Raw genomic sequence first — 121,301 nt, 5'->3', positions numbered from 1 at the left:
GCAATACCCTCCACAGCCCCTATGCCCCTTCTGTGCTTTATTTTTCTCTGTAGCACATATTACCATTCAATATTACCAATGGTAATATTACCGTATTACCATTCAATATTCTATATGTTTAATTCTTCATATTTCTTTTTTCAATTTTTTTGTAATTTATTTTTGTTGTTGTTGAGAATATACACAGCAGAACATACACCAATTCAGCAATTTCTACATGTACAATTAGGTGACATTGATTACATTCTTTGAGTTGTGCAACCATTCTCACCCTCCTTATCCGAGGTGTTCCTCCCCCATTAACATTAACTCACTGCCCCGTAAGTTTCCTATCTAAGTTTTTAAGTTATTGTCAACTTGATCCCATATAGACAGATCTTAAAAGAGCACAATGCTCAAGGAACACATTCTTTTCTAGTTAAGCTAAATTATTGTTGGTTTTAAGAAGACTTCAATGGATATTTTTGGTTTAAAATCTAAAGATTATCTCAGGGCAGTAGTTTCAGGGGTTCATCCAGCCTCCATAGTTCCCGAATATCTAGATTTCATGAAAAATTTGAAATTCTGTTTTACATTTCTCCTCTTTTGATCAGGATTCTTCTATAGAATCTCATATTATTTCTTTTTTGTCAAATTCTCTTAGCTTGTTCTGCCCCATCCTAGTCTAAGCCACCCTCCTCTCTTACTTGGAATAAAGCACAAGGTTTTTCATTCTCCCTCCCCCTGCCCAGTCTATTCTCAGCCTGGCAGCCAGAGTGATGTTTTTAAGTGTAGGTCAGATCATGTCACCGACCTACTCAAACACCCCCCAGTGGCTCCTTATCTCGGGCAGAATCAAAACCACAGACCTCTCTTGAGCCCTGTTGGGTTGGCCCTGCTCCTCTGATCTCACCTCTGCAGTCATTCTGCTCCACCCTTCTTGGTGTTCCTTGAACCTTCCAGGTATTCCTTGAAACTTCCACCTCAGGGCCTTTGGACGTGCTGTTTCCCCTGCTTGACAGGCTTTTCTCCAGATAGCCACATGGCTGGCTCCCTTTCCTCCTTTGAAGTCTTCTCTCAAATTCCTTATCTTTGTTGTTGTTGTTGTTAGTTGCTATCAAGTCAGTTCCAACTCAAGGTGACCTCATGTGTGCAAAGTAGAACTGCTCCATAGGGTTTTCAAGGCTGTGACCTTGCAGAAGCAGCTCGCCAGGTCTGTCTTCTGAGGCACCTCTGCACAGGTTCGAACCGCCAACCTTTCTGCTAGTAGTCAAGCACTTAACCATGTGCGCCACTCAGGGACTCCTTATTGATATCTTAACAAGGACTTTCCTGGCCACCCTATTTTAAATTTCAACCCACTCACCTCCTTACTTCCTTGCTTAAATTTTCTCCATAGCACTTATTCCCATCTGACATACTAAATATTTTACCTGCGCATTTGTTTATTGTGTCTCCCCTCCCTCAACTAGGATATGAACTCCATGAGAGCAGGGGTTTTCCCTGCTTTCTTCTCTGCTATATCCTCTGAATTTAGTGCATTGAAGTGCTCAATAATTACTTGTTGAGTGAATAAGAATGGAGGCACTATTCTATTTATATATAACTAACTTAATCTTCACAACAACCTCATAAGCTAGGGTATATTATTACAGCCACTTTACAGAGGAAGAAACTGAGGCAAAAGGCTTAAGTAATCTATCCAAAATCATATAGCAGTCTAGAATAAGGCTGGAACTTGGTAGTCTGCCTCCATAGCCTGTATTCATTCTCAAACTTAATGTAGCCACTTGGAGTTCTTTATTCCACCCCTGTCATGAGTTGAACTGTGTCCCCCCAAAATATGTGTCAACTTGCTTAGGCCATGATTCCCAGTATTGTGTGGTTGTCCTTCATTTGGTGATTGTAATTTTATGTTAAAGAGGATTAGCGTGGAATTGTAACAACCTTACTAAGGTCACATTCCTGATCCAGTGTAAAGGGAGTTTCCCTGGAGCGTGGCCCACACCACCTTTTATCTGACAAGAAATAAAAGGAAAGGGAAGCAAGCAGAGAGTGGGGACCTCATACTACCAAGAAAGCAGTGCTGGGAGCAGAGCACAGAAAAGCTCCTAGTCCAGGGAAAGACTGACGACAAGGGCCTTCCCCCAGAGCCAACAGAGAAAGCCTTCCCCTGGAGCTGATGCCCTGAATTTGGACTTCTATCTACTGGACTTTGAGAAAATTAATTTCTCTCTGTTAAAGCCACCCACTTGTGGTATTTCTGTTATAGCAGCACAAGCCCCAAACTGTTCTTCCCCTAGTTTTTTTCCCATTTCAATATTACTCTGACCCAGTTGGCTCAAGCCAAAAACCTAGAAGTCACTCTTAATTTCTCCCTTTCCTCCCCTCCAATATTCAGTCCATCAGCAAAGTCTATGTGAAGAACTGCCGCAGCCTCCTGATGGGTTTTCACTATTGTCCCTTAATAACCCAATTGCTACATGGCCAGTGATCTTTTAAATTATAAGCCAAATCCCAGTACTTTCTTGCTTAAAATCTTCCAGTGCCTTTCCATCACCCTTGGAATAATCCAAAATCCTACACTGACCTCCATTTGCCATCAAGTTGATTTTGACTCATTGTGACCCTATGTGTGTCAGAGTAGATCTGTGCTCCATAGGGTTTTCAATGGCTGATTTTTAGAAACAGATTGCAAGGCCTTTCTTCTGAGGCATCTCAAGGTGGATTCGAACCTCCAATCTTTCTGGTAGCAGCCAAGTACATTTACTGTTTGCACCACCCAAGGACTCCACTGACCTACCTGGTCCCTAACCTATCTGATCCATGCAGACCTCTCCAATCTCACCTCCACACACCCTCTGGCTCCCTCTGCTTCAGCCAAGTGGTCCTTATACTTCTCTAACTCACAGACTGTGCTAGGAAGGTATTGTTATCTGCCTTAAGACTTTGCTTCTGCTGGTCCCTCTGCCTGGAATACTCCTCCCCCAGGTTGCATGGCCAGCTTTCTCCTGTTATTCAGGTCTTACTCAAATGTCACCTGCTCAAGGAGGCCTTTCCTGACCATTCAAGCTGATTCATTTTCTGTTTTTCCTGCCCCACAATCTCATTAGCATTTTAATTTGTGTTCTACATAGCACCTAAGTTCAATATTAGCATGTTTACTTGTTAATTAAATTCTGTTTTCTCTCTCTAAAACATGAGCTCCATAGAGCAAGACCTTGTCTGTCTGATCCACACTCACATGTGTCCCCAGTGCCTAGAACATGTCTAACATACAGGTGCACAATGGATGTTTATTGGTCATAAATTTAAAAGCAACAACTTGCAAGATGTTATCTATAATTGTTTCTCAGATTTATGGTGTGGGCTCCAGTGGTTGTACTTCATTTTAATAACAAATGAACAAATTCTGTCTGATAAATGTGACATGATTTATTTAATTAATCCTCCATTCCCCAATGTGACTTTTTCCTATTTTTCGCTACTATAGAGCTGTGATAAACATCCTTGTACAAGCACATAAATCTTCGTGGTCATCTTTATTAAGATAAACCTCAAAATTAGAATTACAGCGTTGGGTAAAGGAAAAGAACCATAGTTCAGGCTATTGATTCATTTTGTTTGTTTCTACAAAGACTGAACAGCAACACAACAGTATCTCTTTTCATTGAACACCTGGAGGGAAACTGCAATTGTGAGAACTTGAGATTCCTCACAACTTTGTAACTTGCCTCATGTTTTTTCATTTTACACTGTTCCCCTGTATTTATTAGAGCTCAAAAATGCTAGAAACTTTCAAAAAGAAAAAAACTGGAAGACAATGCTATTCTCCAAACAGCTGGAAAGAAATAAACATACGCGTGTGTTGAGCTCCTACCGTGTCTTAAAGTCAAACTTGGATGCTTTCTGTAGATCATCTCCTTTAGTTTTCTGGTGCCGGGCGCTATAATTCTCGTTTTTCCAGGGTTAATGTGTTCTGATCGTAGGCCTCTAGTTTCCCTACTGCTAGAATGTAAGTTCCATGAGGACAGACCTTCTAACTCTTACTCATGGATGAATCGTGGTCTGTGGCAAATGGTAACCGAAACCCAAACTAGTTGGCATCGAGTCAATTCCGACTCATAGCGACCCCATGTGTTTCCGAGTAGGATGCTGAAGAGCCCAGAGAAGAGAACCATGATTCTGCCTGGGCTGAATCAGAAGGGCTTCATGGAAGCGATATCAGTTGAACCGTGAAAGCTGAGAAAAAGTCAAGTTCAAGAGGCACAGGGCAGAGGGATCATCTAGTCTGTGCAAAGCAGAGAAATGTGAGACAGCACAGTGTATCTGGAAAATGCAGAGTTTGCTGAGGAGTGGCACATAGGTGCATGATGAGTGCAAAAGGGAAAGGACCCGGGCTGAAGTGGTAAGCTTGGCACAGATCATTAAAATCTTCTACCATGTCTAGGAAATTGAACTTTCTTCTAAAAGTAAGAGGAAGCCATTACAGAGCTTTCATTTTGGGATTAGTTTTGCATTTCACAGGACTCATGACAAGACCAACATGTAAAAGAAATTAGAGAAGCATTGGGCTATAGGTAGGGAGACCAAAGTCTTCTCAAATTGAGACAGGAGAACCTGAAATAGGACAGAAGCAGTGAGAATGAAAAGGGGGCAAATTTGAAGGTTATATCAGAAATGAACTCATTAGACTTGATGGATTAGATTTGGAGAGGCAAGGCAGTTAAAAGTGATGGCCTGACTCAAAGGTGAATAGACGTGCCATGTACAAAAATACAGAGTCCAGAAGGAGCAGATTGTTAAAAAGTAAGATAACTAGAATTTCATACATTCCTTGAGATACCTTTGGGACCTTCAACTAGATGTCCTGCAGCCAGGTGAACATGTAGATCACCTCACAACACTTGGCTGGGATGGAGACAGGGATGTGGGAGCCGTTATGGAGAAGATGGTCCAAGAAAGGACAGTTTCATTAAATCCCTGTAGGGAAGGCTACCAATGATCATGAAGATGGCATAGTACCGGTCAATTTTGTGTTCCTGATACATAAGGCCGCCATGAGTTACAGCCAAGCGGACTCCGTGGCGACTAACAACAAGGTTGGCAGGGCGGGTAATTACTTCAGCTAATTAAATACCGGATGTAATTAATTAAAGAACGTACATTGTGTGCCAGGTCCCGTCCTTGGTGATGGAAATAGAGACACCAGAGAAGGTGACAACGAGACAGACAAGTCGATTACATTAGGGAGCAGACTCCAGTACAAAACAAATTTGAAAAAGGAAACTTTTTAATTTTAAAATTACACGCTACAGAAAAGATACAAAAATACAGAAATGCCCCAAAAGATTACAATCCGACCATCCAGAGGAAACCAGGCTAACCGATGTATCTTCTCAAACTTGGTATTTTATTTTTTAAAGGAGGACGCCCTCATCTGTTTGTAAAACAACAGCTTCATTCTTATCGGAAGCGGCGCGCCGCTCGAGGAAAGCTTTCCAGACACCGGTTTGGGGGCTGGGATTTAAGGGAACTGTTTTTCAATAGGTGAAGATCACGACACCCCGTTTCGCGACCACCGCTGCCTCAGTAGCCCACCAGCTCCGGGGAACAAGGGCGGGGGCGGGGAAGAGCGCGGGATCTGCTGGGGGCGTGGCCTTAGGGCGCGACGTCACATTTCCCTCTGTCTGGCCGCCCATTGGTTCTGTGTTACCGCCCTTTTCCGGGGCAGGGAAACGAGCAGAGAACCGGAAGTGATGAAGCTCTTGGGTTAGAGTGAGCGGCGACGTTTAAAGCTGAGGTACCTGGTGCTATTGGAGCCGCCCGGCTTCTCCATTCAGGCTCCAGCCCGAGCTAGGAGAAGACTCCCAGAATCGCGGCGGCCCGTGGCAGGCAGTTGACTCTGATCGAGAAGAATCCGCGCAGGTCGAAATAACCGAGCCACCGCGGAGGGCCGCCCCAAGGGCGGAGCCCGCTGCCGATGGCCACGCCCCCGGGGGCCGGTCCTGCTACTCTGCGTCTGGTGGCTGCAGCCAGCTGGCAAGTAGTGCGTGGACGCCGCGTGGAGCTCTTTCCGCGAGTACTGGAGTTTATGCAATCCCTGCGCTTTGCTGCCCCCGGCTTGGTTCGCTACCGGCACCATGAACGCCTGTGTATGGGCCTAAAGGCCAAGGTATTGGAGCCAGTAGAACTAGGGCGTGGGGGCGACGCGACGACCTGACAAGGACAGCCTGGGAATGGGATCGGTTGAAAAACCGCAGCTTGCCTGAGCTCAGTACTGTGAATTTCTTCACAGGTGGTGGTGGAGTTGATCCTGCAGGGCCGGTCATGGGCCCAGGTCCTGAATGCCCTGAATCGCCACTTCCCAGAGTCTGGACATCTAGTGCAGAACCCCAAAGTTGTAAGTAATCCTGTTACATGTGATGCTACAAAGTTGCCCCTCCTCCCAGCCACTGAGCCCTGATGCCCCTAACTTGTCAGTTTTCCGTACCCTCAACAGACAAAGCAGGAGTTGAGGAAGATCTTGGAGTCACAGGAAACTTTTCGCCAGCAGGTTAAGCAGCTGGCAGAGGCCCCTGTGGATCTGGCCTCGAAGCTGCAGGTGAGACTGGTTGGTTTGAAGGCTATCATGTGGCTCCTATTTTCTCTAATTCTCTTCTAACCATCCTTTCTCCCTGCAGGAACTTGAGCAAGAGTATGGGGAACCCTTTCTGGCTGCCATGGAAAAGCTGTTTTTTGAATACTTGTGTCGGCTGGAAAAAGCACTGCCTACGCTACAGGCACAGCAGGTCTTGTTGGGGTAAAACACGTAAATATGGGGTGGTTGTATCAAGGACTGTGATCTTCACACCTCTCTCCCTGCCCACAGCTTCAGGATGTGCTGAGTTGGATGCAGCCTGGAGTTTCTATCACCTCTTCTTTGGCCTTGAGCCAATATGGTGTGGACATGGGGTGGCCGCTTCCAGGTACCAGGACCATCTGGGAGAAGTAGGAATTTAAGCATGTGTTGTTTAGCATGAGACCTTTTGGGACAGCCCACTGGAATAGCTGCGTGGGCCTGAGATGAAAGAAGCCAGACTGAGTTGATCTGTTGCTATCTGTTCTCTACAAGGAGCTTCATTTTCTCTTCCAGAGTGCTCTATTACCGGTTCAGTGACCACGACACAGCCCATGGAGCCGAATCCCCCTCAGCAACCAAGACTAGCACTCCGCAATTCTCTACCAAAAGCCAAGCGTAGCCCATACGTTCCTCAGGAACCAGCCTCAAGGACACACCCAGAACCTTTGACTGGCCATCATTTCAATCTGGCCCCTATAGGCCGGCGAAGAATCCAATCTCAATGGGCAGCCACTAGAGGAGGCCGTAAGGAGCGCCCCACAGTCATGTTGTTCCCCTTTAGGAATCTGGGCTCATCAGCCCAAGTCATATCTAAGCCTGAGAACAGAAGGCAACATGGGACACACACAACAGATCCAGCAGGTGCTGGGGGCACAAGGACAGCCTCTGCTGGAAAGCCCAAGAGTCCATCTCAAGCCCTAGGGGGAAGGCCTCTAAAGGAGAACTTGGTTGAGTCATCTGCTTCAGAGCAAAAGGAGTGAGTAGAACAGTTAGGTCTCTCCACTTAGGAGTATTTTGCTTGCCTACTTTCCTTTCATCCTACCTTCTTTGCCTGCTCCCACCTCAGGAATTACCTGGATGGTGCCCTGGATCCTCTGAAACTGTCATTATCTCCTCCTAAAACTAGGAAGCCAGGTAGGTATTCTGAGCTAGGACTGGGTCAGACGACCTCCTCTGTTGGGGACGCTATGGACCTGTGTTCACCTACAAATAGTGTTTGACTCTGCTTTCTCTCCTACAGCTAGTTCTGCATCTCTGTGCAGCCCCGCCATTACCATAGGAGACTTGGTTTTGGACTCTGATGATGAAGACAATGGCCAGAGGGAAGGGAAGGTGAGTAGGAAGGAACAGAAAGATGGAGAAGGGGATGGACAGAACAAGACTGAGAAATCCACAGGCTCCAGAACCTGGAGGACTCAGGAGGTGGGTTAGGATGATGATAGGATCTCCCTGCTGCCTTCTCTGCAGGAGTCTCTGGGAAACTATCAGAAGACGAAATTTGACACCCTGATCCCCACCTTCTGTGAATATCTCCCCGATTCTGGCCCCAGTGCTATGTCTGTCCCTTCCCATGACCATACAGATAGTTCTAGACCCCCGTGACAGGACCACAATGCCATCTGCACTGTCTCCTTCCTCCTCAGCCATACAAACAGTTTAGTGGGAATGAAGCGGAAGCCCAGGATCGGGTTGCCTGACTATGTTGCTAAACTTCTTTGTAATGCTTGGTAATTAAACTCTGGATTTGTTAAAACAGTGTCTTGATGTGAGGGAGAGGAATTAGGGCTTCCAAAGGTCAGTGTAGGTCATTCCTTAGAAACAGGGCTGGAAGAATCCCTTTGTCTTTTTATCTCCCTTAGAAGGTGTTGTTCACATGTGCCCAGAAGGGCTAGCAGGGCTGAGAGTCTGGAAGAGAAATGTCCTTTTGCTTTTCTGAAAACCCGAATGTCAGAATAAACTTTGTAAATTCTCATGCTGCCATGTTATCTGGGGATGGTAGCACTAGAACGGAGATACTTCATGTGAAAAGTGCATACGGTCCTTCACCCCACTGGGTAGATGGTCAGTACTAACCCTACCTCCCCTCACACTGAAGCAGCACCCAGATGCCAGCCTTGTGCGGAAACCCCCGGTGTCTCTCTATAGTCATTGGGGTCTCTCTTTACTGGGCTATTTCAAATATGTAAACACTGCTTCTGAACTTTTTAGATAGGGGTCTCATTTAATGAAGCTCTTTAACAAAACATGATTCTAAAAAAGCCTGCCTCTTCCAGACCAAGGTCATGTAAAACAGTTAGGAATCAGTTTTTCTTTCTAACAATCTTCAGGATGCTGGGTCCCCAGATTCCCATTTGATTATTTTACTTCATTTTCTCAGATTGTCTTCCTTGCTTCCTCTCCAGCAAGCGTCCTGGTGTTTTGTGTGTAATAGGGAAGTGCACAGTTACTGCAGGAGCTCTCAGGAGTGAGACAACAGGAAAAGCCTAGCAGTAAATGGCCATAGTAGCTGGAACTGGTGAGGGGCCCACTTGGGAGGCCCTGTGGTGGGGTGCCGGTGCCTTGGGAGGGCAGAACTGCTGGGTCTAGCTGTCACCACTGAAGATTGGATTCACCTGCTGGGTGACACGGATGAAGGTAGTTCTCCGGCTCAACTCTTTCAGCTTAGCTGCTCCCACGTAGGTACACGTAGAGCGGATCCCTCCAAGGATGTCTCGGATGGTGTGTTCTACATCCCCTTTAAAGGGTACCTCCACTGTCTTTCCCTCTGAGGCCCTTGGAGTAGGAAAAAATATATTACCTTCTCTTTCTGAATTCCTTAAGTCTAGTGACTCTTCCCCAGTCTCTAGCATTTAGCCCGTTCACCACTTTTTCCCAAGAATTGTACCATCCACCCCCCAGGGAAATGAGTTCTGTCACCATGCTATGTAGTCACTTTCCAAGAACCCTCAGCTCCTGGGCCTCCACCCATACCTGTACTCAGCCACACCCCCTGCATACTTCTTCATGGCCATTTCAGAACTCATTCCATAGAAGAGCTTATACTTCTTGCCATCCTTCTCAGTGAGCTCTCCACCTGACTCTGTGTGCCCTGCCAGCATGCCGCCCAGCATCACAAAGTCAGCCCCGGCCCCTGTCAGCATCAAGGAAGGGGAAAAGGGGGTGAATGTGGCCCTGACAGCCACATGCCCACCCTTAGCAGTCACACTGAATGCTCAGTTCGCTCAATGATTTAAGCCTCTTCCTGGTTCTGTTATCCCTGGCTGGCCCAGAACCCACACAGGCCTCCTCTGCTCTGGCTTCTACTCCTCAGTGGGCTTGATTTCCCCCAAGAATTTAAAAGGAGCCCCTGGAGACCTCCCATCTAGATTCTCCTCTCCTTTTTTTTGCTTTTCCAACTTATCATTTCTTTTTACTTCCAATGTCCCAGAGGCAAAAACCTCCACTTTTAGTGTAAGGATCACCTGGGAACCTGTGAAAAATGCAGACCTGCAGCCCCACTTCACAGAGCTTGACTGTAGGCCTGAGGTGGGCCTCAGGAATCGACACTGGTCAGCAATCTAGGGGACAGTGTGGATGGCCCTGGCCCATGCTTGGGAGTCCATATCAAGAGTCTCAGGATTTGTCCTGTTCGTTTATCCCAAGTGACACCATAGGATTCAGGGTAACTGATAATTATAAAACAATCTGAATGGCTTTCTGAGCCTCTCCTAGCCTAACCTTAGACCCTCAAAGGTGACTTATCCTCAGCTACAGGATCCTCTTTCTGTGTGTTCCCAACCCCTTTACCAAAAGCCTTGGCCACATCTCCAGGACAGCCGCAGCCTCCATCCTGCAAAATAAAGAGCATTATGAGGGGACAGCATGGATGTCCCACCTCTCTCAGCAGTGTCCCAATGGCCCACCTCAAAACTGGCAGGAACCAGGAGTCCTGATTCAGCTCTAAATACCAGAACCTCCATACCCAGCAGAAAACCCAGATATCGGGGAGCCTAATGTCCCACCCTCCCTTGGACCTTACTGAAATGATGTGGCCTTTGAGGCCATGAGCAGCATCTGCACACTCCATCACTGCACTGAGCTGCGGATACCCCACTCCAGTTTTCTTCCGTGTAGTACACACAGAGCCTGAGAGGAATGTGACGAGGATAAGACCGAGGTGCTTCGCAGATGCTTGCCACTGAAGGGGCACTGCAGTGAACCAGCTTACCTGGCCCAATGCCTACTTTGATGATGTCAGCCCCAGAAAGGATCAGCTCTTCCACCATCTCTCCTGTTACCACATTCCCTGCCTGAGACAGAACAATCAAAACAGCACCCTTAGGGTCATTAACGGAGGAATTGTGTGCTCTTGCATTATTACAAATGAAGGGTACCTAGGCTCCCTCTATTGGGCCTTCTGAGGGCTTCTAAACTAGCCTATTCCAAGGACCCTGCTCTCCCTGCATCATCAGCACCACCACGGAGAAAGGGGGTCAGAGGCCAGCATCATTTTTGTACCAGGACAAAGCAGAGGTCCAGAATGCACTGACTGCCCTCATGCAACAAGGTGTGGCCATCAATAGGGCGATATGTGAGGCATGGAGGAGCTTTCAGGGACAAAGGGAACTACTGGACCAAGATCAGAGATCTGATTTAGAGTAGATTTATCTCCTCTCCACCATCAGACCCAAACATACCCAGTCCTTAAGCCATTCTATTGTAGAACTTCTCTGGCTTCAGGGAAGAAAGAAAGGGATAGTAATGCAGACTAAGTACCCATCTGCCCAGCTGTATTTGTTTTTTGATGGATAACACAGAGAGACACCCCTCAACAATAGGAAGAAAATGAGGCCTTGTCATCATTCCCTTAAGCTTGTTAAAAAAAAAAAAGTAAATACTGCTTCATGAGACCCCTTTTATGTGACTGTAGAACATGTTCATTTCAGTGGGCAGATGCATATGTACCACAGGTGTGCAATGCCTCAGTGTTCCATCATGGTTTGGTGACTGATGTCTGAGGCACTGGCTTTACAGAGATTGTAAGTCAAGGATCAGAGATACTGCACTGATTAATAAGTGACATTTTAAGCACGAAACCATGGAAAATCCCCCAGTGACATGATTAGGTGGACTAGGGATATCATAATGCAGCATAGGAGAAAGCAACTGATGTAACAAAGTAGAGTGGCAGGGAAGAGGAGAAGAAGGCCAAGGTACTAGAAACATACCATGATGGTGTGTTGGGGGAAGTGCTTCCGCACATCCTTTACAAATTCAACAAAGTGTTCTGAGTAGCCATTTGCCACATCGAGGCAGATGTATTTCACCTGAGGGATAGCTTCCAGGATCTGTTCCAGCTGCTCAAAGTCAGAAGAGCCAGTGCCTGAGCTGGCAGCCAGATGCTGTGAGGAAAAAGGGCCATTGGCATTGAAGGCATTAGACCAGCTTGTGGTTTCACATCAGAGATAATCTGGTGAGCAGATGGTAGGGATGGGAAGGTAAGGCTTGGTCCCCAGGAAGCCAAAGTAAGATTCTCAGAAGACTGAGATAAGGAAGGGAACAGGGTAGACCCGGTATTACCTCAAGACAGTCAGGGTTCTGAGTAGCAAACTCTTTCCACTGCCCGAGGCTGTAATGCTTATGGACAGCAGTGAAGAGGGAGAACTGGGGGGAAGAAAGAGCCATTAAAAAGAACAGAACTTCGTTGCATCGTTTTCTAGAAACACACCTTTATGCTATTCTGTCTACGGGAAAAAGGATCAAAGTTTGGAAAGAAAACAACTTGAGGAAGTCAGTGGTTGAGCTGGGATTTTAGTTCAGTCATTCTACAAGTCCCAGTAAGGCTTTTCACTGTATGCCTGTCCTTGTCAAACACTCCCACCACAAAGTTCTGAGTCATCTGGATTGGATTTCACTGGCCAGCACACACTTTGCTTCTGAGGTGACAAGGTGCAATGGGACAAGCAGCAGACATGGAAGACCATGAAGAGGCTAGAAGGAGCAGTGTTTGCTGCACTGACTCAGCCCCTGTCCCTATGTGACCTAGTACTGAACTAACCTATTTTTGGTATCTTCTGGTCCACTTACTAGCAGTAATTCATTGGTCTAGATACTCACAAAAAAGTAAGGCTATAAGGTTAATGGAACCAAAAAGGTGCTATGCAGTCCCTTTTTCCATCTCATGTGGAGTAAAGGACAAATTTTCATGGACCAGGCTGAAAAGTCTATTTCACTCCATCTATTTTAGTCAACCAAGTTCAAGGATATAATGATTCTCTCATCAGACTCACATTCCCTAGCTCTACAGATTGAAAACAACATTCCAATACTTTGAGAAAGGCATTCAAAGGCCACTCTAAACGTCAGTGTTTGTGCTTTAAATGGGCACACATGCAAACAGATAAGAAAAGGCTGAGGCAGCACAAATCTTGCAACTGATAAGAAACCCAAGGAAGTCACATCAGCCAACAAGGAAGTGAGGTACTGAGAGATTGTCAGCAGCGCTACCTAGTTAAAATTGGTATTGAATTCAGTTTTTTCAGCAACACTCTGCTATCAGCATATGATAGACTAAGAAAAATCACCCTAAGAGGTCAGCAGACTTTTGTGGAGAGACACTGGCATGGTGAGCACATTTGAATACATACCAAGCAAGGGATCTAGAAAAGCATGCTTGCCTGCATCCAACCTTTTTATTATTAATATGAGACTTGGCTCTCTCTCTAAAATCTGATTTCTTTAGCATTCATTAGCAATACTGAAAAGCCATTCTCAACATAAAGCATCAAGACAGAGTCCCCAACAAGGTCCAGGTATTATGGCATATCTGTTAGCACTGAAGTCAGATTCACCATTCCCCAGCCTCTGCTGGACAGGGCAGGTGGACAACAGGCAACAGCAGAAATCTTAAGCAATTAGTGAATGAGAACAGAAATAAAGCCTAATAAAACTGTGTAACTATCAACGTCATAAAAATAACAGGAGACATTCCACAAAGACAGCAATCAAAAATAGAGAAAAGGTAGATGAAGTCTGTAAGGTTAACGGAGCCATGTCAGCAGAATACACCAACCAAGGCTATGTGGATTAGTCAGCAGGGTATGTAAGTTCTCAGAATGCCCAGGTAACTAGCTACCTTCTCAGCTACAAGTATAGAGCCACGTAGTAATACTGACAGGACCAGCATCTTCGGTTTTGAAAGTGAACAACAACCTGTATATTTAAAAAAAAAAAAGGACTGCATTTTGGGCACATCCCAGGAACCTAAGATTTAACAGGAAAAAAAAAAAAAATCGGATAGAATGCATAAAAGAATATATAAGGTGCTTTTCTCTAGGACCTTCTAGTTAGGAATTTTTGAATGCTCGAACTATTTAGTTTCTGGACTAAAGCAGTGAATACTTAATATGCTGAACAATGGTATAATGGGAGGGAGGTGGTGGCCTGGGTAGTGGGGAACATTGGCAGGGTACATAAACTGCTGGGCAGGACAAAAGGGAAATTCTGTTCATTTATCCAAAAAATGGGGCAAAGTTTAGCTTTGAATCACAAATTCACATGGTTCTTTGTGATTAATTCACATTTTATGTAGAAATTCTTAATTCACTTTAATATTTGGATAGTATGATGTTGTTAGGTGCCATCAAGTTGACTTCTACTCATAATGATCCCTTGTGACAGAGCAGAACTGCCCCAAAGGATTTTCTTGGCTATAGTCTTTACAAAAGCAGATCACCAGTTCTTTTTCTCACAGAGCCACTAGGTGGGCTCAAACCACCAACCTTTTGGTTAGCATCCGAGTATTAACCATTTGTGCTACTAGGGCTCCTTTCACATGGCCCTTTGAACCTATCAGAAAAAAGGACTTAAGTACTAAAAAACATAGTAAATGGGAGCATCCTAACTGTCAAGTGCCAGAGAGCTGACTGAGATGGGGGTGAGGGTGGGGATGCAAACACCTCTGTAGTCAGCTGAGACGACTGGACACCACTGAGGAAGGGGCATGAGGGAAATCCTACCTTACAAAGAACCTTGGCCATCTCAAAGGTGCCCACGGTATCCATATTGGCGGCAATGATGGGGATTCCTGTGTACACCTGCTTTGAGTTCCGAAATGAAAAGGATCTTGTGAGATCCACCTGCAGATAACAAAAGGAAACTGAGCGTTTCATTCATCCAAGAAACATCCAAGAGCCAGACACCTGTCTCCGTCCTGGCCCACCAAGAGCTTCGGTCAAGAAAAAGCAACCAGAAAAGCAGGCTCACCTCACTTCGAGACTTAAGGGTGCTGCGCTTGGGTCTCAGCAGAACATCCTTGAAGTCCAGTTTCACATCGTTGTCAATGTGAGGCATGGTGGGGGTCTCGGGGTAGCGAGGAACCTGAGGGCTGGAAAGTAGGAAAATCAGGAGAAGGAAATTGAACCAATCTCCCCTTATGCCTTAATGCCCTATTAGGGCTGGGGCAGTGCTCATCTCTATCCTCGTTTCAGTTGTGGAAGGTCCGGGCATGGATCGAGGTGTGGTCCCTTAAGCCTGTCACCTCTGACCCGTCCCGTGATTGCACTACCCTCGGTGATTTCCATACCAGGTACTGTCGGGGAGATTTGGGAAGGGGTTGTGAGAGACCCGAAGGGGGTGCATTCCCTACCCCGCTACTCCTCCTCTCGCCCCTTCGAAAAGCAAATTAGGATAAGAGCTTTGGGTGCACGAAGGAATGGGGAGGCCCTATAACCAGTTTCCGGAATAGGGGTACCCACTTCCTGTTGCAGTGGCCCAAGTGGCAGTTGACCAAAGCTCCCCTTGCCTAGCAACTGGCCTTGTACAGCCCCACTGTCTTCCAGGCCACGCCGACAGATTCCGCTAATTGCCGGCGAGGGCGGCTAACCGAAAAATTCTAGGTTCGGCGACGGCCGTGCGAGGCCTTTTGGGAAACAGAGTTCACACACCGCGGTTTCCATTGGATCCAAAGGGTGGGAGACTACAACTCCCAGCGTGGAAGGGGTGGAACTGCCTTCTGGCATATTGGGAGACGTAGTTCGTTTCGCCCCCGCTTTCCGCAAGCCCAGGCTTGGTAAGGACACTCAATCTCAGGGGCGCCCGTCTCTGCTGTAACTAAGCTGGCCGCCTTCTTTTTATTTACCACGCCACTGAAACGAAACGCGCGATAATTCCTGAGCCTTTTGGGAAAGGCCGTAAAATAGGGGTGGAGCCACACAGTGGTGACCCGGAAGCAGAAGTGATTTCCCACAGGCAGAGTGTTGGAGAGCGTCCGCAGCGACCGCAGCGGTGGAAGCAGCAGTTTATTCCTGTGCAGCCCAAAACTAGGAAGAAGATGCTAATTAAAGTGAAGGTGGGAGCACCTCCAGCCTTGCCGAGACGCTGGGGTACTGGGCTAGCCGCTGTGCCTCTCACGGGGGAAGCGGGGAAGGAAAACCACGCTTTTCCCCGAGCTTGGAGGGCGCTGACAGTCTCAGGGCTCCGCGCGAGGGGCGATGGGAAATAAGGGGACCCTGGAGGGTTTTGAGAGCGGGGGCCAGCCCCACCAGACAAACCCGAGGACTGTGCCATCCCTACTTTCTCGTCAGGTCGGTGCCCTAACCCAGAAGGTGACCGCCTTTGTCCGTCTCTATATTCAAACCCTTGTGGTCGTAGAGAAGGCCTAGCATCAGCTTGGCCCCCCTCTCTTTAGAATTCTTGGAATAAGCTGATCTCCATTCTTCGTGACCAGCCTACCTTCTTATCCTAGCCCCTAACATCGGCTGTCTTCGAGCACAGCGCAAAAACGTTAGCCTGGGAGAACCGGGGGCCTCCCAGGGACTAGACAGCGAGCCTTTGCTGATGGTTGCCAAGATGTAGTGTCTCAGTCGTCCTTACAGGAACCAAAGCTGGGAGTGTGTTCAGTCAGCAGCTGACTTTTTGAGCCGGGCATCCTGGACCTTGACTGAGGCAGGTTAGTTATCGGTGCCCTAGTTCTTGGTTCTAGCAGCGGGCGTCAGTGTTTCCTTCATCTCCACTTCTTAACTCCCGTGGTTTTTCTTCATTTCCTTTTTCTCCTGTTCTCAATCCTCATTATTTTTATCTGCTGTTTCCTCTTTTGTACCTTCAGAGAGAGAGACACACAAACTAACAATTGATGCAGTCTAGCGTCAAGTTGTACTGATAAGTCTATCGTTGTTACTGCAACAGAATCACCATAATGTTAGCCATTCTTAACCTTTTCGCCAGCCCTCCCAAACCACCTCTTAGGGAAGGATTGAAGCCAAACAGCATGTTGAAGATCATTGGTTTTCAAACTTTGAATAGTAACTAATAAAAGAGTTGTGAAGTCGGTTGAATAAGTCAGTGGGTCTCGAGCAGCGTTTTTTAAAAAAGAAATAAAATAGAAAATATCAGGGTATATTGCTGGCAAAGGTAAGGATATTGCTTTGTGAAAAAATTGTTTTCGTTTTCATGCATACCATACATGTATGTGTTAATGATTCACGTGTATTTCTTAGTCACTGTCAAAAATGTTTGAAAAACACTACCAGATAAGTAATTTTATTTTCTTTTCAATCCGTATGGTTTCTCATGTCCTCTTAGCCCAAAGAAGTTACTACTATTCTTGTGTTTAGTGTTTTTCAAAGTTTTTTTTTTTAATTTCACCCTACACTTAAAAATTTTACCTCGTCACCCATACACAGAAAACTTACCCTTACTGTGTGTGATACTGATATTTTCAATTCTATTCTAAGTTGATTTCATAACCTACTGATGGGTTGAGACCTGCAGTTTAAAAAATACTGTACTGTGTTCAAGATGGGGGTCTTGATAGAATATTGATTCTGATTCAGTGGAGTTGGGATGGGGTCTGATATTCTGCATTCTGACATGCTCGCAGTTAATGCTGATGCCGCTTTTCTGGGGACTGCATTTTAGTAGCAAGGTTCACGATCATGGCCTTTCTGATCTTAGAAACTTTGAATCCATTTTTATTTAGTGCTTCTCTAAAATTGTCATTCTCCTTTCCCCACAACACTTTCCTTTTTGTCTTCAAACAGCACTCTCTGTCGTCCATCTCTTTTTTGTTTGCTACATTAAAATATGTACATGTAAAATACATAACGTATATGAACGCCATGAACTCTTCATTACTATGCAAATGATAGGTTTTTTTGTAGGGTTCTTTTATGAATTATTTATTCTTCATCTTTTGTCTCTATGTAGCTGACTCTTTCCATATCTTTTTATAATCCTTTACAGCTAAATCCCTGCTGGTTGAAATCTTCTCTTGTCCACCTCCATCTCTGTGGCTCAAAAAATTAAATGTGTCATCTTCTATCTTATGCCATCTTCCGAATACCCACCTCACAACTGGTCCCATCAGCTACCAGGTATCTAGAACTCAGTTCTTAGAGCATTACTCTTTGATAGGAAATAATTTTTCCTTTGGAACCTCTTTTCTCTTTCCATTCCTCTTACCCTTCATTCAGATCCAGGATCTTATTAGTTTGTCTTTATTTCTCTGTGATAACAGAGTTTTCCTACTGCCATACAAGACATAGTGTACAAAACCAGACAGAACTTCCTTAAACATCTTTTTCATCTTGTTACTTCCTAACTTCAGATTCTGCATTAATTTCCTCATTGCAGTTTACCTTGTGCAACTGCGTTTACTATCTCAGCCCCATTTTTCTCATTCATGTTTTTAATGTACAAGTAAAACACACAGTTCTTAAGGATTTAGTTCAGTGACTTTTCAGCAATAGTATACACCCACATATAACCACTGCGAAAACAAAATATAGAACATTTCCACCCCACTTCCTGGAATGTTCTGTCAGTTAGTTTTGCTTGTTTTAGAACTTTACATAAATGGAATTATACATTATGTGAATTTTGTGTCTGGCTTCTTTCACTCAGCATGATGTCTGTTGTGTATACCTGTAGTTTATTTCTTAATACTGAGTAGTATTCCATTGGGTGACTGTATCACAATTTGTTTATCCATTCTCCTTTTGATAGACATTCAGATTGTTTCTGGTTATAAATAAGGCTCATATGAACATTCATATACAAGTTTTTTTATGGATGTGTGTTTTTATTTCTCTTGAATAAATACCTAGGAAAGGAATTGCTGAGTCATGTGGTAGATACATGTTTAATTTTTTAAAAGAGTGTGCCAAACAGTTCTCCAAGTGGTTGTACCATTTTACATTCCTATCTGCAGTGTATCAGATTGCAGTTGCTCTGCACCCTTGCCAACTTTTGGTGGTGTTAACTGTTTTGATTGTAGCTCTTCTAGTGGGTGTGAAATTTATCTCTTTGAGGTTTAAGTTGATTTTCTCTCACTGTAGCACTTTGTCATTGCCCCTCATATTTAGAAAACAGTATACAACATTGGTACTTTTTCGTATACTGTTTTGTTCTATTAATTTTATGTCTGGTTGTTTCTTGGTTGTAAATTTTCACTTGAAAAAGATTGTTGGTGAAGGCCGATCTCATATTTCTTTTCTAGCCTCTCCAGTGCCTGGAGCAGTTGTCAGGCTTAGGTTCATTGTATACTTGGTAAATAACCTTGGATATATTGCCAGGTCAGTTATCAGGTTTGAGGAAAGAAACTCAGGATGACATGATGTATCCATAGTATCTTTTTAAATTATTCAACTAATCTAAAAAAAACTTTAATCGTGGGAAATTTTAACATATACAACAGCAGGAAGTATAATATAAAGTACCCCTCACCCACCTTCAAAAGTTTATCATCTCGTGGCCAATTAATTTTATTAACACTCACCAAATCCCCCTGATTTTTTTTTTTTTAAAGCAAATCCCAGGTAGTATATCATGTTATTCGTATGTATTTCGGTATTTATCTCTAAAAGGGAAAAACTTTTTTTTTTTTTTCTGACATAACCATAATTATCAAGGTCCCTTGATGGTGCAAACAATTTGCACTCAACTGCTAACCTAAAGGGTGTTGGTTCGAACCCACCCAGCGTACTGAGGAGGAAGAGGCCTGGCAATCTGCTTCTGTTAATATTACAGCCAAGAAAACTCTGTGGAGCTGTCTGCTCTGTAACACGTGGGATTGCTGTGAGTCCAGGTCGACTTGATGGCCACCGATAGCAACAACCCTTGATACACTTTCTCCTCAGTCCTGCTCCCCTTCTCAAAGAATGCCAGTACTACCAGAGATATGTATACTTTTAATCCTTTTTTTTTTTCCATGTATGTACATATTGGAAACCCTAGTGGCGTAGTGGTTAAGTGCTATGGCTGCTAACCAAGAGGTCCGCAGTTCAAAACCCCCAGGCGCTCCTTAGAAACTCTATAGGGCAGTTCTACTCAGTCTTATAGGGTCGCTATGAGTTGGAATCGCCTCGATGGCAGTGGGTTTTTTTTGGATTGGGTTGGTACATATTATGTTTGTAAATATATGGATATAAAAATATGTAATTATATATTATTTAAAGGATTTTACATTCGTTGTATCTTTCCATGTTAGTGTATAAATTGTTATTGTTCAGTGTGGTACATGCATAGATGTACCATAGTTTAATAGGTTTCTTGTTATTGGGCATTTAGACTGTTGCTAGTTTTTTTTGTTTTTACAAACAGTGCTACAGTGCACCTCACATGTGCCTCTTTGGATGTGTGCCCAGTTTTCTCCACCAAGTTAGTTACCTAGAAGTGGAATTGCCTAGTTGAAGAGTCTTTGCCTTTAAAATAATAAGATCAGATTGAAACAGGTACTTGTATGCTGGTGTTCATAGCAGCACTATTCACAATAGCCAAAAAATGGGCGCAACGCAAATATCCATCAGCAGATGAATTGATAAAATGTGGTATATACATGCATACATACATACAATGAAATACTATGCAGTTGGAAGGAGTGAAGTTCTGATGTATCATACAACATGGATAAACCTCGGAGACACAGGGGGTGAAATTAGCCACACACAAAAGGACAAAAATTGTGTGATTCCACTTATATGAAGTATTTAGAATAAGAAAAATTTATAGATACAGAAAATAGAATAGAGGTTATCAGGGATGGGGGGGTGGGTAATGGGGAGCTATTATTTAATGGGTATAGCTTTTCTATTTTGGATGATAGGGATCCAGAAATAGAACATAGCCCCGGTTACACAACACCGTGAATGTACCTAATGCTGCTAAATTGTACACTTGAAAATAGTTAAAGTAATAAATTTTATGGTATGTATATTATACCACAAAAAAAAAAATTAAAATTGATAAAGTGAAGTAATTTTGGATAACAGAACTGAAAATTATCACTTTGTCAGATAGGGATCGTAAAAATTACCATCATTTCATAAAAGGACATGTTAAAATGAATATATTTAGCTTCATGAAAATGTCACTGTTGTCATTATTTTCTTCATTTTGCCATAGACTATTGAAAATCTCACACCAGCTTGGTTTGGAGTGGCAACTTGAGAATCACTGTTGTAATTTGTTCTTCTGTGGCCAGACAGATAAATCCAAAGGAGTTTCTTTTGTGTTTTTGAAACATACTTAATACTGAATCATTCTCACGGTCAGGAAATTTTCTAAGTACTTTCTTCATTCTGGTCTACATGAATACCATAGAGAGGGACCATATGTTATCTTGTGAGCTACTGCAGTAGTGTACATTGGGCCCCAACACTGGTCCAGCCAGACTCAGGCAGTAAGTGTGCAGAGCTGTAAGTACTCTAGGATTGGACAGTCTGTTTGGATTCACACTCTATTTTTGACTTCATAGTCATGCTTTTTAATCTCTCTAAACCCCAGTTTTCTCATCTATAAAACGAACATAGTGCATATAGGAACTTGTAAGGATTAAATGTGTTGATGCATGTAAAGCACTCAGGATAGTTTCTGCCACTTGGGAAGTCTTTAGTAAGTGTTAGCTGTGATTATAACATGATCATCAGTGTATTTAACCCTTCCACAAGTATTTATTGACTGCTTATATGCCAAACACTGTGCTTTATGCTTGGAATTAGGAAGACGAATAAAACAGGCTCTGTCATTTAGTAAGTTGGAATAGGCATAAACCAAAAACCAAACCAGACCCATTCCTGTTGAGTCAATTCCGACTCATAGTGACCCTGTAGGACAGAGCAGAACTGCCCCACAGGGTTTCCAAGGAGCAATTGGTGGATTCCAACTGCTGACCTTTTGGTTAGCAGCCGAGCTCTTAACCACTGCACCACCAGGGCTCCAATAGGCATAAAGGAAGGTATTAATAAAGTGCATTGGGAACAAGTTTTGGAGTCCCTGGGTGGTATAAACATTTAACATGCTCAGCTGCTAGCCGAAAGGTTGGAAGCGCAAGTCCATCCAGAGGCACCTCAGAAGAAAGGCCTGGCAATCTACCAAAAAATGCACGATTGAAAACCCTACAGAGCACGGTTCTGCTCTGACACACATGGGAAAGCCATGGTTTGGAATCAATTCAACAGCAACTGATTTTTGAAGGTCTGAGGAGTAGGGGAGAGTATTGGAAAGGAGTAAAAGCAAAGAAATGCCCTAATTAGGCTGCGTGGTGTGTTTATTGTCTGGATCACTGTAACCTGATAGGACTAGAGTTTTAGAGAGTGAGGAGGGATGGGAGAGTAGCTTGGGTGGAGCCTCGGATACATGACTGTACAATCAGCATAAATACAGTATTTGGGTAACAGCAGCACTTATCCTATGGAGGAAGTTCAGAAGTCCGGAGCTGCACTTTAGGATTTAGGAAGAATTCTGGAAACGCTTTGGAAGAATTCTAAGTGTTTCTTAAAAAGTTGATCAGAAGTGATCTCTGATGTCCTTGAGGATTCTTTGAATTATCTGAACGTTAATGTCTACTGTTGATATTTATAATAGAACACGTCTTTGTGACTTGAAGGAATACTTTAAGACACCTCTCATTGGAGTCACATCCAAAGGAATGGCAGTATCCTCACTGATTTTAGTGAGGGTGCGGGGAAAAGATGACCTATGGGATTAAGAGGGTTAGATGGTTCACAGAATCTTTTCCTGCCAGTGTCCACAACCTGAAATGTTATGATCAAAGCCTTCTAATTCTTCAGAACAGCTTTTCTGATAATGTTCATCTTTCAGAAGGTAGTAGACCGCCAGAGATCAGGACGTGATGTCTTACCTAGAAGACAAATTTGTAAGTGTGTTGGGCCATAGGATTCATGAAACCCTTGCCTATTTCAGACGCTGACCGGAAAAGAAATTGAAATTGACATTGAACCCACAGACAAGGTGATGTATTCTCAACACCTCTTCATGCACTTCTCCCTGCCATGTATATTTGTTTGTGCGTGCCTATGAACTTGGTCCTTTATCTCTCATGCTGTCTACATAGCCCTTGTTCTTTCCATTTTCATGGTCCTTTTTTTTTTTTTTTTTACCCCTGCTTGAACAGCCCCTGACTACTTGTTCCCTTAAAGGTGGAGCGAATCAAGGAGCGTGTGGAGGAGAAAGAGGGAATCCCCCCACAGCAGCAGCGACTCATTTACAGTGGCAAACAGATGTAAGTTTGGGATGGGAATGAGGGCGTGGCAATCTTATGTGAAGATGAGGAGGGGCAAGTGCTGAAGATGGATTGGGCCTGCCTCTCTCTCTTTGGTGCATTGGGACCCTTTGGCACCTTGGTGAAGCCTGTGAACCCATTCTCATAGTAAGGTTTTTACAGTCATAAAATACATAGAATTTTGAAGGAAATGAATTATATTGAAATATAGTTATCAAAATACTGTAAAAGGAATTTGAGATATAGTAGCATATGTGCTTTATTAATGCATTAAATAAGATTTAATGGTGGTACCTTGGAGGCCTAAAAATAGTGACACAACCAGACATATGCACGCATATGCTTGTACCTACTTTAGCAAATAAATGGAAATAACCAAAGTGCCTATCAATGGATGAATGGATAAGCAAATTGTGGTGCATACACGCAATGGAATACGCAACCATAAAGAACAATGCTGAGTCTGCAAAATATAATATGAATGGACCTGGAGGGCATAATGCTAAGTGGAATAAGTCAAGCATATAAGAACAAATATTCTATGATCCCTCTTTTATAAGAAGACAACAAAAACCAAACCCAGTGCCATTGAGTCAATTCCGACTCATAGCGACCCTATAGGACAGAGTAGAACTGCCCCATAGAGTTTCCAAGGATCGCCTGGCGGATTTGAACTGCCGACCCTTTGGTTAGCAGCCATAGCACTTAACCACTACGCCACCAGGGTTTCCATAAGAAGACAAGAATAGGTAAATATAGAGAGACCAATGTTCATTGGTGGCCATTCGGGAGGGAGGGGAAAGGTACGCTTTACACCACAGGGACTTGTTATCTTTGGTGATGGGAAAAGTGGCAGCGAATGTGGACGTAGTGAGCACAACACAACCAAAGAAAAAAAACAAATGTTTGAGCACATATGGATGTTACTGTTGTTAGGTGCCATTGAGTCAGTTCCAACTCATAGCGACCCTGTGTACAACAGAACGAAACACTGCCCGGTTCTGTGCCATCCTCAGAATCATTGTTACACTTGAGCCCATTGTTGCAGCTACTGTGTCAGTCCATCTCGTTGAGGGTCTTCTTTTTCACTGACCCTCTACTTTACCAAACATGATGTCCCTCTCCAGGACTGGTCCCTCCTGATGACATGTCCAAAGTACTGAAATGAAGTCTTACCATCCTTGCTTCCAAGGAACATTCTGGCTGCGCTTCTTCTAAGACAAATTTGTTCGTTCTTCTGGTAGTCCATGATATTCAGTATTCTTTACCAACACCATACTTCAAAGGCATCAATTCTTCTTCAGTCTTTCTTATTCATTGTCCAGCTTTCTCATGCATGTGAGACAATTGAAAATACCATGGCTTGGGTCAGCTGTACCTTACTTAGTTCCCAAAGTGACATCTTTGCTTTTTAACACTTTAAAGAGGTCTTTTGCAGCAGATTCACCCAATGCAATATGGATGGGTATGGGCAAATTGGCATATGGGTAGGTACAGCTGTATATAGATGAGAACAGATACAAATATCCATTAAAAAAAAAAATTGCATCAAGTCGATTCTGACTCATAGCGACCCTATAGGACAGAGTAGAACTGCCCAATTGGGTTTCCAAGGAGTGGCTGGTAGATTTGAACTGCCAGCTTTTTGGTTGGCAGTCATAACTCTTAACCAGTGCGCCACCAGGGCTCCGGAAGTATAAAAAACCAAAAAACCAAACCCAGTGCTGTCGAGTCGATTCCGACTCATAACAACCCTATAGGACAGAGTAGAACTGCCCCATAGAGTTTCCAGGGAGTGCTTGGCGGATTCGAACTGCTGACCCTTTGGTTAGCAGCCATAGCACTTAACCACTACGCCAGCAGGGTTTCCCTCCAGAAGTATAAAAAAAAGTACAGGTATGTATAAATTCAAATATGTGGGTGCAGGCGCATATATTCATTGAAGATACAAATATGGATAATCTCAAAACAACCAGACACCTTCCAAGATTACTTTTGTGGGCTTGAAGGCTTAAGACCACAGTCTCATGGGACAACTCAGTAAATTGGCATAACAGAGTTCACAGAAATCGTTACCTGCATCCTAGTGAGATGAGTAGCATCTGGGGTCTTAAAAGCTTGCGAGCAACCATTTAATGCACAACCATTAGTATCTACTCGCCAGAAGGAAAATAGTAAGAAGACAACCAAAAGCTCAGAGAAGAAGCAAGTCTACAGGGGCCACAACCTTGTCTGACCTGAGACATGAAGAACTAGATGGTGCCCAGCTACCAGCACTGCCAGTTCCAACAAAAGTTGGAACAGTGGAGAACAGAGGACTCACTGAGACAGTTACGCTGAGACACTCTTTAAATCTAGAACCCAGCCTATCTCGAGATCACCTCTTAGAAAAATAGCAAAGTGGCACATAAAACAATATTACTCATAAGATTGGTGCTTTACTTAAAAACCATCTGTATGAGACCAAAAGGTCAACAAGCAAAGATGAGGAGATAAAGGGGCAGGGTAACTAGCCTACTGGAAATGGAACAAACAGAACATAAAGAGAATGTTGACACATTGTGATGAATGCAATCAATGTCACTGAACAATTTGTGTGGAAATTGTCGAGTGGGAACCTAACTTGGTGTATAAACCTTCACCAAAAACTCAATAAAATATTACATAAAAAAGAAACAATGTATTGCATTGGGCAAATCTGCTGCAAAATACCCCTTTAAAGTGTTAAAAAACAAAGATGTCACTTTGAGGACTAAGACGCACCTGACATAAGCCGTTGTATTTTCAGTCGCCTCATACACCTGGGAACGCTGGACAACAAATAAGAAAGACTGAAGAAGATGATGCATCTGAATTATGGTATTGGCAAAGAATATTGAATATGCTGGAGACTGCCTTCAAACCCAGAAGAAATAACGTCTGTGTTGGAAGAACTACAGCCAGAATGTTCCTCAGAAGGGAGGATAGTGAGGCTTTGTCTTAGGTACTTTGGACATGTTATTACGAGAGACCAGTCCCTATAGAAGGACATCATGTTTGGTAAAGTAGGGGGTCAGCGAAAAAGAAGACCCTCAGTGAGATGGATTGACACAGTGGCTGCAACAGTGGGCTCAAACACAGCAATGATTGTGAGGATGGCACAGGACCAGGCAGAGTTTTGTTCTGTTGTACATAGAGTCACTGTGAGTCGGAACTGACTGGACTGTGCCTAACAACATTCAGTGGTGTGCTTGTAAACCAGGTTACCAGTAAAGCAAAAACTAAGCCTTAAAAAAAAAAGAATGGTGGGCCTAATAACTACCATAATTTTGAAATATTTTTAAGATACTTGGAACAGTTGCAACTTGATGAAAATAGTTTATCCATATTGCTAATACTACTGTGGTTTGCTTATATTCAAAATTAAAAGAAGTGCTATATTTGAGTCAAAAACAAACCCCTTGTCGTCGAGTCAGTTCCGACTCAGAGTGACCCTATAGGACAGAGTAGAACTGACCTACCAGAGCTCCATGTTTGAGTTAGTGGTTAGTAAAAATAACGGTACAATTTTTCACCCATGTAAGTTCACAGACACCCAAAGGGATCCATAAATCCGAGGTTTAAAACCCCTGTTCTAAACGGTATTTCTAGTGCTTTTTTTTTCCCTTCTACAGGAATGATGAGAAGACAGCAGCTGATTACAAGATCCTGGGCGGTTCAGTTCTCCACCTGGTGTTGGCTCTGAGAGGAGGAGGTGGCATTAGGAAGTGATGGACCCTCCCTCCATTTTACCTCCTTACCCTGTCACTCATAATGAGGCATCATATATCCTCTCACTCTCTGGGACCCCAGAGCCATGTCCCCTCCCCTGGATGCCCAGTCTTGCATATCTACTGGTGGGAGACTGTGAGGACCCCAGGATGCAGTGTTCCTGGCACAGAGGGCCCTTGCTGGCTGTTGGGTTTTAGTTTGCAGTCCTTTGTGCTCCCCTCTCTCATGGGTATGTCCCTGGTTGTCAATAAAACATTTCCTGGCCTCCTGGAATCTTTTCTTATATTGTACAAATATGACTGACATAAAAATGGATCCCATGCTCACCCATTTATACCAGGCTGAAGGAGTAGGACAGTGGAAGCTATTATCAGACCCTAGGAAAGCCTACTCTCAGTGATGTGCCGAAGCCAGCTCTTACCTGCTCACGAGAGCCAATTATTGGCATCTCTTCCCAACTCCATGTTAAATGACTTCAGGTTGGTAGCTTGAAATTGTCCATGGTGGGAGTATTTACAGAAATGGGTAAACACTGTGAATCAGTCCATACCCCTGCCCCCCAAAACCATTATTTGGACATATTACTGACATGAATGATAGAAATCAGGAAAGTAAATTCTCTCCTATTGTGGCTCTGCTGGACATCTGGTCCTGGTTGGAGAAGGGCCTCAAGGTCCTTGCAGACACTACGTTATTTATGGCTGTAATATTGCTGAGGGCTCTGGGCTCTACAAGTATCGAGACCCTCATACGGAGAAAGGCGGTAGGAGTGGCTAGCTGTGATGGCTCACTCAGTTCTCAGTTGGTAGGATAAAATGCAAGTGGTGGAAGAAAGGGCTTGCTTCCCTTCCCTGACTTCTACAGTAGAATCTAGCGAGGCTGACTGGTATGGAGGAGTCAGGGAAGAAAACCTCTGTGGCTAGCCTTTTGGAGAGAGAACTACCGTACTGTTCTGTGGACGGTGTCCTTGGTATTTTGCTGCAGTCCTCCCCATCCTCCACGGTCAGGAGGCGCTCTTGCGCGGTTACCAGGCCGACGGCTTCATCCGGGTGTGGTGGCGCTCTAGTCGCCGTTTCTCCATATCCAAGCGAGGCGGCCTCTTTCCAGCTGGAGCGTTGCCGGGCACTCTGGCTCTGGAGAAAGCTCCGCCTCCGTGCACGCAGCCTCCGGAGCCCGACATGGCGCGGCTTCCAAAGCTCGCAGTCTTTGACCTGGGTGAGAGTCGGGTGGGGAGAGTTTCGTAGGATGCACTCCCTCTCCACATCCCAGTTGTACCTCTCCCGAAACTCTGAGCCCTTCAAGGCTGAACCTTCTCCCTCCTTTCTCTCGCAGATTACACGCTCTGGCCTTTCTGGGTAGACACGCATGTAGACCCCCCTTTCCACAGGAGCCGGTGAGGCAGGGCTAGGGAGGACAGGGACCGGGAGGGGCCGGGCCAGAGCTGAACTCACTCTCGCCCTCTGCAGTGATGGAACTGTACGAGATAGCCGGAGTCGGACCGTCCGGCTTTACCCAGATGTGCCCGAGGTCCTGGAACGACTGCAGGGCCTGGGGGTGCCCGTCGCGGCCGCTTCTCGGTAAGAAGAGCGACCAACAAAAACTGTCAGTCTAGTGCTGAGGGATGCATGCTTGGGGAGACTTGTTGTGTAATCTCTGGCTGCAAAAATTTAGGAGGTGCAAATTTGCAAGCATTTGCATTTTTTTTTTTTTTTTTTTTTTTACTAATCATACCTTCCCGTGTGACTTATATATATTGAACATTGCCTGAGTGTCTGCTGTGTGAAACTGGAGGAATATGGAGTTGAATAAGGGCCGAGGTTTCCTACCCATCCTGGAAAAACAGCAATTTGATTTCCCACAATTGTACTTAACTTCATTTGCAGCCCTGGCCCTTCACTCTGTTGATCCCATCTATTACATTTTTTGCAGAACAGGTGAGATTGAAGGGGCCAACCAACTGCTGGAACTCTTTGACCTAATCAGATACTTTGTTCGTCGGGAAATCTATCCAGGCAGCAAGGTCACACACTTTAAGAGGTACACAGAGAGAAGGGCAGGGGCAGGGAGAAAGAATACCAGAAAGGCTGGGGAACCAAGATGCCAGCTTGGTTACCCCTGCCCTGTCTTGCATAGGTTGCAGCAGAAGACTGGAGTTCCTTTCTCCCAGATGATCTTCTTTGATGATGAGAAGCGGAATATTGTAGACGTCAGCAAGCTGGGTACTGAGTGATGAGGATAGCCATTTGGGAAGTGAGGAGGAAGGTTCCCAAAGAGGGGTTAGGTAGATGTGTACAGGGTGGACAGTCTGCATGACAGGTGATACCCACAAAAGGTGAAAGTAATAATGAAGAGCCCTGAGGCCCGCTGAAATGTGACTTCTTTTCCTTTTAGGTGTTACCTGTGTTCATGTCCAGAATGGAATGAATCTTCAAACCCTAACTCAAGGGTTAGAGACATTCGCAAAGGCCCAAGTTGGGCCTTGAGGTCCAACCCTGTGGATGAGTCTCGTTTGAGGCATAAAAAGGGGAAGGCATTTTGAGGTGCATTTGTAAATTATTAAAGTGTATTTGTGTGTGACAGAAGAGATCCTACCCACGGTGTGGGTTGTTTCTGTTTTTCTAGTGTGTGAATGGAGTCTCTGGGTGGTGCAAACGGTTAAGCACCCAACTACTAGCCAAAAGGTTGGCAGTTCAAACCCACCCAGAGGTGCCTGGGAGGATAGGCCCCGTGATGTGCTTCCAAAAGGTCACAGCCTTGAAACCCTATGGAGCAGTTCTACTCTGCACATATGGGGTCACCATGAGTCAGGATTGACTCAACAGCAACTAACAACAAGTGTGTGGACTGGGGTTGGCTATCCTGATGTGCCAAAACCAGGGTGTGAAGCGTTAGACTGCATCAGGCCCTGCACTCCCTCCCTCTCCCCCTTTCCTCAGCTCTGCCAAGGGTAAAGGCCGTGAAGAACTCTTCCGCTGGCCCCCTACCCTGGGGTACCATTATCATGCACATTCCTTCCAGGAAACAAATATTCTGTTGTTGGGTGGGACAGGAGCCCTTTTAGAGTTGAAAATAAAGCGGCTGCTTTAAGAAGAGCACGTCAATTTGGAGCTGATGGCTTGGGTCACGTGGTACAAGTGGTCCTATTTGCGTCTGGTGGTGATGTCGCCGCGGTGCACTTAGGAGTGATTGGCCACGGCTGTCGCTGAGTGATGAGGCTTCGCCCTCCAATTGAGCAAGGCGGAAGTGTGGAAGACACCGTGGGATCGAGGCGAGAGTGGCGATGAGTGGTCTCAGTCGACTCTTCGGGAAGGGTGAGGCCGGGAGAGAGGAATGTGCTGGAAGGTGTTGGTGGGGGCTGGGAAGGGGAACCGTGGCAGGACTCGGCCATACGGGGAGGCGTGCGCGGGCTGCGGGGCCAGTACCGCGCTCGGCCCTGGGCAGGGGAAGAAACCGAGCAGCCCCGGCCGATGGCGGTGCTAGGCCCATCTCCGGTGCCAGAGGGACCATTGCTCTCCTCTGTCTTCCTTCCCCGCTGTCTGAGGGAAGAGCTCCGGGTCAGGGAGGGGATGTGAGTCGAGGTCATGGTAGTTGTACTGGCTCCTAATGTGTGGCTTGGGGGAGTGTAGTTTCCACCTGTGGAATCCAGTCCTTTCCAAAACGCTGATGCTGACTGAGCCAGGCATTGTGCTGGGCAAATCTGAGGTGAATAAGAAAGACTGCCTTCTTGAAGCTCATGTCTGATGAAGGAAGACAAGTACAGACAGGTATTTACAGTGTAGCATGGCAACTCAGGAGTCTGTCAGGTGGAGCAAACCTTTAACATGCTTGGCTGCTAACAGAAAGGTTGGAGGTTCCAGGCCACTCAGAAGCACCTCTGAAAAAAGGCCTGGCAATCTGCTTCTGAAAAACCAGCTATTGAAAACCCTATGGAGCGCGGTTCTACTCTGGTACAGGGGGTCGCCATGAGTCGGAATCTACTCCATGGCAACTGGTACTGGTAGCAACTCACTGGTGGCGATGTTGGTAAAGCACCAGGGAGCGTAGAAGTAGGCATTGGAGGGAGTGATCCAGAAGAGTTCCCAGAAAGTTAGGAGCTTGTCAGGTAGGGAGCTGAGGTATTTCAGGAAGCAGGAGTAGTGTACACAAAGCCAGAGGGAGGAGAAGTATGTGGTCTGTTCACGGAAGAGACTTCTGGCTGCTGGGTGAGTGAGTGTATGTGATCAAGAAGAAGGGGAAGGTAGAGGAAAGTGTGGACCTTGTACATCCTGCTAGAAAGTTTTGGGTTGTGTCCCGTAGGCAGTGGACAGTGTGGAAAGATTTTAAGCAGGAAGAGACGTTTTATATTGGGGGGAAAAATTCTTAGAAGTGTAGAAGATGAAGGAGAAAGTCAAAATCAGATTTTTTTCCTTTAGTTCCCTGTAGTTCTTTCATTTGATCCTGTGCAGTCAGGACTTTGATCATCTCCTAGGGCAGCAAGTGAACAATGATTCTAAAAAGAACACTCCATATGGAATCAAACTGACAACAGCAACTTGAAAGAGTAGATAGGAACCTTAGGGGGCAGTGAGTTTATATTAGTGGGGGAGGAACAATTGAGAAAAGGAGAGTGTGAGTGGTTGCACAGCTTGAAGAATGTAATCACTATCGCTGAAGTGTACGTGTAGAAATTATTGGTGTGTTTTGTGTATACTCTCAACAACAACAAAAGTAAAATAGGAGAATTTTTTTTTTAAGTGACAGGAAATGATTTGAAAGGCAGCTTGGATTAGCAAAAAGAATCCTGGCTTGTGACATCATACTGCCCTGTTTCGATTCCTGCTCAGTCTCTTGCTAGTTGTGATTTTGGACAAAAAATTTTAACATCTTTGAGCCTGTTTTTACATTCACAAAGTGAGGATAGTACATTCATTGTAGGGAGTCATTTAGGGATAGACAATCACACAGTAAAGTGCCAGGACAGTGCCTAGCACATACTGAGCACTCAGTGATTGGTGGCTAATGTTTTTCCTTCACACAATATGGGCCTACTCCATTGGAATCTTTAGGGAAGAAGGAGAAGGAGCCAACCCCTGAAGAGGCAATACAGAAACTAAAGGAGACAGAGAAGATACTGATCAAGAAACAGGAGTTTCTGGAACACAAGATTCAACAGGAGCTTCAGATGGCCAAGAAGCATGGGACCAAGAATAAGAGAGGTAATGTGGGGAAGGAGCAGATGGGGAGGGCTCAGGTGGGAAGCAGGTGCTTCTGGCTCCGATGCTTAGGGTGCGGGATGGGACAGCTGCCCTGCAGGCTTTGCGGAGGAAGAAAAGATTGGAACAGCAGCTGGCACAAACCGATGGGACATTATCGACCCTGGAGTTTCAGCGTGAAGCCATTGAGAATGCCACCACCAACACAGAAGTGCTTCGTGCCATGGAGTTTGCTGCCCAAGGCATGAAGAAGGCCTACCAGGACATGTGGGTACGGGGGGAGGGGAGGAAGGGCCACAGGCTCTGGGGAGAGTGGCTTGGTATCACACCTTGAACCTCAAGGCGCCTCTCAGAATGTGAATTTACAAGTATAGATGCTTATGATAGCTAGAGTCTATGCCTTTTTCCTTCCTTGCTGGCTGAGGCATTCAAGGGAGGAAAGATTATTTCTCTGATTCTTAAAGATCCTTCAGGGAAAGGAGTGCAACATATTCTCCCCAATGTGGGCTCTTAACAATTTCTCAACCCAGACATATCTCTATAATTTTCCAAGGATCTCTTCTGTCTGGTAGTCATGGGCTTACCAGTCTAAGACCACAGTCAAGAGGGCTTCATTCATGTGAAATGAGAAAGTCAGGGGTTGTTGCCTGCTTTCTTGGCTGTGTATCTTGTTCTCAGGGACATCGACAAGGTGGATGAACTGATGGCTGACATCACAGAACAACAGGAGGTGGCCCAGCAGATCTCAGATGCGATTTCTCGGGCCGTGGGCTTTGGAGATGATGTGGATGAGGTGACTGGGGATGAGGGGTCAAGGAATATCAGAGAAAGCCTGGGACCACCCAGCAGAATGCCCAATAGAAGCTCTTGGGCACAGTTTTGGGGGATAAGTCTAGAAGTGGTATGTTTTTGGAAGTAGAAGTTTCCTTCCTTCATATTGAACAGTCTTGTCAACCTATACCCAGGATGAACTGTTGGAGGAGCTAGAGGAGCTGGAGCAGGAAGAATTGTCCCGGGAGTTGCTACATGTGGGCGACAAGGAGGAAGAACCCCCAGTCGAATTGCCCAGCATACCCTCTACACATCTGCCTGCAGGGCCAGGTACCCGGGGCTGCTCTGTGGTCTGGAGGACTTGAGAGGGTGGGAGAGATGCAGGAAAGATTGTTCCACATCTGTCTTGCCTCAAAGGAGCCAGGCAGAGAAGGCTGCTGCTACAGTTGTACAGGTTGTTGACTGCGCAAGGGTGTCTGGCTGAAGGGAATGAGGACACACTGGGGAATGATGTGCTTCACTCACCAAGCTGTGCATGCTGCTTTAGGCTGCAAATGCTAGGAGAAAGGCGTTTTTTTCTAATTTGCATAAAAGTTCTATGGGAATTAGCAGCAGCCCAGCAAGTAGAAGCACCGCACCTTTAGGTTCTTTGCTGAGGAGACATAATTCAGCAGGCTCTGAGTGGTATAGTAGGAGATGGTTGGAGGTGGCTCCAGTCTTAACAGTTCTTCTTTCTTTCCCTGGGCGTCTTTGTCCCCAAAGCTCCCAAAGCAGATGAAGATGAAGAAGCACTAAAGCAGTTGACAGAGTGGATATCCTGATGAGTCTGGATTTATCTTCCTAACACCACCTTCATTGGTCTCTTTTCCTTAAGTGCCAAGTGCTGAGCTAAAGGTGCGTAGCCTTTTTAGGAGGTCCTGCTGAGGATGGTAGTGTGACCCTACCTGAGAAAGGTGTCTGTTGCCCTCCCATTCCTGGCTCAACTCTGAAGATGGATCTTGGTGTAGGGGGAGCTGCTGGGCTACGTTCTCTTTGATAATGGTTACAGTGCCCTTGCTCCCAATAAAACTGGGCAAACGGAACCTCGGCGTCTATACTGCCTTGTCTACAGCTGAAACTTTTCCCTAGTCCTTGGAGCCTTGTTTCAAGCAATTAATAGTGGGAGTAATGAAGGGGAGTTGAAACATAGAACAAATAAATGGGTTTTCCCAATTTCTTAACCTCCTTTGTTCCAGGCAGACACTGTTTCATCTTTCAAATTGGTTTGTCCTAGAGTTGCCTAGTGCTGAGGCTGAGACTACTGCCACCTGTTATCTTAGAACCATGTGGATCCTTCTTTAAATCTTTTTTCATCTCTTTCCCCCAGTCATGCCTCTGCTAACATGGCCCATGATTTACCATCCTTTTTCCTTTTGCAAAACACATTTGTCATGAAAGGAGAGTACAGAGATGGAAGGGGCAAGTGGCTTTCCTTTATTTAGAGCCTAGGGTTAATAACTTTCACCACTAGAAAGCTTGGTTTGAACTCTGCTTCTTCTGTGTCTTTGAATAATAATAGTGTGAGGGGCCCTAGCTCACTGGGATTGTTTCAGTACTAGGTAAGGTGGCATTTGGAGGGAGAAGGAACCAAGGTACTTTGCACACACTAATACCCATTTCTTTAAAAAGTGGGGTGGAGGGGGAAGCTATTCCTATGGACTATAGAGGCAGAGCCATGGCCAAAGCAGAGCAGCTGGGGCCTTTGTCCCACTACTTGAACCTTTAGAGAGCACAGAAATGTAAACTAATGAGCCTGTACTTAGCCAGAATAACGAAGCTTCCCCAAAGTGGGTGTTAATCTGAGCACACCATCCCCTTCCCCCACATGAGCCACATTGTGAATTACAGTGTCCGTATAAAGGTGTCAAGATTACTGGTTACAGGCTCTGGGCAGAAATCTACCTCTTACTCTCAGCAATGTTTACTGCTAAGATTCCCCTGAAGAACGGATGTCATTGACCCCAGCTGATGAAACTAAATCAGGATTAAATTTATTTTTCTTACAAAAGATTTTAGCCCCAGGCCCTCCTACTCTGCTCCTCTCTCATCCCCCTCCCTCAGCCATTCTCAGGTCTTGATTTCCAAAGATTGGTGGCGATTAGTGGTACTGGGAGGCTGGCACATGGTCTCAAGCAACCTGATCTCATGGGTAGGTTGCTCAGGCTGGAATTTGAGTACCCAGGGATCCTTGATGATGTCCAGGATGGTGGCACGCTTGGTAGCTTGGCGTAGCATCTGTAGGATCAGGTTCTAGGGCAGGGGAGAAAGAGGTCTTGGCTGAGCTTGCCCCCCATTGTGCCACACAGGCAATGAGTAGCTGGACCTGAGAAAGAAGCAGGACAGCCCATTACACCATTCTGGTGGAAGGGAATATGATCCTGATTTCATCCTGGAGAGCCAGGATTCTGTGCATTTAACACCCTGGAAGGGAAGGGAAGAGTTCCATGGAGGTGTCCCTTATATAATCCCCTTCAGCCCTAAAAAGATAGAGGCTGGAACCAGCTACCCACATCTAAGATTTGGAGCTCAGTGATTGACCCGTAAGCCCTCCCAACTATCACAGGCAGGGACTAGAGTATGAGATGGGTCTGGTGTGGGAAGAGCCATCTCCCAGGTTGTGAGCCCTAGGTTGGGTTTTCACCCTCCCTGTGGGTCATCCGTGAGGCCTCAGCCCTCCTGAGGGAGCCAGCACCTTGCACTCCTGGGAGATGGTGTAGTTAGATGGGAAAGTGACCTCCTTCTGAGTCTCTCTCAGCAGCTTCTTGAGATTGGTGTCATCAAAAGGCAGACGGGCAACCACTAGGGTGTAGAGGATGACACCCATGCTCCAGGTGTCAGACAGGAAAGGGTTGTAGGGCAGGCCTAGCAAGATCTCCGGGCAGGCATAAGCAAAGCTGCCACAGTAGGTCTGGCTGAGGTGGGCAAAGCAGTTCATGTTGCGATAAGAAGGGCTACTACGCACAGGCTGGTTAGGAATCACCATCTTGGCGAAGCCAAAGTCCGATATCTTCACATTCTCCCGCTTGTCCAGCAACAGGTTCTCCAACTTTAAGTCCCTACCAGCAGCAGAAAGGCTGGGCGTCAGGCTGGGGAGAGGGCTTAGTATTAGACCTGGAGCTGAAGGGTCAGAGGTTAGAGATGAGGAAAGGCAAAATGGGAGGGAGACACCATTATGAGAGTACGAGGTAGAGAGAAAAGAGAGCCCTGGAGTTGTAAGCAGAGCCCAAAGGAGAAAGGGAGGGAGAGAAACATAGTCCCAGAGGACCACTGGGCGCTCACCATTGTATTTCATACAGGATTCTGCACCCAGTGGGTACTTAATGTTTTTGACCAGATGACAAAAATAGAGTGGATGAATGGGCCTAGGTATTGAGGAGGGAGGTCAAGGGGGGAAAAAGAGGCCAGAAAATGGAAGATGTGCATAAAACCCCCTTGAGACTCCACAAAGGCCCCAGGTCTGGGTGGCAGCGCCCTCACCGGTGCACGATGCCCTTGCTGTGTAAGTAGGCGATGCCCAGGGTCACCTGGGAGAACCATTTGCCAGCAAGGGGCTCAGAGCAGGCCCCATAGCGTTGGATCCACTCAAGGACGTCACCACCCTGAGCCAGCTCCAGAATGATGTACACTCGGGATGTGGTCTCGATGGCCTGGTAGAAGTTGATGAGGTTCTTGTGCCGTAGGACCTTCATTATCTGAACCAGGAAGAGGGCTCCATCAATCCTGGGAAGGGAGAATTGGCCGCACTCCCAGCCCTTTTCTACCCTCCCACTGCGACTTAGAACTTTGGAAGAGAATTTTGTGAACCCAAGAGAACTGGTAGACAAGTGCCTGGTGGCTTGTAGGTAAACCCTGTGTTTTGCAGTTTTACTATTTGAGGGGCTGGAGGTGAATGGATGGGTGGGAAAGATGCCAAATTTTCACATCAAGGAATTTTCCTAGCTGCATAGTGAGATGGTCAGTTCTGGTTTGGGGATTTCTGGTCCCACTCTCTCCTAGCCATATCCCTCCTGAGAGAAGCCTTAAGCAGCTTGGTACCCAGCTCCAGTTCCCTCTTCCAGCCCCCTTTCTGACCTGTATCTCACGGGGCAGGAATTTGTTAAGATAGTCTTCAGAGGCCTTCTTCTTTGAGATGATTTTGACAGCCACCATGACCTTCTGCTTTGTGTAGTAAGCCTCATACACCGTTCCATAGGAGCCATTGCCAATGACCTTGCCCACCTCATAACCATACTCCTCCATGACAGAGCGGTAGGCTGTGGTGGGTGGTGGGCCCTCCAGAGTGTCTCCCTTCCCCATGGTGTTGGACTTGTTGAGAGAGGGAGCTTTGCCACCTGGAAGCCTCCTGTCTGCTCAGAGGCCTACACCTTGAGCTGCTGAGGGCTAGGGCACCCAAAGTGAAGCAGATCTCTAAATCTTTACTTATGAAGTCACCCAAGCCTGGAATGCTGGGCTCAGCTCTCCACTAGGAACTTGGAGGGAGAAAGAAAGGGGTTCTTTTTCTCTCCGTTGGCTGTTGTTATTTCCTCCTCCTGGTTACAGAATTCCCCAAGGTCCCACATTCCACACATCACAATTCACCTTCTAGTCACCATTGGTAACAAAGCATGAGAATGAAGTGCAGTATGGAACATGTTCATTCCTGGAGGCACATTCCATCATCTGGTGAGACTTCCCCCATAGATCAAGACCCTTCATTCGTATGTTCATTGAACACCTACTATGTGCCAGGCAGTGTGTGGAGTACTGGGATAAAATAACTAATCAAGCTAATAGAGACCCTATGCTCCTAGAGTTTATAATCTAGCGTGAGTGTGTTATAGAGAATTTCAAGGTCTGATGGAAGCCTGTTCTAAGGACTCTAACCTTGAAATGCATTCTATCTTGACTCCCATGACCCTGAATTCTTTCGTTTTTCTCCCATCCCTCTGGTCATTTCTGTTTTCACAGGAGGCTCATCTTCCACCATCCAGCCCTTAATTATATCCCTGAGGGTCCTATCACAGACCTTCTTTTCTCAGAAATTCAAATCTCCCTTAAGGAACACACTCACCCCAAGGCTTTTATGACTGCTTTTATGCTGACTGTTCCCAATCTCCATCTCTGTCCCACATATCTGTAGAGTTCCAGATCCAGCATCCAAAGCTCACTGGACATCATGTGGACATGTCTCCCCCAGGCACCTTAAACTCATCCTGTCCAAAACTGAACTTATTTTCTTCCCCCAGACTTCTCCTTTCTGTAATTTAGTTGTCCCTGATTAAGACATTGGAGTGTCATCTCAGACCCTTCCCTTTGCCTCAGCCTCCACATCCAATCTGTCACCCAATCCTGTCTCTTCTATCTCCCAATTATCTCTTTAAGAATACATTCATGAATGAAACAGGACCCATACCTCACACCATGCACAAAAAACTAACTCCAAGTGGATCAAAGACCTAAAGGTAAAGACTAAAACGATAAAGATCATGGAAGAAAAAATAGGGACAACGTTAGGAACCCTAATACAAGGCATAAACAGAATACAAAACATTACCAAAAATGACGAAGAGAAACCAGATAACTGGGAGCTCCTAAAAATCAAACACCTATGCTCATCCAAAGACTTCACCAAAAGAGTAAAAAGACCACCTACAGATTGGGAAAAAAATTTTCAGCTATGACATCTCCGACCAGCACCTGATCTCTAAAATCTATATGATTCTGTTAAAACTCAACCACAAAAAGACAAACAACCCAATCAAGAAGTGGGCAAAGGATATGAACACGCGCTTCACTAAAGAAGATATTCAGGTAGCTAACAGATACATGAGAAAATCCTTTCGATCATTAGCCATTAGAGAAATGCAAATTAAAACTACGATGAGATTCCATCTCACTCCAACAAGGCTGGCATTAATCCAAAAAACACAAAATAATAAATGTTGGAGAGGCTGCGGAGAGATTGGAACTCTTATACACTGCTGGTGGGAATGTCAAATGGTACAACCACTTTGGAAATCTATCTGGCCTTTTCTTAAAAAGTTAGAACTACCATACAACCCAGAAATCCCACTCCTCGGCATATACCCTAGAGAAATAAGAGCCTTTACACGAACAGATAAATGCACACCCGTGTTTATTGCAGCTCTGTTTACAATAGCAAAAACATAGAAGCAACCAAGGTGTCCATCAATAGAGGAATGGTTAAATAAATTACGGTATATTCACACAATGGAATACTACGCATCGATAAAGAACAGTGACGAATCTGTGAAACATTTCATAACATGGAGGAACCTGGAAGGCGTTATGCTGAGTGAAATTAGTCAGAGGCAAAAGGACAAATATTGTATAAGACCACTATTATAAGATCTTGAGAAATAGTATAAACTGAGAAGAACACACTTTTGTGGTTACGAGGAGGGGAGGGAAGGAGGGAGGGAGAGGGTTATTTCCTGATTAGTTAGTAGATAAGAACTACTTTAGGTGAAGGGAAGAATACTCAATACACGGAAAGTCAGCTCAACTGGACTGGACCAAAAGCAAAGAAGTTTCCTGGATAAACTGAATGAAGGTCAGCGGAGCAAGGGCGGGGGTTTGGGGACTATGGCTTAAGGGGGCTTCTAAGTCAATTTCCAAAATAATTCTATTATGAAAACATTCTGCACCCCACTTTGAAGTGTGGCGTCTGGGGTCTTAAATGCTAACAAGCGGCCATCTAAGATGCATTAATTGGTCTCAACCCACCTGGATCAAAGGAGAATGAAGAACACTGAGGTCACAGGATAACTGTGAGCCCGAGAGACAGAAAGGGCCACATGAACCAGAGACTTACATCATCCTGAGACCAGAAGAACTAGTTGGCACCTGGCCACAACCGATGACTGCCCTGACAGGGAGCACAACAGAGAACCCCTGAGGGAGCAGGAGATTAGTGGGATGCAGACCCCAAATTCTCATAAAAAGACCAGACTTAATGGTCTGACTGAGACTAGAAGAATCCCGGCAGTCATGGTCCCCAAACCTTCTGTTGGCCGAGGACAGGAACCATTCCCGAAGACAACTCATCAGACATGGAACGGACTGGACAATGGGTTGGAGAGAGATGCTGATGAAGAGTGAGCTATTTGTATCAGGTGGACACTTGAGATTGTGTTGGCATCTCCTGTCTGGAGGGGAGATGGGAGGGTAGAGAGGCTTAGAAACTGGCAAAACCTTCACGAAAGGAGAGACTGGAAGGAGGGAGCGGGCTGACTCAGTAGGAGGAGAGTAAGTGGGAGTATGGAGTAAGGTGTGTATAAGCTTATATGTGACAGACTGACGATTTGTAAACTTAAAGCACAATAAAAATTATTAAAAAAAAAAATACATTCATGGACAGCTGTGCAAGCCCACTGCCACTACCTTGGTTCAAGCCTCCATCATTTCTAATGCTCTAGCAAGTCTCCTGATCCTCTCCAGTCTATTCACCCTGAATTCCAAAGAATAAACCTGATTTTATTCCCATTTAAAGCAATTCAGTTGTCTCTCCATTCTTTTCAGGATCAAGTCCGAATTTTCTTGGATATGGCCAAGATCTGACCATACTTACCTCTCCAATTTTATGTTTTAACACACACAATGCTGCAGCCAAACTGAATTGCTTTTCCTTCTTTGTTCCCTTCATTTTAGCCCCTCTGTTCTCCTGGCACACTCCTACTCATCCTTCAGGACTTAGCAGTTGTCTCAAGGAAGCTTTACTGATTGCTTGTGGTGTGGTAGATCACTTTTATATGGCCTTCCTTGCTATGGTCTTGTAACTCCCATCAAATGATTGGGTAGGTGCAAATAAGGTGCTTGTGGTCCACCAAGGAAATTGGACAGCTTGCAAATAATGTGCATGGCACCCTTGTGTGGGTAGAACCATGCAGATAAGGTGTATGGAACCCTAATGAGGGGGTTGGTCAGCTTTGCCATCCCGCTAGGCTTAAAATGAGCCATCCCAGAGGCAGAAAGAGGGCGGGCCGGGGCGGGGGGGGGGGGGGGACTGACTACCATCCTCCTAGACCCAGGAGACAGAACTGTAACACTGGAGACAGCACAAGACAGTGAGAAGCAGCAGCAAGTGTGGCAGAGAACCAGCAGCAGTGCAGTAAGCTGCCCAGCCCACAAAAACAGCTGAGCGCCTTTGGCCAGGAGGCTTGCTGGCAGTGTAGGGGTACCTGTGGACACTTATCAGTGGAGCTAAAGAGCTTTCTAACACTTGCCCAAGCATGGCAAAGGCCAGGCTGAGAGGCTGAGGAGCACGGCTGGGAAGCTGTCCTGACCAAAGAACTGTATCCCGAGTCATTCCTGAACCTGAATTATAACCTGGTACTTCCCTCATAAACCCGTGAGTATTGTCTGAGTTTTGTCAGGCCATTGCAATGAATTATCAAACCCAGCAGAGAAGTAGAGAGTGCTATGGGAGGGATGGCTGGTTTCAGAATGGGTAAAGAGATTGAAGAGAGGAGGTACGTCTGACCCCTGTCTCATAGGAATCAGCCTTGGGCTGTTGATGTGATGAGTCTCCTTCCCCTTTGTGAAGTTAGACGAGAAGGCCAGATGATGTCCCCACACCATGTCATTTTTACATTGCTCAAGCCCAAGTTAAATGTTCTTCCCTCCTGGGTGCTCCCAAGCCCCAATACTTTGTTACAGCACCTAACGCAGTGTCCGTAATTGCTTTTCTTGCTTGCATCTCCTACTAGGCTATAAGGGGAGGCTGACTGCCAGAAGGTGCAGGCAGAGGTTGTGAAGTTGTGGAGAAGGAAGAGAGCTGATTTTGAAAAAGCAAGATCACTGGGCAGCATTGAGGACCCAACTGAGGTTGAAGGGAACAACTTCTAGATATGTATCAGCATAGTATTGAGATTCTTTTAGCATCTGGGTTATAGTTGCTTGAATATTGACAGCTGAAGTGACCCAAGATTAGGATTTTGCTTGACAGCTGCAATGAAAGAATAGAAGAGAGGCATCAAGAACACAGACAAAAACATGGTCGAAACAAAGGAATATGGAATCTAAACTGCAAAAAAAAAAAAAAAAAACTGCATAGATAAGGGAAAACAAGCTAGAAAAAGGCCAAGGAGAAGAGAAGCTGCAGGTCTCAGTGAAATGAAGAACAAGTTTAGTGGAAATAGCAAAGTGAGAAAGACAGAGAGGGAATTTGATACTTTTTTTTTGGTGGACAGAGGAAAGAACAAGGGGAAGAATCCAACACTTATATGCACATCCACCATTGTTGTTGATGTTGTTAGGTGCCTACAAGTTGGTTGTGACTCATAGCAACCCTACATACAATAGAACGAAACACTGCCCGGTCCTGTGCCGTCCTCCCAAACGTTGATATGTTTGAGCCCACTGTTACAGCCACTGTGTAAATCCATCTCATTGAGGGTCTTCCTCTTTTTCAACGACCTTCTACTTTACCAAGCATGATGTCCTTCTCCAGGGACTGGTCCCGCCTGATAACATGTCTGAAGTACGTGAGACAAAGCCTCATCATCCTTGCTTCTAAGGAGCACTCTAGCTATACTTCTTCCAAGACAGATTTGTCTGCTCTTCTGGCAGTCCATGGTATATTTAACACTCTTCGCCCACATCCTAATTCAAATGCATCCACCATTACCTGCCCACAAAACAAAACAACTCCAAAAACAGATCTGTACCACAGACTACTAGCAAATCCTTATTTACTGCCAGTCTGACCCTACTGACAGCATGGTTTCAAAGTCCTAGTGTTGGAAACAAGATCTACTTCCTCAATCTAGCAAGATGGGCAGTTGTCCAGGGCACACCGTGGCAAGGAGGCCCAGTCAGTTCTGCTAGTTTTGTGCTCCTACAAGCTGGCCCTACTTGCAGATTGGTACCTTGGTAGCAACTCTCTTCTGTCATGTACAGGATGTGTGTGTATATATGTAAAACCAGCTCATTCGAGGAATATGTATTAAGCTGCTCCTATATACAAAACACTGCTAGGCCCTGAAGATACAAGATGGATAAATTACATTCTCCCCGGAAGGCATTGGTGCCATAGTTGTTAAGAGCTTGGCCGCTAACCAAAAAGTTGGCAGTTCAAATCCACCAGGCACCCCTTGGAAACTCTATGGGGCAGTTCTACTCTGTCCTATAGGGTCACTATGAGTCGGAATGGATTTGACAGTCTGGGCAGAAGGAACAATATGAGGCTTACAGGCTTGAGAGAACGTGACATTCAGGGAACTTTAAGATTTCAATTTGAATACAAGACAGGGTTCCAGGAGAACGTACCTGGAGAATTAGGATTCTGGTGTGACAGACTTCATATGCCAAGCTATTTTGACTTTATCCTATCTACTCATGGTCTTAACTTTTGGTGTGCATCAAAATCAGAGCTTGTTAAAAAAAAAATACTGATGCCCAGGCACCTCCTCTTCTGAGATTCTGACTTGGTAGAACCTAGGTATTTTTGTTTTAAATAAACTTCTAGCTGAATCTCAGGCATACCACCGTTTGAGAACAACTGTTGCATGCAATAGGAAACTTTTAAGATTTAAATAAATCAGTGTATCTAGCAGCAGTATGGAAAATGGACACAAGGGAGAAGCGAGCAGAAGACTTAACAAAGTAGCTGTCACAGTAATTTATGGCAGAGTGGATGGGGCCTGGAAACCCTGGCGTAGTGGTTAAGTGCTACAGCAGTTAAATCCGCCAGGCGCTCTTTGGAAACGCTGTGGGGCAGTTCTACTCTGTCCTATAGGATCGCTACGAGTCACAATCGACTCGACGGCACTGGGTTTGGTTTTTGGGTTTTGGATGGGGCCTGAACCAAGTGAGCAGTGGAGGCCAAACATTTGGAAGATATTCAAGAAATAAGTGAATGGAAGCTTGGTGGCATTGATTTGAAGGGTAGGTGCTAAGAAAGAGACCCAAGTTTCTGGCTTTAGGGACCAAGTGATTGTCAGTTCAACATGATTCCAAAGCCCCTCTAAGTTACTTTTCTAATTGCAAAATTAATTGATTGGCTAAAAAACTCAACCCCCTACTTCCTGCAACCTCATCTATGTCTGCAGAGAGAAGGGCTGGGTCAGAAAGGGCAAGAACCACAGAAGTGGGTAGAAATGAAGGACTTTTTAGGTCAGAAGCCTCCTGTGGTTTTGCACTGTACTTCTTCCCTTGGGGAGAAACCCAAAACCAAACCCGCTGCCACAGAGTCAGTTCCAACACTATAGGACAAAGTAGGACTTCCCTATGGGGTTTCCAAAAGTGTAAATCTTTATGGAAGCAGACTGCCACATCTTTCTCCAGCAATCCGCCCACCTTTTGGTTAGCAACGCAGCGCTTAACCACTGCGCCACCAGGGCTCCTTCCCTTGGAAAGAGGAAAGCTTAAGTCGGCTTCTTTACACTTTGCTCCCAGGTGGCCACAGGCAAGTCACTGCCTCTGGGTCTGATCTCCAGAGGAACTCCGTCCCTGATGGCAGATCCTCCTTAAATTAGCTAAGACAAACAAGGATAAATTTTTTCAATATACTCTGCAGTACAAAAGTGAGACGCTCAAACACATACACGTAAATAACAAAAGCTCTGAAAGATACAAATGGACGGCAAGGTCCTTTACCTCCAATTTGCAATTACTCTGTCAGGCTGCCCAACTCACGGGATTACGGGGCAGAAACCCTGTCTCTCTGCGTGCCTCAGCACCAGATCAGGCCCAGGCTCGCTTATCGTCGGGCACGGAATGGTCACGGTAGGGAATGGGAGGCCTCCAGTACAGCTCCGGGAAAACACTTTTATTTATTTTCGGCTGGGGACACCCATGACGGGTGGGAGTGGTGTGAGGCGAGGCTCAGACTCCAGGATCCTTGCAGAGCGACGCCCCAAGCTCACCCCGGCCCGGGTTGGGGGCCATGGACCGCCTCTCAGGGTTCGGCCTCCGCGACCTGCGGCGAGTCCCACAGGTTCTGCCGGCAGACGCACCGGGCACGCACTAGGTGCGGGACCAGCCACCCGCCCGTCCTCCGTCTCCCAAGCCGTCGCTGGGCGTGCGCGACTGGCACCGCTTTTAGGCCAGAAGGCGGGCGCTCCCGACTCGGACCCCGCCCCCGGACACCGGCCGCGTAAGGTTCCAACGGCCGAGTTAGGCTCCGGGAAAGGAGCTTTCCGCCCGGCTGAGGCCCCGCCGATGAGGGCGGAAGTGGTAAGACTGACGTGTCCTGTGCTGTTCTTCTGAGCGCCGGGAGGACTCCCCGCCGGGGCCGGGCTAGCCGAGGTTTGCGGGGCCCCCAGAGCTGGGCCGGGTCTCCGGCCGTAGAAAGCTTCATTGGAGAGCCCTTGGCCAAGCTGAGTTTGGCGTCTCTTGTGAGGTAGCCACAGCCCCCGCCATCAGGCACAACAGCAGGCAACCCTGTGGAGGTCGGTGGTCAGGTCCTCTCCGGCCCACAGCTACCGCACCGCTCGGGGGGACACCCCGGCAGAAGCCCAAAGGCAGCTACGGGGCCGCTGGCGCCGCCTCGGCCAGCCCTTCCCGAGCGGTGAGGACCCCGGGGCCGTGGCGGACAGGCACCTGAGGCGCGAGGCTGCGTGGCGTTGCCATGGGAACGGGCTGGGGCGCGCGGTCTAGACCCCGGCGGGTGGGCCGCAGAAAGACGGAACATCGGGTGGAGCGGATAGAAAGACGCGATGTGGTGTGGGGTGTCGGGATATGGCCTCCGGAGGGAAGGTCACAGAGGCCAATGAGAGGAAGTGGAGCCAATAGGTGTCAATTCGACGAACCTGACCTGGGTCGTCATGAGTTGATTCCCGGTTTCCATAACCGCAGGACTCCCCCAAACAGGTCCAGCTGCCTTAAGGATGACAATCCTAGGGCACCCTCGAAGTTGGAACTGCCGGTGGTTGCCAGTCCTGCTGCTGCTGCTGGGCACAGGCCGTGGGCCAGGGGTGGAAGGCGTGACACACTACAAGACCGGCGACCCCGTCATTTTGTATGTCAACAAAGTGGGACCCTACCATAATCCCCAGGAGACTTACCACTACTATCAGCTTCCAGTGTGCTGTCCTGAGAAGATTCGTCACAAAAGCCTTAGCCTGGGTGAAGTGCTGGATGGGGATCGCATGGCCGAGTCTTTGTATGAGATCCGCTTTCGGGAGAATGTGGAGAAGCGGATTCTGTGCCACATGCAGCTCAGTTCTGCACAGGTCAGCCTGTCCACATGGCTGTCACTCAGCCCTTCGCCCCAGGTGTTTCACACAGGTTTTCAGAGTGCATTTATGGTTTCCAGATAACCTTTATGGAAATTACCTGACCTGACTCTAACTACAACCCTGAGTGTGGCGGGCAGGGCACTCTAGTATTATTCAAGTTCAGTTGACAAAGAAACTGAGTGGGAACTTAGAAGTGACTTTTTCAGGATTACATGAATAGTGAGTTGCAGGGCTGATATTAGAGCCCAGGGCTCCTGACTCCAAGCTTTTCTGTTGGTAATAAGGTCCCAACTATCAGTCCTCCATAATTCTGTTTCCTTCCATACCCAACTCTCAGCTCGTTCTTGACTGGCTACTTTTTTTCTCTACTTAACCTTCCTCTACTGTGCTTTTTCTTTAATAAATCTTATCTCAGGACAGTTTCCTTTAGTTCACTCCAGATCTTCTTACACTTTGCTTCTTCTCTTTTTGGAGAACTCCAACACGCTGGACCAGGTATGAGATGATAGGGCCTGATCCAGTGGTCCTCAAGGGGAACAATTTTGTCCCCCAAAGGACATATGGCAATGCTTAGAGGCATCTTTGTTACACTGGAGGGTGCTACTGGCATTTTGTGGGAAGAGGCCAGGAATGCTGCATCCTACAGTGGACTGGATAACCGCCACAACAAAGAATTATCTGGCCCAAAATATCAGTAGTGCCGAACAACCTGGGAAAACCCTGCTCTAAACCTACCCCTGGGGAGGCCTTGTCTGACTGACTTCTGACTTACTCTTTGTAGGTAGAACAGCTGCGCCAGGCCATTGAGGAACTGTACTACTTTGAATTTGTGATAGACGACTTGCCAATCCGTGGCTTTGTGGGCTACATGGAGGAGAGCGGCTTCCTGCCACACAGCCACAAGATAGGACTCTGGACCCATCTGGACTTCCACCTAGAATTCCATAGGGATCAAATTATATCTGCCAATGTCTCAGTGCGGGACGTCAAGCCCCACAGCTTGGATGGGCTGCAGCCTGACAACTTTCTAGGTCTCACCCACACTTACAGTGTGCACTGGTCAGAGACTTCAGTGGAGCATCGGAGTGACAGGCGCCGTGGTGATGATGGTGGTTTCTTTCCTCGGACACTGGAAATCCATTGGTTGTCCATCATCAACTCCATGGTGCTTGTGTTTTTACTGGTGGGTTTTGTGGCTGTCATTCTCATGCGTGTGCTTCGTAATGACCTGGCTCGCTACAACCTGGATGAGGAGACAACCTCTGGAGGTTCTGGTGATGACTTTGACCAGGGTGACAATGGCTGGAAAATTATCCATACAGATGTCTTCCGCTTCCCTCCATACCGTGGTCTGCTCTGTGCTGTGCTTGGCGTGGGTGCCCAGTTCCTGGCCCTTGGCACTGGTGAGGTGATACGAATTAACCAGGGATTTCTCGCAAGGGGTAGAACTAGGTAGGTAGCTTGTTCTAAAAAGGCCTGTGGATCTTGTCTTCTACCCAAGGTGAGAGGCAGACCTGAGGAATGGAGTGGCTCCAGTGAGGATATGTATATTCTATTGTGGATTTTCTGGATAACAGAGTTGGGGGAGATTGTTTTGCTGGAAGCCCTGGGTCTGGGAGAAAGGGGGCTGATTCCCCTGTGCTAGAAGAGGGATAGGTGAGACCTAACACAGCCTTTCTACTACCACCCTGCAGGCATTATTGTCATGGCACTGCTGGGCATGTTCAATGTGCATCGTCATGGGGCCATTAATTCGGCAGCCATCTTGTTGTACGCCCTGACCTGCTGCATCTCTGGCTACGTGTCCAGCCACTTCTACCGGCAGATTGGAGGCGAGCGTTGGGTGTGGAACATCATTCTCACCACCAGTCTCTTCTCTGGTGAGGACTTCCCTTTCCCGCTGATGGGCCAGCCTGGACTTAGGAATTTGGAGCACATTATGGAACATGAGATAGAGTCAGAGTGAAGCTTTAAGGGAATGAAGATAGGCAAAAGAAACACAATAAGAAAACTGTCCAAAAGACAAGGATGTATTTTTTTTTAATAATTAAAAATTAAGCCCTTAAAATTATCTAGCCATTGTACTAAGTGCTGTACATTTTTTTATCACAATAACTGTATGAAGTAGATAATACTGTCCCCATTTTACAGATGAGGAAATTGAACTTTAGGCTGCCCAAGATTATACTCCTAAAAAATAATAAAACCAGGTTTTAAAAAAAAAATTTTTAGACCCTGGCAATTTGACTCCAGAGCCTGTATTCTCAACCACAATGCTAAAATAACTCCCTTGAACTTGATACCTTCTCCCCCTCTTTTTTAACTTTGTAGGAGGGTAACCCCACTGCAGCCTTTCAAACCAGATTTCCCTTTCAAAGGCATTCAGAACCTGTCTTGTTCTCAATCCTAAGTGTCTGATTTATATCCCATCACATTTATATGTGAACCAGGGCTTTCTGAAAACAGGGCCTTAATCCAAAAGAATATCTCATGCTGGGAACCAAAAAAGGCTGGCAGTTAGAATCCACCAGACGCTCCTTGGAAATTCTATGGGGCAGTTCTACCCTGTCCTATAGGATCACTATAAGTTGGAATCAACTTGATGGCCTGCCACTGCCCACTGCCGTCGAGTGGATTCCAACTCATAGCGACCCAATAGGGCAGAGTAGAACTGCCCCATAGAGTTTCCAAGGAGCACCTGGCGGATTCAAACTGCTGACCTGTTGGTTAGCAGCCGTAGCACTTAACCACTACACTACCAGGGTTTCCAACCTGATGGCAGTGGGTTTTTTTTTTTTTTTTTTTGGAGCAGGTGGGTTTTGTGTCACTCTTGGATCATTATGTAGTAGCTACCTTGATCCTTGACACTGGTTAGGAGAGTGGGACATGGGCAGGTGCAGGTGAGGATAGGGGGCTCTGCATGGATGTCCAGGTGCTCAGGTCTGTCGTTAGAGTGGCAGGTTGCTTCACCCCATCTCCTCCCAGTCCGATCTGAGTGGGTGCCACCAGGGATGCAGCTCCTAGTGGTGACCCTCCCTCCGGGGACACATCCCTGCAGTGCCTTTCTTCGTGACATGGAGTGTGGTGAACTCGGTGCATTGGGCCAATGGTTCAACACAGGCGTTGCCAGCCACCACCATCCTGCTGCTTCTGACGGTTTGGCTGCTGGTGGGCTTTCCCCTCACTGTCATTGGAGGCATCTTCGGGAAGAACAACACTAGCCCCTTTGATGCACCTTGTCGCACCAAGAACATCGCCCGAGAGATCCCACCCCAGCCCTGGTACAAGTCTACTCTCGTCCACATGACTGTTGGAGGCTTCCTGCCTTTCAGGTATCCTTCCTGTATTCCGTGGCCATCACTTTCAGGTCCCTGACCTTGACTTTTCCTTTCCCCACCCACCCTGTACCCTAACCCAATTCAGTGATAGTGTCTGGTTCAGCGGTAACATTAAGAAGCCACTACATGATTCCTCCTATTCCCAAGAAGGACTGAACTTGAATCAGTTATGTGGGTGTTATCACTTTTAAAGCTCTCCAGAGACATTGCTCCCTTCACCATCTTCCTGGTTTCTGATTTTAGTGTCTACAAGCGTCATGTGGGGCTTAAAGCCCATTATTCATTGATTACTCAATCAACTTGCTGGTACCTCTTTGTAGGAGGCAGATGATACAGTGGAAAAGAAGACAAGATCCCTGCTCTCAATCTACTGTTCTTGAAATGACAGCAGCTACTTATAAGCAAGAGCAGCCAGGGCATCAGGGACAGGGAGCAGATCCACTTTCCACAGTGACCTGGCAACACGGGAGGGTGGGGCTGCATTATGGCCAGACCACTGTGCTGGCAGCGCATAGCCCTTCAATGCGGTGTATCGTTTCTTCTCTCTACAGTGCCATCTCTGTGGAGTTGTACTACATCTTTGCCACAGTCTGGGGTCGGGAGCAATATACACTGTATGGCATCCTCTTCTTCGTCTTCGCCATCCTGCTGAGTGTGGGGGCCTGCATCTCCATTGCGCTCACCTACTTCCAGTTGTCCGGAGAGGATTATCGCTGGTGGTGGCGATCTGTGCTGAGTGTTGGCTCCACCGGACTCTTCATCTTCCTCTACTCGGTTTTCTACTATGCTCGTCGCTCCAACATGTCAGGGGCAGTGCAGACAGTAGAGTTCTTTGGCTACTCCTTACTCACTGGTTACGTCTTTTTCCTCATGCTGGGCACCATCTCTTTTTTTTCTTCCCTAAAGTTCATCCGGTATATCTATGTTAACCTCAAGATGGACTGAGTTCTGGGCGGTAGAGCTACTGCTCTTTTAAGCCCTTTCTTCATACCCCGTTGATCCCTCCCACCAGCTTCTCTTCCCATTGAGTGACTGAATTGTGATGGCACTGCCTTCTCCTTTGCCCTCTGGCCTTCCCTTCCCCAGAAAGGGCCTGGAAATTATAAATCTCTATTATGAGGAGTATATATTTGGACTTTTTAAGTTGCCTTTTTAAGTTGTTTTGGTCCCAATTTTTCTTTTTATAAATATCGAAATAAAGTTTATTAAGAAAAAGGGTCCTGTAGTTGGAGGGTTTGGTCTGGATACTGGCGCTCGAGTTCTGCTGTTTAAGGGCACGGTGCCCTGGAAAGCCCGGTCGGTCTCCGAATCCAGGAAAACGAGTTCTCCAACGGGGCCCCTGTTCCCGCCACGAGAACCGACACCGTCAGGGTCCTGTTTCCGCGGCTCAGCCGCCGGAGACCCGCCTAACAGAAGCGGCGAAGCCGGAGCTCTTTGTGGGAAGTGAGTTAAATCACCCTGGCGACGGGAGGGGGGCGATGCAACGCCCTTTCCGCCGGAAGTGGATGTCAGCGCCTCCACGTGCTGTCCCTCCCCCCGCCAGCCCAGTAGCCGCGGCTCCGCTGCTGCCATGGAGCCCACCGGCCTGGAGCAGATCCTACGAGAGCTACTACTGCCAGACACCGAGCGCATCCGCCGGGTACGGGGCAGGCGGGGCCGGGCCAGGACGAGCGGGTGGTGGCAGGGAAGGCCCGACTCTGACCTCCATCCTTCCCCCAGGCCACCGAGCAGCTCCAGATCGCTCTTCGGGACCCTACCGCCCTGCCCGCGCTCTGCGACCTGCTGGCTTCGGCGGCTGACCCCCAGGTGAGGCCCCTGCCCCTCCCTGCTGGGCTTCCCACACTGTGCCACTGGTCAGGCCCCAGCTCCCGCCCCTTGCGGCCCGCTCTGCACCTTCCTGCCGGACCCTCACTCCTGCTTCCTTGTCCTAGATCCGTCAGTTCGCGGCTGTGCTGACCCGCAGACAACTGAACACCCGCTGGCGGCGGCTGGCGGCGGAGCCTCGGGAGAGGTGGGCTGGGCCTTGGGAGGGGTGGGGCGGGGCTGATTTGTCTTCTGGGCAGGCTGAGTACTAGTCACCTGCTACTTGTATTCCAGCCTCAAGTCCCTGGTGTTGACGTCCCTGCAGAGAGAGACAGAGTAAGTACCTACCTCCCTCCTCTCTGGATCCTAACCAATTCCAGGCTGAGACCCTTTCTGGGTTTCTGCCTTCTCTTCCAGCGTCAGGCTGGGATTTTAGGGGCAACAACCTGAGTTCTAGACCGAGGGTGGAGCAAGAATTCTAAAGCTGTGTTGAAGACTAAAGTTCTTGAGAATGGGTTATGATGGTCTACCAAACCTGAGTCAGAAGAATGGAATGGAAATTCAATCTGAGACTGAGCTCACCAGATTAAACACGCCCTGAGTGCCTGAACTCCCTCCAACCCACTGTCTCTTGTGTCCCAATTTGACAAAGACCTTGTGCCCATATCTCCTGGGACTTTCTCTCCTGGCTGCCCCAGGGAAGCTGGGCCAGCACGTGCAGGGGAGGGTATTGAAGGGTGATGGTGGGGGGGTCTCTTCTGTTTGCAGGCACTCTGTGAGACTCAGCCTGGCCCAGCTCGCAGCCACCATTTTTCGGAAGGAAGGCCTGGAGGCCTGGCCTGAGCTCATGCAGCTTCTTCAGCACAGTACCCACAGCCCGCATGTCCCCGAGAGAGAGGTACCATTGCATGAATGGTGGGAGGGAAGAACTGAAAGCTGGATAAGCCGTGCCAACTTCTCCCTTCCACACCCTACTCTTGGACAGATGGGACTTTTGTTGCTGAGTGTGGTGGTGACCTCCCGGCCCGAAGCCTTCCGACCCCACCACCGGGAGCTTCTTCGCCTTCTGAATGAGACCCTTGGTGTGGTGGGCCATCCCGGGCTGCTCTTCTACTCCTTGCGCACTCTGACCGCCGTGACCCCCTACCTCGGCACTGATGATGTGGTGAGATGTGGGCCCTCTCCTTCCCCAGCTCCCCATTCTTGGGCTATCATGTCCTCACCCTTGCAGTCTGCAGAGCTACTTTATGTTCTTTCTCTGCCTTTTGTCCTTGTCTACTGAGAGGGGAGACTGTGGGTGGTTGGCCCTTGCTGGTGTACCTGGGTTCCTTCTCCTCAAGAGTTCAGGCTGTGAGGAAGCTTCCAGCTCTGGGGCCTGAGATTAGGTCGCACCATGGTTTCTGTGATTCAGCTCATCCTGTGTTCTCCAGCCTCTCGCGCGGATGTTAGTGCCCACGCTCATCGTGGCCGTGCAGACTCTCATCCCCATAGATGAGGTGAGGACAGGTGGGTGGGGCTCTGATGGAAGGAGAGTGAGGAGCACCCAGCCTGGTCCACCGAAGAAAAGCATGGTAATCCTGTGACTTCTGTGTGTCTGTCAGGCAAAGGCCTGTGAGGCCCTGGAGGCCCTGGATGAGCTACTGGAGTCAGAAGTGCCCATCATCAACCCCCACCTCTCTGAGGTCCTCACATTCTGCCTGGAGGTGAGACTGGGGTGGGCTTGCCTCTGCTGCATATTCTGGTAGGAGCTTGCCTGCCTGTCTCTGATTCTCCTTAGTCTCTGGGCAGGTGGCTGGAAACACAGCCCTGGGTGATGCAGTACGTGTGCGTATTCTCTGCTGCCTCACTTTCTTGGTCAAAGTCAAGAGCAAGGTGAGTGTTCTCTGATGTTCATCACCCCACCCCCATCTCCACTCTTAGTCTCACTTCCGGGGTTTTCTGTCTATCTCCGGGTATCTAAAGCACCATGGCTAAGATTTTCAAGCTTTGGCCTAGCCTCACCCCAGCTCCCAGCTGGGTGATTGGGAACCTCTTGCAGAACCCACGTGGCCTGGAAGGCAGGGTTTTTTAGTGTGATCCCATCTTGGGAGCAGATTCTTAGGGAACTTCTTCCATCTTCCCTTTTAAGGCCTTACTGAAGAACCGTTTGCTGCCACCCTTGCTGCATACCCTCTTCCCCATTATGGCTGCCGAGCCCCCCGTGGGTCAGTTGGATCCTGAGGACCAGGATTCGGAAGAGGAAGAGTTGGAGATTGGGTTGGTGGGAGAGACTCCGAAACACTTTGCTGTACAGGTGGGACCTAGGACAGGGCCAGGGTGTGGGGTGTTAGATTGCTGTGGGAAGTTGGGAATGCAGAGATGGAGTCAAGCAAAATCTCCCCATTCTTTCTCAGGTCGTGGACATGCTGGCACTACATCTGCCCCCCGAGAAGCTCTGTCCCCAGCTGGTAAGTGTGGCTCTGCCTTCTGACGCCCCCATCTTCAGGTGTGCCTAGCCCCTCCAGGCCGAGGGTGTTTTGGCTCTGGTAGGTGTGAAGGGCCTGTTGCTGCAGGAATGGTCAGGCTCTCGCTGGGGCTTCAGGAGAGTGCCATGTGTTCCCCTAGATGCCCATGCTAGAAGAGGCCTTGCAGAGCGAGAGCCCATACCAGCGCAAGGCTGGGCTCCTGGTACTGGCCGTGCTATCTGACGGAGCCGGCGACCACATCAGGCAGAGGTGTGTATTCCCCCACCCAGATGAGGAGGACCACACATCCCAGGGCAGTCTTGGTTTATACTTGTTCTAGCCTAATTATTAGCAGCATTCCCCTTACTCTCAAATGAGTCCTGATCTGGCAGATAAATTAGATGGTCACCTCAACTATAGGGGCCAGGGGTTGGCGCCCACCATCTGGTGACAAAGGAAGCTTTGGTTTTCCCAGGGGAAATGAGAACAGACCAGCCTGTGGCTCTCGGGTCCTACCTCCTCAGACTCCGTCTTCTTGTCTTATCCCCATCCAGACTGCTGCGCCCGGTGCTGCAGATTGTGTGCAAGGGCCTGGAGGACCCGTCCCAAGTTGTGCGCAATGCTGCGCTGTTCGCCCTGGGCCAGTTTTCAGAGAATTTGCAGGTCAGCCAGGCTGAACATGGGCAATGGCCACCTCAGTCCCCACCCATCCCCAGGACCAACTGTGCTGTCCCCAGCTTTCATCTCCTACTTACACATTCTTCCTAGCTTGGCACTCAAGCGTGTGCCCCATGGTTGAGTCTGACTCAGGCCTGCCTTTCTCCTTCCCCCAGCCTCATATCAGCAGCTATTCAGGAGAGGTGATGCCGCTGCTCCTTGCCTACCTGAAATCGGTGCCACTTGGGCACACTCACCACCTAGCCAAGGCCTGCTATGCCCTGGAGAATTTTGTGGAGAACTTAGGTAGAGATGCCAGGGGAAGTTGGGGCTGGGGGTGGGGGAGGGGCAGTGCCACACCTTTGGCTGAAAAGGGGCAGGGTGTCCCACTTGCTGAATCACTGCCTGCATTGGAGACAGGGTGGGTGGCATGGCAGGGGCCACAACAAGGTCAGCCTTGCAGGAGGTGTGGGCATCCATGAGGGAGGGGACCTGGGTTGGTAGTGAAAGGAGCACTGTTTTCCCATAGGGCCCAAGGTGCAGCCCTACCTTCCGGAGCTCATGGATTGTATGCTGCAGCCTCTGAGGAACGCCAGCAACCCCCGGGCCAAGGAGCTGGCTGTGAGCGCCCTGGGGGCCATTGGTGAGGAGAAGGAGGTGGGGGCACAGGGTTCGCCCGGAGAGCCTGGGCAGGTGGTCCCAGCCCCCCTCCAACACTGATTCTGTCCCTCCATCCTGCAGCCACGGCTGCCCAGGCTTCCCTGCTACCCTACTTCCCCGCTATCATGGAGCACCTGAGGGAATTCCTCGTGACAGGCCATGAGGACCTTCAGCCTGTGCAGATCCAGAGCCTGGGTGAGTAAGGGCTCCTCGGCGGGTCCTAGTGCCAGGGCAGGGGATGCTTAGCTGGTGTTCACAGAGTGCCCCCATGGCAGCATAGTTGTTATCTTTCCATCAAAGATTTTGTTCTCCAGCTGTATCTAGAAGCAGGGTGGAATTATTATTTTTTTTTTTCTTTGTGCTTTCGGTGAAAGTTTACAGAGCAAATTAGCTTCTCATTAAACAATTAATACACAAATTGTTTTGTGCCATTGGTTGCCAGCCCCACAATGTATCAACACTCTCCCTTTCTATATCCCGGGTTCACTGTTTGCATTTGTCCAGTTTTCCTGTCCCTTCCTGCCTTCTCATCTTTGCTTTTGGGCTGGTGTGCTCATTTAGTCTCATAAACATGGCTAAACTATGAAGCACGTTCCTCACCTGTGTTATTATTTGCTGTATAAACTTGTCTAATCTTTGGCTGAAGGGTGGACATTGGGAGTGACTTCAGTACTGAGTTAAAAGGGTGTCCGGGGGCATAGTCTCAAGATTTCTCCAGTCTCTGTCAAACCAGCAAGTCTAGTCTTTTTGTGAATTTGGATTTTGTTTTACATTTTTTTCCCCCCTCTGTTTGGGACCCTCTATTGTGATACCCGCCAGAGCAGTTGGCTTTGGTAGCCGGACACCATCTAGTTGTTCTGGGCTCAGTCTTGCAGAGGTTTGTGGTAGTTGTGCTCCATTAGTCCTTTGGACTGATTTTTCCCTTGTGTCTTTGCTTTTCTTCGTTCTCCTTGACTCCATTTGGGATGGGACCAGTAGGTGTATCTTAGATGACAGCTCCCAGGCTTTTAAGACCCCAGATGCTACTCACCACAGTCGGATGTAGAACATTTTGTTTATAAACTATGATATGCCAATTGAATTAGATGTCCCCCAAGACCCTGGTCCCAGCCCCCAGCCCTCAGCCAAGTAACTCGGTCCCTTGGGGAGTTTGGATGTGTCTGTGAAGCTTCTATGACTTTGCCTTGGTCAAATTGTGCCAACTTCCCCAGTATTGTGTACTGTCTTATCCTTCACCGAAGTTACCACTTATCTACTATCTAGTTGGTGATCTAGTTAGTGTTTTTCCCTTTTCACTCTTTTTGTCCGTCTTAACCATTAAAGATTGTATCTTTCTGTGTGTAAACTTTTTCTTGAGTTTTTATAATATTGGTTTCATACAGTATCTGTTCTTTTGTGATTGACTTATTTCACTTAGCATAATGCCCTCCAGATTCATCTGTGTTCTGAGGCGTTGCAGAGATTCATCATTGTTCTTTATGGTTGCGTAGTATTCCATTGTGTATATGTACTATAGTTTGTGTATCTATTCATCTGTTGACGGGCACTTAGGTTGTTTCCATTTTTTTGCTATTGTGAACAATGCTGCAACGATCATGGGTGTGCATATGTCTATTCATGTGACGGTTCTTATTTCTCTAAGATGTATTCCTAGGAGTGGGATTGCTGGATCATATGGTATTTCTATTTCTAGCTTTTTAAGGAAGTGCCATATCATTTTCCAAAATGATTGTACCACTTTGCATTCCCACCAGCAGAGCACAAGAGTTCCAGTCTCCCTGCAACTTTTCCAACATTTGTATTTTTTGATCTGTGCCAGCAACGTCAGGGGGAAATGGTATCTCATTATAGTTTTGATTTGCATTTCTCTAATGGCTAGTGACCGCGAGCATCCCCTTATGTGTCTGTAACCACCGGAATGTTTTCTTGGGTGAAGTGTCTGTTCGTATCCTTTGCCCATTTTTTAACTGGGTTGTCCTTTTGTTGTAGAGGTATTGGATTTTACTGTACATTTTAAAGATTAGCTCTTTGTCGGATGTGTTATAGCCAAACATTTTTTAGGGTGGAATTTCTGAATCCCCCCAGCTGCCATCTTTGGTCCCCAGGTCTTAGCCCGGCCCACCTTCAGCCCAGCTGCACACTCCAGTGTTAACCAAATCCTTGCCTCACAGAGACGCTGGGGGTACTGGCACGAGCAGTAGGGGAGCCCATGAGGCCCCTGGCTGAGGAATGCTGCCAGCTGGGGCTGGGCCTATGCGACCAGGTAGACGACCCTGATTTGCGGCGCTGCACGTGAGTGACCCCTGACTCCACTTCACATGCCCACCCGCTGGATCCACAGCCCCCGACCCAGGCCCTATTCTTCTGGTTCTGGACCATAGCCGGATTTCCCCAGGCTCCCCAACCCCGTCTGCTACAGCAGACAGAACGGCACAGCCTCCACCTGCCTCTTCCAGGTACAGCCTGTTTGCAGCCTTATCAGGGCTGATGGGGGAGGGCCTAGCCACCTACCTGCCACAAATCACCACCCTCATGCTGTTGTCACTGCGCTCCACCGAGGGCATTGTGGTGAGCCACAGGGTGGTTGGTATGGCTGGGTGGTTGGGCGGGGCCAGCCGGGGGTGGGGAGGTGGGCATGTCTCCTGAGCCCACCTGAGCCCGAGTCTCTCCTGTGCTTCCTGCATCCAGCCTCAGTACGACGGCAGCAGCTCCTTTCTCCTGTTTGATGATGAGAGTGATGGGGAGGAGGAAGAGGAAGAGCTTATGGACGAGGACGTGGAAGAGGAGGAGGACTCCGAGATCTCAGGGTGCGGAGGGGTGCCACACTGGTCAGAAGAAACAGGACTGTGATCTTGGACGAGGACCCAGTACCTGATGACCGCTGCCTCCCTCCCTTACTCATAGGTACAGTGTGGAGAATGCCTTCTTTGATGAGAAGGAAGATACTTGTGCTGCCCTGGGGGAGATCTCTGTGAACACCAGGTGAGCATCACCCCTTCTCTGGCCTTGGGAACCCACCTAGGAGCCCCTTCCCCATGGCTGTGTGTCTGTCCACAGCATGGCCTTCCTTCCCTACATGGAGAGTGCCTTTGAAGAAGTATTCAAACTGCTGGAGGTGAGTGGGCCAGTGGGCAGGGGTGGGTGGGGTCCGTGGGCTGGGACCCCTGCGTTCACCCTGCACACAGCAGGCACACCTGGCTCCCTCTCTCATCCCGCAGTGCCCTCACCTGAATGTGCGGAAAGCGGCACATGAGGCCCTGGGTCAGTTCTGCTGTGCGCTGCACAAGGCCTGTCAAAGCTGCCCCTCGGATCCCAACACTGCTGGTGAGAAGAGGAGGCTGGGCCCAGGCCGGGGGCTGTGGAAGCAGGTAGGGCAGGGCTGGCCAGGGCTTCAGCCAGTGATGTTCTCAGCTCTGCAGGCTGCCCTGGCCCGGGTGGTGCCATCTTACATGCAGGCGGTCAGTGGGGAGCAAGAGCGCCAGGTGGTGATGACCGTGCTGGAGGCCCTGACAGGTGTGCTGCGCAGCTGTGGGACCCTCGTGCTGCAGCCCCCAGGGCGCCTTGCTGAGCTCTGTGGTGTGCTCAAGGCTGTGATGCAGAGGAAGGTGAGTAGGGCAGGTGGGCTAAAGGAAAGGAGATATCCTGGCCCCAGGTGGAGGCATTCAGAGGCTTCAAGGCCAGCTCCCCCCAGTGGAAAGAAGCCAGGAGAGCTGGGCTGAGCTGAGCTACCTCTGCCCACAGATAGCCTGCCAGGTCACAGATGAGGAAGAAGAGGAGGAAGAGGACCAGGTGAGAGCTCTGGGTGAAAGCTGTGGGGACCAGGCAGCCAGGATAGTCTCTACGGGGGTGGGGCGGACAGTGCAGTTGGGCTTGGCCTTAGGGGAGTCAGAGCCGCTAAAAGAGACAGGTGAGAGCTCAGAATGACTTAACCCTGATCCCACTAAGCCAGTGGGAGTTCAGGGAAGGAAAGCAGTGTGGACTGGGGCCTCTGGGGAGGCTTCCTAGAGGTGGGGGTCCTGGACAGGCCTGCGGTGATGGGTAGGAGTGGGATGGCCAGAAGAAGCTGGGAGGTGAAAAAGCCCAGCCTGGGAGGACTGGGTCCTGTCAACCATGGGCAACAACCTAGGGGGCTACCCGTGGCCAGTGGTGGAGTGTGGTCAGGAGGTACTCAGCCATGGAGCTAGCCGTGGAGCTCAGCCCCCCAACCTGACTCCACAGGCTGAATACGACGCCATGTTGCTAGAGCACGCTGGAGAGGCCATCCCTGCCCTGGCGGCTGCAGCTGGGGGAGACACCTTTGCCCCCTTCTTTGCTGGCTTCTTGCCATTATTGCTGTGCAAGACAGTGAGTGCTCTGTCCACTGATTCTGAGCCCCATTCTGCCCCTGTGCCCAGTCCCCCTATGTTTGTCTGAGTCCCAGGCTGACTTGCACTCCTTACCCACCCTCGCCCCACCAGAAACAGGGCTGCACAGTAGCAGAGAAGTCTTTTGCAGTAGGGACGCTGGCGGAATCCATTCAGGGCCTGGGTACCGCCTCAGCTCAGTTTGTCTCTCGCCTGCTCCCTGTGCTGTTGAGCACTGCCCGGGAGGCAGACCATGAGGTGCGGAGCAATGCCATCTTCGGGCTGGGTGTGCTGGCAGAGCATGGGGGCCGCCCTGCTCAGGAGTATCCTCAGTTTGCAGGAGGGGCCCAGGTGGGTCTGCACTGCGGGCCCAGGGATAGCAGAGGTCTGCCTGTGTGTGCCCGTGTGTGTACTGCAGGCCCAGGGATGGGAGAGGTCTGGGTGTGTGTGCCCGTTCCTGCACTGTGAGCCCAGGGATGGGAGCAGTGTGCTTGTGTGGCTGTTTGTGTACTACAGGCCCAGGGATGGGAGAGGTCTGCTTGTGTGTACCTGTTTGTGTACTGTGGGCCTGGGGATGGACAGGCCTGCTTGTGTGTACCTGTTCGCATGCTGCGGGCCCAGGGATGGGAGAGGCCAGCTTGTGTGTACTCGTTCGTGTACTGCGGGCCCAGGGATGGAGAGGTCTGCCTGTGTTCCTGTTCCTGCACTATAAGCCCTGGGGATGGGAGCAGTGTGCCTGTGTGTGCCCATTTGTGTACTGCGGGCCTGGGGATGGAGAGGCCTGCCTGTGTGTGCCCATTTGTGTACTGCGGGCCCAGGGATGGAGAGGTCTGCTTATGTTCCAGTTCCTGCATTGTGGGCCCTGGGGATGGGAGCAGTGTGCCTGTGTGTGCCCGTTCGTGTACTGCGGGCCTGGGGATGGAGACGCCTGCCTGTGCGTGCCTGTTCCTTGACTGTGGGCCAGACACTTTCCCAAGCTCTTAGGGCTCCTGCTGCCCCTCTTAGCACGGGAGCGCCATGATCGTGTCCGTGACAACATCTGTGGGGCACTTGCCCGCCTGCTGATGGCCAGTCCCACACGGAACCCTGAGCCCCAGGTGAGGAACTGGGGCATTAGGCAGGGCCAGGAAGGAGGGGGCAGGGGGGCAGGGCACATGGGCCTGAGGCATCTGTGTGTCCAGGTGCTGGCCGCCCTGCTGCATGCCCTGCCACTGAAGGAGGACTTGGAGGAGTGGGTCACCATCGGGCACCTCTTCAGGTTTCTCTACCAGAGCAGCCCTAACCAGGTAACGCTGGTGCTGGGTGGCAGCAGCTTCCACAGGCCCTCACAGGAGCCCTGATGCTCTGGTCTCAATGAGAGGTAGAGCTGGCGGCAGTTGTAGCCGGCACTGAATGACAATTTAAGCTGTCATTAGACACTCCCCCGTATTCACTGTGTTCTCATTTGTCTGTCACCTGCAAGGGTTGGCAGCCAGCCCTGTAATGGGAGAGGAGGGCACAGAGCATTTTTCCTTAGGCAGGTGCCATCCTCTGGCCATTTCTACCATGTGGTCTGCCCCAGAAGTTGTAGTTTTCCTAGACCAGGGCTCTCTCAGTAGTCCATGGAGCACTGGGTACCTCTGGGCTACCCCGCCATATGTTTCAATCAGAGCTTTGTTCTCTGGATGAGATTTTGTCTGTACCAAGTAGCTAGTTTGGACTTCAGTCCCACAGTTCCTGTGTGTCCTGCTTTGTCTTGCCCCTTTAGAGATTAGTGTGTTGTTGGAGCTACTGGGTGTGTGGGCTTTTGTCTTGAGGCCATGACTTCAGTTACCTTTGGTCACACATCCCCTGTCCCTCCCAAGAAAACTATATTATCACCATGTCCCACCAGCCCTTCTCATGTTGTCTTGAAGCCTGTGAATCAGTATCAGGCTCAGGCAGCCCTAGTGGGAGACTCCGCCCCTCTGTGGTCTCTACCGCCCCAGTGCTGCCTTCCAGCCCGCCTGGGAGGGATCCCCTGTCTCTGGAGCCTCTGTTGCCTGGGAGGGATCCCCTGCCTCTGGAACCTCTGTCGCCTGGGAGGGATCCCCTGCCTCTGGAACCTCTGTCGCCTGGAAGGGATCCCCTGCCTCTGGAACCTCTGTCACCTGGGAGGGATCCTCTGCCTCTGGAGCCTCTGTCCCCACCCCCTGGCCCAGTCCTGAGGCTCAGGAGCGCTACGGCCCGAGTCCGCCATTCTTTCCTACAGGTTGTCGATGTGGCTCCAGAGCTCTTGCGTATCTGCAGCCTGGTTCTGGCTGACAGCAGGGTCCCAGCAGGTGAGAGTGGCAGGCAGGGCAGGGGCGGGTGGGAAGCAGCCGGGCCCAGAGGGCCTGGGAACAAGGGGCTAGGTGCCGGTCCTCCGAGACCTCTTCCTCTGCTTTCCCTACCCAGACGCCAAGGCCGCACTGCTGCTGCTCCTGACCTTCTTGGCCAAAGAGCACGCCGACAGCTTCCAGACAGCCTTGGGCTCACTTCCTGGCGACAAAGCTCAAGAGCTCCAGGCCACTCTGGGCCTCACCTAGACTGCGGGCTGTGGCCAGGCCAGAAGAACAGAGCGGCCCAGGCCTCAAGACCATGTCTTGGCCTAATTACAGTTCGCGCCTTACCAAAGATTCTGGGCCTCATGCCCACTGGGAGTCTCAGCCCTGTTTGCTGCATCCCTGGGGTTGGACTTGTTATGCTGTGGGACAACACAAATGGAGTGTCGACATCACACCATAATAAAGGCAGTCTTCTGCTTGCACAGTAGCTCTGAGGGCAGGAAGGATGGAGATACGCATTCAGGAAGGAGGCACGCAGCCCAGTGAGGCAGGACATGGTTTAATGCAGCTGGTTTCCTGGCAGCTTTGTAAATGGGCTCTAACCGCTGTGGAATCGGGGTCCCGGCTGGATCAAGAGGCGCCCATATGGCTTCTCTTGTTCCACATGAAGAATCCGCTGTGCTGAGAGCACTGGACAAGAGGGGAGGCAGGTGCACGGTCAGGGCACTCTGTCCCTGCCCCTACTTCAGTCGCTACAGCGGCCTCTGGCCTGTGTGTCCCCCACCCTACATGTGCACACACATACACGCACACACAAGTCACCACACTCACCCAGGAGCAGATAGAAAACCCGAGCAGCCGTCTTGCGGGGACTGAGAGGTGGCACCAGGCTGCTGAAGTCAGGCTCCCGGTTGGCCTGCAGCTCCAGTGCCACTGCCCTGTGGGGATCAAGAACCATTAGCTGAGACCGCAGCCCGGGTTCACCGCAGTGAGGTGCCCCCTCCCTGGTACCTGTGCACGGCCTCCGGCGAGAGCAGCTCAGGCTCCGGGGGCAGCTCCAAAGGCATCTCCACTGGCATCTCAGGGAGTTCAGGCACCACGGGCAATGCAAGGGCCTCTGGTTCCGCCTCAGGCCAGGCCCTAGGAGAACGTGGGAACCAGTAGAGAGGAGGGAGGATGGCACCCGGAGCAGCGACAAGGAGCATAACCATCCCAGCATTTCCCCACCTGCCCAGCGCTGCGGCCCCAAGTGCTCACAGCCTGGCTGCTTACCACCGCTCTTCGGGTGGGATGAGGCTAACGCGGGGCTTCTCCTCCTCAGCAGCTTCTAGGGAGATCTCTGTTGGGGGAGGGAGAAGTGCTGGGAGGTGGGGTTCTGCTTGGATCTGAGCAGTCAGGACCTTGGGGCCACCTGGTCTAACTGGAAGCCAGAGCGGTGAAGTGACTTGTTACAAGCACCAGGTGGGAGAGCTGAGAAGACCCCAATCGGGAGCTTCCTCATGTTACACCCACTGCCTTGTTCCAATAAACACAACGCCAGCAGACTGGAAATCAGCTTCCTGGGACAATACTCAATGGTGGTCTCCACTGCCCCTCTTCTCCAGGGCTTACCCTTCCCTCAGCCTTACCTGAAGGCAGCACGAGGGGACCACTGGGCTCCAGGGCCTCCCTCAGGACCTGGGGACGGGAGAGAGAGAACTAAGGCCCCAAATACCACAGAAGCACCTGGGTCTAAGCAGTCAGGGAGAGGCATCCTTGGCCCTGAACCAGCCTTGGCTCTGGAGCCCGGGCACATGCCCCCTTCCTGCTGTGCAGGACTGGGGCTTTGGGCCTCAGAAGGTCAAGGCCGGTGAGCTCCCTTCCATGGCTGGGAGCTCAGGCAGAGCAGAGCACAGGGTCTTCAGGAAGGAGTGAAGGGGCAGTTACCTCGATATCACTCGGAGCTTCGATCCTCCTTTCCACCTCAGCCGCTGCCTCCTCTTCAAGCTCCCAGAGCGGCCTGCGTCTGAGCACTCTTGGGGGCAGCTGGGCACAGCGGGTCCAGAAAGCCAGTAGTTCTGGGGGTAGCCTGCCAGCTGGGGATAAGGGACAGTGGGATCAGGGCTTGAGGGATGAGGAGCACCAGGGGGTGAGGAATATGGGTTCAGAGGGTCCTCAGTATCCAACCCCCATCACTCTTCTTACGGAGAGCTGGAGTTCGGAACAGGTCGGCTGGGGTCATGGTCATCCTCTCAGGAGGCTGCACCATGGGCTGTGGGGTGGGAGGCCAGAAACCCAGTTACGAGGGAACCACTTGTCCTCGCCCTCAATCCACCTCTTTGTCATTGTTCCAGGGGCCTGTGACCTACCACTTCTTTCAGGCTCACACCCTTGCTTGCACCACTCATGGCTAAAAGTAGGACTTTTTAATCTGGTGCCCATGGATGTGCTAGGCAAGGTCACTAAAAGAGCATGGAGAATTGTGGATGTGCAAACCCACATCACCTACACTTCTTGGGGGATGGGGCCAAGTTTTCCAAGGAATCCCCAGTGCTCCCCAGGCCTTCCCAGCCGCCCCCACCCCTCCACCCTCCACAGGCTGGCACTCACACATTCCCAACAGTGGGCTTTGGTTTGCAGCTGCTCCTGGAATTTCTCTCGGGAGATCTGAGTCTCCTTGTCCCAGAACAGTAGCTGGCGACGGCGGCGGCGAGCAGGTGGGCCCTCAGGAGGTGGGGGGGCTGGGGGTCTCTTCCGCTGAGTGGGGAGGGGAGAGGAGGCAGGGGCAAGGCTTACCCATTACTTCGTTACCTGTCATCCTGGTGGACTGCAAATGGCCCCAAGCGCCCACCCATACAGGTGCCCTGGGGCAGGGCCTCCATAGCGGCACAGCTCATAGGCTGCATGAGGGTGCCCCTTTGGGCAGGGGGTGAGTGGGTGCTGGATAAAACGAGGGAGTGGGAAAGGGTACCTCTCACTAATTTGCACAAAAGCCCCATGTAGGCTAGCAGTGGCCTGGGCTTGGGGAAGCACTTCTGGGAGGAGGGCAGAGAGGAGGAGGAGCTTGGAAGGGATGCTACTCACCTCTGGACTGGGTGGGGCCGGCAGACGCAGCACCAGGGGAGGGGTCACCTCTGCAACAACACCTTACGTCCCAGCTCTGTCCCACAAGCCCCTTCACCCTTGCAGCCACCCAGGCAAGAAGCTGGCAAGCCCTCCCTTAAGCAAGTTGGAACACAGGGCCAGCATCTGCAGCAGCTGTGCAGGTGCTCTGAGGAGAGCCTGGGCACAGAGGGCACTCACCGATGGGTAGAGCCGTGGGCTCCCAAGGCACCAGCTTCAGCTCCTCAGGGACCAGCAACTCGCCCGGAAGGGGCTCTACTGCCCTTTCCACCCTGAAAGGAAATGGACAAATCAGGGCACCCACCCACGGCACTGGCCCCCACTTGGCCCAGGGGTTCCTGCCCTTACCGTGCAGGAGCTGGAGGTGAGAGCCGGGGGACTATGATTTCACCCTCCAGGGCTCGGAGCTCCTCCTTGGACACTGCAGAGAGAGAAGCAGGGCTCGGGAGGAGAAGAGATTGGAGCACCGCCTAGTCCCAGGATGTCCATGCCAGAGGCTGACCTTCCAGTGCTAGGCGGGCCCTACGCTCCTCTAATAAGATCGCTTCATCTTCCTCAGCCAACAGCAGGTCAAGTTCTCGGCGGCTGACCTCAGGGAGCTCCCGTTCACCCTGTTGGGAGAAGAATAGCAAGGGGAGGTGACTTGATCCCATTTCTGAAAAAAAGCAAGTGGATCCAGGAGGGCCTGAAGCAGGCCACAGGGCCAGGAGGAAGCCCATTGGGTTTTCTAGCCCCGGGCAGGGAGTGCAGAATTGGAGAAGGCGGAACTGTGGGAACAGAGAGAAGTAGGTGCAGGAGCCTGGGTCACAGAAGCAGGACTTGGGCCACAGGCCCTGCAGGTGGGGAACCACTCACCTCTATCTGCAAGATTTGTATGGGCTCTGCCTCCAGGAGGGTGATGACCTCGGGAGAGGGCACAATACCCAGCATCCTTTCTGGAGGGTCAGGGGAGTCACATTAACCCTTTTGCTCCTTTCCAGGACCCCACACCCATACAATGAGGCAAAAGCACCAACTCTGGCATGAAGTCAACCTGTGTTCTAGTCAGGCTCATGACAGTCACAAGCGATCTGACCTTGGGTAGAGTGCTTAGCCACTGTTGGCCTCACTTTCCTCATCTGTAAGATGGGGATAAAAATTCTGACCTCATAAGACTCATCTAAGGCAGTGGTGAGTTTACACATATAAAGTGCCCCTCACAAGGCCTGACTTCAGGGACAGCTCAAAGATAGTCATTTCCTCAGCTCTTGGGCCTTCCTATGTCTCACAGAAAGAAGGTTCTCTGTGCTCACCTGGCTCCCTGAGCTCTGGAGGGACTTCAGGAGGGATCTCCTCAAGAACTCTCTCTGGGGTCACGGCCTCTAAGAGGCGTCGAATCTTTGGGAAGAGATTGGGGACAAAAGATAGGAATCAGCATCAGCCCCCTGCTTTTCTACTTCCACAACCTTAGATATTCAGATCAAACCAAAAAACCAAACTCACTGCCATCAAGTTGATTCCCACTTATAGCGACCCTATAGGGCAGGGTAGAACTGCCCCATAGGATTCCCAAGGAGTGGCTGGTGGATTTGAACTGCCAACCTTTTGGTTAGCAGCCAAGTTCTTAACCACTGCGCCACCAGGGCTCCATAGTTATTCAGACAGTGGACAGTGATACCCTTTTATGTCTAATTCTCATTGCATTAACATCAGCCTGCAGTGAGCCCACTCCCCATCTGGTTCCCTTTCCTCCCATCCACCACCACCCCCATCATCTAGCTTTTGTCAGTCCATCTATGCAAGAAGCACTGCACCCTTATGTCAAGTGTCATGGGGGACAGAGGTGAACAGAAAGATTTTTGACCTAGCAGAGAGACAGGTTTGTATATGACCCCTACAAGAGTCAAGGCAAAAGGTAAAACGTGGCTCTAAAAATGCCTGGAGTTCTGAAACAGCATTTGGTTCTGGCTGAGGGTGGGATAAAGGCGTGAAAAAGGGCAGCGTGTGAGCCAGGTCTGTAAGGACACAGAGGATGTAACTAATAGAACATGAGAGATGACCATTTGAGCTACGGGGAGAAAAAGAGAACGTGGGGCTGAGGGGCCAGACTGGTGTTTGGCAGCCAAGGACACCCAGAGGATTTGCCGAGAAGAGAGCTGTCTGGAGAGGGCTAGCTCTGGACCACGGCATGGAGAGCCCCAAATGCTATTATTGTTTACAGTGAGGAGCTATTGGAGGTGTGTTTGAAGGAAGCGGGTGACATCCAAGCTGTGGGGGTGTGGGGAATGGTTTGGAGGTGGATACGGGTAGAGAAGCCTCATGCAGAGAGATGATGAGGGCCTGGATTAGGGTCTCGGCAGCAGGAACAGTGTGGAGATGAGCAGGGACAGGAGCTCCCTCCTGGGGAGAGACCATCCTAGCAGGCTGGCCTGAATGGGTAAGTGCCTGAAACAGCCCACCATCTCCTGTGAGGGAGAGCTATGGCAGGCCCCCTCCCCTAACCCACTGCCAGACTGGCACAGGGACAGCCCTCCACTTCTGCATTGTCACTTCATGAGTTGAGGTGTTCCAGGGGACTGAGCCCTACCTGAGGGATCTCAAAGGGGCTGGGAAGTCTGGGTTCCACAGCCATCATCCCAAAAAAGGGGTCAGGAGCATCTTCCAGGGTCTCCATCATGGCCAGGCGGCTAGGCAGCAGCAGGCTGGGTCTGGGGGGAGGCAGTGGGCTGTGAAGGACTGAGGCTGAGAAGGGTGGAGGCCAATCGGGTGGGCATCCCACCAAAGGCTGGGTGGGCTCAGTCCCAGGGGGACACTCACAGTTCAGCCTCTGCCATATCAATGCGGATCTGCATCTGGGCACGATGCAGCCGCTCCAGGATGTGCTGGATGTCCTCTGGGGGCAGGAAGGGTCAGCGCCGGGAGCCAGGCAGCCCAGGGCCACTCCGCTCTGCCCCACCTCCCAGGCTTCCCGCCTTACCCACAAGGTACTGGCATTGTTGGCAGTAGACCCGGATCACGCCGATCTGAAGCTGGGCTGAGAGATAGAGGGAGAACCGGGGCCGCGGCAGGCCAGGCTGCGGGGGCTCCACTCGAACCAACACGTAATTGAGGATTTCCTCACTGGGGGAGGATTTCACGTAATGGAGGATTTCCTCGCTGCCCACCGCTGCGCCGAGGACCGGCCTCACAGTCTTGCCCACCCCAGCCATTCCCTGACCCATCCAGGCACCAGGCCTCTCCTCCCTTCTCTGGGCCTTACCAGGTCTTCACAACGTTCACCTTGAGGTATTCCCGCTTCACCAAGCGGCTGCCGCGCGTAGCTGCCAGCCTGGAGCCGGGTGGGGTGGAGGCAGCGTCAGGCTGAGATTCCCGGCGCCCCTCCTGGAGCGCCCCCAGCAGGCCCCGCGCTTACCAGATTGTGGCGAAGCAGCCTGTGTGGCGCTGAAGCACGTTGGGGTAGTAGAACATCTTCCCTCCGCGGCTTCACCCTTGTCTCCGCCACTCCTCCGTTTGGATCTCAATCCGAATTCTTTAGCCCTCGGGCTTTCCCAACACCGTCAGAGAGATGGATTTGGACAAGTGGCGTGCGGGGTGGCCCCAGAAAGCCAAATAAATGAACTGATGAACAATCTACGGATAAACAATTGAGATAAACAGATTCAATACGCATGTGTGGGACGCCCCTCTTCGTGAGACCTGAGTGGGTTCGCGCGCCGTATGGGTACTTAGAACTTACTTATTGGACCCTTCCGGATTGGGTTCCAGGCTGGAGATGCTGAGCTCCCAAAGGTTCAGCCCCAGCCCAGGTCCCAAGGGAGACCAGGTGTCCTCCGCAGTAGACCTTCCCAGCCTCTGGCGAGGTGCCGATTTCCTCCGTCTTTACACGCAGCGTGAGCACCTGCAGTCCCCGTCCTGGGTCGCCCCCTGCAGGACTAGATCCCACGGCAGGGAGTAAGCGCTCGGGTGCTTTGCATCTCGCTCCTTATTTGAGGGCGGAGACCCTCAGAACAGCCAATGGGGAACAGGAGTCGGGTTGGGCACGAAGCAGTCTGTCGGGGTTCGAGGCCACAGGGGTCTCCTGAGACAGCAGCGAACCAATCGGAAGAACCTGCGTGCTGCTGGGCCATTGTGAGGTGTCCTGTCCAATGGGCTCTCCTTCTCGCCTCTAGTAACAAGCATTTCTCCGAGGTGCTACTCCACTGACCAATGGGCGGAGAGCAAATCCCAGCCTCTCCCCCTCAGGGGACCTGGTAACAACAGCGGTTCACCAGCGGAGGTCGGGGTCATGTAGGGGGCAACCGCCCTGACCCGGTTCAAGGTGCCAAGATGTAAGGCGCCTGACCTGCGGTTAAACCCTGCCCTTCCCGCCAAATTCCATCAGTCAGTAATTGATTGGTCTGACTTTGTGCCCAGCCTATTGCCTGTGATGCTGGGGAGGTAGAAACGGTGTGAGGTGGATTCAGCCCGGCACAGGTCAATGAGGAAGTCAGATCACTTGTGAAGCAGTCAGAGAAATTGCCGGGTTGTAGGCATGCCCCATCTGGTCGTTCCAGTTGTAAATGTTCTCCTGGCTGGAATAGACTGTCCTCTGTTGGATTCAGGGCATAGTCATCCGCCTACAAAAGCCATTTATTTGTCACAAACATTCTTTGTGTGAAATTATGTTGTACGGTTGTACTGTGGTTACAAACCCTCACCATCCCCGTGCCTGCTGCCTCTGCACAGCCATTGCCTTGGCCTAGAATGCCCTTCCCCACTTTGACTCCAGACCTTCTGCCACTTTATTGCAGCTGAGCTGACACAATCTTGTTACAGCCTCCTTCCATCTGAGAGCTCTTGTTAGGGGGTCCTGGTTTTTTCAACCAATACCTGGCATCTAAAAAAAAAAAAAAAAGTATTCATCAAGTGAGCTTGCAGTTGCCCTAAATTTACCACCACAGAATGTTAAAGCTGAAAGGAATTTAGAAATCATCTAGTCCAAGCCCTGCCTTTTCAGAGGAAAAAACAGGCCCATACAGACCCTCCCAAACTACACAGCTCCTTAGTGAAAGCATGGTTGTGAACTTCACTCTCTGGACTCGTGTTCCCAGTCCCTCTTCCACTGTGCTTGGCTAGATTGGCTTCTATGTGATACTTGCAAATTGTTTTAATCACCATACATAAGTTGTCAATATTTTTAAGTGCTCAGTTTGAGGCAAAAAGATAAAAAAGTGAGGGCACCTGCCTTTAAGGTGCTTAGAAACTAGTTTAGGAGATAAGGGACACAGAGTAATTGATTCACTCGTTCGTCCACTCATTCCATAAGTATGTGCCAGGCACTCCTCTAGGTACTTGGGATACAGCAATGAATAAAACAAGTTTCTGTCCTTATGGAGTAGGAATGGAGAGATGATAAGCAAGTAGAGAAATAGAAATACGTCAGGTGGTGATCAGTGCTGTGAAGAAAAATGAGGCAGCATATGAGAGGAATAGTAAGTATTCAGATAAGGTGTTCATGTAAACCTTTTCTGAATATGTAACATTTTAACAGAGACCCAACTTAAGTGGGGGGACAAGTCTTGTGCCTTCTTGGGGGAAGAGTGTTTTAGACAGAAGAACCAGCAAGTGCAAAGGACATGAGGTAGAAATGTGCTTGGTAGGTTCAAGGAACCTGGAGCAAAGTGACTAGGGGAAAAATGGCAAGGGATGAGGTTAGAGAGGAGGATGAGAACCACATGACAAGGACCTTGGAGGCCATTGTAAGGATGTGGGCTTTTACCCTGAATTGGGAACCAATGGAAAGTTTTGAGTAGAGGTATGACATGACCAGATTTTATAGGTTAAGAAGATCTCTGCTTTATTGAGAATAGGCTGAAGGTGAAAAAGAGTGGAAGCAGGGAGTCTAATTAGGAAGTTAGATATAAGAGATGATGGTAGTGTCTTGGTCATCTAGTGCTGCTATAACAGAAGTACCACAAGTGGATTGCTTTAACAAAGAAATTTATTCTCTCACAGTCTAGTAGGCTACAAGCCCAAATTCAGGGAGTCAGCTCCAGGGGAAGGCTTTCTTCTCTCTGTCGGCTCTGGAGGAAGGTCCTTGTCATCAATCTTCCCTTGGTCTGGAAGCATCTCAGTGCAGGAGCCTCAGGTCCAAAGGATGAGATCCGCACCCGGTGCTCCTTTCTTGATGGTATAGGTTCCCACATCTCTCTGCTGGTTTCTCTTTTATATCTCAAAAGAGATTGACTTAAGACACTATCTAATCTTGTAGATCTCATCAATATAACTGCCTCTAATCCATCTCATTACAAAATAGTGATAGGATTTACAACACACAGGGAAATCACATCAGACGACAAAATGGTAGAAAATCATACAGTATTGGGAATCATGACCTAGCCAAGTTGACAGATATTTTTTGGGGACATTCAGTCCATGACAGGTGATTTGTTCCAAAGTGTTGGTGGTGGAAGCAGGGAGAAGTGGTCAGCTTCTGAATGTATTTTTAGAGAACAATGATAGATTTGCTGGTGGATTGGATGTAGGGTATGCGAGAAAATGGAAGTCAAGGAGATAGCTTAGGACCTGGTACAAAGAAGGTTCAGGAGCAATTTCCAAAAATTAAAGGCACAACAAGGCCTTGGCACGTGAGGCACTGGGTACCTAATTTCTTCACTGGTAGCATGGACGCCTGTTTAGGCTCTTGGCTTCTTAGGAGAATGATGGGCAAGACTGAATAGAAGTTCGCAGGAGACAGAGAGGCTCAAAAGCAGCACTTAGTTTGTCATATAAGAGAGCAAGAGGAAGATCCTCAGAGAACCTGAGGCACTTGGATTTGATCACGCGGTGAGCCTCTGAAGTGACAAGACAGGAAGGAGTCTGGAAATCCCAGCTGGTGTCATGAGCAGGAAGGGGTAAGCTGGAGGCTGTGACAGTCAAGTGATGACCTGGGTCTAAACTCGTCTGGTGGCAGTGAGTATACAGAAAAGTTGTGTGACAAGTGGTCATGTGAAGGAAGAATTCCCAGTTTGGTGACAAAACGAACACAGGAGTTAAAAGAAAAGAGTGTTAGCTGATTTGGACCCCTCATATTTCAGTGAATGGGTATTGGTGACATGGTTGCCTAGGCTGTCTTTTTTTTTTTGCTAGGTTGTCTTTTGTGGGACTCAGGTAGGGTGAGGAATTTGGTTTTGGGCATAACCTTCAGTCAAGGTGACAATGCACTTGTGCTGGGAGGGCCCCATCTGTCCCCACCGAAGCAGCCAGACACAGGAGGTTCAATAACTCTTCCCTCTGATTTCCCCTCCCAGGCCTCAGGCCTCTAGCCCAATTTCAGGTCAATCTCAACTGTCTCCTCTTTTCATTTAGAACTCCAGTCCAACTGCAGGCCTGTCGTTGAGGCCCTAACCAAAGGCTTCTAGCAAAGAATGGTGGAGTGCAAATTTTCCTTTGTGAAATAGGTGGTTGTAGTGCCCAGCTGTCATCTCAGTGCCCCTCTTGGTGACTGGCCCTGAACCTTCTCCTGATTCTAGTTGTCTAGAGGGTCCGGAGCCCACAGAGCCTAGACGGTCTGCTAGCCAGAAGTTGGGGACAGAGGAGAGAAAATAGGCCCGGAGATGTCAGCAGCGAGAGAACCCAAGTGCCCAGCTCCCAAGTTTACATCTCTGTCATCTACTTTTGACCCTGTTACCTTCTTCTCTCAGCCAATCAGATACTGATGCTTCTTTCAAGAAAAGTTTATTTAAAATGCTTAATGAAGTTCTAGGATGCAAATATAAAGTGCTTGGCTTTAGAGTTGGGGTGTAGGGGAAGAGGGAAAGGTCTCCTGAGTTTTAGCCATTTGGATTTTCCCAGTTCTTTAGAGATGAAAGAAGGTATACCTCAAAATTTAAAAAAAAAAAAAAGGGTAGGGGGAGGGATAAGGGGTAAAAATCATCCTTGAGTCTCCTACCACCCAGGGTGCATGAAGAGTTCAAGGCTGTAACCATCACAGACAATCACCGAGAATTATCACAGAGGAGTTCAGGTCACCAGTGTGGAGAATATTTCTGTTTAAAGGAGAGAGGAAGAAAAGAGATGGGAAGGCGGGGGGATCCTCCAGGCTCAGGGGCAGAGTGGCTGCCTGCTCCTCTGGCATTGTCCTCTCCAGCAAATGTCGGGCAAAGGCTTGCTCCATCTGTAGAGGAAGAGGTGGGAAGAAGCCATCAGTGAGTGCAGCACAGCAGGTACTACCTACAAGAGCTCCTTCCCCATGGAGGCCCTTTTCCTCCCTGGAGCCCGATCTGCATGCCCCGTCCACCCTGCCCTGAACTCACCTGCACTGTAATAAGACTCTGTGGGTTTTGGCTAGGGTCAGAACTTTCCTCCAAGAAATTCAGGGTCACCTGGAACTTGGGTGGGGGGCCCAGGCCCTGGTTGTACCTGGCCAAGTCTGAAAGAGAAAAGGTCGGGGTAGGAAAAAAGAAAAGAGACAAGAGAGAGGGCAGCAGGCAGGGAGGTGGTAGGAGAAATCCCTGATGGTCAAAGAGAGGTGGGAGTGGGGCCACTTGGAGACCAAGGTCAGAGCAGAGGCTGCGGGGTCATGAGGCTGTTGCCTTGGATCAGGAGAAACACTAGGCACTAAGCAGCTACTGACCCATGTGCAAACAGAAAAAGGTGCCCCTTGCTCAAAGTAAGACACGTTGACAGTGAGCAGATTATTACACAACCTGAAAAGGAATCCCTAGCACAGCTGAGTCCTCACAGATGACAGCCCTGGTTGCTAACCCTCATCTTTGCTGTTGCTAACTATCCCCCACCCCAAACACTAGGTTACACATGGCCCTGGGAACATCTCCATTGTGTTCCCTATGCTCCTGACTCTACTTCCACAGTCAGGTTTAGTGGGGGCAGGAACTGGAATTCCAAGAGTGGGTGGGTAAGACAGCAACCTTAGGGGATTCCTAGAGGTGGGAACAGGGTGGTGCCAGGGCCAGTGTGTGGTGTGCACCAGCTCTCCCAAGTGTGTGGATGGCGTGTGTGTCAGAGCGCGTGCAAGAGAGGGCCAGGGGGCCCCAAAGCTCTGTGCTGACTTGTCTGTGTACTTTTCACGTGAGTTATGTATGCTCCAGTGTCATGGTGCTCCCTGAGATGTAGTACTCTTGTGCTGGGCTCAACCTGAAACTCATCTTCCACAGCCTTGCCTGGGGAAGGAGAGTTGCCAGGCAGCTGCTATGGTCACACAGGGTGTGCACTGTACAAGTTCAGGGGTGCCATGCACAGGCTAGGATAGAGGACCTGCTGGCTACCAGGGTTTGGCAGGGACTGCCAAGTAGGGCCCAAAGGGTACCAAGAGGTAGGTGGGGGGTAGGCGCTCGGGTGCTCAGTTGGAGCAGCCTCACCTCTGTAGAAGTAGGCTGTTTTGAAGAGCTCCACGCACTCATTGCTGGGCAGCAGATGTGGGCCTGGACCAGGTGGGGTCTGGGGCGCATCCCAGGAGATGGGGATGGGGCAGAGGCGCTGCACGAAGAGGCCTTTGGGGTTGCTGGCCATCAGGACGCCCCTCTTGAGCTGGCTCAGCACGCGCTGTGTGGGCTCCAGTGGGTCAGCCTTGGGGAAAACCACTTGCTTCATGCTGCTCTGGGAATCCGAGGGCTCAGCCACAAGGCGGCAGTCCAGGGTGTGCACCTGGGTCTCCCCAACCACGCGCCCATTGTAGATGAAGGTGAGCAGCAGCGAGTAGTCTGGGGACAGAGAACAGCCCAGCTATATCTGGCACTGGGGGAGCTCACCAGCTAGCAGCAGTGCCTCTCCCTGTTCCCCAGGGGTTCAGCTGGTCAGCAGGAGCCTTTGGCGGAAATGACATGGAGCTCCTTGCAAATCCAATGTTCCCAGAGAGGGACGCCAAGCAAAATCCAGGGAGGACACAGTGGGCTGGGGGCTGGGGCCGCACCTGCGCCTGCTGAGATTAGAAAAGGTGCCCTCCTTTCCTCATCTTTACTCCCCACCGCCCCCTCGTCAGCCAGGGGGCTTCTGTCAGGCTTTCCTCTTCGTTAGGTGACAACTAATAAACCAATTCACACGAAGGCCTTGGGAGTGCACTGTCCAGGGTTGGGTAAGAAGAGCCCAGCAGATTGGGCCTCTGTTTGACCCAAAGAATGGAATGTCTCAAAGTGGAACTCCAGGGAACAGGGTGTGTAGCGTGGTATTTTGGAGGGCAAGCGGTTTGGAGTCTGGCCAAACAGCTCCTGGAACGCTCACCGCCTAGAAAACAGCACCCCTGTCTATGGTAAGGTGAGTCCAGTTGGCTGCAAGCCCTGACAGATTAGAAAATGCAGGCATAACCAGTGGCAGAAAACCCGAAGGGGGCAGGTAGCAGGGGTGAGCCACAAACTCCAAGTACCTAAGTCTGGAGGGAGCACGAATTCCACAGATGCCTGATCCCCTTCAAAGGGGGCCTCAGTTGTGTCTGTGCCTAGAAGGGAGGCAAAGGCACTGGTCATTCAGAGTGGGTCCAAGGGCCAGAGGTTGTGGCATTGTCGGGCACGGGGAATGACACAAGAGGCAAGGGAGGCGTACCTTCCTGAGGCTTAGGGCTGTTGCTGTTGCTGTTGCTGCCGCTGCTGCCGCTGCTACTGCTGCCGCTGCTCCCAGTGTCTGAATGGTCTGCTCCCCCACTGGTTCCCCTCTCCTGTGAACAATGTCTATCGTTGGCCTGCCTCTTCCTCTAGTAATTGTCCTGCCCTCGGACTCCCCTGGTTCCCTCCAGCTCACATTATTGAAGGGGTCCTGAAGCAAGAAGGGGCTGAGTACGTGGCTCTTCGCGGGACTCTCATCCTCCTCCCTGTCCGAGGACTCGGAACTGTGGTGTCGCTTTGATGGGGATTTTTGGGTGCCTGGCTCCGCTGTGGAACATTGTTGGGACGGGAGAGACGGGTCAGGGCCTTACACAGGGACAGAGAATAGAAGAGAATATGAGGCAGGGGAGGAGTGTGCAGGACTGGGAAAGGGACGCCAGGGAGCAGCTCCCTAAGGCAGACTGAATGAGAGGCGTGGAGGGAGGCCCACCCAGCACCCTCCCAGGAGGCTCGGGCCGCCATCTTCCTCCCCAGTCTGATGATTCCTGGAATGGCTGGGCAAAGGGCTCACCAAGGAGGGTTCCTGGTGGCAGCAACCGATACACCTTGTAGGGCTCAGCCCCATCCATACGGCCCCTCTCAGGGACCTCCTGAAATTCAGAACTCTTGTTGAGGGCACAGCGCAGGCGAGTCTTCCAGGTGGCAGGGCCTTCTGAGTTTCCCTCCTTGTACTTTCCCTTGAATATCGCCCAGGCCTAGGAAAGAGAGGGAAGTAAAGAAGAGGCAGCTTGTTACAGATCCCAGCTGACTCTCCAACAGGGCTGGCTTCATGACTGTGCAACCTGTGCTCGCACTCAGAAGGGCCCGTGCACACCTATTCCTCTGCTATCGCCATCTTAAAATTGTCGGTAATTTTTCAAGAAAAACTCCACATTTTCATTGTGCCTTGGGCAAACTATGTAGCCGGTTCTACCCTCCAGTCTCCCCTTTATCTGAAACCTGGGTAGACATAAGCCCTTAAGGATAAGAGCAGCCAGTGTATACTTCAGCCCTCACTCAGAAGGGGCGGTTTCCAGGCCCTTTCACCTTGAAGAAGGCAGCATCCTGGTCCTCCCGGAAGTCTTGCTTGCCTGCATGCTTCCAGGGAATCCGGAACATGGTTTTAGCTTCATCATCCCAGCATACCCCAGGGAACTTGCCGCTCTCCACCTGCTCCACCACCCAGTTCCGGAGCTTTCGGGTGCAGCGTGCCTTGCCTGATGCCATCCTAGAGAACAAGGGCATGAAGCATCAGCAGAACAGACCCTTTGGGAGGGATCATGTGTGGAGGTACTGGCCACTGGGGCTGGATTCTGCCAAGGGTTCCCAGAGACCTCACCACCATCCATCCCTCTTCTTTCAGCTCCGGACACATCTCAAAATTCTCTAAGGCAGAATTGTTTCTTTTCTGCCACCACTAGCAATTACAAAATATACACTCCTTTTAATATCCCAAGCAGCAACATCAGGAGGCAAATTTTAAGCGTTGGTTTAAATTTTAAGACTTTTTGGGACTTTATCTGGGAGAGAAGTCCCTTAGTGTTGTGACCCTGGAGAGACACTGTCTAGATGCCCAAACATTTGCAGAAGCAGTGTCTGCTTCTGAGACACCCTGTCAACATTCTTCACCCACAGCTCCCCACAACCTCTGACCCCTCCTTCTCTGATTGCCCTAGGGGTAAGTAGGGCAAGGAGCTTGAGGCAGGGGTGGAGCTGCAGCGGATATGGGCAGGGCCGGAAGACAGGCAAGAAAAACAAAACATGGTGAACAGAGACTTGGAGCAAAGAATCTTTCTTCCCAAACAACCCTGTAGTCGGGTCCTCCTGTCTTTTGCCAACAGGGCCTGGGAAACTGGTCCCTGGTCAATCTCTTGTCTCAACTCAAGCCTACTGCTTCTTGGCTCACAGGCCAGGCCTTCTGCCTATTCCCCAGCCTAGGAGACGGGGCCTGGTACCCCCACCCCCCACCTCTCCTGGCTTCCAGCCCCAAACCCAAGGCCGAAGGCCATCCCTGGCATATCTTACCTGAGCTGGCTGTGCACGTTGTCCCAGGGCTCAGCTGCCCTCAGCTCAGCTCCCGGCTCCGGCAGCTTCAGCTTCGCGATTTCCCCGCCCCTTTCACAGTACACAGTCCCCACCCTAAGTTTCAGTTCTCCTCCAGTGAAGTCCTTTTCCCAGAAATCACGTGATCTCCGAGTTGCAAGGCAACTAGCTCCCACTAGAGGGCAGCAGCATCTGAGACTCTCACTGTGGGCAGCAGAAGGATCCCCTTCTCTGGACGCTAGGGGGTCAGAAGTAGGTGCAGTCCTGCCTGGCTCATTCCCCTTCCTCCCTCAGGCACTCACTGCTCTGGGCCCTGACCTCCTCTGCTGGCCTGGGGCCTCTGGGTTGCTGTGTAGTCTGTGCATCTGTGTTCCCCTACAGTGCCCCCTTGGTGTTAGGTGAGCTCAAAGATCAGGCGAATGAATTTGATGAAAAGAAGACCATGGCAGGAAGGGAGGGGGCCTAGGACAGATGATGGATGCGGAAGGCCTCCCATGCCCATCCATAGTGCCAATTCCTTCCTGGCCTTGAGTCCAGGGAGGGTCTGGTGGGCGGATGCAGGAGAATTTCCAGAAAAGCTCTGTTCACCCCCCCTTTCCCTGGTGCCCCTAGATGGTGGGGCCAGGAAGAAGGACCACCAAGAAGCCTGGGCAAGGAGATGCCTCTTTATTGGTGCTGGAGATGTTCCTGAGGGATTTGGGCCATGGGGCCCTCTGCAGGGCCGCTGTCCTCAGCTACTTCCTCCTGCGGGGGATACTCTGTCCCAAGGGCACTTCTTCTGTCAGCTTCTGCAGGAGAGAGAAAATGGGAACCCTGGCAGCCTGCGCTCAGACATCGGCTAGAGGGTGGGCTCAAAGGTGAGGCTGGGTGGAGACTCTACCTGTAACAGGCGAGCGTGGTAGGCAGGAGCATCCTCTCCAGGCAAAGGCTGGGGGCGCACATGCAGGTAGCGTTCAGTGGCCGTCTCCAGCTCCTCCACCTCATACAGGGTGGCTGGGTCCAGTGAGTGGGCATTGATGAGGCTCACAAGATACTCTTTGTAGTGTGCCCTGGGGCGATGAGGGGGCAAAGTATTTTTTCTTTCATTGGGCCAATATTTCCTAAGCATGCCTGGCACTTTACTGGGCACTGGCATACTCAGGTGAATACAAAGGTAACCCTTGCCTACTGCACACCTGTGCACACTGCCTGCTACTACCTAAGCCCTTGCCCAGAGACCCCTTCCTCCCACTCCCTTCAGGACCTACTGCTCCCACTGACCCCCTTTACTGCCGTACATACCCTCACCACTCCCAGCCCCCCTCCCCAACACCATGCTGCATGCCCTGCCTGGCACTCACTGGCAGAGGCCGGCATAGCCGGCTGGGGTCTCCTTGCCACAAGCTTCGTCCTTGAACCCATTGGGAACCTCCTTCTGCTCCATCACGCGGCAGCCACCTAAGGGTAAGGAAAAGAAGGGACCTCTTGTTGGGAGGAAGTTAATAACCCCAAAAGCCCCAGAAATGGGATGTCCATGGAGGCATGGGGAGGTGGCCTCCAGCGGGGTGGGAATGAGGACAAGAACCCCACCCCTAACAGTGGTGGTGGTGGGATGCTTAGAGATGTCATCAGCTGCAGACCAACTCTGATACAGAAGTAGGGACCCCATTGTCTCTGCTCTTATTCAAGCTGGGTTTTGACCCATAATCACATACTCCCTTGAAACAGCTCTTTTTGTTGTTATTTAGCTCTTGTGTAGTTAACTTATTCTGTAAGGGCCTTACCTCTATCTAGATGGTAAGGGGGCAGGGTAGGTTAGAACCATATATAACATCTTCCTATAGCCCTCACAGAACTTAAAATAGCACCCTGCAACTAGCAGAATTCATTAAATGCTAACTGAGTTAATTAATGAATCATTATCATTTGGGAATGAAAGAAAGGATTAGTACTGAGGACCTCATGGATACCAGGTACTTTAATGTTGTATGAAATAGCTTAGATGAAAGGTGGATATTACCCCATTTTACAGAGGACATTAATTAACTTGCCCAAAGGCACAAAAGAAGTAAGCAAAAGACAGGCTTTGAGCCCAGGTCTGCTCCCAGATCTAAGCCCCCCCTTTACTCCAGCCACACTGTAGGGGCCCAGCACACCAGCTCCCCTTAACAAAGGCTTACCTCCAGGAACTGCCCTGGCCCCAGCGGGAGGCTCTGTATTAAACATGATGGTATTGTCCTGAGAAAGAACAGAGAGACAGACGGGCATTATATCCCTGATGGCAGCTCCTGCTGGGTTTCCTAGCCTTTTCCCTTCTAGCCCACCCTGGACCCTGCCTCCTTCTCCAGGGTAATCTGCAAAGCCAGCCAGGCTGGCCATCCCTGACCTGTAGCAGCTTCTGGAGCCGGAGAGGAGTCCAGTCCCGCAGGTAGAAAAGGCAGTCACGAGGATGGTGGCCATGCAGGGACTTTTTTACACGGCAGTTAGGGTCTGGACATTTCTAGAGGAAACCCAGATGGGAGAGAGGAGAGTTGGAGACTATTGGGGTCCTGACGTCTCCGGAGCCCTGCCTGAGTTGTAGGGGTCGGAGAAGATGGAGACGTTGGAAGGTCTGGACCAAGCAGGGGAAGGGTAAAGAGAGGTGCTTTACACCCTATTGACCTCCCCTTCTCTTCCCCTGAGCCCGTCCTCAATAGCCTCTGCCCCTCAAACCCAATGTCAGCCCCCTACCCTTCTATCCCTTCCGTCCCCTCTGGGCTCACATTCTTGGCGTAAAAGGCATTGTAGCAGCCGCTGCAGAACTGGTGGCGGCACTGGGTGCAGTGAAAGTGCATGCAGCCTCCTCGGGCCAGTGCGTACGAGAACTTGCACTTGGGGCAGTCTGCAAGGGATGGGGGGTCAGAGCGGGCACTGCCGTCGCTCCTCTAGGCCCTCAAGGAGAGAGCTGTGGACGATGATAGACTACTGCGCAAATAGGCCAAGCGGGGCAACCTTACCAATTCCATTTTCCTGAAGATACATGGCCAGGCCCTGCGCCTGGTATTCTGGGTCATTGGTGCGTTTCCAGTTCTGGAAATCCTCACAGCTCCGGCCTCGGTGCTGCTCTTCCCACTGCCAGAAGGAAAGCAGGTTTCACATGGAGGCTCAAACCCAGGCCCCAGTCCTTTTTGCTGGCCCCTCTATTCACATCCAGCGCTACCCAACTTGGTTTGTCACCACCATCCACTGTTTGCTGAAATCCAAAACTAAGGACCCATCCTGGATTCTTTCATTCCTTCAAACATCCCATATTGATGAACAAGTCTGGTTGTTCTACCACCCACACCTATCTCAATCCTGCCCCCTTTTCTTTATCCCTGCTGCTACCATCTTACCCCAGGCCATGATTAGGTCCTGCCTAGACTACCAGTCTCCTGGTTTCTGCTGCTGCTCCTCTACAGTCCATGCTCCCACCGCAGCCAAATGGCCTTTAAAAATGAAATCAGTAGACCCAGTGATACTGGTAATATCCCAGTTTTGAGGTTTAGCAGTAGGGTCTCAGGTGCTCGTTTTAATATTATTTCATAACGTAAATGAATTGCTTTGGTACTGAAGTCGGCCTTTTAAAGGATAAATGAGACAGCATCACCCCTTGCTCAGCCTCAGAATGAAAGCAAACACCTTCCTCGATGGCCTCAAGGCCTCTCCTGACCTCATAGCTACCTCCTTTCCAGTCTCCTGCCACCCTCACCCTTGCTCGCAAAGCTCTAGCACACGACACTTATTTTCTGGCTCTGGACTTTCTGTGTGTTGTTCTTTCTGTCCCAAATACTCTTTGCGTGGCTGGCTTCTTCTTAACCTTCAGGCCTGGGCTTAAATGAAACCATTTTAGAGAAGGGTTGTCTGACCTCTCTATCCTAAGCAGGTCCATTCTGTTACTCCTTATCTCAGATTCCTACTTGTTTTCCTTACAGAACTTATACCCATTGCCTTTGAGTCTAGGTATAATTATTTCCTCCTCCTTCTCTTCTTTTTTTCTCTCCTTCTGTTCTCTCTTCCCCCCTTTTTTTTTTTAGCCTGTCTAACTAGTCTGTAAGCCCTTTGAGTGAAAAGATTCTGTCCGTTTTGTTCTCCAATATGCCCCCAGAGTCTAACACAGTACGTGGCAGTAGCTAAGCAAGAATCTCTGAAATGAGGAATATGCCCTCACCTGGCGCTTGCAGCGCACGCAGAAGGTCTGCTGACACTGGGGACATGTTGCCTCTAGCTGTTCCCGCTCATAGATAAAGCCAAAGGAGCACTGTGGGTGCAAGAGCATAAAGACACCTGAGGCCTGATCTGTCACCATCTCCTGGCTCTCCACAGTCAGCTCCCCTGGGCAGGCCACTTACCTGAGCACACCACAAGAACTTGGGGTCCCGCATCAGCACGCCCTCAGTCAGCTTCTTGTGGAACAATGCATAGGCGTCTGGCTCTAGACTCTCCCGAAGCTGGGAATAGGATGCAGGGGTGGTGGGTGGGTGGGGCACTTGTCCAAAGCACAGGGGACCCTGAGCCCTAGGGGTTGCAGTACCTGGATGTCAAGGGTAGAGAAGTAGCTGAGCAATTGTGTGTCATCGGTGAGGTCCGGGCGGCCACAGGCAGGACACGCCATGTCTGTGATGTGCTTCTCCTTCAAAGCGATGGTGAAGTGCTGGCGGAAGCAGTCAGGACAGATGGTGCACTCACAGGAAGTCAGGGCCTGCATCTAAGGGGGAAGATGGGAGGAGAGAAGGGGGTCAGATGCTTCTGCTGCCAGGCTGGGGAAGAAGCAGCAGCCAGGTGTCTACTGAGGCATCAGGCTCTAACTAACAACTGGGCAGGACTGTTGCTGTTAGGTTGCTAGGTGCCAATGAATCGGTTCTGACTCATGGCAATGCTAAAGGTCAGAGCAGAACTGCCCCATAGGGTTTCGAAAGAGCAGCTGGTGGATTTGAACTGTTGACCTTTTGGTTAGCAGCCAAGCTCTTAACCACTATGCCATCAGGGCTCCTAGCAACCTCAAATGCCAACGGGTGCCAGGCCGGTAACCTAAATGTGTGAACATAGTCCAGGTGGAGGAACACAGATAACGGTGAAACCTAAGGTAGATGGAAGAGTGCATGTCCCACCTCTAAAGGCATTCACATTCAATTAAAAACAAACTTATGAACAATATCCTTGAAATGACAAAACTATAGAGTTGGAATACAGATAAGTGGCTGCAGGGAACAGGGACGGGGGGTTGGTAACAAACATAAAGAGGCAGCATGAGATTGCTCCTGTGGTGATAGAACTGTTCTCTGTCTCTTGATTGTGGCAGTGGTCACATGAATCTATACATGAGATAAAATTGCATAGAACACACACACAAGTAAACGCACGTAAACAATTGTGAAAACCGAACAAGATCTGAAACCTAAACAACGCTGTACCAATGTCAACATCTTGGCCTTGATGTTGCACTATAATTATACGTCACTGTTGAGAAAAGCTGGATAAAGAATAAACGAGACTCTTTTTGGAACTTCCTGTGAATCTACAATTATTTAAAAAAAAGAAAAAAAACCCAACAGAGCCTGCCTAACTAGATAGGACTGCATTTGTTTCTACCGATTCAATATCTGATGATATCGAAAGATTACTGTTAATTGTTTCTTGGTATGACAACAGTACTGTGGCTATGTTTTAGAGTTTATCTTTTAGAGACATACACTGAAATACTTATAAGTAAATAAATTATATGATGCCTGCGATTTGCTTCAGAATTATTCTCAAGGTGTGGGTGTAGATGACATAAAAATTGGCTATGCACTGATAACTGTTGAAGCTTGGTGATGAATACCTTTGGAGAGAAGAGGTATGAAGAATTTTGTTATGTTTGAAAATTTCTAAGACAGAATATTAAAAAACGGAGGGGGGCGGGGGAAAAGGAGAGGGTCCACCCCTTTCCAGAAGACTTCAAGGGTACATGGACCAACTACAGACCAGAGGACAGAGCCAGAGGCAAGGGGCTGGTGTCGGCTGAGAGTCTAAGGGGAATGGAATAAGTCTAAGACCAGGTACAGCAGAGAGAAGGTTACCCGGTTACGGGGTAGGGCCCAGCCGCACACAGCACACTCCTGGGCCAGCAAGCGGCGCAGAAAGGCCCGGTCATGGCTGTGCCTCACAGCTTCCACCACGTCCCCCAACTCATAGTTCCTTGGAGTCTCCTGCAGCAGCGACAGCGCCAGCTCTGCCCGGCCCCAGCTGGGGAGTGCATAGACTGCCAACAACCGCCTGATCAGACTCTGCAATGTGATTGCACGTAGAGAAGGAGAGAAGTGGCTGTCAGAGCCCAGGGGCCCTTCCCCTCAGCCTTAACCCCTGCCCCTGTAAGTGGGCTCTTGGGCTCCTTCCCTCCTCCTAGCACCTGCTTATCTGGCCCATCCCAGGAAGGGGTGAGCTCGGGACCACTGTCCCAGAGGCGCTGGTGGAAGGGCTCGAGGCGCTGGCGCTGTAGCTCAGTCAGGGCCCGTGCCACATCACCCCCATGCTGGAACAATGCCTGCAGAGACCCTTCCTTAGGCCCAAAGCCCAAGGACTGGAGCTCTTTCACCTACAAATTGGGAGACGACATAAAAAGTGAAAAGCAAGCAAAGGAGAATGTCAGACATGCCAAGACCTTTGACCCTCACCCCTGTCCCAGTTCCGGCACAGCTAGTACCTTCCTCCGTCGGGCCCTCACACACTCTTCCACAGCTTCATCAAGGTTGCCATGACGATCCAGCCAGGCTTTCCGGGCCTCCTGACAGGAAAAGGCACCCAGCCCTTCGTCCCGCTGTCTAGCCAATTCAGCCACCATCTCCAGAACATAGGGCAGCTCTGAGCGCAACCACTGTAGGGGCACCTCGGTGCCTGAGTACTGCAGAGCCGAGAAGATCTCCTCTGGACAGGCGCCTGAGGCTTCCCCTTCCTAGAGCACAGCCCCACCCAGACAAAGGGTCCATTAGGAACGGCAACCTTCACGCTGGCCCAAACCAAGATGCCAACAGTGGCTGAGCTCAGATGCATGGATCATGTCACCGGTACACAGAACGATATCTGACACGAAGGAGCATTTAATAAGCAGCAATTACTGGCAGCAAGGACACGTTTTACAAGGACTCTTATTATTAACTGCAGCCTCTTCCTTTTCCCACCAGCTCAGTCCGGCCTCATCCCAGGCCCCATCCTCACCCGGATCATCATCACTAGCTGGAGACCTTCCTCTTGCATCTTGTCTTGGCGCTGCTTCTCAGAGTCCCCACAGGAGCTGGGTAGGGGGGCACTGAGGCGTCGCGGGGGCCCTGGCTCAGGATGTCTCTCTTCCAAAGAGCTGGCATGGGGCTGGGGGGTGGGCTGGGCTGGGCCGGGACTGCTGGTCCGGTTGCACATAGCACACACCAAGCCAGGGCCCGAGTTGCAGAAGGTACAATGGATACAGGACCAAAGTTGAGTCTTGGAAGAGGACAGCAAAGTTTCCCCCTGCTGGGAAGACTGAGAGAATCACCCCGTTGACTGGCTGGCTGAGGCTCAAGATGGAAACACAGGGAACTGGGAGAAGACACAGGGAGCTGAAGAAAAATGGGATGGGGAGGAAGTGAATGGTCTGAGATAACAGGTACAAATAAAGAGGTAGGACGGCAGGAACAGGTTACCTGAAGGGGCTGCAGGCAAATGCCAACATCGTGGGAATCCACCACCAAGCTGGGAGGCTGGGCCAGCCGAGGTCGCTCACATACGGCACACAGCACAGCTGCTGACTCATTCTCAAAGGTGCAGCTCTGGCAGGCCCACCGGCCCCGTGCAAGCTCCGGATCTGGGCCCCCAGCTCTTTGGGGACCCTCAACCCCCAGCCCCAACCCCTTACAGCCTCGGGGCCGATCACAGGCCAAACAAAGCACTGCCCAAGGCTTATTTTGCATGGTACAGGCAGCACAGTGCCAGGGCAGACGGGCACTTGCAGGATCAGGGGAAAGAAGAGCGCTGTCTCCCAGGGCCAGCAGAGAGGTCGACTGGGGCCGTGGTAGGGCTTGGGCAGACAAGCTGTAATGGAAAAGCAAACATGGCCTGCTGAAATGAGATCTGGGATCCTCGCTCCTGGGTATCCCCCATTCCTCACAGAACGATACATGGCTCTGGGCTTCATACATATTGTTCTCTCTGCCTGGAACACTTCCATACCCACAGCCTGTCCAATGTTAAAGTGAGAACCTAAAGCTCACTTCTTCCTGAGAGACATCCCTATACATGCTTGACTCATTCTAGTTACTTGAAAACTCATGACTGATTGAGCGAACCCTTCTAACTAGGCTGCATCCTCCTGCTACCTATTTGCACACCATAGTCTATTTTCTATGACCACTACTTGCTTGATGCATGTTATCTATAACTACTTTGAGGGCAGTGACTGGCTGCTTGCCCTCGTTATAGTCTTTCGCACAGAAACTAGCATGGGGTAGTCAAGTGACCTTCACCCTTAAGTTCTCTCAGCTTCACTCCCAACCAAAACAAAAGGCCTGTCACCTGGGGATCAGGGTGGTGGCATGGAGGGTCCCAGGCAGGGTCTGGCGGAAGTGATGGGCACGGGATGGGTGCCCGTGGAAGAGAGAATCACAGGCTGAGCACAAGATCTGTTTACAGGCTGGACAGTACAGTGTGCCTGGGGCAGAACCACAGAGGAAGCAGGGGCCAGGAGAGGAGCCTGGAAGACGGGAGAAAGAGTAGAACATATTTCTGAAAAAGACCAGGTTACGTCTGAATCTGTTGCAAGAGAGGAGACAAGTCCCAAGACTATTTTTCAATATGTCTGGACCCAAGAAAACAATTTTTATCTCCTTAAGGAAAGAAACAAAGATACCCAAGAAAGATATAAAAAGGCCCCAAATTTCCTTCAACGGATGGGGTCTACTATCCCCTCCTTCCCACAAACCTACAAGAATACCTGGGGCTGAGGGTGTGGTGAGGGGTCCAGGCGCAATCTCTCTCAGTAGGGGGGTAAACTCCGAAAGCTGCAGCATCTGAGGAAGGAGTGGCAGAGAATGGGCAAGTGTTTGAGGACAGAGAGTCCCACAACCCCGGCTCCCTTCCTTCCTTACGTTGTCTTCAACCTTGTCTTTCAGCAGCTGCTCCAGTGCCTGCTGTTGTGGGTGGGTATTCTGAAAACAAGACAAAAGGAGTTCTCACCGAGAACCGCTGAACAAAGCCCTCCTCTAAGCCCAGTCCCCCAACATTTACAGGAGCAAGAACAGTGTGGGGAGCTACCAGGTTGCTGTGGGGAATATGCCCATGTCTCAGCAGCATGGGGTTCCCCAGATTGGCTTCTGCGTTAGGCTGGCTGAGTCCTCAGGACTTGAGAACCTCACCTCCATCAGCAGGCTGAGCTCGGTCCGAAGCAGCAGTACTTCCAGTGTGACTGCAGCAACCTGGTGCTCATCTGGCTCCTCCTGCCCCTCGGGGAAGCTCAGCCCATCTCGATGCTCCTCCGTGTAGCCATACAATCGCAGCACATCTCGGCCCCCCTGTCACACATTCACAACCAAAGTCACCACCCAGCAGGCTCCCTCTCCCAAAAGGGCTGGACCCCTCCCGATTCAGCAGTCTCGGCCTGACCCAGTCCCCATCTCTCCCAAGGCCCAGGGGTTTCACCTGCACAGCATCCACCGTACTGCGAAAGACAGGGTTATTAAACTTGACCCCGCGCCAGTACCGGGGCCGCTGAGGGTTGAGCAGGTTTCGGCCATATTTCTCCAGGATGTTCAGGGCCGTGGAGAGGCGGCTGAGGTAGTGGCGGGGCTGGAAGCAGTCAGAGAGCAGAGACCGATGAGCCTGGCCCCAGCCCCAGACCCTATGTCCTCCTCCCGAGCGAGGCTGGGTCTCACCTCCCCATGAGCGTTGCATCGGACCAGGCGTGCAGCGTCTAGCTGCAGGTAGCGGGCGGCCGGCGGCAGAGAGGTGGTCAGTAGAGGCCGGAGCTGCTCCAGGGAAAACGTCTGCCCGGAATCCCTCCGCAGAGCGCTCGCCAGTTCCTCGCGCGCCTCCAGGAAGGCCCGCTCCTCCTCCTCCCCCGGCATCCTGAGAAAGGAGTCAGCCCCAGCCCCGTCGCCCGCCGGAATGCAGCGCAGGCTGCGCCCGGGCCAAGCGCTGCCGCTCCTGCCTGGCGTCCCGCTTTGCGGTCCGTTCCGATTCGCGCGGCCGCTCAAGGTCACTCAAGCCACGGTCACCGTTCGGCCCCCGACCCCAGGCCAGGGTTAGCCGGCAACAGGAAGTACTAGGAAAAAGGGTGGGACTGCCAGCAGGTTTCAGGGGAAGGGGAGGGGCTCAAGGTCACGGGGGGAGGTTAGGAATATAGGGGCGTGGCCACGGCAAGGGTTCCAGCCAATGAGGAGAGCAAATGGCCCCTGGTTCCTCCCCCAGCACTTTCCAATTTTTTTTTCTTTTTAAGCCCCTTTCAGGAGCTTTTCCTCTGTCTTTTTCCAGACGGGTTCCGCCTCTTCCCGGACAGCCTGTGGTGCGTGGTTGGCCCCTTTCCCTCAGTTCCTCTGTCTCTCTCTCTCGACCAGTCAGCCAGGCGCCTGTCCCCATCGGGAAAGTCCTCCTCCGCTGGGGACCTGACTCCGGCCGGCCCTAGCCGGGCTCATGCGAGTCCCGCCCCTCTCCCGTCTGTCCTGAAGGCTGGGTGTTTTCCTGGGGGAAGCCCCTTGCCGTCTCCCTGCCCTGTCTGTATAGCCCTTTCCCGCAGCAGACCCTCCCTCCTACTACCCTTCCCTCCTGCTCTGACCCCTCTCCGCCCCTTCCCCGCGGCCCATCCTTCTTCGGGGAGCCCCACCTCTAGACAGGCTCTGTCCCACTTCCCCGCCCCTCTTGCCCCAACCCTGTGCTTCTGGACTGCCCTTGCCCCTCGCTGCAAGCCCCGCCCCCCTCCGAGGGACAGCCCCCGTTCCAGTCTCCCCAGTCCCACTAGCCCTAGCCCCTCCCTCGGACAGCCCCTAGGCTTGTGACCGAGCCAGCACCGCCTCCCCTAGCCGCTTCTGGCGGGGAATGGCTGAGGGGCGTCCTTCAGTATGCGGTCCGCCGGGGGTTGGGGGAAAGAACGACGGGGGCGGGGCTGAGGGGGGCGGGCCTGGACCTGGGGAGTGAAAGCGAAAGCCCAGGCGGCGAGCCGGGAGACCGAAGACCTTGCAACTGGAGGAGCATGGCCAAGCCTTGTGGGGTACGCCTGAGCGGGGAGGCCCGCAAACAGGTAATGGGGGGACCGGGAAGGCCAGGAAGGGGCCGCGAAGCCCGCTTGGGTGGAGGCAAAGCTGGATGCTCCGGAGGACCAAGGCCACGCCAGAGAACTTCCTCAGTCCCTCACTTTCGTGCTTTCACTTCTGTCTGGGGATTCCCAGATTCCTGGCCTTTGGCCAGCCTGCACTGAGCCAGGGGCTCCCAGGAAGAACTGGCCGCTGGTGGGAAAGGCCTGAGTCACAGGGGAGGGCACCCCTTTTGGCGGGAGAGGGTGGTGGGCTCTTTCTTATTCTTGGCAACTGAGACTTAACCAGCATCCTGAACTGCTCTCTGCAGGTGGATGTCTTCAGGCAAAATCTCTTCCAGGAGGTAAGTCTCTGGACTCAAGCGATTTGACTCAGAAGCTTAAACCAGTACTTGAGGGTCACAACCTCAGAGTGACTCCCAAACCCACCCTACACCTGGGCACTACTTCCCTTATGAAGCCTTCACCCAGAGTGAGCTCCTAATTATTGATTTCTGCCTTTAATTTCATCCCTCTTAAGATTCTACTCTCTTTCTGCCACTTTCCCTCCCCTCTTTTGGTGTAGATGGAAAAGCCATGGCCCCAAAGCCAGAATACCCTAGTCCTAACCTCAGTGGTGAAGTGGTTGAGGGCTACCACTGCAAACCAAAAGGTCTACAGTTCAAAGCCACCAGCCACTCCTTGGAAACCCTATGGGGCCATTCTACTCTGTCCTATAGGGTCTCTGTGAGTCAGAGTTAACTTCATGGCAATGAGTTTGGTTTTGGTTTGGTTAACCTTGGTTCAGCCACTTAACCAGCTTGGCAAGTCCATTACCTTTTCAGGGCTTCATTTCCTCAGTTGTAAGTCTTGAACTCAATGATTTCCAAGGGTCCTTTCAGCCCTCCTTCTCAATCTCATTGAACGCCTTCTGTGATTGCCCCCACCCTTGCCATGTAACCCACAGGCTGAGGAATTCCTCTGCACATTCTTGCCGCAGAAGATCGTATACCTGAATCAGCTCTTGAAAGTGAGTAGTGTGGGCCCTTCCTGCCTCATCCCGTGGCCTCTCTTCCATCTGCTCACCCTCTCTAGCCAATGACTGGGCTCAGCACCCAGAGAACAGTTGTGAATGGTGGGTAGGAGCATTAGGATGGTGTGAGGCCTAAGCCTAGGTTGGGAGGCAGAGGGTGGGTGGGATGAGTGGAGGGAAGACTCTGGGCAGCCTCTGACAGTGAGCTCTATGCAGGAAGACTCCTTCAGTGTGACTGACCTGACTTCCCTCCGGGCCCCACTGGACATCCCTATCCCAGACCCCCCACCCAAGGATGATGAGGTGAGGTACTCAGGGTGCAGGGATTGGACCATAAACCCAATAAAGACGATGGCACGCCAGCCTCCATGAGGTTTCTAAAGTGATTTTCCTCCATTTTGCCTTAGATGGAAACAGATAAGCAGGAGAAAAAAGAAGGTAAGAGAAGAAGGGGTAGATAGGGAAGTGGAAAATGGCATATTGACTGCTAAATGAGAAGGGTCCTCCATCTCCTGTTTCTCACAGCCCCTAAGTGCGGCTTTCTCCCTGGAAACGAGAAGCTGCTGGCCCTGCTTGCCCTAGTTAAGCCAGAAGTCTGGACTCTCAAAGAGAAATGCATTCTGGTAAGTCTGGGAGCTCGGAGAAGAGGAAAGAGAAGATAAGCAAGGCCAGACCCTGGCCTCCTTCAGAGAGGCAAGCCCTTTATTCAGGGACTAGTCCCAAAATAGGAAATGTCTTTCTGTGCCTTAGTTTTAGATGCCCTTTGTTCTCTTCCTCATTCTGCTAGACCTGTGGTATCATAATGGTGCCCTGAAGTCAGAGACTATGCTGTACCCACTTCTCATCTCAGAACATACTGGTGTACCAGGTACACAGTGGAAGTGGTATGATATATGAGTGGTTTAAGCACTCAGGCCATAGAGAAAGACTATCTGGATTCACATCCTGACTTATCACTTACCTAGGTGGTCACCTTGAATAAGTCACTTAGACTGTGACTCAGATTTCTCATCCTTTAAGTGGGAATAGCAAGTGTGTATGCCTTGAAGGTTTCTGTGAAGACTAAATTAGATAAATAATACATATCATAGTGCCTGCACATAGTAAGTACTCAATTAAATATAACCTATCAAAAAAAATTTTTTTTTTTTATTTTTAAGAAGTGGCACGAGGTATGTTGAATGCTTCCTACATGATACCTCTTAATCTAGGTGATCACATGGATCCAGCATCTGATTCCCAAGATTGAGGATGGAAATGATTTTGGGGTGGCAATCCAGGTAAGATACGGGTGAGTGAGGGCACTGAGAGTGGGGAGAGACTTGGAGAGGGATAGGATCTAGCCATGAGTTAGGAGGAAGAAGGAGATGGTTGGTGAAGGAGAAAGGAAATGAGGTGTTTTCTTTCCACCCTCATCTTTTGTCACCACAGGAGAAAGTGCTGGAGAGGGTGAATGCAGTCAAGACCAAGGTGGAAGCTTTCCAGACAACCATTTCCAAGTGAGGGCAGCTGGGGGCTGCAGGAACATTTCTTTGAGAGTCTTAAGACTGTCCTGTCCCAGCAGGACAATGGGGGACTTTGGGAAGGGTCTGAGGGAGTGTATTTCCTTGAACACCCATTCCTGGGGTTACTTCCCTTGCTTCTGGCAGGTACTTCTCAGAACGTGGGGATGCAGTGGCCAAGGCCTCCAAGGAGACCCATGTAGTAAGTGGATAGTCCACCAGCCTTTTAGCTGAGGCTGGCTGGAGGTGCGAAGGAAAGGGGGGAGTGGATTTCCTTGTCTTATTTATGATCTTACCAGTGCAGAGGACATCTAATCAAAAGCATTCTCTAGAAAAGCTGATTTGGGCTTCAAAAGCCTTGATCCTTTTCTCTGCTTGATCATGTGGGATCCTGTTTCTTGGTGCGGAGAAGGGATTCATTCTCAAGTTACCTATTCCCTATATGAGGAAACCAGACTAATGTCCCAGCCTCCTAGGATGCTGACTCAACTTTGCCTCCCACATCCCAGATGGATTACCGGGCCCTGGTGCATGAGCGAGATGAGGCAGCCTATAGGGATCTCAGAGCCATGGTGCTGGACTTAAGGACCTTCTATGTGAGTATGGAGTGAGCCCCTAAGAGGAGGCATGTGATGTGGGCCGGGGGGAGGGGGGGAGCGGGGGAAGGGAGGAGAAGAACCTGACTGCTGCCCTTCTGGCTTTCTTCCTAGGCTGAGCTTTATCATATAATCAGCAGCAACCTGGAGAAAATTGTCAATCCAAAGGGTGAAGAGAAGCCATCTATGTACTGAGCCCTGGGCTAGAAAGGAATAAATGACCTGGATTACTTCTGTTGTGTGTCCTTGTCATTCATTCAGAAAGCATTTATTGAGTGCCACCTGTGTCTAAATACTGTGTGTATATGTGATAGAGGGAAGAGGGTGCCAGGAAGACAAACATGAATCAGACGCCCGTCCTAAAGGAGTCCTAAAGAACAGGGCGAACCTATTACATGCCATGACAGCCATGCAGATAACCTGCTTTATGGAATTTCACAAGTTATTTCCATCCAGGAGTCTCATGAATGCTTCACGGAAGAGATGGCATTTGGGCAAAACCCTTACAGGAATAATAAGGGTTTGGACAGACAAGGGGAAAGTTCTGTGGCTGTGGTTGGAGAATGAAGGAAGGAATTGGTCTCATCAAAGAAAACTGAGCAAAACTGGAAGGAGGATCGAGGTTTCACTGGGAGAATTAAGGGTGAATAGTTGAACCCCTTCTCAAGCACTGGAAAGGGGAAAAAAGTTCCCAAGGCATTGTAGTGAAGGAAATTACAACACGGTGCGTTATGGGAAGGATGGATCTATAGGATTTTTCTTTTGGTCCTTTTTTTCCCCTTTATTAGCCAATTGCCGTATTTATCTCTGCCTTTCAGGATTCCGAAACCCTGGTGGCATAGTGGTTAAGTGCTACAGCTGCTGACCAAAGGGTTGGCAGTTTGAATCCGCCAGGCGCTCCCTGGTAACTCTATGGGGCAGTTCTACTTTGTCCTGTAGGGTCGCAATCAACCCTACGGCACCGGGTTTGGTTTTGGTTTAGGTTCAGGATTCAGCCCTGTTCAGATGGTAGAGGCAAGAGTTCCTCTACTGTGGTCTTTGCTATAAACTCCATGGGATTGTTCAGTAATTCAGGGTCTTATCTTGTTTTTAAATATGGAATAATAATGTTGCCTCGTACTTGACAGTTTGGAAACCGGTCCCCATACGCTATCTCATTTAATTCTTAAAGCACCATGGGCAACTGGTATTACATTAAGGAAACCAAGGGCCAGATAATCTGTAGTCTCGAGGGTAACACGGCTCGTAAGTAAGTGACAGGGTCAGTCTGGAGTCCAGATCCGCTCATTCCATAACAGGAGCAAGGAGGTCCGCTACGTCTGCACGTTTGAAAAACCACTGCTTCGGAACATCTTGCGCGGGCCTCGGGCTTTACCGGGTTGGCTCCGCCGGGCTTGTGGGGGCGGGCAGCACAGGTAACAGACAAAACCATTCGGCAATCATGAGCGGAAGTCGGCTAGCCTAGCCAATAAGTGCGCCGACTAATGGTTTATTGTTGTAAACTTCAGTTTGGATGGAGGCAAAAGCCGCTGATTGGATAAAATGAGAACCTCTAAGCCTATCAAAGAGCACCACATGGGCGGGACTCTTGCCGCGGGTCCGGCTTGGAGCAGCAGGCGCTGAACACTGGCAAAAGGCACTGATCCGCATCCGCCCGCCGGGGGCGGGGGAAGGCGGGGCTCAGTACCGCGGGATGCAATCGGGACCTCCTTCTGGGCAGGGCCGGGGGCGGGCACCCGGGTCGAGGTCTCCGGGAGCCTTCGGGCTACCTTCGAGCCGAGGCGGCTTCACGGGCGAACGTAAGCGAAGGGGTACCAAGGTGTTGGTGTCGGTAGTCAAGGAGGGCGCCGGGGTGCTGGAGGGAGCTGGGCGGACACGAGCTAGGGGCTTCGCAGGGTGGCGTGGGAACCGGCACTAACTGGGCTTACTTCGTACCCGGGCAGGCCCCTCTCGCCATGGGGGAGGTGGAGATCTCAGCCCGGGCCTACGTGAAGATGTGCCTGCACGCCGCCCGGTACCCGCACGCTGCTGTCAACGGGCTGTTGCTGGCGCCGGCGCCGCGGACCGGGGAATGTCTGTGCCTCACAGACTGTGTGCCCCTATTCCACAGCCACCTGGCCCTGTCCGTCATGCTGGAGGTCGCCCTCAACCAGGTGCCGCCGCTGGACGCCAACCGACTACCGCGAATGCCCCCAAAACCCCTAGCCCAAGCCCATTCCTGGCCCCTTGCGGTAGTGCGGACCCACAGGGCCGGCATCACGCTTTAGTTACTGATGGCCCCTTTCCCACGGCAGGTGGATGTGTGGGGTGCACAGGGCGGTCTGGTGGTGGCTGGGTACTACCATGCCAATGCAGCTCTGGACGACCAGAGGTGAGTTGGGTAGCCAAAAGCAGAAGGCAAAGGGTTATGGGGTGGGAGTCAAGAGAGCCAAGGTCATTCCTTCTATTTTTCCTTCCTTAAACACTTAGGAGCAGAGTCTGTACATCTGGCACTATGCTGGGTACTGGAGTGAGGAAATACAATGATGAGTAAGACAGCAGTGTTCTGGAGGAGCTGGGGGTGGGGTGGGGTGGGGAGGACAACTGTGTATCAATAAGAACAGGTTAACACTTCCTTTATGAGAGTGCCTCCCAATTACTGAACGAACAGAGGGGAAATGCAACCAGCAACTTAATAAAAAGGAAATCATATACATATAGATAAGATAGGTAGAGATAATTACATTTATCAATCATATAAATGGATCAAATGATTGTAGTGTTTTGTAATTTGTTCCCCTGCATAATAAATAAATGACATCTTTCCATCTCTACACCAAGATCTACCTTACCCTAACAGCTATAGTGTATGCATATGAATGTCTATAATTTATTTAGTGCTTTACATTAAGCATTGAGGTGGTTTCCAATTTTTTGCTATTACAAAAAGCAAAAAAAAAAAAAAAACCTATTGCCATCGAGTGGATTACAACTCATAGCAACCCTGTAAGACAGTAGAACTGCACTCTAGGGTTTCCAAGGAGCGGCTGGTGGATTCCAACTGCAGACCTTTTGGTTAGCAGCCATACACTGTCTTATTATTATAGTAGATTCTTTGTAAGTGAAATTTCTGGGTCAGTACATGTATATTAAGCAGTTTTGATATTCATTCTCACCAACAGTGTCTGTTTCCCATCATAGCATTCAAACATCATGCAGTTGTACATCAAACTGAGCTAACCCCACCCCCAGCCCCTACCCAGCTACAAGGAAAGGTCACAACTGCACCCATATCTGAGAGACCTGGGAGACCCAGCTCAGATGATGGGGCCTGTCCAGCCAGTTCCTCATTCCTCTGATCTTTCCTCTACACAGCCCTGGGCCCCTGGCCTTGAAAATTGCTGGGCGAATTGCAGAATTCTTCCCTGATGCAGTACTCATCATGGTGAGCCTTGGGATTCAGGGTTGGGGGAGTCGGAGAGAACATCGTGGGTGGGATCTTTGAAACTCGCTTGTCCTTGTCCACCAGCTGGATAATCAGAAACTGGTGCCTCAACCTCGTGTGCCCCCAGTCATTGTCCTGGAGAACCATGGTCTCCGCTGGGCCCCCAAAGACAAGAACTTGTGAGTGCCCTACTCCCTCCACTTCTTGGAAGTCCAAAGTTCCTGGGTTCCCTCTGTCCTGCCCCAAAAGTCCTTCCCTAGACCTAACTTCTGCCAAGTTCTGCATCTGGCCCCATCGCCTACTGTTTGACTTCCATGGTGGTTACTATTTCAGAGTGATGTGGAGGGACTGGGAAGAGTCGCGGCAGATGGTAGGAGCACTTCTGGAGGGCCGGGCCCACCAGCACCTTGTGGACTTTGACTCACACCTTGATGACATCCGGCAGGACTGGACCAACCAGCAGCTGAATACCCAAATCACCCAGTGGATTGATCCCACTAATGAAAATGCTTGAGCCAGGGTCAGTGGGGCCAGGATCCAATAAAGAGACTTGGGCTGATGGGTAACAGTATGATTATATTTATTGTGCCTAGATGGCAAGGTGAGAGAGAAACCTCAACAGGAGAAAAATGGGGGGAAAGTCTGGAGTCCCCGATAAAAGGCAGGAGGGTCTCTGTTGCACTCATCACAAAAATGAGAGCAGAGGCCCTCAATAAATCATCCCCTTTGTTTCTCCCCTGGGCTTCTTGAGTTTTTCGAAGTTCTTCAGGATGATGTCATATAGCACTGCCTACAGGGCCAGGGAGGAGTGGGGGTCAGCTGTAGGTGCCAGTCGCTCTGTGCCCCATTTCCAGCCTTGTGAAGAGGCCACGCTTTGTCACCCTTTACCCCCAGCCTGCAGGGTCTGGGAGCGGGTGGCCTGGGAAAGCTGCCTCTGCCCACCCCTGCCCTGCGCTGCCCTCGCCTCCTCACGTAAGCATTGCGGATCTCCATGATCCTCAGACGGATGTCCCGGTACTCCGCCTCATCCAGCTCATGCACCAGCTGCCGATAATCGCCCTGAGGGAGACTTGGGGTCAGCCTGACTTCATCCAAGTGTGTCCATCCCCCCGTATATCCCGACCTGTGCTACCTACCACATGGGGTTGCTTGGCTGCTTTGGTTACTGCATCACCCCGCTCAGAGAAATACCTGTGGGAAGTGGAAGAAGTGTGTAGAGTGGGAGAAGGTGGCATGAGCCCTGGCCTCTGTCCCCAATCCAAAGCAGAGCATGCGTGTGGGTGTGGGTGGGTGATCACTTACTTGGAGATTTGGGTGTGGAAGCCTTCCAGCTTGGTGTGAAGGGTGGTCATCAGCTCAAACACCTTTTCCTGGAGAAAGCAAGCAAGAGGATAAAGTAGAAGGAAATATAGACTGGAGGGGAAGGAAAGGCAGGGACATGGGGCAGCATGCTCACCTGGACAGCCACTCCAAAGTTGTTCCCATCCTCAATCCGTGGTATCTGCAGCTGCAACCAGGTGGTGACCTGGGACAAGGGAATGGCATCTAAGTCACAGCAGTCCCCCACCCAATTCCCACAAGGTGGGTGGAGGTGTCATAGGTTCATCCTGAGCCCCAGGGCCTGGACTTCTGGCTTCACTTGCTATGCTGTTCCTGCTAAGACCTAGTAGTGTCATGCCCTAACTGGGAGGAACCAAGGAGGACAAAGGGTTCAACCTAAAGCCTGAGGTGGGAGTGGGAGGGCTCACCAGGTTGAGCTGCTCAATGACGTCTTTGATCTCTGGCTTCAGGCGCTGCAAGAGGGCCACGATCTTCTCATTGCAGCTCACTGGGCCACAGGGAGGACCTGGGGAGTAGGCAATGGGTCAGTAACATATCTGGGCCTGTGTGAGGGGGACAGGGGAGGGATCCTTAGCAAGAAGCTCTTGGGGAGTGGGACTCAAGTCCCTTCCCACCATCGTTGTTTCAAGTACCTTTGTCTTCATCTTCCCCTTTTTTCTTTTCATCCTTGTCTTCCTTCTGCAGCGAGAGAGGGGCTCATGAGAGTCAGGCCTAAGGTTGATTTTCCCCATGATCAGGTCCCTCTCCCCAGCTTGCCTCCTGCTGTTTCTTCCGCTCCTCCTTCTCTTTCTCCTTGACTGGGTCAGGCACTGGTATGTCCAATGGAGCCTTCAGATTGCTCAGGTTGGCTTCATTGAGAGCTGGCTCCTGGTGCAGGGTGAGAAGAGGGCTGTAGGCAAGGGTGTCCTCACTTCCTCTTTCTGACCCCCCCCCCACTCTCCCCTTGGCCCCTATTCTCTAGCCCCTTGCCCAGCCCCAGTACCTTTAGAAATGCATCCAACTCAGAAATCTTCTTGGGGAAATAGCTCCCAAGCAGGTTCTCTGTCTGTGTGTGAGGTGGGAGTGGGGGAAGGCAGAGGTCAGAATCAAAGGCCCACCTGGCCAGTGATGCAGAGCCACTGCTGCCCAGCAAGAGAGGGAGGGCTGAGCGGTGGGAGTTGGGGACCAGTGGGGGTACAGATGGGGCAGGTCTTACCTTGGCACACAGGTCTTCCCGGAACACATTCACCTGTGGGGCATAGGCAACCCTTCAGAAACCTGGCTATAAGGCCAATTCATTTGAGAGCAGTTTCTTTAGGATTGCATCGGGCCTGGAGCTGGGGAAGGGTGGGGGTGGACCCGGGTGGTGGAGGAGTGGATTCCCGTGGGGCTCAATTAGGGGGGTGAGAGCATTCCTGGCAGAGAAGAGTGGGTGGTTCATGTAGGAACAGATCCCTCGGGTTGCCTGGGTCACCCTGAAGAGGACATGTATGAGAGCCCCCTGCGACTGGGGCAGGAATGAGCACCCTGTGGGATGGGACTTGGGGACTTGATGAGAAGGCCACGAGGTAGCAGGGGCAGGTCCCGCACCCCATCTGTGTGTGGCCCCGGCCCCGGGCCAGCGGATTTCCCCGCTACGCCAGCTCTCCGCTTCACCTCACCCCACTGAACCACGGTCGCCTCGTCTCTTCCCGCAGGCAGGCCTGGAGGATCTCCCGTGGGCTCAGGTGCTCCGGGTGCGTGGCCTCGGTCGACTGACCTTCACTCGTGTCGGGGGCTGGAGGCTAGTTAGGGTTGCCCTCAGCCTCTTTGAGCCACGCCTCCCTAAAGGGCCCTTCCTTTAACCTGCTGCGCTCACCTTGGCTTGGGCTTCAGGCTGGACCCTGAGTGTGGCCATGGCTGGGGAGGGGGCCTTACGCCGCGCGTGGAGCGAGTAGTGGGCACGGGGAAGGGAAAGTGAAAGCAGCTCTCAGCCCGCACCGCCTTCCTGGGTAGTGGTGGTACTGAAGGAGGCGGGGCCGACCACAGAGGACAGGGGCGGGGGAGGAGAGGAAGGCAGCGGAGGCGCTGCTCCCATTACAGCCGGAGAGAAGCCTCCACAACCCTCCTTTGCCCGGCCCGCCTTCCAGTCCCCAGGCCCCGCCTTCCCGCCCCCGGCCCCGCCTTCCCGCCCCCGGCCCCGCCTTCCCGCCCCCGGCCCCGCCTCCCTGCACCCGCCCTCCTCCTCTCGTCCCCGCCCCGCCCCTCCCACCTCCCCTCCTCCCGGGCCTACTCCCTCCCCTTCTTTCTTTCGACTCCCCGCTGTCTAGCTTCCACCCTCCCCGCCGCCCGGCGCTCTACTTCCCGCCTCCTCGCCCCGCCTTCACCATATCCTCGCTTCCGCACAGCTCGTCTCTCTACCTCCTCCCTCTTGACGCCCCGCCTCTTGCCTCCTGCCTCCTGCCTCCTGCCTCCTCGCCTCCTCGCCTCCTCGCCTCCTCGCCTCCTCGCCTCCTCGCCTCCTCGCCTCCTCGCCTCCTGCCTCCTCATTCCCGCCTTCCAGCTTCTGATTTCCCTGACCCCTGGCTCCTGAGACCCCCGCCGGCTCTTTTCATCCCCTGTTCGACCTGGGACAGTGATAAGCCTTACTTGGGCCCCTTCCACATCTTTTCTGAGTTGAAGCAAGACCTGGTGTGCTTTTATCCCGGCCAACGTGGACCCTTGGCTCCCTCGACCATGCGGCGACCCTTAGACTCTGGCGCCATCCGGATGTAAGCTTTCATCAGTTCTCACCCGGACCAGTGTTATATCTTGCATTCCTTTGTAACCCACTCTCCACACAGCAGCGGTATCATGTCCCTCACTTGCTTAAAACCATTTCACAATCTCCTGTTGACCTTAGAATGAAATCCAAAAGGCTCCATTCTAAGCCCCTGCATGGCAGCTGCAACCTGTGTCCCGTCCAACTTCACTTTCTGCTGCTTTTCCCCTCATTCATTACACTTGCAAATACCTGCACTTGCCATTTGCTTTTCAAGAGTGTCTTGTTCATTTCTAACTGCAAGGTCTTTGCTCTTGCTGCCCTTTGCTGAAACTCCCTCCTGCTGGTTCGTGCTGTCATTCTGTTGGCCGCCTCCTCAAAGAGAACTCTGTCGATCACTCTTTGTAAAAGTACCTGCCTCCAAGTCTATTACAAACAAACCTGTTTTAGTTCCTTCATGGCACTTACCTCTCTGATATTAGCCAGTTTATTTTTTGAGGCAGGACAGCATATTGGTTTAGGCCAGGGGTCTGCAAATTTTTCTATGAAGGGCCAGATAGGGAACATTTTAGCCTTTGTGGACTATTTAGTTTCCAGCAACTACTCTGTTATTGTAGCAGGAAAGCAGCCATGTTGTTGTTAGGTGCCATTGAGTCAGTTCCAACTCACAGCGACCCTATGTACAACAGAACAAAACATTGCCCAGTCTTGTACCATCCTCACAATTATTGTTAGGTTCCAACTCATCATTGCAGCCACTGTGTCAATCCATTTCATTGAAGGTCTTCCTCTCCTTGGCTGACCCTCTACCAAGCATGATGTCTTTCTCCAGAGACTGGTCCCACATGATAACATGTCCAAAGTAAAGCAGCCATAGACAATACATAAATGAACGAGCATGACTGTGTTCCAATAAAACTTTATGGACACTAAAATTAGAATTTCATGTGTCATAAAGTATTATTCTTTTGATTTTTTTTTCAACCATTTCAAAATGTAAAAACTGTTCTTAGGTTGCAGGCCATGCAAAAGCTGGCCACAGGTGGCCTGTAGTTTGCTGACCCCTGGTTCAGAGCACAGATGATGAACCCATATTGTCTGGGTTTGTAATCCTGGCTCTTATTTTCTAGGTGTGAACAAATTACTTAACCTCTGTGCCTCAGTTTTCCCAACTCTACAATAGAATGCTACTAAACCTACTTCATAGTGCTGTTGTTGTGAGGACTAAATGTGTTTATATAAAGAACTTAGAAACTTAGAACAGTGCCTGGCACAGACAAAGCGCAATACAACAAGTATTTGCTATTTTTGTGTGTTTATCATGTCTCCCCCAGTAGCCCATATGGCCCAAGAGAGCAGAAATCTTGTCTTTCTTATTCACATGGCGTGGAACTATGCTTGGCTTAATAAACCTTTATTAAATAAATGAGCAGACACAGATCCCCTATGGGGAAGACAGGGTAGGAAGGGGCCCTGAGTGGGGTGCCGAGATGGGCAGGGCCCTGAGGAGGGGGGAGAGGAGATTCTGTGGAGGGGGCAGGAAAAACAAAACAACCAGGCTGGAGATGGAACACCTCCTCAGCCAAGAATGATGCCCATACCTAAGGGGACTGTTACCTATCTTAACAGCGCCATTCCTCAACATCACAGTCCCAGAAAACTTGAAGTTTGCAAGGAGTAGGAGGCTGAAAGGACAGCAGCAGGCATGGAGGTCAAGCATAAGGAAGGGCATTCAAGGTCAGTAACAACAAAGAACACCTGAGAACTCCAGTGACTACCAGACCCTCTTCTTACCCTTCCTACCGTCTCCAGACCCCAGCCAAATGACGACATGAGCCGGAGCCAGGCCTGATGTGCCTTTATTTCTTCAGTTATGCTTGCGGCTGGGGTGAGGGCGAGGAAAGAGCCCATGGCCTGGGCTCCCTGGGGACCAGGGCAGATGATACCAGCTGCCATAGGTGAGGTACCAGGCGAAGGTGCCTACTGCGGCACCCACCACCTTGTGAGTATACTGGTGGAAGTAGATGACGGTACAGAGCAGCAAGAAGTTCCAGAGGCCCAGCAGCAGCACGTTGAGCAGGAAGACGAGGCGCAGGGGGGCGCCAGCGGGCAGCCCGTGGGCCAGGTACTTGGCGAACACTGCTGCTTCCTCGGCCATGAGCAGGCAGCAGAAGGTGAGTAGGAAGGTGTGGGAGGAGACAGTGTAGCCCCGCCACTGGTGGCCAGCAGCCAGGCAGCTGCGGCGGTCCGGCAGCTCATGGAGCAGCAGGCCCTGGGGTACAGGCTCAAAGCAGGAGCCTGTCAGGTCCTCGATGAGCAGGAAGGCCCTACCAGCCCCCCGCCACACGGCTGCACCCACCACCAGCCGGCTCAAGTGTCGGGCGGTCACCGCCACTCGCCGCGTGGCCAGGAATACCACGAGCAATACAAAGCCTCCGAGGAAGGTGCATGTCCAGCCCCACGCGGAATTCACAAACTTTCTGTGGGTAGGGAAGAGGGAGGCTATTGAGATGCTCCCAGCCCTATCTCCCCAATGTGTCTGTGTTCCCATCTCTGCTCTGTCTCCAATCCTGGCATGTGGTGTCCCATTATCACTGGTTCTGCTTCCCATGCCCTCCACAACCTCCACCCATTTAAATTTCATCATCTCCTTCGAGGACCACTCAGCCTTCTAGGGCCCATATTTCTTCTCCAGCCCTGCTCCTGTTCCCGCTCCGCTGTACCCCCAAGGCTCCCTCCCCTCCCCCTCCCCCACCTTCCCTTCAACCTCCTAGCTATTTTTAGTGTCCATACTGGCAGGAGGACAGACGCCTGGAGGAGGGAGCTGGGATCCCACAGCCTTGAATGGACTCACATGTTGAAGAAGTTGCCGTGGCTGGCGAAGATGGTCCGAGGGTTGACATGGAACTGTAGAAGGGGCCCGAAGATGACCACTGCTGCTAGCCAGGCATGGTAGAGGCGCCGAAAGCAGGCGCTGCCCAGGAGGCGGGCGGCCTGTTCACTTCCAAAGTACAGCAAGGCAGAGGCCAGCCAGAGCAGCACCTTCAACAGGCAACCCAGGAGTGCCCGGATCTGGGCCCTGGCCCCTGACCCTGCCCCCACCACTGGCCCCCGCTCCATGTTCCCTCCCCTCCCCACTAACTGCTTGCTCTGCTGGGCAGCTGAGGAGGGGCTGATGGGGCCCCCCTGGACAAGGACAGGCAGTGACAGGTGTGGCAGACACAGCACAGAGCCCTGTTGGCAGCTGGCAGGCGGGGGAGAGGGGCGGGGGGCAGCAAGGGGCCGGGGCTGAGGGCTGCCACGTCAGCAGGGTCCTGGCCTTGGGTGTGTGTCCTGACAGTGTCCTGTGTCCTTTCCTGTTAGCCCTGTGTCCCCATGACCCTCTAGTTCTGTGTTCCCATCTCCAACCATGTTCATGTCTCAGAGCCAGGCCTACTGTTCAGGGCTGTCCACAGCCTGTCACTGTTTAGTCAGTCAAAGGCTCCTTCTCCCTTCCTTTACTGTGTGTTTGCTACACAGGGAAATCAGGGGTCATGAAGAGAAAATTGACCACATCTTGGAAGTCATTAAAAAAAAATCTGTGTCTGCTTCATCGTCAGTGTGGTCCTGTCCCCTCTCCTGGGGCTCTGAGCACAAGAGCCCACCACTGCCAGGATTTAGCGGGGCTGTATCCATGGTACTGTGTCCCACTCAGGCCTCAGGAGGCACATCAGCAGAGTATCCTCTCAGGTCGCTGTGACCCTAGGGCATGGTCCAGCCTCAGGTCCTGCCTGTCTGAAGGGGCTCCCAGGGCTAGTTTGGCCCCAGGGCTGCTGTGTAAACTGTGGTGATTGTGCAGTACACAAAGCATCCCATCTACAGGGGCATTGTTCATTTGCATGTTTATTGTGGTCAACAGTGACACTGAAGTGTCCTGAGGAAGGAGTGTTGTGAGATGACGGTGGCCCAAGTTGGCCTTGAAGAGCTCTAAAGATCAGGTTTGCTCCCCAGGTGACGGGGGCAGAGGGAGATCCTAGAAGGAAAGCCCCCAGCCTGGAGTCCGCTGAAACTTTAGTTCTGTCCCCCAACCAATTACCCTGGGGCCTCAAGGGGGCCCCACATAATAAGCCTTGCCATCCCAGCCTGGCCTCTGGGGCTGAAGCAGCAGGGTAGAGGGCAGCCTACCCAAGGAGAATTCTCTTTTTTCAGTAACTGTTTTGAGGTCACTTTTTGTCTTTCTTCCTCATTCCTCAAACTGGTGATGGAAATTCAGAGCACAGTGAAGGCCACATGAAGTAGCAATAGGCATGAGCAAGCACAGACACTCTGGTTTTGGGCCCAACTGTATGACTTTGGGAAAATCAATTAATCCTCCTCGGCCCTCAGTTTCCTCATCTGTAAACTGATCAAGACAGATTAGATAACACGCTTCCTTCCAGACCCTAAAGTGTAATACTTTACGACCCCATTCTTCAGCATAGTGGCCTTCAAGCTTTCCTGCAGGTGGGAAAGGTGACCCTCTAAGAATTTTTAAGACTTACAGACCCCTTTGCACATTTTTAACATAGAAGTTTTCATCATAATTTTAAATAGTGGCAGAGGAAGTAATTTCCAATGTATTATACTTACAGGGGAAACCCTGATGCCGTAGTGGTTAAGAGCTACAGCTGCTAACCAAAAGGGCAGCAGTTCAAATCCACCAGGCGCTCCTTGGAAACTCTATGAGGCTGTTCTACTCTGTCCTTTAGGGTCGCTATGAGTTGGAATTGACTCAATGGCAACAAGTTTTTTTTGGTTATACATACTGGCATTTTAAATTATCACTCTTTTAAATATATCCAATGGAATCTAAACACTCTAGTGATTCAACACCTCACTGTCATCTATTTACAAAATATCACAAGATTTTCATAAGTCAGAAATCATATATCTATTCTACTTCCCCCACAGAACTGATTGTTTTTTATGCTTGAAAGGTTTTACTAAAGATTTTATCACACTTCTCCGTAAAAAAAAAAAAAAAGATATAATTTGAAATTTATTTTTTTTAACTTCCTGTGACCAGAAGAAGGCCCTAGGAGTTAATTTTTTTTTTTTTTCTTCTGGATTGAATTCTCATTACAACTGTTAGTAGTACAAAAAACGTTCACAAATTTGGTAATAGCTAAAACTGTCTTGAAAATCCATCTCTTCATGAGAAACACGGCCAGTTTGTGGGGCCTTGCACAAATGAGGCTTTGGGGACACTAAAAACCTTAACTTGCCCCTTAGTTTGGTGCCTGGAGATAGTTCAGGTACTGGGTGAGGTAAGTGGGGCCTCTCAGGTAAAGTGACGGGGGGACTGAAAAAGGGCAGGTGGGAAAGGTGATCTGGCATGACATCACACTAGGCAGATCAACATAAGGAGAACACAGGAGGCTGAAGACCTGGACAATTTCTTCTTTTAAAACTACCTACTTTGCATACTGCATTTTAATGAGAAAGTCTCCAAGTACCCTGGGGGTGTTTGAAAATTGCCTCAGAGACAATGAAATGTAGTGGAAAGATCTGGTCAGAGCTAGATGAGAATCCCAGCTCTCCCAAAGACCACCAGTGTGCTTTGGGGCATGTCTCTGACCTCTGCACTTCTCCTTTTCCTCAACTGATACAGTGGGGCCTGGGGCCATGAGGGTGGATAAGGTTTTAGGTGTGAAGTGCCCAGGATGGGGCCTGGCGTCAGTGTCAACCAGGTTCTCTGTGGCTCTGTGTTCATGGGCTGCCTTTTCTGTAGACTGTACCAGCTCCAGGGCACAGCCAATGTGGGCAATCCTGGGCTCTAACTTAGAATGTGCTCAGTCCCCTGCTGTCCCTATGTTTACTTGCTGAGAAGTTTGTGAGGTTGATGAGGGAGTTGTAAAGTTTTGGCATTTCCCTTGATCTTAGGGGTGTCAGGGCACTGTTTTCTCCCATATAGGAGATACCTAAGGCTTTGTTAGAACTTTGTTTTCTTGAAGTGAGAGGCCTAAAGAACTTAGATATAAAAGAGACAGAGGAAAGACACTGAGGCAGGTTTCCCACAGGAAGTTTATTGAGGGAGCCAAAACCAGTGAGAGGACAAAGGAGTTCTACCTCAGCCTTCCTCCTTGAAGCTGCTGGCCTCCAGCATGATGGGACACTCTGGGTGGGGAGGGCCTACACTGTGTGGGGCTGCATAGAGCTTTTGGAAGCTCCTGCCCCTCACACCACAGCGTGTCCTGCCCCCAAAAACCCAGACATATGAGACAGAAGACATAATTCCCACCCCTGGACGGTGCTGAGGAAACACCATTACCCATCCCACCCTCCCCCAAAGGGCTAGAGCTCTAGCCATCAAGACCTCAGGAACAAGAATGCCCAGCAGCCCTCTGATTGGCCAGTCTAATCCTCAGCTTGAAGGCTTGGGCAAAGGGCCTGGCAGGGATGAAGAGGCACTGACTAGTCAGTTCAGACCTGGCCTCAGGCGTATTACTCTAGGAGCTAATACCTAATATCCAAACATGATTAAAAACACTCTGGACAGTTCTGGTGGCAGAGGCCACACCCCAGATAATGGCAGTCCTGCTAGACCCTGCCCAGAGATAGGGATCCAAACCAACTGGGTGTATGTGAGTGAGACCACTCTGCCCCGCAAGGAGGATCCTCTAGGGCTCAGCTGGGGCCCAGAAGCCTGGGCTTCTGTTTCTCCCAGTCCAATGCCAGAAATTCCTCCAAACATCCCCCAGGTGGGAGAAAGGGAGGCAGAGGTGGAGAGCTCGTCAAAAGGCTCACCCATGTATGAAGCTGGAGGTCAGATCTACTGAGGAGAGGAAAAGGTGGTTGAAGGGTGAGGTGTTGCGGTGGGAGCACTGGGGCATTCCTCAGACTCTGGCATGTCATCCTGGAAGTATTCAGCCTGGCGGTACTGCCACAGACGCAGGTTCCCGTCCCACTGTGGGGCAGAAGGTGGCAAGTAGTCAAGGGGATGCTTCCCCATCACAGGCCCAAGCCCGCGACATGCGCTGGCCTTCCTAGCCCTTGCAACCTCACCGAACTGCTGACAATCTTTTCCTCAAAGGGGTGCCAACTGACGTCACGCACACAGGCCTTGTGGTTGGTCAGCTTCTTCACGATGTGGCCGCTTAGGAGGTCGTACACTGTCCAGAAAAGGCCAGAGTAGAGCAGGGCCGCCAGAGGACCTCCAAACCACTCTCCTCTCTCTGAGCAGCAGTGCTTACCTGCCTCTCAGGCAACTTTCTGCTTCCCCAGATGAGCAAAGGTCACACCAGAGGGCTGCTAGGTCTCAGTTTCTTTTCCCTGGTCCTTTCCCTAACTCAAGTTGAGGGGTTGGCTAGTGGAGGCTGGGTATCTCTGGCCCTTAGCTAAATTTCACAGGGCCTACAGTTAACACAGCACAGTTAAAAAACTGTGGCTTCTAGTAGAAATTTTCTAAAAAGCCCATGAGACTTGGAAGGTAAAACAACAGTGAACAATGGGTTGTCTCTGCAGATGTCTGAGCTGGCTGCTCCATATTTGGAATGGGTGTGTCTTTCTCTTTTTCTGCATGGATCTCTATCTGAAGGCCTTGTCTCAGACACAGCATTGTCATAGGCTCATTATATCTGTGCCTGTGTCTCTCTGTCCTTTACTACTTGCTGATGTCTTTTTGCATCATTCTTTTTGTCTCTGTTCCCTCCTTTCATCTGCAAGTCTTCTTTTTGACTGGCTACAAAATGGAACTGAGTATGTTCTTTGTAATTTATTATATTTACTGACTAGAATCCTATGGAAACCCTGGTGGCATAGTGGTTAAGAGCTATAGGCGCTAACCAAAAGGTTGGCAGTTCGAATCCACCAGGCACTCCTTGGAAACTCTATGCAGCAGTTCTAGTCTGTCCTACAGGCTCACTATGAGTTGGAATCGACTCAATGGCAATGAATTTGTTTTTTTTGGTTTTAGACTCCTATACTCCATTTCTTAATTTAAAATGCTGATAAACAGAGTATCTTCTTTTTCTCTGTTTAAGCCTCCCCTGCTCCACACTAAATTAAATTTCACTTATAGTCGTCACTGCACTTTTTTTTAAGGTGGTCACTGGTGGTTACAGGTGGAATGCCAGAGAAACATCCCTGCCCTTCCTTAGGCCCCCTGAGCTGACACAGTCCTTACCAACCACTTTGCCGGTAGAGCAGCCGCTATAGATGAACTGTTGCCCAGTGCTGTGGGTGGGGGAGAACCGGCAGCGGATGAGGGTATGCAGCACTCCGTGGCCCCGGTAGGTCATCAAGGAGCTGTCCCCTGGGAGCTTCAGCTTCCGCCAGGCTGGATGAGGATGCAGGGAGAGCCCTAGGTTAGGGGGTCTGCTTCTGAATTCTCCTGTACAACCAGTCCTTGGCAAAGACCAATGCTCAGAGACATTGCCTTTCCATCTCTCCACTGGTGGCTCTTTCCCCTCCTAATAGTCCACTGGGGCACTGGTGGTTCAGTGGTAGAATTCTTGCCTTCCACGTGGGAGACCTGGATTCGATTCCTGGCCACTGCATCTTGTGCACAGCCACCACCCCACTTGTCAGTGGAGGCTTACGTGGTGCTATGGTCCTGAGCAGGTTTCAGCAGAGTTTCTAGTTTAATACAGACTACAAAGGAAGGCCTGGGATCTACTTCCGTAAATCAGGCAGAGAAAACCCCACGGATCACAACAGTCATGGAGTGGCTCAGGACCTGGCAGCGTTTGGTGTCATTGTGCACGGGGTCACTCAGAGTCAGAGGCTAACTCAACGGCAGCTATCAGCAATGACGACAATCCACTAATGTGGTCCAGCTGTTTGAAGATACTGAAATATTTCTGTATCGGCTGGTTTGGAGTGATCCCCTGCCCAGAACCCTGGGAACCCCTGGCCTTTGCCATGGTCCAGCAAATAAAGAGTTAATTCTTGGCCAAGCAGGATGGTTGGGTGGGGTGGGGGTAGGGGTGCTCCAGGACTCAGCTCCAAACTACAACCACATGTACTATGCCTATGTCAAGCCTTACCAGTGGTTAAGTGTTTGACCTGCCACCCTGGCTCCCAACTCTTCCGATCACAGGTTCTCCCTTCCACTCTCACCTTTTTTGGGCACCTGCTGCCAGCGGTAGTCCCAGTCTTGCTGTGTGGCAGCTTGGCGTGAGGCTTCCATGCCTTCCCGGCTGGAAAAGCGCCGGATGTCCCAAAGCTTGATGGTCTGGTCTTTAGAGTTGGAGATGAGATATCGGGCATCGCCCTGGGAATCCAAAGATGAATAGGAAAGCATCAGAGCTTGCAAATGTTGGTGCCTGTCAGTCGGTTCCCCTTCTCTAGTGCAGGAGGAAGAATGTCAGTCCTTTGTGTTCTTCTCCCAGGTGAGCTCACCTTTGGTTTTCTGCCTCAGGTAGCTCCTCCTGGTGAGGTTTTCATTTCTTTGCCCAGGCCACTGCCTGGTCCTCTTATTCTAATCTGGATTAGGTTCTCTTCTACTTGTCTATAGCCCTGCCCTGTTCCTTGAGGACTAGTAGGTACAGATGGATCTCGTGTTTCCTGGCTTAAGCCCCTCCCCTAAACTCTAGCTCTTGTAAACCTTGGCTAATAAAGAGCTTGACAAGTTCCCACACTGGTCCACTTTCACACCCTCCTAGACAACTAGAAGCTTAATAGGTAGGTTGGCTGTGCAGTTCTGCCTCCCCTGCCCACCTTGCTGTCAATGAAGGTTATGCCATCCTGGTGTCCAGCCAGTGCACCCACAGGCTTGGGGTCATCCTCCCGCATGGTGCGTCGATCCCACACTTTGCAGATAGCATCGTCTCCCCCGGAAAACAGGATTTGGGAGCTTACGTCAGCAAAGGCTACTGCATTCACATCATCCTCGTGGGACTCAATCTAAGGGGGAGGAGGGCAGGATACCTAGGATTTCTTTCTAGGTCTTATGACAGGTCATGAAACAGGAGGCAGAGGCTCTAAGTCTTGGGAGCAATACCTGAAGGGTGCGCCGGTTCTGTTCTCGGTCAAAGACATACAAGCAGCCATCATTGGCCCTGAAAGGGAAAGAGTAAAGAGGACCCTGGAGCCAGGACCAAGAGGAATGATGCCATGAATGCTCTGGAGAGTCCCTGTGGAGAAGTCCTGTTGAGGGGCAAGCTCCTCTCCTTGTACAAAAAGCAGGAGTTAGCTGTGTTTGCACAGAGCTCCCGTCTTGTGCTGGGGAAATGGTGAGCAAGAGATGAAGTAACTCATAAACCTTGACCTTGGAGAAGGGCTAGATGTCCTCCATAGCTGATGAGGTAGAGGTGTCCAGTGCAATCTCTTTAACAGCAGAGCTGATCCTGAAGAACTCCTATTTCATTAAGAAAGACATGCCCTGCAAAATACTTACCCTCCTAGCACTTCTCGTCCATCTGAGGAGACGGCAATGGAGAAGACAGCAAAGCGACGCTCATCTGGCCTGAAAAGAGCCAAGAATGAGCTGGTTAAGTGGGCTTCCCCTCAGCCTTTGTTAATCTACATGGGGTCTGACAAGGGGTGTACGGCACACTTCGAAGGGGAAAAAGAAGTCCTGCCAACATGTGCCAGAACGTGGACCACTTCAGTGAGAACCGAGAAATTATCCTGCGACCCTCTATTTTACCCTGTTTCTTTGGTAGGCAGGATGGGTGGCTCCCTCCCAGAAATTCACGTGCAATTTGAAACAAGTGTACTTCTTTTCCTCTAAACAGGGACTCCAGTTCAAGAGGTTTGCTCCTGGAGAACCTTTCTTGAGAAGTTTATGATGAGACTGACTAGGAAGGGAAGCCAGTACCTTAGATCCAGGGCAGTGTGTGTGTCTCCCTCCCCGTAGATGCTGCAGATATGAACTAAGAAAAGAGAAACAAGAATTGTTCAGGGCTGGGGGAAGGGGAGTGGAAGAGATGGCAGGGAAGAGAAGGAACAAAGGCAAGGATGTCAGAGCACCCTGGGAGTGATCATCCCGGATGAGGCGTGGAATCCTGATTCAGAGGAGATGGGAGTATGAAGACCTCACATCTCAGGTTGCAGAGACAATGAAGTCTGGTGCATACTCACTGTAATCAGACCAGCTAGAGTAAAGGAAGTGGTTTCCATCAGGGGTGAAGGCCACATCCAGGACACTCCAGCCTACATCCCGGGCCTTGATGCTCTTGAATTTACGGAAGCGGCCATACCGGCAGTCATACAGTCGGATAGTCTGGTCTGTGTAAGTGGGCATCAGACAGAATTAGGGAACACCCTCCTTGGGTCCTCTCTTGATCAGACCTCTCTCACTCAGGGTATCTGTGGGATCTTTCTTTCATCATGGGAAACATGTTCTGGCTAAGCATGCCAAGGCCAGGGTCTGAGCTCCCTGGGTCTGGGGCCTTCTAGTTCAGTCAGGGAGAATGTTCTCTGTTCCAGGAAAGGGCAGTTTATGGGACCAGGGTCTGGTACCTTGGCAAGCAGACATGAAGATTTGACCATCTTTGCTGTAGATACCACAGAAAGCCTTCTGAGAGTAGGTGTCAGTGTAGCCCAGATCATTGGGCAAGAAGCTGGGGAAGCAGAGGGAATGTGAGGGTAAGGGGAGATCAGTGTGAACTAGGACTCCCAGTCAGTAGAATGCTAACAGAGCTGGGACATCAGTACAATGCACCCTTTTGACTTTGGGTATAATCCCTTTTCTTTTATCTGCTTTGCCATCCTCAAAGTTTCTATACTTTCCTCCTCCGTTTACTCTCAAAGCTGCAACCCCAGTTAATCTAACTTTATTATCTCTGAGGATCCTTGCACACCTGCCCCTTCAAAGTTTAGGTGATAAAACCTATCTGACCCTTCGAGTCTCTCCACCAAGCCCCATACTCACTGAGACATCACTCGAGACTGTTCTCCAAGGGAGAAGCTTCCCCGGTGGCAGAGGCCCCGTTCTCTCTAAATGGAAGGGATTGGGGAATACTGCTAGCAGAAACAGAGGACCCCTTCAGCCATACCAAGTTCCCTCCTCCAAAGATACTACTCCTGCTACAGACATAGATTCCACACACAGAAGTCTGCCCCACAAAACTCTGATGCAGCTGGCCAAGAATTCCCCAGCTCAAGTATTTGAGTCTTTCTTGGAAAGTTTACTTCCCTCCTCTCTGTGGCTGGCAGAGCTTCTGGCTATCTCAGCAGGCCTCTTGCAGTCAGGCTAGAGGTGGAAAGGCCTACCTGGTGCAGCATTCGAGGAAAGCTGTACTTCTGGGCTGCCTGCCTGAGACCCAGACGCCCTGTGGCCAATTCCACTTGTGTCTTGATCTCATTGCGTTCCAGCTCTCGGGTGTCAGGGGTTGCGTCCACTGTGAGTACCAAGGAGAAGTTTCATCCTAGGTCTCCTAGCCCCAGAGGACACTTACCATAACCATACCCAAAATGTAAAAAGATGGGGCTCACTCAAAGTGGCTGGCTGAATATACTGGAGCTGTAAGGACTCCCTCATTCCCTGAATTATCTCATTTTTTTCTTCTTTCATCTTAACCCATGGTTCTTCACCAAAACAACAACAAAAACTGTTCTCTAATTAGTCTTCCAACTTTAGGGTCTTGGTCTGCTTTCCTTCTTACCAGGTGGGTTGTATCGGTCCCCCAGGCGACCATCCCAGGCACTGTCATGCTCTTCCTCTGAGTCAGAGAGGGCCTGGATGAGTTGCAAATTTGCTGCACCTCCGCCCTGCACCAACCTCACTTGGCCTCTGTTGAGAGAACCCCCATGATAAAGGGGGGAACCCCTTCCCCCAAACCAACCAAATTCAGGGTCAGTGGCTATCCAGTTCTTAGACCACCTGATACTCAAGCCCTCATACTGTCCCCATTTTGAGAGTTTGAGGCTAACTAGACTGTTATTTTCAGTCTTCTATAGGACACAGGGAAACCCTGGTGGCATAGTGGTTAAGGGCTATGGCTGCTAACCAAAAGGTGGGCAGTTTGAATCCACCAGGCGCTCCTTGGAAACTATGGGGCAGTTCTACTCTTTCCTGTAGGGTCTCTATGAGTTGGAATTGACTTGATGGCAATGGGTTTGGTTTTTTTTTTTTAATAGGACACAGGGAGCCCTGGTAGCACAGTGGTAAACAGCTCAGCTGCTAATCAAAAGGATGGCAGTTCAAATCCACCAGCTGCTCCTTGGGAACTCTATGGAGTAGTTCTTCTCTGTCCTATAGGATTACTATGAGTCAGAATCGACTTGAGGGCAACAGGTTTGGTCTTTTGGTTCATACAGGACACAGTAGGAAACAGATTCTCACTCTTGGAGCAGGAGGAGAGAACCACTACATGCCCTGGAGGTTGACGGATCTAACTAAGCTGACTTCCCAAAGAGCTAAGAATTCTGAGAGCATTTCCTTCTGAGCCTCTGCCTGAGAAATTCAGTATAGAACTCAGCGTCTGAAGGGATCCCCAAGTTCATCTTATCCCCAGAAGCCAAAAGCACCCCTTTCCTGTCAATTCTTTGTGATCACTCTCTTCAAGTCATTCTTTCTCAAGAACAGGGTTAGCGGTAGGTCAGTTTAAACCTGTTTTTTCAAGTACACCCACATGGCCTCGTATCACATAACAATGGCTTTGCTAAAGTTCAACTCCCCTTCCCAACTCTTGTCCTCACCCCTCACTTCACTCCTTTCCCACCAGGGCCCTTTTTTTTTTTTTCTACTTACTTAGAAAACAGATTACATTTGTGTAGTCATAGCCAGAAAGGCTGCCCTGACCACCCCCTCAAACACAAGAGTGGGTCCTCTCGGTGGCCCTCCCTAGGCAAGGTAACCACTCTTACTGGGTATGGAGCTGAGTGCCACGGGTGCCTAGCAGGGAAAGGCTGTTCTGCTCACACAGAACAGCTGCCCTGGGCCAACCCTGTTCCCTCTCCTCTGTAACTTTCCTGCCTGAGAGGTGGGATCAAGGAACTGTGGTGGTGCCTGTTGGGGACACACTAGAAAGTAAGTTACCTGCGGAGGAGATAGGCCAGTACCTGGGCCAGATCCACATCTTCATCCTCCTCTTCCTCTTCCTCACTCAGTCGAAGGCCAGCCCCTCTTCGGGGCAAGCCCTCAGAGGGGTCTCCGGACCCGGATCCTGCACTGCTGCTGTTCCGTGATCCCATCTTCTGCTCACAGCATCCTTAGGACCTGTGCAGGGGCTCTTCCTGTCAACTCCTTGGGTTTAGTGAAGCAAAGCCTGCTCTAGAAATATCAGGATCTCCTGAGATCGGGCGGTAACTATTTCTAGGAGAATGACCCTTCCTAGGAACTCAGATCCCTTCTCTTTAGCAAGTGACAACTCCCAAGCCTTCAGGAACACAAATCTTTCCCAATCTTGTGAAGCAAAGAATGCAGAGTAAAGGCTAAGGCGCTACCCTAACTCACCAATGAAAATAATTTGAAGAATTTCTCAGTTTTCTACCCCAAACTCACCTATCAAAGTCCCTGGGGGAAGTGAAGTCTCAGGTAACCACTCCGGCTGTCCAATAAAAACCCCTCGCGGAAGAAAGTGCCGCACTAGCTTATCTCATCTAGCCAATCAGAAGCTTTAGGACTCAGAGACCTCCGACGCCCCCCATACCGACCAATCAGAGCGGTCTCTTGCGAAAGAAGGCAGCAGTGACAGCCAATGAGGTTAGAATTCGGCCGACCGCCCTCCTTCCTCTGCCTCACGCCCACGTGGGGTGCCGGGGGTGCGTACATCAAAGAGGAGGCAGGAGGACGCCGGGAAGCACCAGCCGCTGGAGCCAGAGGTTACGGTCCGCGCTAGACCACCCACCAGCCAGGAACGGTCGCAGGACGCAGCTGCCCGAGGCCTTGTTTACACCGACTGCCGCTATATCATCGCCAACCGCTCCTCCGTCACGCGCCTCTTCGTCACGCAACGCCCGGCTTCCCGGCCGGCGGAGCGCCTACGTCATGCGACGCTCCTAGTGGTCCCGCCCCCCCGGCCCGCTAACTGGCCAGTGCAGCATGGTGATTGGCAGGTGGGCGGGAGAAAGAGCTTGAGAGGGCTTAAAAAAAAAGCCGATGCAGTCGAGTCCATTCCGACTCATAGCGACCCTGTAGGACAGTAAAACTGTCCCATAGGGTTTCCAAGGAGCGACTGGTGGATTCGAACTGCCGACCTTTTGGTTAGCAGCTGAGCTCTTAACCATTGCGCCAGGGGGCTGAGGGGAGAAGAAAGCGCAGGATAGAAGAGGGGCGTTTACTCCTGTTGGGAGGAGGTAGTATGGGGGGAACCGGCTGCTTCCTGGATCGGGGACAACGGAACGGGACTTAATGGCATAGAGGCGGGGCTTACAAAAGAACCGGTTGGTGATTCGCTACCGAGACACCTTAGCAAGGGATACAACTTGCTGCCGGTTCCTGAAGTTCCTATCGCTTCGCACTTTTCAGGCAATCCCGAAACTTCCCCTGCTTGAGCCGTTCTTTTTTCGCTGGCTTCAGTCGGCTCTTTCCGAAGCACGAACTCCATATCCCAGCGCGTTTGGGGTGTCTTCACGTCACAGATGTGGACCCCAGGCCTCCACACTCTCCCTCCAGGGTTTAGCTTCCGGAAGCCTCGTTGTCATGGGGATGGCCCTTTGTAGACGACCCCTAGCCGCTCCCTCATCTTTTTAGGTGATCCCTGGCCCCTCCCCGCGGTCTTTGCAGACTCCCCCTAAAGCACCTGTTGGCCTCTATGAGCCTTTCCGCTTCCCGTGGGTTCCTTTAGTTGCCCCTTAGGCACCTCACTGCACGGATTGCCTAGGTTGTGTGTCCTCGTGGGGCCTCCCGCCCCTGGACTCAGGTCCAGGATGTGCACGACCGCCGCCTCCCATCCTCTTATCCGGGTTTATGAGTAACTGAGCTGAGTCCAAGGCCGGGACTTGCCACGTCTCGGGATCCTTGCCCGGGCTCTGTTGGGGAAGGGAGGGACAGTGACCTCGTTGTGCCCAGCGCAAACGTCTGGGTCGGTGCTGCACTCCCTGCACTCCCTTAGGCGTGCGCGAGCTTTCATCCGCCCAGAGCGCCCTTTGGTAGTGAGGGGAGTGAGGGCCCTTAGTTCCCTTGGGCCTGTCTTCTGGGGCTCGCCTACCCTAAGATGATGAGGGTGTTTTCTGTCCTTCGGGCGACACCTCCTGGTCCCTAGACCACTAGGCCAGCGCCGGCCGTATGGGCATGCGATCTGTGCAGTCCTACAGAGCTCTTTATTTAGAAGTGCCCCACGCTTGGTTTAATGCTTTGCAGTCGCTGTCTTGAAATTCTTAATATTAACTCTGAACAAACGCCTGCATTTTCATTTTGTGCTGGGGCGCACAAATTATGTAGCCGATTCTGCAGGGCACCCATCCCCTGTTGCCAGAGTACTTACTGTCTGTGCCCTATAACCTTAGGATTCCATGGTTTCTGGATTTTCCAGCCTGGACAGTCTGGAATCATTTTCAGAAATAATCTTTCCTTCCTCTTTGCCCTTTAAATTCGGTTCTTTAACCTGTAGATTCTTCAGCTGATTAGTTGAAACTGTTTCACAGTTACCGCCCAAGGTCGAATTTCCATTACTTCATGCCTCTCTCCCTCCGTTGATCTGCAGGAAGTATCCTCTTAATGTAGTGTTTATTCCTTAACCTACGAGTGATTCACTGTTGTTTATTGTTTCAAATACAGATTTTCAACCCTGGTTGTCTGTTTTATACCAACTTCATTTTTTGTTACTTCTGTCGAGTATATATGTCCACAAACGCCTTGCTTGTTTCCACCTCAGCTCCTTCCCAGGAGAATTTCTTATCTGCGAGAACGCGGGTGTCTCCACCAGCCAGACTCCCTCACATCCTTGCACTTTGACCCAGTAGCACCACTTCCAGAATTCGAGCCCAGACCTGCATAAAGATTTATGTTCAGCATAACACCACACACCGGTTGTGTGGAGTCGATTCCAACTCATAGTGATCCTGTAAGACAGAGTAGAACTGCCCCAAAGTTGCCAAGGAGCGCCTGGTAGATTCAAACTGCTGACCTTTTGTTTAGCAGCCATAGCCCTTAAACACTAGCCACCAGGGTTTCCATGTTCAGTATAGCAATTATTAATAACAGTGAAACACTGGAAGCAAAATAGATCTAAATACTCTACAGCATGGTATTAGTTAAATAACCTGTGGTCTACATGGTATAGACAGTAAAATACCATGCCATCATTAAAAACATACTGTAGTCTTCTATTTTTATACCATGGGTTATTGTAAAAACTACATTGTTAAGTTAAAAAAAAAAAAGTGGTGGTGAGGACTTCTGGCAACGCCACCTGGTAGATGCAAAAACAATGGTTTCAATTTTGCATAAAGTCTAAAAATATCCGGGTTCCTTTTGTCATTAAACAAATAATAAAATGAAGAAGGCCTTACATTAACCAGTGACAAAGGTGTATTGTGAACAAAGGATTAGGAATATAATTTGTGCACCTGAGGGTCAGAAAAAAAAATCTGTTAAACTCACCTCCTTAATAATGAATTGTTGATTGTTTTTCTACCGCTTCTCCTTATTTACTAATCCGGCTTAAACCTGAATAAAATCTTGTTAATTCAAATTGTAACATGGAACTTGTATATTATTGAGTAAAATATTTTAAAGTCACAGTAAATTTTTTTTAAACAATGCTGGGGTTTTATGACCAAAATGAGTCCTCTTTAACATCAAATCAAATGTTAAATAACATAGGATTTCATCTTTGGATCCATTGACTAATTTTTGTATGTAAAAGATTTTTAAGCTTATGAACTCTTGGTTTTGTCACTGTGACCTGTAATTTTCCAAATGTAAAGGCCTTTATATGTGTTCTATCGAGAGAAATAAAGTGGCATTTCTTTAGAAAATTGTAATTACTTAATATGTAATTAATAGATAATTTTTATAAGCTCTGTTCACCTTCCCTCTCATGGTTTTGAAACTTCTTGTGGCTTTAAGTGTAGTTGGGGAGAGTAGAGGCTGCCCAAATGAAAAGCACTTTATACAAATTGTCACCAAGCAACATGGCAAGTTTCAAAAGGATCCAGAGATGAAATCCTATGTTATTTTAGAACCAGTTCTGCTAATTGCAGGATCCTTGGTGGCACCGTGGTTAAAGCACTTGGCTGCTAACCAAAAGGTCGCTGATTGAAATCCACCAGCGCTCCTGGGAGAAAGATGTGGCAGCCTGTTTCCATAAAGATTTACAGCCTTGGAAACCCTATGGGGCTGTTCTTCTCTGTCCTATAGGATGCCTGTGAGTCAGAATTGAATCAAAGGCAGTGGCTTTGGTTTTTAATTTTGTTTTTCAGGTAATTGCTAAGTAAATGTCAGCAGGCTGACTTCCTGTTTGACCTGCCTTGGGCTGTTTCCTGTTCATTAACATCTCCACTAGAGGGCGGGCTGGGCTGGAGAAGAGAGAAGAAAAACGAATTTCTCTTTGTCTGGCTAGCCCCTCTCGTGTCAGTCCCCAGCCTGGTGACTGCACAAGGCTTTTGGGACATGGGCAACATGAAGGGAAAGTTTTGCTTTCTGAGTTGACTGATGCCCATGCATGTGTCTACATGGTCTTCTTGTAGCATTCTCTGTGTAGGAGGAAGAGGGAAAGTACTAATTTATCTGGGAATTTAAAGTGTGTTGACTATAAAGCGATTGAGTAATTATGAGATATTCTAACACTCTCGTGTCCGGTGTTGCTAAGAACCAGAACATTTTGTGTGGAGGACAGGAGTTACAGATGTAATACAGAAAAGGCTAAAACCCTGTAACCTGGAGTTTGAATAGGGAGTATCAGCAGGAACTGATACTTTTATTTATATGTTTTATTTTCCTATCTTTGTCCACTGAAAAGGTCTAGAAACAATGATCAATCCAGTAGCCATGAACACTTCTGGCACTGAGACTGTGGTCTTAAAATGCCATTTCCCACCAGAAGAAACCAGATTTTCTTGGAGAAATGTTTGATTCCAGGTCTGGGGCAGGAAATGTACAAGATTTTTTTTTTTTATATACCAGATAGCAGGGAAGTCAGCAAAGAATATTATGGTCATGTCAAAAGGACTCAGGAGCCAAGTTCCCATGGCCAAAGATAGGACAATTTGAGCATAATAAGGATAATTTAATACACATTGAAAAACAAAACCAGTTGCCATTGAGTTGATTCTAACTTATGGCAACCCCATGTGTTTCAGAGTACTCCACAGGGTGTTCAATGACGGTGATCTTCCAGAAGTGGGTCAACAGTCCTTTCTTCCAAGGCACCTCTAGGTGGATTCGAACTACTAGCTTCTCGGTTAGTAGCCAAGCACTTAACCGTTTGCGCCACCCAGGGGCTCCTAATAAACATTAAATATGTTCAAATCCATGACTTTGTATATTTGTATAACTAAGTGGTCACTTTTCTTAAAGAATAATAGGAAACCAAATCATTACCTTGAAGATGGTAAATAAAGGAAAAGAATCAAGCAGTTATCTTGCTGTTTCTGTATATATTGAACCACCTGGTAATGAAATAGAAGATGAAGGAAAGTATGATACTTTGTAAAAGTATTCCAGCTATTATGACCGAAGGCAGCTGCCTTACAACCCCTAGTGAATGAATCAATCTACGAATTGAGCATCTAGGCCTTCATTCCTTGACAGGTAAATTGAAAGAAAGAACCTGTAGATTAAGAGACAAGACATGAAATTTTTGAAAAATCGGAAAGGGTGAACTATAGTGTCTAGAGATGCACATTTGGGTGTGGTAAAACTATAAAGAAATGCAAGGAAATGATTACCACTCACCACAGTGGATACTTATGGCAGGAGGAAGTGTGCTGTGATTGGGATGGGGAGCACAGGCAAGGGGCTTTGGTGTCCGGCAAAGTTTCATTTCTTTCCCTGGGTGATGATTTTACAAAGTGTGTCGCTTCTAACGCCACCTTCGTAGCTGTGGTTCTTTCTGCACCAGGAGCTAGGTCAGTTCTCACAATTTAAAAGGACACCGTCCTTCAGGCTGCCAAAGAGGCAGACACCAGCTGCAAGTTTGGGAGTCCATATGGCACCCTCCCTTCTGACCTGCTGGCTACGAATTTGGAGTTTCCCTCTCCTTCAGGTCGCCAGACACAAGCCTGGAAGTCCCACCTCAGCCCCCTCACTTCTGATCTACTGGGTCCCATTAGTCCTTTGTGTTGGATAATTTGCTGAAAGGACTCACAGAACTTACAGAAGTGGTATACATAACTGTCGTAGTCATCTAGTGCTGCCATAACAGAAGTACCACAAGTGGATGGCTTTAACAAAGAGAAATTTATTTCCTCACAATAAAGTAGGCTAAAAGTCCAAATTCAGGGTGTTAGGTCCAGGGGAAGCCTTTCTCTTTTTTCTGTCAGCCTTCTCATCAATCTTTTGGCAGACTAGGAGATTCTCCTGGCAGGGACCCAGGGTCCAAAGGACATGCTCTGCTCCCAGCACTGCTTTCTTGGTGGTATGAGGTCCCCCCTCTCTGCTTTTTTCCTTTTTATCTCTTGAGAGATAAAAGGTAGTGCAGGCCACACCCCAGGGAAACTCCATTTGCATTGGATCAGGGATGAGACCTGGGTAAGGATGTTACAATTCTACCCTAATCTACTTTAACATAAAATTATAATCACAAAACAGAGGACAACCACACAATACTGGGAATCTTGGGCTAACCAAGTTAACACATATTTTGGGCGGACACAATTCAATCCATGACAATAAGGGTACAGCTTTAATTGTAATCAAAGGGATACAAATTGATGCATCTGAGGAAGTCTGGGAGGATTACCAGCATGGAGCTTCCATGTCCCAAGGGACCACTACCCTTCTGTATGCATTGATGTCTTTCACCAACCAGGAATCCCATGGATCTTCCAAGTCCACAGCCTCTATTGGCTTCATCACAATTGGTTGAATTAGCCACCACCCCCCACCTTGTTAGGTGCGGTCGAGTTGGCTCCCACTTATTATGACCTTACCTATGACAGAACGAAATGTTGCTTGGTCCGGCACCATCTTCACAATAGTGGATATATTTGAGCCCATTGTTGCTGCCACTGTGTCAATCCATCTAGTTGAAGGCCTTCCTCTTTTTCGCTGACCCACTACTTTACCAAGCATGATGTCCTTCTCTAGGGATTGGTTCCTCCTGATAATATGTCCATAGTAAGCAAGATGAAGTCTCACCATCCTTGCTTCTAAGGAGTATTCTGGCTCTACTTTCTCCAAGGCAGGTTTGTTTGTTTTTCAGAGTCCATGGTATATTCAATATTCTTTGCCAACACCATAGTTCAAATGTGTCAAAATACGACTAGGGAAGGGCTGCCTCCTTAAAGGAGAGTTAACTTTGGTTATGTGGATGGAGTAGAGCTTTTGGGACCTTCATCTGCTGTTGTGGCATGACTCAAAATGGGAAGTAACAGCTGCAAACATCCATTAGTAATCAGAATGTGGAATGTACAAAGTATCAATCAAGGAAAATTGGGAATTGTCAAAAATGAAATGGAGCACTTGAAGATAATACTCTAGAATTAGTGAGCTGAAATGGACTGGTCTTGGCCATTTTGAATTGGACAATCCTATGGTCCACCATGCCAGGAATGACAAATTGAAGAGGGATGGTGTTGCCCTCCTTGTCAAAAAGAACATTTCAAGATCTATCCTGAAAGACAATGCTGTCAGTGATAGAATAATATCCATATGCCCACAAGAAGTCCAGTTAATCTGACTACTATTCAAATTTACCACTAATGCCAAAGAGATTGAAGATTTTTACAAACCACTGCAGTGTGAAATTGATCACACTTGCAATCAAGATGCATTGATAAATACTGGAGATTGGAATGTGAAAGTTGGAAATAAACAGGAAGGATCAGTAGTTGGAAAATACCACCTTGGTAACAGAAACAATGCAGGAAATCACATGATAGAATTCCCTCCCCTGAAGTTAGTTAATTTCAGTCCATGTGGTGGTCTTTCTGGAGTCCTGGTGGCACAGTGTTTAAAGCGCTTGGCTGCTAACCAAAAGGTTCGAACCCACCAGCTGCTCCTCGGGAGAAAGATGTGGCAGAGTCTGTAAAGATTACAGCCTTGGAACCCCTATGAGGCAGTTCTACTCTGTCCTATGAGTAGAAATCAACTTGATGGTAACAGGTGGTCTTTCTGGTCAGTCCAGCCCCCACCCAGGTGTGATTCCCAGGTGTGATCTAGAGATCTAGATAACAAAGACACT

At 49.9% G+C, this 121,301-nt stretch overlaps 16 protein-coding genes and 1 long non-coding RNA gene across 41 annotated transcripts; 8 read left to right on the top strand and 9 right to left on the bottom strand.

Annotated features, from left to right (window-relative positions):
• Positions 1–5,714: 5,714 nt before the first annotated feature.
• TINF2 (TERF1 interacting nuclear factor 2) lies at positions 5,715–8,354 on the top strand. The gene is made up of 9 exons (XM_003420964.4): positions 5,715–6,154; positions 6,278–6,382; positions 6,482–6,583; positions 6,663–6,770; positions 6,851–6,947; positions 7,115–7,577; positions 7,668–7,735; positions 7,842–7,933; positions 8,069–8,354. Exons 1-9 carry the CDS (start codon positions 5,963–5,965, stop codon positions 8,201–8,203), a joined length of 1,362 nt encoding a protein of 453 aa, XP_003421012.2. The 5' UTR covers positions 5,715–5,962; the 3' UTR covers positions 8,204–8,354.
• Positions 8,355–8,794: 440 nt separating this feature from the next.
• On the bottom strand, positions 8,795–15,732 carry GMPR2 (guanosine monophosphate reductase 2). The gene is made up of 10 exons (XM_010600541.3): positions 15,526–15,732; positions 14,846–14,959; positions 14,599–14,718; positions 12,161–12,244; positions 11,809–11,982; positions 10,809–10,890; positions 10,620–10,726; positions 10,388–10,430; positions 9,572–9,731; positions 8,795–9,373 (listed from the first exon to the last, which is right to left on the bottom strand). Exons 1-10 carry the CDS (start codon positions 15,598–15,600, stop codon positions 9,184–9,186), a joined length of 1,149 nt encoding a protein of 382 aa, XP_010598843.1. The 5' UTR covers positions 15,601–15,732; the 3' UTR covers positions 8,795–9,183.
• A 34-nt stretch (positions 15,733–15,766) lies between these two features.
• NEDD8 (NEDD8 ubiquitin like modifier) lies at positions 15,767–27,122 on the top strand. Of its 2 annotated transcripts, none has more exons than XM_003420962.4 (4): positions 15,767–15,929; positions 22,781–22,828; positions 23,017–23,099; positions 26,753–27,122. In XM_003420962.4, the coding sequence occupies exons 1-4, from the start codon at positions 15,912–15,914 to the stop codon at positions 26,847–26,849; spliced, it is 246 nt and encodes an 81-aa protein (XP_003421010.1). In that variant the 5' UTR covers positions 15,767–15,911; the 3' UTR covers positions 26,850–27,122. The 2 variants fall into 2 exon arrangements, with proteins under 2 accessions (XP_003421010.1, XP_023395880.1); XM_023540112.2 differs by lacking the exon at positions 15,767–15,929 and adding an exon at positions 15,942–16,164.
• Positions 27,123–27,241: 119 nt separating this feature from the next.
• On the top strand, positions 27,242–29,452 carry MDP1 (magnesium dependent phosphatase 1). 2 transcript variants are annotated; one of them, XM_010600540.3, is made up of 6 exons: positions 27,242–28,064; positions 28,182–28,242; positions 28,316–28,426; positions 28,779–28,886; positions 28,983–29,068; positions 29,241–29,452. In XM_010600540.3, exons 1-6 carry the CDS (start codon positions 28,028–28,030, stop codon positions 29,330–29,332), a joined length of 495 nt encoding a protein of 164 aa, XP_010598842.2. In that variant the 5' UTR covers positions 27,242–28,027; the 3' UTR covers positions 29,333–29,452. The 2 variants fall into 2 exon arrangements, with proteins under 2 accessions (XP_010598842.2, XP_064148410.1); XM_064292340.1 differs by lacking the exon at positions 28,983–29,068 and having other exon boundaries at positions 28,779–28,826; positions 29,235–29,400.
• A 597-nt stretch (positions 29,453–30,049) lies between these two features.
• On the top strand, positions 30,050–33,894 carry CHMP4A (charged multivesicular body protein 4A). The gene is made up of 6 exons (XM_003420963.4): positions 30,050–30,160; positions 31,895–32,044; positions 32,131–32,308; positions 32,720–32,834; positions 33,007–33,142; positions 33,575–33,894. The coding sequence occupies exons 1-6, from the start codon at positions 30,130–30,132 to the stop codon at positions 33,631–33,633; spliced, it is 669 nt and encodes a 222-aa protein (XP_003421011.1). The 5' UTR covers positions 30,050–30,129; the 3' UTR covers positions 33,634–33,894.
• Positions 33,895–33,990: 96 nt separating this feature from the next.
• On the bottom strand, positions 33,991–40,824 carry TSSK4 (testis specific serine kinase 4). Its single transcript, XM_010600539.3, has 4 exons — positions 36,923–40,824; positions 36,329–36,543; positions 35,544–35,937; positions 33,991–35,101 (listed from the first exon to the last, which is right to left on the bottom strand). The coding sequence occupies exons 1-4, from the start codon at positions 37,145–37,147 to the stop codon at positions 34,919–34,921; spliced, it is 1,017 nt and encodes a 338-aa protein (XP_010598841.1). The 5' UTR covers positions 37,148–40,824; the 3' UTR covers positions 33,991–34,918.
• A 3,398-nt stretch (positions 40,825–44,222) lies between these two features.
• LOC135232600 (uncharacterized) lies at positions 44,223–45,109 on the bottom strand. The gene is made up of 2 exons (XR_010323144.1): positions 44,450–45,109; positions 44,223–44,328 (listed from the first exon to the last, which is right to left on the bottom strand). It is a non-coding gene; the product is annotated as an uncharacterized LOC135232600 (long non-coding RNA).
• On the top strand, positions 45,083–50,549 carry TM9SF1 (transmembrane 9 superfamily member 1). Of its 3 annotated transcripts, none has more exons than XM_010600537.3 (6): positions 45,083–45,194; positions 45,665–46,026; positions 46,814–47,435; positions 47,727–47,912; positions 49,091–49,364; positions 49,922–50,549. In XM_010600537.3, exons 2-6 carry the CDS (start codon positions 45,682–45,684, stop codon positions 50,313–50,315), a joined length of 1,821 nt encoding a protein of 606 aa, XP_010598839.1. In that variant the 5' UTR covers positions 45,083–45,194; positions 45,665–45,681; the 3' UTR covers positions 50,316–50,549. The 3 variants fall into 3 exon arrangements, with proteins under 3 accessions (XP_010598839.1, XP_003421009.1, XP_010598838.1); XM_003420961.4 differs by lacking the exon at positions 45,083–45,194 and adding an exon at positions 45,223–45,362; XM_010600536.3 differs by lacking the exon at positions 45,083–45,194 and adding an exon at positions 45,223–45,362 and having other exon boundaries at positions 45,650–46,026.
• Positions 50,550–50,705: 156 nt separating this feature from the next.
• IPO4 (importin 4) lies at positions 50,706–63,116 on the top strand. 2 transcript variants are annotated; one of them, XM_064292333.1, is made up of 31 exons: positions 50,706–50,813; positions 50,914–51,009; positions 51,090–51,176; positions 51,302–51,381; positions 51,468–51,509; positions 51,942–52,071; positions 52,159–52,338; positions 52,604–52,669; positions 52,775–52,876; positions 52,962–53,045; positions 53,302–53,466; positions 53,567–53,620; positions 53,778–53,887; positions 54,172–54,280; positions 54,451–54,580; positions 54,804–54,917; positions 55,016–55,129; positions 57,106–57,226; positions 57,391–57,502; positions 57,623–57,741; positions 57,839–57,916; positions 57,992–58,049; positions 58,153–58,258; positions 58,346–58,539; positions 58,676–58,723; positions 59,153–59,278; positions 59,392–59,600; positions 60,242–60,374; positions 60,459–60,563; positions 61,508–61,577; positions 61,693–63,116. In XM_064292333.1, exons 2-31 carry the CDS (start codon positions 50,941–50,943, stop codon positions 61,821–61,823), a joined length of 3,246 nt encoding a protein of 1,081 aa, XP_064148403.1. In that variant the 5' UTR covers positions 50,706–50,813; positions 50,914–50,940; the 3' UTR covers positions 61,824–63,116. The 2 variants fall into 2 exon arrangements, with proteins under 2 accessions (XP_064148403.1, XP_064148404.1); XM_064292334.1 differs by lacking the exons at positions 50,706–50,813; positions 50,914–51,009; positions 51,090–51,176; ... (1 more) ...; positions 51,468–51,509; positions 51,942–52,071 and having other exon boundaries at positions 52,225–52,338; positions 52,585–52,669.
• Positions 62,141–70,735, bottom strand: REC8 (REC8 meiotic recombination protein). Of its 2 annotated transcripts, XM_064292338.1 has the most exons (22): positions 70,636–70,735; positions 69,414–69,519; positions 68,380–69,259; positions 68,056–68,273; positions 67,903–67,971; positions 67,621–67,763; positions 67,461–67,536; positions 67,231–67,351; positions 65,957–66,041; positions 65,520–65,599; positions 65,167–65,275; positions 65,013–65,085; positions 64,845–64,936; positions 64,626–64,675; positions 64,152–64,298; positions 63,747–63,813; positions 63,489–63,637; positions 63,191–63,239; positions 62,835–62,901; positions 62,574–62,702; positions 62,394–62,500; positions 62,141–62,252 (listed from the first exon to the last, which is right to left on the bottom strand). In XM_064292338.1, the coding sequence occupies exons 4-22, from the start codon at positions 68,109–68,111 to the stop codon at positions 62,161–62,163; spliced, it is 1,761 nt and encodes a 586-aa protein (XP_064148408.1). In that variant the 5' UTR covers positions 68,112–68,273; positions 68,380–69,259; positions 69,414–69,519; positions 70,636–70,735; the 3' UTR covers positions 62,141–62,160. The 2 variants fall into 2 exon arrangements, with proteins under 2 accessions (XP_064148408.1, XP_064148406.1); XM_064292336.1 differs by having other exon boundaries at positions 68,380–69,519.
• Positions 70,736–72,355: 1,620 nt separating this feature from the next.
• On the bottom strand, positions 72,356–77,370 carry IRF9 (interferon regulatory factor 9). Of its 2 annotated transcripts, none has more exons than XM_010600533.3 (9): positions 77,243–77,370; positions 76,265–76,445; positions 75,750–75,933; positions 75,375–75,544; positions 75,180–75,291; positions 75,004–75,075; positions 74,003–74,344; positions 72,938–73,053; positions 72,356–72,798 (listed from the first exon to the last, which is right to left on the bottom strand). In XM_010600533.3, exons 2-9 carry the CDS (start codon positions 76,442–76,444, stop codon positions 72,610–72,612), a joined length of 1,365 nt encoding a protein of 454 aa, XP_010598835.1. In that variant the 5' UTR covers position 76,445; positions 77,243–77,370; the 3' UTR covers positions 72,356–72,609. The 2 variants fall into 2 exon arrangements, with proteins under 2 accessions (XP_010598835.1, XP_003421047.1); XM_003420999.4 differs by having other exon boundaries at positions 72,358–72,798; positions 75,375–75,505.
• Positions 77,371–77,904: 534 nt separating this feature from the next.
• RNF31 (ring finger protein 31) lies at positions 77,905–88,010 on the bottom strand. Of its 2 annotated transcripts, XM_010600532.3 has the most exons (21): positions 87,139–88,010; positions 86,906–87,052; positions 86,623–86,778; positions 86,356–86,415; positions 86,202–86,277; positions 85,784–85,961; positions 84,916–85,303; positions 84,455–84,754; positions 83,943–84,191; positions 83,649–83,834; positions 83,320–83,526; positions 81,792–81,965; positions 81,610–81,708; positions 81,429–81,518; positions 80,236–80,350; positions 80,002–80,120; positions 79,626–79,739; positions 79,420–79,477; positions 78,601–78,697; positions 78,141–78,309; positions 77,905–78,048 (listed from the first exon to the last, which is right to left on the bottom strand). In XM_010600532.3, the coding sequence occupies exons 1-21, from the start codon at positions 87,328–87,330 to the stop codon at positions 77,995–77,997; spliced, it is 3,228 nt and encodes a 1,075-aa protein (XP_010598834.1). In that variant the 5' UTR covers positions 87,331–88,010; the 3' UTR covers positions 77,905–77,994. The 2 variants fall into 2 exon arrangements, with proteins under 2 accessions (XP_010598834.1, XP_064148405.1); XM_064292335.1 differs by lacking the exons at positions 83,320–83,526; positions 83,649–83,834.
• Positions 88,011–88,375: 365 nt separating this feature from the next.
• On the top strand, positions 88,376–91,856 carry PSME2 (proteasome activator subunit 2). Its single transcript, XM_003420958.4, has 11 exons — positions 88,376–88,499; positions 88,823–88,855; positions 89,458–89,520; positions 89,740–89,826; positions 89,931–89,961; positions 90,049–90,146; positions 90,735–90,803; positions 90,955–91,022; positions 91,173–91,227; positions 91,535–91,621; positions 91,736–91,856. Exons 1-11 carry the CDS (start codon positions 88,452–88,454, stop codon positions 91,814–91,816), a joined length of 720 nt encoding a protein of 239 aa, XP_003421006.1. The 5' UTR covers positions 88,376–88,451; the 3' UTR covers positions 91,817–91,856.
• Positions 91,857–93,302: 1,446 nt separating this feature from the next.
• On the top strand, positions 93,303–95,559 carry EMC9 (ER membrane protein complex subunit 9). Of its 2 annotated transcripts, XM_023540108.2 has the most exons (7): positions 93,303–93,420; positions 93,565–93,774; positions 93,916–93,992; positions 94,091–94,150; positions 94,976–95,045; positions 95,130–95,224; positions 95,379–95,559. In XM_023540108.2, the coding sequence occupies exons 2-7, from the start codon at positions 93,577–93,579 to the stop codon at positions 95,557–95,559; spliced, it is 681 nt and encodes a 226-aa protein (XP_023395876.1). In that variant the 5' UTR covers positions 93,303–93,420; positions 93,565–93,576. The 2 variants fall into 2 exon arrangements, with proteins under 2 accessions (XP_023395876.1, XP_003421046.1); XM_003420998.4 differs by lacking the exon at positions 94,091–94,150 and having other exon boundaries at positions 93,304–93,420.
• Positions 95,560–95,608: 49 nt separating this feature from the next.
• Positions 95,609–98,343, bottom strand: PSME1 (proteasome activator subunit 1). Its single transcript, XM_010600531.3, has 11 exons — positions 98,224–98,343; positions 97,582–97,614; positions 97,369–97,431; positions 97,143–97,253; positions 97,019–97,064; positions 96,794–96,891; positions 96,502–96,570; positions 96,348–96,415; positions 96,182–96,236; positions 96,018–96,104; positions 95,609–95,835 (listed from the first exon to the last, which is right to left on the bottom strand). Exons 1-11 carry the CDS (start codon positions 98,260–98,262, stop codon positions 95,755–95,757), a joined length of 750 nt encoding a protein of 249 aa, XP_010598833.1. The 5' UTR covers positions 98,263–98,343; the 3' UTR covers positions 95,609–95,754.
• Positions 98,344–98,880: 537 nt separating this feature from the next.
• On the bottom strand, positions 98,881–102,225 carry FITM1 (fat storage inducing transmembrane protein 1). The gene is made up of 2 exons (XM_064292331.1): positions 101,960–102,225; positions 98,881–101,585 (listed from the first exon to the last, which is right to left on the bottom strand). The coding sequence occupies exons 1-2, from the start codon at positions 102,223–102,225 to the stop codon at positions 100,973–100,975; spliced, it is 879 nt and encodes a 292-aa protein (XP_064148401.1). The 3' UTR covers positions 98,881–100,972.
• A 2,903-nt stretch (positions 102,226–105,128) lies between these two features.
• Positions 105,129–113,988, bottom strand: DCAF11 (DDB1 and CUL4 associated factor 11). 16 transcript variants are annotated; one of them, XM_023540098.2, is made up of 15 exons: positions 113,516–113,987; positions 113,051–113,284; positions 111,675–111,838; positions 111,283–111,410; positions 110,942–111,006; positions 110,530–110,630; positions 110,149–110,295; positions 109,886–109,940; positions 109,463–109,531; positions 109,067–109,124; positions 108,784–108,969; positions 108,184–108,337; positions 107,249–107,401; positions 106,129–106,235; positions 105,129–106,030 (listed from the first exon to the last, which is right to left on the bottom strand). In XM_023540098.2, exons 2-15 carry the CDS (start codon positions 113,203–113,205, stop codon positions 105,896–105,898), a joined length of 1,677 nt encoding a protein of 558 aa, XP_023395866.1. In that variant the 5' UTR covers positions 113,206–113,284; positions 113,516–113,987; the 3' UTR covers positions 105,129–105,895. The 16 variants fall into 16 exon arrangements, with proteins under 16 accessions (XP_023395866.1, XP_023395867.1, XP_023395868.1 ...); XM_023540099.2 differs by having other exon boundaries at positions 113,051–113,279; XM_023540100.2 differs by having other exon boundaries at positions 113,051–113,230.
• Positions 113,989–121,301: the final 7,313 nt, after the last annotated feature.

The sequence above is a fragment of the Loxodonta africana genome, chromosome 10 (assembly GCF_030014295.1).
Source record: "Loxodonta africana isolate mLoxAfr1 chromosome 10, mLoxAfr1.hap2, whole genome shotgun sequence".
NCBI lineage: Eukaryota > Metazoa > Chordata > Mammalia > Proboscidea > Elephantidae > Loxodonta > Loxodonta africana.
Note: the sequence above shows the minus strand (reverse complement) of the source record. Positions and strands in the feature narration are given on the sequence as shown.

What these genes read in the sequence shown, in the direction of transcription:
- IPO4 (XM_064292333.1), top strand. Translation starts at nt 50,941, where the DNA reads ATGGAGCCCACCGGCCTGGAGCAGATCCTACGAGAGCTACTACTGCCA. An exon ending in CGCATGTCCCCGAGAGAGAG is followed by an intron (nt 52,072 to 52,158) that starts GTACCATTGCAT and finishes ACTCTTGGACAG; the next exon opens with ATGGGACTTTTGTTGCTGAG. An exon ending in GAGATCTCTGTGAACACCAG is followed by an intron (nt 57,917 to 57,991) that starts GTGAGCATCACC and finishes GTCTGTCCACAG; the next exon opens with CATGGCCTTCCTTCCCTACA.
- PSME2 (XM_003420958.4), top strand. Translation starts at nt 88,452, where the DNA reads ATGGCCAAGCCTTGTGGGGTACGCCTGAGCGGGGAGGCCCGCAAACAG. An exon ending in CCCCACCCAAGGATGATGAG is followed by an intron (nt 89,827 to 89,930) that starts GTGAGGTACTCA and finishes ATTTTGCCTTAG; the next exon opens with ATGGAAACAGATAAGCAGGA. An exon ending in TCAAAGAGAAATGCATTCTG is followed by an intron (nt 90,147 to 90,734) that starts GTAAGTCTGGGA and finishes CTCTTAATCTAG; the next exon opens with GTGATCACATGGATCCAGCA.
- PSME1 (XM_010600531.3), bottom strand. Translation starts at nt 98,262, where the DNA reads ATGGCCACACTCAGGGTCCAGCCTGAAGCCCAAGCCAAG. An exon ending in AGCCTGAAGCCCAAGCCAAG is followed by an intron (nt 97,615 to 98,223) that starts GTGAGCGCAGCA and finishes TATGCCCCACAG; the next exon opens with GTGAATGTGTTCCGGGAAGA. An exon ending in CAGCCAAGCAACCCCATGTG is followed by an intron (nt 96,105 to 96,181) that starts GTAGGTAGCACA and finishes AGTCTCCCTCAG; the next exon opens with GGCGATTATCGGCAGCTGGT.
- DCAF11 (XM_023540097.2), bottom strand. Translation starts at nt 113,205, where the DNA reads ATGGGATCACGGAACAGCAGCAGTGCAGGATCCGGGTCCGGAGACCCC. An exon ending in CTTCATGTCTGCTTGCCAAG is followed by an intron (nt 110,296 to 110,529) that starts GTACCAGACCCT and finishes CCACTTACACAG; the next exon opens with ACCAGACTATCCGACTGTAT. An exon ending in AAAAGATTGTCAGCAGTTCG is followed by an intron (nt 106,031 to 106,128) that starts GTGAGGTTGCAA and finishes TCTGCCCCACAG; the next exon opens with TGGGACGGGAACCTGCGTCT.
- GMPR2 (XM_010600541.3), bottom strand. Translation starts at nt 15,600, where the DNA reads ATGCCAGAAGGCAGTTCCACCCCTTCCACGCTGGGAGTTGTAGTCTCC. An exon ending in TCAAAGGCCACATCATTTCA is followed by an intron (nt 10,431 to 10,619) that starts GTAAGGTCCAAG and finishes TTTATTTTGCAG; the next exon opens with GATGGAGGCTGCGGCTGTCC. An exon ending in GGGGGTGTGGCTGAGTACAG is followed by an intron (nt 9,374 to 9,571) that starts GTATGGGTGGAG and finishes TCCTACTCCAAG; the next exon opens with GGCCTCAGAGGGAAAGACAG.
- NEDD8 (XM_023540112.2), top strand. Translation starts at nt 16,072, where the DNA reads ATGGGAAATAAGGGGACCCTGGAGGGTTTTGAGAGCGGGGGCCAGCCC. An exon ending in CATCCCTACTTTCTCGTCAG is followed by an intron (nt 16,165 to 22,780) that starts GTCGGTGCCCTA and finishes TGCCTATTTCAG; the next exon opens with ACGCTGACCGGAAAAGAAAT. An exon ending in ACATTGAACCCACAGACAAG is followed by an intron (nt 22,829 to 23,016) that starts GTGATGTATTCT and finishes GTTCCCTTAAAG; the next exon opens with GTGGAGCGAATCAAGGAGCG.
- MDP1 (XM_010600540.3), top strand. Translation starts at nt 28,028, where the DNA reads ATGGCGCGGCTTCCAAAGCTCGCAGTCTTTGACCTGG. An exon ending in GCTCGCAGTCTTTGACCTGG is followed by an intron (nt 28,065 to 28,181) that starts GTGAGAGTCGGG and finishes TTTCTCTCGCAG; the next exon opens with ATTACACGCTCTGGCCTTTC. An exon ending in CCCCCTTTCCACAGGAGCCG is followed by an intron (nt 28,243 to 28,315) that starts GTGAGGCAGGGC and finishes CGCCCTCTGCAG; the next exon opens with TGATGGAACTGTACGAGATA.
- CHMP4A (XM_003420963.4), top strand. Translation starts at nt 30,130, where the DNA reads ATGAGTGGTCTCAGTCGACTCTTCGGGAAGG. An exon ending in TGGGACCAAGAATAAGAGAG is followed by an intron (nt 32,045 to 32,130) that starts GTAATGTGGGGA and finishes GGGATGGGACAG; the next exon opens with CTGCCCTGCAGGCTTTGCGG. An exon ending in TTGGAGATGATGTGGATGAG is followed by an intron (nt 32,835 to 33,006) that starts GTGACTGGGGAT and finishes ACCTATACCCAG; the next exon opens with GATGAACTGTTGGAGGAGCT.
- EMC9 (XM_023540108.2), top strand. Translation starts at nt 93,577, where the DNA reads ATGGGGGAGGTGGAGATCTCAGCCCGGGCCTACGTGAAGATGTGCCTG. An exon ending in GTGAGGAAATACAATGATGA is followed by an intron (nt 94,151 to 94,975) that starts GTAAGACAGCAG and finishes TCCTCTACACAG; the next exon opens with CCCTGGGCCCCTGGCCTTGA. An exon ending in GCCCCCAAAGACAAGAACTT is followed by an intron (nt 95,225 to 95,378) that starts GTGAGTGCCCTA and finishes TTACTATTTCAG; the next exon opens with AGTGATGTGGAGGGACTGGG.
- REC8 (XM_064292336.1), bottom strand. Translation starts at nt 68,111, where the DNA reads ATGTTCTACTACCCCAACGTGCTTCAGCGCCACACAGGCTGCTTCGCC. An exon ending in TCACCTCCAGCTCCTGCACG is followed by an intron (nt 64,937 to 65,012) that starts GTAAGGGCAGGA and finishes ATTTCCTTTCAG; the next exon opens with GGTGGAAAGGGCAGTAGAGC. An exon ending in TCGCCGGAGGCCGTGCACAG is followed by an intron (nt 62,501 to 62,573) that starts GTACCAGGGAGG and finishes TGATCCCCACAG; the next exon opens with GGCAGTGGCACTGGAGCTGC.
- RNF31 (XM_010600532.3), bottom strand. Translation starts at nt 87,330, where the DNA reads ATGCCGGGGGAGGAGGAGGAGCGGGCCTTCCTGGAGGCGCGCGAGGAA. An exon ending in AAGACAAGGTTGAAGACAAC is followed by an intron (nt 86,278 to 86,355) that starts GTAAGGAAGGAA and finishes CTCCTTCCTCAG; the next exon opens with ATGCTGCAGCTTTCGGAGTT. An exon ending in GCCACCACCCTGATCCCCAG is followed by an intron (nt 85,304 to 85,783) that starts GTGACAGGCCTT and finishes TTTCCATTACAG; the next exon opens with CTTGTCTGCCCAAGCCCTAC.
- IRF9 (XM_010600533.3), bottom strand. Translation starts at nt 76,444, where the DNA reads ATGGCATCAGGCAAGGCACGCTGCACCCGAAAGCTCCGGAACTGGGTG. An exon ending in AGGATGCTGCCTTCTTCAAG is followed by an intron (nt 75,934 to 76,264) that starts GTGAAAGGGCCT and finishes TCTCTTTCCTAG; the next exon opens with GCCTGGGCGATATTCAAGGG. An exon ending in TTCAGGACCCCTTCAATAAT is followed by an intron (nt 75,292 to 75,374) that starts GTGAGCTGGAGG and finishes CATTGTTCACAG; the next exon opens with GAGAGGGGAACCAGTGGGGG.
- TINF2 (XM_003420964.4), top strand. Translation starts at nt 5,963, where the DNA reads ATGGCCACGCCCCCGGGGGCCGGTCCTGCTACTCTGCGTCTGGTGGCT. An exon ending in ATCTGGCCTCGAAGCTGCAG is followed by an intron (nt 6,584 to 6,662) that starts GTGAGACTGGTT and finishes TTCTCCCTGCAG; the next exon opens with GAACTTGAGCAAGAGTATGG. An exon ending in TCTGCTTCAGAGCAAAAGGA is followed by an intron (nt 7,578 to 7,667) that starts GTGAGTAGAACA and finishes CTCCCACCTCAG; the next exon opens with GAATTACCTGGATGGTGCCC.
- TM9SF1 (XM_010600537.3), top strand. Translation starts at nt 45,682, where the DNA reads ATGACAATCCTAGGGCACCCTCGAAGTTGGAACTGCCGGTGGTTGCCA. An exon ending in GTTCCTGGCCCTTGGCACTG is followed by an intron (nt 47,436 to 47,726) that starts GTGAGGTGATAC and finishes ACCACCCTGCAG; the next exon opens with GCATTATTGTCATGGCACTG. An exon ending in GGAGGCTTCCTGCCTTTCAG is followed by an intron (nt 49,365 to 49,921) that starts GTATCCTTCCTG and finishes TTCTCTCTACAG; the next exon opens with TGCCATCTCTGTGGAGTTGT.
- FITM1 (XM_064292331.1), bottom strand. Translation starts at nt 102,225, where the DNA reads ATGGAGCGGGGGCCAGTGGTGGGGGCAGGGTCAGGGGCCAGGGCCCAG. An exon ending in CACGGCAACTTCTTCAACAT is followed by an intron (nt 101,586 to 101,959) that starts GTGAGTCCATTC and finishes CCCTACCCACAG; the next exon opens with AAAGTTTGTGAATTCCGCGT.
- TSSK4 (XM_010600539.3), bottom strand. Translation starts at nt 37,147, where the DNA reads ATGGGGAAGGGAGACACTCTGGAGGGCCCACCACCCACCACAGCCTAC. An exon ending in AGCAAGGGCATCGTGCACCG is followed by an intron (nt 35,938 to 36,328) that starts GTGAGGGCGCTG and finishes CCCTCTCCCCAG; the next exon opens with CCTGACGCCCAGCCTTTCTG. An exon ending in CCATCTCCCAGGAGTGCAAG is followed by an intron (nt 35,102 to 35,543) that starts GTGCTGGCTCCC and finishes CCCCTGCCCTAG; the next exon opens with AACCTGATCCTACAGATGCT.